At 42.0% G+C, this 122763-nt stretch overlaps 1 protein-coding gene and 1 pseudogene across 1 annotated transcript; both read right to left on the bottom strand.

The window, feature by feature from the left end:
- Positions 1-8819: 8819 nt before the first annotated feature.
- Positions 8820-122078, bottom strand: CFAP92 (cilia and flagella associated protein 92 (putative)). Its single transcript, XM_036282231.1, has 15 exons — positions 121814-122078; positions 111917-112107; positions 111093-111306; positions 107426-107557; positions 106434-106521; positions 106035-106123; positions 101518-101664; positions 97615-97799; positions 70035-70939; positions 32026-32220; positions 19773-20070; positions 12273-12437; positions 11480-11674; positions 11248-11404; positions 8820-8932 (listed from the first exon to the last, which is right to left on the bottom strand). Exons 1-15 carry the CDS (start codon positions 122076-122078, stop codon positions 8820-8822), a joined length of 3339 nt encoding a protein of 1112 aa, XP_036138124.1.
- Positions 28090-31157, bottom strand: LOC118616437 (annotated as a pseudogene).
- Positions 122079-122763: the final 685 nt, after the last annotated feature.

Below are 122763 nucleotides of genomic sequence, written 5' to 3'. Positions count from 1 at the left end.
GACCCAGGATTGTTTAGATTACTGTTTCATCTAAAGTCCTGTTAGTTTGACTAGGGCGTTGTTATTCCAGGAGGAATAAACTCCTGTTATGAAGAGTACGTATATAGCCAGGGTAACGTTTTGTTGAACAAAGAAAGGAGAAGAAGTAAAACGAGGCTGGCCATGGTAGAGGGTTCTGTAAGCAACTGCGTATAGGGGCTGCTGGTGCGGTGCAGGTGAGAGGAAATGGCTCTTAGGAGTCCCAGAATTAGGATGAGGCCTAGGTCGGAGGCTAAATACTGAAACATGAAGTTACATGTCTGTCTTATGGGCCTCCGGGAACAGCGGCTGAGGTCTAATATCAGTTCACAGGAGTAGTGTGGATCATGAGTTTCTTGTTGTTCTGGACAGGTGGCCTGTTTCAGCCACATGCAGTGGACCCAGGGTGCTATTCCCTGTAGCTTAAGAGCAGAATTAGTTGCTAGGATTATAAAATAGAGTCCCTGTCAGTGGGGTTCTGTTTGGTCTTGGGGGCCGCCTTCCTTCCATGCCCTAAGGTGGAAAGGTTGTGGGGTGGAGGCGGCAGCCGGAGGAAGGTAGCTCCTGAGTCCCACAGACCTGGAGAGTCTGTATTCTCTTCCTACATGGGTGGCATATCTGAGCTGTTGCCAGTCTCTGGGATTGGGTCCTTCCTCTGGCCCTGGGGGTATCCACCTACCGTACATGACCCCGCATGGGCTGAGCCTTAGCTTTCCTTTTGGAGCTGTTCTAAGTCTTGAGAGGACAATTAGAAGGAGAGACATCCAGGGAAGATGGGTTTCTTGGTAGAATTTGTCAAGGGTTTTCTTAAGCGTCTGACTGGTTTGTTTGACCTTGCAGGAAGGGTGGAGGTGCCGGGTGGTGTCTGAGGCCTTCTGACAGCTGAGATGAGAGCCGGCTCCTGCCTCCCTAAGCAGCATTGTAGCCCCAATCCTGGTAGAATCTCACTAAGGGGGGCCTTGGTGACCTCTAGGTCCTTCAATAAAGACAAGGAGGTACTGCATGAGGGTTCTCATTTCTCCACATTCCGGACCACACTTGTTATTGTTCATTTAAAAAATTATAGCCATCCTAGTGGGTGTGGAGTGGATCCCACTGGGGTTTGATTTGCATTTCCCTAATGTCCAGCACCTTTTCTTGTGTCGATTGGCCATTTGCATGTCTTAGGAGGGATGTCTTCACTAACCTTTGCCCATTTAAAAAGAATATTTTTATTTTATTTTTTTTGTCATCTGTGTCAGTTTTTATTTTATTTATTTTTTATTGTTGACACTATTACAGATGCCCCTGCCCCTCATCCCACCCCACCCTGATTCATGGGCGAGACTGATCCTCTTTCTCAAGCCCCACAGTCTAGTCTCTGACAGGCTCTCTGCCCAAAGTCCTTCCAGAGAATTGAGAGCCCCTCAAAATCACTTCTGGGTGTACCCAGCAGACCCCTCTGCTGGCCCCAAGCACTGCTGCATGGCCCTTCCAGCAGTCACAGACCAAAGCGAACTTTCCAGGCTGGTGTTGAAACAATAGGATGGCCCTTCCCCTGGGACGGTGTGGTCCTCCCAGTCTCCAGGTGGACCAAATGAATCCCTGTGGATTCCCACCACTGATGTTATGTGGGTACCCCCTCCCATTTCTGTTGCTCTGGACTGGGGATCCCTGCATGGTGCTAAGACCCCACACTCCCAGGGGGAGGGAGCTCCTCTGATGGAAAACTGCAGAGTTCACAATCTCCTTTCTGCCCCCAGACCCTGTCCCTGCTCTGGGCAGAGGCTGGACGGTCATTGTCAGTGTAAGGGGCTGGTTCAGTGGAGAGAGCATGGGCCGAGATGTCAGGCAGATGTTTGCTGTGTGACCTTGGGAGAGTCAGCCCTCCACACTGAACCTCAGGTTCTTCATCTGTATAATGAGGACCCTGATTCCAAAGCACTGTTGGGAAAGTCAAAGTAACTTGTAGTATGTACCCAATAAATCTTACTTTCTACTCCTTTCCCTGAGGACTGAGAGAATTGGCTCATTCTTTTGTAATAAGGTTGTCCAGTTCCTTTTAGGAGGGTGGCACCAGGATGTTTGTGAGAGTCATAACAAGGACAGCATGAACTTTGAAGAAGTGGGACCATGCTCTTTCCCTGCTCAGTGAGGATTGGCGGGATGATTAACTTGGCCCAGGGGATGGCACAGAATTCTCTAGAGACTTGTTTTCACACCATCTGGTAAAAATAGACAAGCACTTTTGTGGTCGGTCACCTGTGGTGTTCCAGGGCCCTTGTGCTTTTCCCAGCAGTGTGGGTAAGCAGGACTCCGAGGGCTGGGCTCGGCAGCGAGCCTCCCACGCTGTCTCTGCAGGTGCCTGAGAACATCCTCCACAGCCCGCGGTTCAGCGTGGGCAGTACTGTGGCCGGGATGCCCAAGAAATTGACCAGTAGGTAAGTCCGAGGCAGGAGCCCTTTGTGGCCCAGCCTTGACCCTACTGCTTCTACTACAACTGGAGGCTCTGCTGTGTCCTCGGGCAGGCTGGTGCTGAGCCAGGCCACCGGACAAACCACCCTACTTGTTTAGGATGTGGGCTCTGATTTAGACCAAAAAATGTACTCGGTCTGTCCCCAGAGGGTTACTGTTCCTGTATCAGCACACCTCTATTTTACCTACTCACAAAGGATGAGGGGAGAGGGGGAGGGGACATTCTGTCAGAGGTGCAGAGGGGTAGCTGCTCTGACCACTAAGAACTAAGCTCCTTAGTGAACATCTCAGTGTGAGCCAGACATTAGCACCGATTCTTCCAAGAGCCCATCTTATAGGTGACTGACTCTTTCTACAGTGAGTGATGAGTGGGATCGAGTTTGGAACCCAGGTCCCCGAGCCTCTGGATCGTCCCTTTGTTTTTTTCTGTCATGATACCTGAAACCTGGACTTTCCTTTGCCAGTGAGCTTAAAATTGCCCTGCAGGGTTTTTGCTGGGCATGAAGCATTATTACTGTTAGCTCTGTGGAACAACGGCAGGAGGCGCAGGCGGCCCTAGCTGCGGATGGTGACGGTTACCCTGGGCAGGCACATCGCCCAGAGCTCCCGAAAGTCCCCAGAGTTCAGGGCAAGGTGGGACAGGACGGCTTTGTTTTAGGTTCTCGCCTCCATTGTATAGATGAGGCTCAGGGAGGGTAAGTGGTTTGCCCAGGGCCATGAACCTGAGCTTAAAAGCAGACCTGTCAGACTCCAAGCTCAGGGCTTGTCTCACTCTGCCGGGCTGCTCCCAAGGCCCCGAAACCCTCTGGACTTCTTCCCCATCTGGAAATTCCTCAGTACAGAGCTTTGTGGGGATGCTCATGTCAGCTTCTCCCCACAAAGGATGTAGATTGTAGAACCTCTGATGTTATCCTCCGTCCCAGGAATGGGCCAGTGTGGGTGCCTGTTCACCTTACAGGCCCACTGTGAGGGGTGGTTTGACTGGATCGTACCTGTGAGAGAGTCTGGAGAACACTGACTGCGGGAGCCGGGGGCGATGACTGGGTGGGATGCCGCGGTCTTCCAACGGGTGCCTTTGGAGCGGGGCCCATGGTTCACAGCTACACACTTAGAAACCACAGGCCCAAGTTTTCAAAACAGACCGCCTTCCTGCTCTGGTGATGGACAGCTGTGACAGGTGTGAACCTGCCGCCACTTCTGTCTTGAGCATGTCCGTGGGCCCGACTTTGTGCTAGGTCCTTCCACCTGAATCTCAGGCAAACTTCACAACAGTTCCGATACTGCCCTGCCGAAGGTAATCCCAGCACAGCCAGGGGGATGCTCCTTTGCGCAGCGAGCTGGTCAGTGAGTAGAGGAAGGAGAAGCACTTGCCTGAGGCCACCCAGGGAGATCGTGACAATCAGAGCTCCTGTTTGGTTGGGTCTCATCACAAAGCCCTGTTCTCCCTCCATACAGAGCTTCCCACTCCATCCCCAGCTGCTCTGCCCCATCCCGAGGTCCTTCTTTGGAAGGGAGTTGGCACTGATGACCCCATGCTGACCTTGCTCCCGTGTCCTTGGTGGGTGCTCAGCGCAGAGGGTACCTGTGGTGAGGTGCCGCAGATCCTTGGAGGCTCGGGCTCCATGAGCACCTGCTGCATGACCCCCACATCCTGCTCATCGTTGAGGTGGGCACCCTGCTGCCAGCTCTGCCTCCCTCCACCGTGAACCTCCAGAGCCTTCTGGTTCTGGGGCCAGGCTGGCTCGTGCATTCTCTCATTTGACCTTCCTCACAACTCTGCCTAGATCCTGTTCTGCACATGGCGGGGTTGAGGCAGAGAAGCAACTCACTCAGGGTCCCACTACCAAGGGTCCTTTCTGCTGAGCCCACCAGCTGAACCCACAACCCACTGCCAGTCTTTGCCAAGTTGCTTTTGCCGGCTGTGGTGGCACAAGCAGAGTTCTTTTCCTAGGAGGCCTGGGTTTGGCCTCAGATGCTAGGCCTAGGGATGGCTATTTGGGCTAAGGACAGGGAAAAAGCACATGCGAGGCCCAGGCAGGACCTCACCTTCCAGCTCTATGTGAATGGGAGTAGAATAAGCAAGTCGTCGTAGGGTAGTGGCCCGTCCTGCTCGGTGGGCCTGGGGCAGGTGATAAAGCAGATGAGGGGTGAGTGGAAGGGAAGACAAGTGGCCAGGTTGTAGAGGAACTTGAATCTTCCTGTGAGGGCAGTGCATGGTCCACCCATCACACAGGCAGTACTGCCGGCGCTAACTCACAAGGTGACCTCTACACTGCTGGCCACAGGGAACCAAGAGTCTCCGGATGTACGTCGCCCTGACAGGACTGCAGCACAGCAGCTGCCTCCAGACTGCAAGGATCAGGTAGTGCCATTCCCACTCTCTGCTCCTCAGGTCCCACCTGGGGTGGCAACAGGGGTTGGGCAGTGCAGCCTGGCAGAGCTGAGCTCATTTGCTGGCTTCCTGGAGAGAGGGAAGTCGGGCAGGAGCCTAGACCAGTGATGTGGGGCCTTCACACCTGGGCTCCAGAGCTGGGCCTTCACCTGAGGCTGATGGGAGGTGCTGCCCAGGGAAGTCCTCACTGCCCTGGCCTATTGCCACTCGCCTGGCAGCTACTGCTTCCCACGCTGCTGGGAGCTGTGTTTTCAGAACCTGGGGAATGGAGGTGCCCATTAAAGAGATGCCAGGCTCCAAGGCCAACACAAGACACATTTGTTTCTTCTTTCCCTCCCTTACTTTCTCCCTCTCTTGCTCCCCATGCTCCCTGTCCTGGGGCAGGGCAATTCGAAATCACTGCTGGAGCCCAAGCACCTGTTGCTCCAAGTATTTTGCAGAATGCTTACTGAGAGAAGACCCGGAAGCTGGCTGTGACCCAGCTCCTTGTGGAGGGAGCACACAGGCCCCACCTCACAGGAGACGGCTACTCTCTGACAGGCTGAAAGGCCCAGCCTGCAGCCAGGTGCCCAGCAGGCCCAGACCAGGGGAGGGGCACATCCGGCCTCGGTTGGCCTTTTATGGCTTTGCATGGTCAGGGAGAAGAAATGGGTGCCCTAGAGCTCTGGGGTGCTAAGTGGTTGGGGTCATGTTTCTGGACAGAGGAAGGAGCAGCAGGGCCTTAGATCATGGGGCCACGGGCTTTCTGCAGTGAGCTTTTTTTTTTTTTTTAAATATGTTTTTATTGATTTTTTAGAGAGAGGAAGGGAGAGAGAGATAGAAACATTGATGTGAGAGAGAAATATCAATCAGCTGTCTCCTGCCTGCCCCCTACTGGGGCTCAAGCCTGAAACCCAGGCATGGGCCCTGACTGGGAATCCAACTGGTGATCTCTTGGTGCATGGGATCATGCTCAATCCACTAAGCCACACTGGCCTGGCTGCAGTGGCCTTAAATGGGGCAACATGACCACTGTCCTGGAAACTGTTGGCCTGAGGTTTCGGGACTCTTTGGGTCAAACCATGGACCTAGGGCTGACAGAGAATCTCGGGCTTGTGCACCCCAGTGTTATGGGGAGCGAGCCCAGAAGGGATGTGACCTGGGGGCATTGGGGAGGACCAGCCAGTCTGAGGGAGAGCTGATCTCCACCCTGTCATGATGGAGAACTGCCCAGCATGGTAGTAGGGCCTGGGCCCTGGAGCCCCTGCCGTGCCAGTGAAGGAGGACAGACACCGTGGGGAGGAGGTGCTGTGCGGATCCCTTCCCACTACCAGGACAGCACCAGCAAGCTTGGGAACGTCTAGTACATCGGCTGCACTTGGCGATGTACCTGCTTCGCTTTTGCAAGGTGGTCAGGCCTCTGCCAGACCCAGGGGTGGCAGCCCCTCTAACTTGGGGGCCAGGAAGATGGGGCTGGCATCTATGGGATGAAATTTTGCCAAGTGGCCATCTTTGGGACCAGGCTTAGAAAGAAACCTTACTCACTATGGAGGGGTGTTGGGGAGGCTGGGCTGGCAGTGGCTCCCTGTCCCAGGGACCACTCAGTGACCTGGGTGGGAGACCCTGACAGGCAAACACCCTTCAGGTGAAGAGAGGCTCCCTACATTTGTAGGAGCAGGGCCCAGTCTTGGGACCTGAACTGTGAGGCTCTGCCGCTGAAGATGTATTAAGCACTGGCCTCTGGTCTCAGCCAGGTTCCTGGGACCTGGTTTTGCCTTGACCCTTGCCCAAATCTAGACGGTGAGGGGAAACAGAAGGCAGCCATGAGCCAACCTCCCACAACCCACAGGGAAAGGCAATATTAGCCCCTCTCCCCTGAGGCATAAAGTGAGGCTCAGATATGGGTGATGATGTGCCTGGGGGCGGGGGGTTGCTTTGTGTGTGTATGGGGGAGTTCCAGGTAACAGGCCTCCCCGCTGGGCCTCTGTGTTCCCAGTCCATCATGGAGGAGCAGATGTTCTTGAAACAGGTGGCCAACCTCCTCGTCAACCTGTACGGCATGACAGCTGTGCAGTCTCGGGCTGGCCGATCCATGGGAGCAGGGCTCCAGAACCATGGCCACGAGCTGAGCCCACCCTGCCCTGCCCTTGCCCAGCCCACACAGGCAGCTTCCCACTGGCTTTGTCCTGCTGCACTTTAATGAGGCCTGGGTGGGGGGAAGGGAGGATGGGGCCATTGGGTAGCACGGACGAGTCTCAGGTGAGAGGGTCTGGGCAAGTCAAGGGGCTTGGCACCCAGTTGTGGTCCCAGAGAGGGTGAAGCACAGGGTCCATGCAGCAGCTGACCTGGAGGCCGGCAGGTTCGCCGAGTTGTGGTTGTGGTTGTGGCCTGTGGGGAGCAATGCCAGCTCCATTGGGAGGCTCCACATTGTTCAAGACACAGGGCCACTTCCTTTCATCTTCTTACCTGAGAGGAAAGGGTGGGTTAGTGACAGGGTCCCAAACCAGTACCTTCACCCTGTCTGTCCTCCCCACCCTGCTGGAGCGGGTGGATGCGGTCACTGGGTGCCTGCTGTGTATTTGGTCTTCACGTGCATTGACCCACAGTAGCCCACGGCCACAGGAAGGTGTCCCTCTCGCAGAGGGGGAAACAAAGGCTCAGAGTGTTGAGTATTTTGACCTTGGAACAGAGCTAGTTTGGCTCTGGGCTGGAATTAGAACCTACGACTGGTGACTTCTGAACCAGGCGTCTTGTTCCCAGCTGAGGCACCCAGCTACCTGGGTGGGAGCTAAGAGGTCAGTCACCAGGGATAGAGAGCCCTGTGGCCCAGAGATCCCAGCGTTCTCTCCCTCCTCGGCTCTGGCAGGTTCTGTTGGTCAAGATCTTCTGCATGGAAGCTTATTCTCAGAATCTCTTCACCTTATCTCAGCTGAAAAAGTGTGAGTAAGAATGCGTGGGGTGAGGGTCGGCGAAGAGTGGGGCCGATTCCAGGTATCTGCTGACCGTGTGCTGTTTCTGGACCCTGTCAGGCTTCCAGGGCCTGCTGGCTGCTCACAAACTCCCGCCGAGTGAGGGCTGGGTAAGACCTGCGCGGACCTGCGCGGACCTGCAGCGAGGCAGGGCACAGACCTGCAGACACGAGCTCTGCCCCAGCCTGTGTGGGCCCTGCTGGCATCTGCCCAGGGAAGGTTCACAAGGGAAGGAGGCACCCCTGCACTGCAGCAGAAAGGAGACTGCCCTTCTGGCAGATGTCCCCGGCTGCTGTCCTAGACCATGCAGGGACTCTGCGAGTGCTGCTGGCTTGTCTGGCACGTGCTCAAATTCTCCTTCTGACCCGTACCGTCCGTTCTGCTGGCCTCAGGGCTTCGTGCCATAAAGCCCTGCTGCAGAGACCTTGTGCAGAGGGGCACCTAGTTCTGTGCAGTTCCTGGCTCTGGAGGCTGGCCAGGCCCCCTGCAAGGTGCTGACCTGACAATGTGCCCTGGAGAGCGAGGAGATGGTTCCTCCTGCAGTAGGTGTGAATCGCATAGGGGTCTTTTACTGACCAAATGCCTTCTCTGTACCTCTACTCCCACAGGATCTGGAGTGTTTAGGGAGTGACAGGATAGAGCTTTTATCTGCAGCCCAGAACCATTTCCTGTGCAGGGCCTTGGGGGTTATGAGCCCTCGCTTTGACCCCTCCCAGGTGACTGCTTGGTCCTTGGCAACATACACTTGTTCCCACCTGGGCCTTTCTCTGTGCTTTCTTTGCAAGGATTGCCCTCTACTCTTGAAGTGAGGGTTAACAAGGTGTCTTTAGGTGGCACTAACAGGCCTTTGCATTTTCCAGGCGTCCTTCTGCTGTTACTTGCTGGACGGACTGGCTCCCGGCACGCTGGCCGGCTGCAAGCTTTGGTCTGGTTCCTGGGTGCTTTGAGGCTCCCTCCAGGAAAGCCCCTTGTAGATGTTGCCTTGAGGTGGGAGGAGGAAGCTGGGCTCACTCCTCTCCCTCCAGGTATGTCTCAATCTGCTGCGAAGTAGGCAGAGAGAAGATCGGGAAAGCTGAGACCTGAGTGGGTTTAGTGGGCTGGCCTGCCAGCGTTTTGGTAGCTAATCATCAAAAGGTAAAAGTTTACAAACATTTTGACTTCAGAAATAACTTTCCAATGAAATTCAAGTTCTTAAATGTTGGCAAGGAGGCATTTTGCACAAAATGGAGAGTACATATCTTCTCATACAGCGCCCGGGAAGGGGGTACCTGGAGCTCCCTTCAGGGGAAGCCTGGGAAGCATGCAGACCCCACCCCTTCAGGCAGCTCTCCGCAAAGGGCTTCACTCCAGGCCAGTGGTTCTCACCCTTCCTCATGCCGCGACCCTTTAATCCAGTTCCTTATGTTGTATGTGGACGTATCTGCATGTGGGCAGACCCGCCTGGAGACAGAGGAGTGGTGTCTCGGTTCCTAAGACCATCGGAAATATGTGTTTTCCGATGGTCTTAGGCGACCTCTGTGAAAGGGTCGTTCGACCCCCAAAGGGGTCTAGACCCACAGGTTGAGAACCACTGCCCCAGACCTTGTGGCATGGAGTTCCATCAGCAGCAGATTCTCTCTGTCTAGTTCAGTTTAAAAGGCTGGGGTTCGCCCTGGCCAGTTTGGCTCAGCAGTTAGAGCATCAGTCCGTGGACCAGAGAGTCCTGGGTTCGATTCCCGCTAAGGGCACGTACCTCGGTTGCAATTTGTTCCCGGCCCTGGTTGGGGTCGTGTGGGTGGCAACCACTCCATGTGTCTCTCTCACATCGATATTTCTCTCTCTCTCTTCCTCCTTCTCTTCCTCCCGTTTTATCTGAAGATAAATTCAAAAATGAGGATTAAAAAGATAAATAAATAAAATATAAGGCTGGGGTCTGCCCTGTCAATGGTTAGAGCATCGGCCCGTGAATCAATGAGTCTTGGGTTCGATTCTAGTTAAGGGCATGCACTTCGGTTGCGGTTTGTCCCTGGCCCTGGTCCATGGCCCTGTTCTGGGGGGGAGGCAACCAGTAGATGTTTCTCTCTCTCTCTCTCTCCCTCTCCCTCCCACTTTACCTGAAGATAAAATGAAAAAATATCCTTGGATGAGAAAAAATAAAAATAAATAAAAGGCTGGGGTCACCAGTTCAAGTCTCCCATTTTCACCTGTCATTTCTGAGTTTTTCTTTTTTTATCCTCACTGATGATAAGTTTTTATTGATTGTTTTAGAGAGAGAGGAGGGAAGAGAGAGAGAGAGAAACATCAATGTGAGAGAGAAACATCCATCAGTTGCCTCCTGTACGTGTCCCAACTGGAAATTTAACCAGCAACCTAGGCATGTGCCCTGACCAGGAACTGAACCCGCAACCTTTTGGTGCATGGGACTACGCTTCAACCAACTGAGCCCCCTGGCCAGGGCTGAGTTGTTCTCAGCCCTGTTGCGGGGAGGGAAGGCCCCGACCTCTGTTTGTTTCATGCTTCCAGCAACGTGCACAGGCTGCTTGGGGCGCCCAGGGAACCTGAGCCTGGAAGGCCTGCAGCGCCCGCCAGCGAGGAAGCCGGCATTCCTGCGCTGGGCCACGGCAGCGACTCAGCCCGGGCACACCGACAGGCAGCAGCCATCGTCACCCAGCCCCAGAGCCCGGGGCCTATTCCAAAGGGAGGCAGCAAGGTCCACAGGGGGAAAGACTTCAGGAGCTTGTCAGCATGTCCTCCGCTTCACGGAGCTGTCACCAGCTGCCTCGGAAGGGGGCGAGGAAGGACAACCATCCTATTTAGTCCGTCTTGATTTCTGGGAAGGGTTCTCTGGTGAAACTTGCTGCCAGAAAACCCATCTCTTTTTCTCTGAACAAACATTCTTTCTCCGTTAAAAACAAAATTGGGTTCTCTAGCAACAAATGAATGATTTTGAGGTCTTTTGAAAAATCAAAAGGGATGGAAAGAAAGAAAAGAGGACTCAGAGGGATTGATGTAGCAAGATCCCTGTCTCCCCCACAGAGGGAGATGGCAGCGTCTTGAGCTGGAAGGCAGCTGGAAGGTCCCAGTGAAGCCCAGACCCTCTGCCCCAGCTGTTGGCTGGGCCTCCGGAGGCCAGCTGTGAGGTGAGACAGTGTTGAAGCTCAGAGAGCCCTTAGGTTCCTCTTCCAATTTGCCTTTATATAGTTAAGAAACCAGGCCCAGAGCAATAAAGGCACTTGCCCAAAGCCACATAGCAAATTAATGTTATGGCTGAACTGGAATCCAGGTCTCTGTTCCAGCCCAGCAGTCGGCCTGTGATACCAGGCCCATTCAGAATCCGGACTTCCTGTTATGGGTATCTAAGACCGAGTGGGTACTGCTGGACACAGAAAGCCGCGCAGAGCTCCTGCCTGCAGACAGCATCAGGAGGCTGGGCCTGGCAAAGGTCTGGGCTGTTACCTGCGGCTGGGTCCCGTGCTGGAGGAGCCGGCAGCTTGAGGAAAGGCGGAGGCTTCTTGTACAGATCAAAGTCCCGGTGGCGCTGGTCCCAGCTCCACCTCTCTCGATCCAGCACAGGCTTCAGAACGTTAGCAAGCAGTGCGTTTTCTCTCCACTCCTAAAGCGGGAGCAGTAAGTTAGGGGGAAGGTCCCTGAGGACGCCCCACCTGACACCCTGCTGCTCCCTGTGGACCTGTGTGGTGGCACAAGGAGGCAGCAGCTGGAGGTAATGGTCACTCCTATGGAGACCCGCCACTTGGAATCCACTGGCTGTGAGCCAGGCCTTGCGGGATTTCTCCTTGGCTTTTTTCTCCTCTTCCTTTGAATCCTGCGGCTCCACCATGGCTGAGAGGTATTTCTGTGAATATGTGAATCTTTTCCTTGGTTCCTGGAAAAGAGGGAAAACATGTGGATGGAAGGGTGGGGGCAGACTTGGACAGGGCTGACTGAGCCTCAGGTTTCCAAGCAGGTGTCAGAGACAGCTGAGGGCACAGTGATAGTTCCTGACAGTGTAAGTGCGGTATTCAGATGAACTGAACTGGGCAGTGGCCCTGGGAGGTTACATTATTGTCCCCTTTGACAGAAGCAGCCCTTTTCTAAATGCACCATGTGCTGAAGCCTAAGCCAGGGCGCTTCCTTCAGGGGGACACCTGCTTTTCTTCTCCTCCCTTCAGTGACACCAAGCTGCTCTGCGAGGTGAAGAACCTGCAGTGGTTTGCAGCTTCGGACATGTGAGCGAACACTGAGGACCCCTAGCTCACCCCTCCCTGCACGTGGATTCCCATTCAGTGTGGCAACAGAACACCTTTCCCCGCACCTGATCCCCTGCTTACTCCCCTAGCTGGTTGGCTCTTACCCACACACTGGAGATCTGATGACCTCCAGGCAGGATGGTCAGAGAGGAAGAGCTGCTAACGGGATGAGCAAGCCGTGGTCATCCTGTCTGGAGTATAAGACTTGACAGTTTTTCTGTGCCTCTCACTCACCTTGGCCATCTCACAGTACAGCTCCTTCTTGGCCAGCTCTGTGGAATTCAGAGTCTGCATACTATAGTTATAGACAGCACCTGTGGCAGAGGCTGAACTTCTAATCACCTTCACCAAAGACTTTGGAGGCTTCTTGCTCACCTGGTAGGCTTCTGCGATATTTTTCTAAAGAAAGAGACACCAGTCATTATCCACACAAGACCCCTCACCACCAACTACCTGCTTGCTTTCAGCCCTGGGACATGGCCGCATGCAGGGATCAGTTCTAGAATACTGGAGTTGAGATTTCATCACGGAACCCTGCCAGAGGGCCATCTCGTCCAGTCCCTACAGTCTACAGAAATTCTGTGGACCAGAAGTGTGGCATTTGCCTAAGGCCACTGGGACTGCCACACTTGGCCAGAGCTTATAGCTCAGGTGTCAGGCGTGGGAGAGGCCTGAGGCTTTCGTGGCATCTACCGGGGAGACATGAACTAGCGGCAAGGACTGGCTGTGTGTATGGGGCGTTACCCCCCTCTCCCCACAGCCTCAAGATGGTCTGCTGGCTTCCTTTGTGCATGAAAATAGCAAGTTACCATATGATTTCACTCATATGTGGAATCTAATGAACAGACTGTACTAACAAGCAAAATAGAGACAGACTTATAGAGAGCAGGCTGACAGCTGCTTGGGGAGGGTGGGAGTAGGGTTGGTTAGGGGAGATGGTGGGCTTGAGCAAAATAGAAAAAAAAGAGAAAGAACTACAAAAATAAAATAAAATAAAAATCCAATTGAGATGTAGAAATTTCCAGGACAGCCAATAATATTGTAATAACTATGTACGGTGTCATATGGGCACTAGACTTATCAGGGTGATCACTTCATAAGGTATATAAATGTCTAATTACTATGTTGTTCAACTGAAACTAATATTGTATGTCAACTATAGTTGAAAAATAAAAAACAATTAAAAATAGCAATGAGGAAAGAGATAAAAGATAAAATAAGATTTCAGAGAAAGGTGGCTGGGACCCAAAAAAAGAAAAAGAGGAAGAATTTTACTCTAAATTGTTAACCACAGCATAACTTGCCCATCACTTGCCTATCAACCTTCAGCAAAATAACTCTCTTTCACTTGAAAAATATTTTTAACTCGAGATGGTGACCTTGACTCATTTATTAACATGACTTGGGCCAGCCCCCAGTGTCTTGACTTTGGATTCTTTGAGGAATTTCTGTTAGAGAGTGCAAAGTGATCAAGGGAAGGACTAAATAGATCTGTGATTCACACACACAAGAGAAATGTTGGTCGAGGAACAAGACACCTGTGGGTTGGAGCAACAGACTGAAGGCAAAGGCAGGCTGAGGGTCATTGGATAAGGGACAAAACTCAGGCCTTTGAGCAGCTTTGAGAAGACTATGATAGAAAGACCATATAAGCTAGGATCCTGTCATGGCCCATATGTAGCTCCAATTAGAATATTTAGTATTTTATCCAGTTTTTCTGGTTGTCTTCTAGGAGGGGTTGTCTGAATTGGCCAGTCTGCTTTTTTTTTTTTTTTTAATAATAATTTTTTTTCTTTATTGATTTTAGAGAGAGGAAGTGAGAGGGAGAGAGAGATAAAAACATCGATGAGAGAGAACATCCATTGGCCACCTCCTGCATGCCCCCAACTGGGGATTGGGCCCACCACCTGGGCATGTGTCCTGGTGCATGGGTTGAACTGCTGAGCCACACCGGCTGGACCAGTCTACTTTTAATAAAAGTAGAAGTCCTTGTTCCTTCAAAACCCTAGAACAGGTGGATAACAGCCTGGGAAGACAGATTCTTCCTTCTGTGATACTTCCCTTAGAGTTTTAAGTCGAAGTTCTGACCAAAAGAGGTTCCTTGCTGAAGTGAAAATAGTGGTCAACTGTTGTCCTGCATTCCCGGGATTCCTTGCCCTGAGGCTGATCTGCTAGGCACCTTGGGGAAGATGGACTCATAGCCAAAGTAACTAGATACCTAAGAAGTATATTCAATATTAAAGGAAGACCACCAACTGAACCACTGAAGCTAAATTATTGGAAGGGAAGGGATAAAAACTTAAGATAAATGTAATAATAATTCATAAAAGATATAAGTGACTGTATTAGCAATGGTCTGCAAAGTTTCTTTTTGTAATTCAATTTATTGGTGTGACATTGGTTAGTAAGATTATATAGGTTTCAAGTGTACAATTCTGATACATCATCTGTATATTGCATTGTGTGCCCACAACCCAAAGTCAAATCTTCTTCCATCACCATGTATTTGACCCCTGTACTCCTTACTACCCCTTACCTCCCCATCCCTCTGGTAACCACCATACTGGTGGTTTCTGTGGCTATGAGATTTTGAGTATTTTTCTTGTTTGTTCATTTGTTGCTTTCAATTTTATATCCCACATATGAGTAAAATGATATGGTTCTTAATTTTTTCTGACTTATTTTACTTAAGCATGACTTTCTCAACAGCCATCCATGTTGTTGCAAATGTATGTCATCTTTTCTTATGGCTGAGCAGTATTTCATTGTATATATGCACCAGCTCTTTGTTGTTTTCCTTTAATTCTCAGCTGAGAATATGTCTTTACTGATTTTAAAGAGAGAGGAAGGGAGAAAGAGAGAGAGAGAGAAAGAAACATCAATGTGAGAGAAAAACATTGATTGGTTGCCTCCGGTACATGCCCTGACCAAGTATTGAACCCATCAATCTGGGTATGTGACCGGGAATTGAACCCACAGCACTTAAGTGTATGAGATGATGCTCCAACAATCGAGTCACCTGCCAGGGTAATATCTTCTTTATCCAATAATCCAGCAAAGAACACTGGTTGTTTTCATATCTTGGCTTCCATAAATAATGCTGTGATGAATACAGGGGTGCATACACCTTTGCCAATAAATGTTTTCAAAATTTTCAGATAGATAGAAGAGAGATTGCTAGGTTATATGGCAGCTCTATTCTTAATTTTTTTTTTTTTAATCCTCACCTGAGGATATTTTTCTATTTATCCTCAGATAAATAGAAAAATCTCAGAAAGAGAGAGAAAAGAAGAGAGAGAAAAATATTGACGTGAGAGGGACACATTGACTGGTTGCCTCCTGCATGACCCTGACCAGGGCAGGGGAAGAACTGCAACAGAGGAATGTGCCCTTGACTGGAATGAAACCTGCGATTCATTGGTCCGCCGGCCAATACTCTACCGCTGAGCCAAACCGGCCAGGGCTATTCTTAATTTTTAAGGAGCTCCATACTGTTTTCCATAGTAGCTGGACCAGTTCATATTCCCATGAGTAGTGAATAAAGTTTCCTTTTTCTTCACAACCTCTCCAACATTTGTGAGGTGGTATCTCATTGTAGTTTTGATTTGCATTTTCCTAATAGCTAGTGAAGTTGAACATCTTTTCAAATATCTGTTGGCCATTTGCATGTCTTCTTGGAAGAAGTGTCCAGGTCCTCTGCCCCTCTCCGCTTTTTTTTAAAGAGAGAGAGGAAGGGAGAGAGAGAGAGAGAGAGAGAGAGAGAGAGAGAGAGAGAGAGAGACATTGATTGGTTATCTTCTGCACACACCCCCTACTGGAGATTGAGCCTGCAACCCAGGTGTGTGCCCTGACTGGGAATCCAACTGATGACCTTTTGGTACATGGGACAACGTTCAACCAGCTGAGCCACTCCAGCTGGGCATGCCCATTTTTAAATTGGGTTGTTTGGTGTTGAGTTGTATGAATTCTTTATATATTTTGGTATTAATCTGTTGTCAAAACTGTTGTTTGCAAATATCTTCTCCCATTTTGTTGGTTGTTTTTTGTTTTGTTGGCAATTTCTTTTGCTGTGCAGAAGGTTTTTAGTTTGATATAGTCCCAGTCATTTATTTTTGCCTTCACGTCCCTTGCCTTTGGGAGTCAAATTCATAAAATCTTCTCTAATACTAAGGTCCATATGTTTAGTACTTATGTTTTCTTCTATGTAATTTATTGTTTCAGGTATTATATGTAGGCCTTTGATCCATTTTGAGTTAATTTTTGTGTATCATCACAAATAACAGTTGAGGGTCATTCTTTCGCATATGGCTTTCCAATTTTTCCATCACCATTTATTGAAGAGGCTTTCTTTCTCCATTATATGTTTTTGTTTCCTTTATCAAAAATTGTTAGCCTATATACATATGGGTTTATTTCTGGGCTCTCAGTTCTGTTCCACTGGTCTGTGCATGTGCTTTTCTGCCAAAATCATGATGTTTTGATTATTGTCACTTTCTAGTATAATTATAAATCAGGTAGTGTGATGCCTCTGGCTCTGTTCCTTTTTTTCAGAATTGCTTTGGCTATTCAGGGTCTTTTGTGGTTCCATACAATCTGATAGCTTTTTGTTTTATTTTTAAAAAATATGTCATTGGTGCCCTGGTTGATTTGACTCAGTGGTTTGAATTGTGGCCCACAGACATAAGGGTTGCAGGTTTGATTCCCAGTCACGGGCACACATACCTAGGTTGCAGGTTCGATCCCTGGCTCCAGTCAGGGTTGAGTGGGACGTAACCAGTCAAACTGTCTCTCTCAAATTGATGTTTCTTTCTCTCTCTCTCCTCCATCTCCCTCCCTTCCACCCTATCTCTATCTAAAAATCAATGGAAAAATATCGTTGGCTGAGGATTAAAGAAAAAATCATTAAAAGATGTCATTGGAATTTTGATCAGGATTGCATTAAATCTGTATATTGCTATGGGCAATATACACATTTTAACTATGTTGATTCTTCCAATCCATGAACATGGAATATCTTTCCACTTCTTTGTGGCTTTTTCAATCTCTTTTAGTAATGTTTTATAGTTTTCAATATATATGTCCTTTATATCCTTTGTTAAGTTTATTCCTAGGTTTCTTATTCTTGTTTTAATTGCAAAAAAAAAAAGTTTTTTTTTTTCCCCCTGAAATTTTATTGTTAATATATAGGAATGTAGTGGATTTTTGTACATTGATTTTGTATCCTGCAACTTTACTGTATTGCTTTATTGTTTCCAATAGTTTCTTTGTGGAATCTTTAGCGTTTTCTATATAAAGAATTTTGTCATCTGCAAAAACTGACACTTCTACTTCTTCCTCTTATTTGGATGCCTTTTATTCCTTTCTGCTGATTGCTCTGTCGAGGACTTCCAGTACTATGTTAAAGAACAATGGTGAGAGTGGACATCTCTGTCCTGTTCCAAAGCTTAGAAGAAAAGCTTTCAGTTTTTCACCATTGAGTGTATTAGCTGAGGGTTTGTCATATATGGCCTTTATTATGTTGAGATACTTTCTTTCTAAAACCATTTAACTGAGTGTTTTAATTACAAATGGATGTTGTATCTTACTAAATGCTTTTTCTTTATTTATTGATATGGTCATATAATTTTTATCCTTTATTTTGTTAATGTGCTGTATTATATTGATTGGTTTGTATATGTTGAACCATCCTTGTGCCCCTGGAATGATCAACTGAGAGTCTTATGGGAGTCCCTTTGTAGGTGACTCTTTTGCTGTTTTTTAATATTCTTTCTTTCTCTTTAACCTTTTCAATTGTAATGATGATGTGTCTTGGTGTGGGCCTCTTTGGGTTTGTCTTGTTTGGGACTCTCTGAATTTACTGTACTTGTTTGTCTATATATTCTTTTGCCAGGTTAGGGAAGTATTCAGTCATTATTTCTTCAAGTAGGTTATCATTTCCTTGCTCCCTTTCTCCTTCTTATTGTCCCCCAATGATGAGAATGTTGTTATGCTTGATGTCTCAGAGGTCCCTTCAACTATCCCCATTTTTAAAAGTCTTTTTTTCTTTTTGTTGTTCTGATTGGGTGTTTTCTGCTACCTTGTCTTCCAAATCCCCAACTCAAACTAATTTGCATTTAAAGCCATTTTAAAGTAGAGATACCTGAGACAATAGAAACATAATTTCCCTTTTTTTTTTATCCTCACAAGAGGACATTTTTCCATTTTTTTTATTCAAGTAGAGTAAGAGGGAGGGAGAGAGAGAGGGGGGGGAGAGAGAGAGAGAAACATTGATGTGAAAGGGACACATTGAGTGGTTGCCATCTGCACAACCCAACCAGGGCCAGGGACAAACTGCAACCAAGGTACATGCCCTTAGTGGGAATTGAACCCGGGTCTCTCTGGACCTCAGGCCGATGCTCTAACCACTGATCAAAACTGGCCAGGACAGAAACATAATTTTCTAAAGTTCTGAAACAGTATTTCCAAGTGATGTCAAAAAAATTAAGGAGAAATGGGCATATTAAATAAGCTGTACAAACATACTATAAAATCTTGTACAGCAATATTATTTAAAAATTTTTAGAACCCCTTGTTTCATGGCATTAACCAAATTGTGTAACCCATAATGAGTACGATATATTCATGTACTTGTGTGTGTACATATGTAACTACATTGAGAATGTGGGATATAGGGGGAAGGGAAGACTGCTCATAGTTTCAATATTATTTGAATTTTTTTTATAGGCATTGTACCTAGGTCTTGTTTTGGAATTTATAAGAAATTTAAAGAAAATAGCAACCAGGACATATAGCACATATAATACTTTACAGAATATGGCCAAGGATGTATAGAGGAAAATGCATACTTTCTTATTAAACAAGAAAAGAATAAGAATTAATGAAAGTCAACTTAAGCAGCTTTTAAATATCAGAAAAAAATAAAGCTGAAGTTAATGAATTAGAAAAACAGAAAAAGGAGACTGATAAATCCAAGAACGGGTTCTCTTAAAAAACTAAAAACCTAAACACTAATGAAATAAAACAGCTTATTTATTTATTTCTTTTTCATAAAGAACACACACATACAAAGTGTACACACATCTAAGGGACTTTTCCCCCTAGAGACTGTTGTGGGGAGTAGATCCAGTAGATTCTGGAACATACAGACCACTAGTGGACAACTTCAAATCCCATCTTGGATGTTGGTGTTTTTGTCTTTTTGGGTGGTATTGAGGTGAAGGAGGTTCTTGTTGGCTATTCAGGCCATATAACACCCAGCCTCCTATCACCTCATCAGCTTCTCAGTCTCCTACTCTCTTTCTTTTACATTTTCTCATGCAGATTTGGTTTATCTCCTGTGTTGCTGGGACATTTGATAACATCCATGCCCTTAGCAGCTTAAGATATATCACACACACACACACACACACACACACACACACACACACGAGACAGTTCTTCCTCAAGGATAAACTCTGTGACCAAGGTAAAGGTAATATGCCTAAGGGCATTCCTTTTCACCTTTCAGGAGGATGGGATATGCCGGGGCTATGAGTGAGTGTTTCTGGTATGGTTCAGCCCTGTGCTCGGCAGTTCTTGCCTGTCCTGTCTGCGATCCCAGGCAGGAGAAGAGATACAGGCCAGAGGCAGATGCCCCATTGGAGATTTGGCTATCTACCCAATACCTCCCAGCATATGACTGAACAGCTCAGGCGGAGCAAAGGCCCGGGACCACTGACCGCAGAGAGGACCCACCTGAATCAGACTACGATTCTTGCCTTTATATTTCATCATCGCAGTGTTCCGCCACCGCAGGTACTTCTCCTGGTGGGCAAGAATCTCATGAGTGAGGGTAGAATTCCGACTTTGAAAGTCCTCCAGATTGGAGGTGGGGTGAGATGGGATGGTCCAAAGTGTTTCGTTGGCAATTTCTTCCAGTGAAATGGGCAAGCCAAATTCTTGGCTCAGGTCTCTGATCATGTCAGAGGAAGGCAGAAGGTCCCCTGTGATCACCTCCCTGAGCTTGGAGCTGTAAAGGCAGATGCAGTAGATCCTGGAATACAGAAGAGCCTACTTAGTCTCACTTTCCTTGCAAGATGGGTCAGACCATCCCCATTTTACAAGAGGGAATGACAACTCAGAGGCATTGATTAGCTGGTAAACATGCGTTTGTAGGAGAAGCAAAGCATCCGAGAGCCGCCCACTCCCATGTACCCCTCTTTGTCATCTTAGTGGGAGAAAGGGCTTCTTTGCAGGTGGGGTGCAGGAGGTAAACCTGGGGAGGCTCCCACTTAGCCTGGGAAACACTGCCACCCCTTCTCTGCTGGGACTGCTCAGGCACAGGCAGTGAGGAGCTGGGGAAGGCCACAGAAAATGGGACTCAATGGATATGGGGTTCTGTCCTCTTCCTTCCCTTCCCATCCCCTCAGGAGCAACTTGGACCCAGCAGGGGCTGTGCAGCTGAGCGGAGGGCCAGCCAGTGGGGCCCAGGCAGGAGGGCTCTGAGCTCCATGGGTGGTAACTCTTTTGATATTTTCCTTTGATCTCTGAGTAAATTCTAAGTGCACAGGTAAGGGACAGCCAGGCAGGCCGAGAGCATTGCAGGTATGGTGACCTTCGGCTTCTCACTAGGACAGAACCCCTGCTCCCCTTCCTTCCCTTGGACACCCTGCCGCCTTGAGGAGAGCTTCCGTTCAGCCTCTGGTGAGCACCTGGCCCAGGGTATCTCCTGTCACTGCAGGCCTGGACCGCCTTCCAGGAGAGGCACCACCACCGCCCCCTGTTGGGCTCCTGCGCTGCTCATGGCCCTTCACCTGGAACCGAGTGACAACGGGACTGCATTTGTGTCCCTTACGTGGTAATCGGCAGCTAACCGGTACCCACAGCCCCGGGTGGGGCGGGACTCCCTGCCATCATACCCCCGCGCGCGTGACCTTTGGTGGGGTATGCGCAGTGACGCCTCCTCTACACACCCACGCACTGCGTGTCCCCTTGGAGCCAGGCTGGTCCCCGCATGCCTGTGCGTCTCACCTCACTGTGCAGGAATGTTTGGGAAGTCCTGTTCCCAGGCACAGCCAGCCATGTGGGCATGGAGAGTCCTTCCAGAGCCTGGGTAGGATCCCTGGGGCTGTGGGGACCTACAGTCTCTGGCACCCGCCAGGGTGGCGGCACAGTGCTGGCTACGTGGGAGGACAGGCGGGGAGCAGCAGGATGCCCCCTCCGTGGGCCACACCTTCTCCTTTGTTGTGTCCTGCTCCGCCTGGGAGGTCGGAGGGAGGGTGTGGGGGCACACGCCTTAATCCTGGAAACTGTCCCCACCCCGCAGCAGAGGGGCCCAAGGGGAGGGGCAGCTTCTACAATATACTTAATAACTTAGTTGAATGAATGAATAAATCTCTAAACCCACCAACACCTCAGAGGAATCTGACATAATACTGCAACTCTTAACTTTTCTACAAATAGAAGAAGAATCAAGGCTAGTTCATAATGTTAAGAGAAACTCCTTTGCCCTAAATTTAAATATTAATAACTATCTAGTTATGGAAAATATGGTATAATTCTATTATTCTCTTCATTATTTTCCATGCTTGTATTTTACCTCTGTTCATATAAACTTAATATTTAAGATGTTAAATAAGATTCATAAAATCATTCATTTAGAATTTTTTGAGCTGCTTGAGAAATGACAGGAAATAGAAAGTGGTGCTAATTGTCATTTCAGTATTATTAAACAGCCTTTTCTTAGTCTACAGGAGACCTTTGTCACCCTCTCTACACACCCACCTGAACATTACACCCAGCATAAGACAAACTATCAGTCACAAAAAAGAACAAGCTTCCTCCTATTTAGTAAGAGTAGGTGGTAAGGACAAAATAACTTATTTTATTTTAATCCTCACCCAAGGATGTGTTTTCCACTGATTTTAGAGAGAGAAAAGGAGGCGGAGAGAGAGACAAACATCGATCAGTGCCTCTTGTACCAGCAACAACCAGGGATTGAACCTGCCACCTTTTAGTGTATAGAATAATGCCCCAACCATCTAAGCCACACTGGCCAAGGCAAAAATTACTTATTTTAAAAGTTATTAACATGAACGTTTCTGGAACAGAATGTGTGCGTTACTAACATTTTCCATCTGGGTTCTACACAACTGCGATTTTCTATAAATCTACAAAGGTCAGTGAAAGTCACAGCTATGTCATGAGCAGCGTGTGCTTGTGCACTGGGGCGCCCTGCGGATCATAGCCAGACTTCCCAACACACCCCATAACTGTTTACTGACTGCAGGAAACATTCCTAAGTCAGTGTTTAGGAACTTTTTATCAACGTGTTCTCTTGCAATGCTGGAATCTTCTAGATTTGGTATTGTCCTAGAATACCCCAAACATAAATTATGATAAAAATACATGAACTGAGGCTTCTAGTCATTTTTTTACATCATCGAGATTCAGTTTCATGGCCTCCCGAGCCACCACTGTGCGAAGAGTCGCTTCTTTCTCTTTGCTGGTCCTAAAGCAGATGAGATGCATGGACCATGTCTCAATCCTACATCAAAAACAAGAAATCTGTCCTCCCACAGATCTTCCCAGCAGTGCTCTGTAAAAAGGTTTCCTTTAGAGCTTTTGTTTACTTTGCTTTTTTTAAATCCTCACCCGAGGACATTTTTCCATTTTTTGTTCAGACAGAGTGGGAGGGAGGGAGGGAGGGAGGGAGGGAGAGAGAGAGAAACATCGATGTAAAAGGGACACCTGCACGACCACTGCACGACCAACAGGGTCAGTGACAAACTGCAACCGAGGTACATGCCCTTAGAGGGAACCAAACCCAGTTCTCTCTGGACTGCAGGCTGACGCTCTAACTGCTGAGCCAAACTGGCCAGGGCTTTTGACTTTGTTTTTGCATGTGTTTTATTTTTCAATTACAAAAATGATTTTAAATAAAAAAGAACAATTCTGTGTTTGTGATGTCACTACCAGTGCATTATATTTTCCGTGTCTCCCTTTTGTACCGTTTCTGTCACTGGCGTTTGCTTACGCACTTTCTCCACCAAAACTGGGTGTAAGCTGGGAACTTTCTCTTTAATGCATAACATTTGGAAGTATTCAAACTTTTCTCCAGTATTTTAAAAATTTAAGGCGTCTGTCACTCCACAGTCCGCTCAGTTACAATGTAAGGAATGGGAGTATGTTTCTAAGTCATGTTAAGACAAGAAGAGAACTGTTTTTAGGGGCTACAGGACTTGCAAAGATTCTACTTGGTCTTTAGCATTGCTCAGCTTGAGATACAAGCTTCACAGGAAGCATTTGGGGAGAGCAGCTGTGAGTCACATTTGTTGGTAAAACCAACTCTGCTGCCACATTAACACTCTTTGCCCATTGCCTTCCTCATGTTCACCACCTCCCAAGTCTCTAAGATAAGCCAGTCAGTCCTGCAAACGCATGTGGGATGCTGCTTCTTCACAAACAAAGGTCCATGGGAGCAAGTTTTAAAATGTAATAAAAAGCCCTGGCCAGTTTGGCTCAGCATTTAGAGTGTCGGCCCGTGGACCGAAGGGTCAAGTGTTCAATTCCCGGTCCAGGGTGGGTACCTGAGTTGCAGGCTTGATCCAGGGACCTGGTTGTGTGGGAGGCAACCAATCAATGTGTCTCACATAGATGTTTCTCTCCCTCCCCCTCCCTTCCTTCCACTCTATCTAAAAGAAAATTTTTTAATGTAATAAAATGAAAAAGACCACGTGATCTTTCATTTATTCTTCCATATTCTGGTGGTTCCATTTTCATTTTTTTTAGGCTCTTCCATACTGTGTTTACTTTTCCCAAGTAAACTCCCAACTGACATTGCAGGAACATGCTTGAGTTGGCCTTTCTTGGGTCTGTATTTTTTGGCTTAAAAAAAAAATTGTGTGCATACCTGCTTTGCATTTTAAGATTCTTGTCTGCATAGCAAAGCAAAGTGATGATGATTAACTATCCAGCAAGACTGCCACCCCATCACAGCGATGTAGGGACAGAAAACTGCCCGGTCAGAAAGGGCGTTCGGTGGCCTGTAGGTTGCTGCACATCTGCCACACTTTCAGTGTTATGGGCAGGTGCTCAAGGAACAAGCTGGTTAGGAAGGTGATTCACTCTGGGCTGAGTTTCACTTTGTTGTATTTTTTTGTTGGCATCAGATGGTAATTTGAAGATAATTGTGTGGTTTGAGATTCTTGTTTCAAGCCAATCTGTCCTAGGCTAACAAATAGCAAAAGTACCCTCTGATCATTAAAAAAAAATTTTTTTTGCCCTGGCCAGTTTGGCTCCACGGTGGAGCGTTGGCCTATGGACCAGAGAGTCCCAGGTTTGGTTCCTGCTAGGGGCATGTACCAAAAAAAAAAAAATTTTTTTTTTCTTCTTCAGATAGAGTGGGAGGGAGGGGGGGAGAGAGAGAGGGAGAGGAAGAGTCATCAATGTGAGAGAGACACATTGACTGGTTACCTCCCCCACGACCCCAACCAGGGCCAGGGCTGGGGACCAAACTGCAACTGAGGCACAAGCCACTGATGGAAATCGAACCCACGAACTCTTTGGTCCACAAGCAGACGCTCTAACTGCTGAGCCAAACTGGCCAGGACTACCCTCTGATCATTTAACTGTATCTATCCTTCATTGAGTTTGAACACATCTATTTGAATTTCTGCCTTTGAATTTCAAATATCTGAACAGGCCTGCTGCAGAACATTCATAAATAACACTGAAATGATGCCAGATGTGCAGCAACCTACAGGCCACCGAGCACACTTTCTGACCTGACAATTTTCTGTCCCTACATCGCTGTGTGTATGTACTCAGCCAAAACAACTGAGCACATCTGATTTCTCCTTTCAACTTTTTGTATTTTGCAATTGGAATTCAAACATCTCACTTTTATTTATTTTTAAAAATTTAATTAATGTTTTGTTAATTCTCACCCAAGGATATTTTTCCATTGATCTTTTAGATAGAATGGAAAGCAGGAAGGGAGAGAGAGAGAAAGTGAAGCATCCATGTGAGAGAGACATATCAATTGGTTGCCTCCTGCATGACCCTGACCAGGGCTGGGGATCGAACCTGCAACCGGAGTACGTGCCCTTGACTGGGAATCAAACCCATGAACCTTCAATCTGCGGGGTTAAGCTCCAGTTGTTGAGCCAAACTGGCCAGGGCAAACATCTCACTTTTAGAATTCAAGCACTTAACATACGCATTTCCTTTCAATGTATTAATGAAGACAGGTGACAATGTCTATTTTAAAAAAAGAGTCATCATTTCCCCAGATGGCAGCACTAGCAGCTCCCTCCTTGCTCTTGACAGCAGTAACCTAGCTCCGTCTGATTTTTTTTGTTGTTTTAATCCTCACCCAAGGATACCTTTCCATTTATTTTCAGATAGAGTGGGAAGAAAAGAGAGAGAGAAACATCAATGTGAGAGCGACACATCGACTGGCTGCCTCCCACAGGACTTGACCAGGGCTGGGGACGAATCGCAGCCCAGGTATGTGCCCTTGACTGGAATCGAACCTGTGACTCTTTGGTCCAGGGGCCAACGCTGTACCACTGAGCCAAACTGGCCAGGGTGCTCCACCTGATCTTAAAGCACAAACCTGTTGTTCTCACAGGAAGGGGAGTGTAACTGGGTATGTACTTCACTTTGGCAGAAGGTGCGATTGTCACACCAGTAAATTCGAGGACATTGTGTTGTAATGGGCACCAGTGTAAAGGAAGGAATCGAAAAAAAGCTTTCCCAGAGATACCTGGGTCTGCTAAAACCCCGACTTTCTTTAATATGCCTTTCCCACAGTGGGCAGAAGTTCATTTTGGGCAGCATCATCATTAAATAAAGTTTTATTGGGGTGGTGTAGACTTATTTCATGTATGAAGACCCACAAAGCCCAGAAGTCCCCAGAGATGGGTGAAGACCCTATTTTATATCAACATTAGTGGTTTCTATATATAATGACTGAAGTAACATGTGCTGAATGAATCCTGCTTTGCTTATGTTTAAATGATCCACAACACCTATGAGTGTTAGTATTTTGTACTGGGAATTTATTTTCATTATAATCTTTAATAATGATAAATCCTCCCAATACCTCAGCCCACCACTGCTAGTAGTAAGAGCTGCCAAAATAGCACATAACTTCTCTGACTTTTTAAAAATCTTTACCTGAGGATATTTTTCTATTTATCTTCAGATACAGTGAGAGGGAGAGAGAGAGAAAGAGAGAGAGAGAAACACCAATGTGAGAGAGACATATCGACGGGTTGCCTGCCGACAATCCCAACCAGAGCCAGGGCTGGGGACTGAACTGCAACCAAGGTACATGCCCATGACTGGAATTGAACCCATGACTCTTTGGTCTGCGAGCTGATGCTCTAACCACTGAGCAAAACTGGCCAAGGCACTTCTCTGACTTTTAACGAAGCTTAAACTATGTTGTGCCCCCCAGGCTCTGATTGGCTACTCAGGCGGATTTGGTGATCACTGTTGGCAGCTGGGATCTGCAAGGGACTGGATGAGCCAGTGTTGCCCGGCATGTGGGACCCCAGCATGCAGAATGGATTCACATGCTCCTTTACACTCCGACATCCCAGCATTCACGAACGGGGCAGTGGCACTGCACGCTGGCACCGGAAAGTGGCTGGGTGTGGACAACAGGTGGCAGTTGGCTTTCCTTGGAAATGGTTGTAGTTTAATGCCCTGTTGAGACTATAAATGTTGGCTTGGTGCACATGGTGAAATAGAATGGTTTTATCAGAAAGGATTATGTCCTCGGTGACCCTGGAAGCTGAGCTCTGAGGTTGACGCTAGTAAATGGTGTTCCTGACAGTCTCAGGTTATGACGTGATCTTGGGAGCTATGTCAGGAGCACCTGGCATGCTCTGTCCACACTGGAAATAATCTTTATTAATTTGCAGGTTAATTTCATATCACCTCTCAAACAGGCATTTCCCAGCGATTTCTCTTCTCAAGATGGGCTGTGAAATACCTCCCTCTTAAAATAGCAGAGAGGAGTGCAGACCATTTTGGAACTGTTTCTGCGTCCATGGTTGAGCCTGGCACAGACAAGCCGTGGTCCTGGCGTACCACTGCACTCTGTCTGTCTGTCTGTCTGGTTTGGAAACACCCGTGGAGAATCACCCTATAGGCCCGGGGACCACTGATGAAGTCGTCTCTAGTCTGTGTTGGAAGACCTGGCTACACGTGTAGGGTTAAACATATTCACTACTCAGGGTAAAAGGAGAAAATATAAAGGAGGCCCAAAGGGGAGTGTCGTGCTTACCGGTGTTTCTTCAGTTGTAAAAACCATCCACATGCCAAACAGGAAATGAGCGGGTGGTGGGCAGGGCCCCCCACTGCCTAGGGGCTATAGGGCATCGAGGCCAGCAAGGCCTCTGGAAGGTGACCTCAGGTGTCACAATGGCAGGACTTGGAGCAGCCATGAGGGAGAGGCTGGGAGGGGCTGGGGAGCCACACCCTGTTCTGTGTGTGCCAGGACAGGGCTGGCCAAGGATTTCTGTTGGACCCTGGTCTACCCAGCAGAGGAAAAACCACCTCACTAAACGGTAGCTACTGACTTGTGGCCCCCAGGGCATGGCTTCAGTCATGGGGGGCACTCCAGAAATCACACAATGTCTCCGAAAGAGGCAGCTAGGACCCCCCATCCCTTGTCCTGAGCTCGCAGTTTCCAGACACCTGCCTCTTGGGACACACTGCTAGGACTCCAGGGAACCCTGCTTACCTTGTGGGGCTGAGGCTGGGTGAAAAGACGGGCTCTGGGGGCAAGCTGGGGAGAGAAGGCTTGTGCCCCACAGAGGGTTAGTCTGCTCACCTTGGGGTCTTGGCCTCTGATCTTCACAAGGGAATGGTCCCTGCTCGCTCTGGGGTCCCAGCCTCTGCCCAGATTTGGTTTTGTGAGTGGAGCTCTTGGCTGCCCTTCTCAGGCAGGAGGCCCTAGGCCCTTGGGGAAGGGGCAGCCTCACCTCAGCTCTGAGAGCCTGAACCCAACCTCAAGGCAGGCTGCTCAGAGGGGCTGGTGCACAATAGCCTTCTCATGCTAGAAGGGGTTCAAGGTATTCTGCTTGGCAACTGCGAGGCCCTGGGCAGGAGGGAGGGGCAGGGAGGCAGGCCCAGGGTAAACTGCATCCAGTGGCTGGCAGCTCCCTGGGTAGGTCCTGAGATTCTGGTCCAAGCATCCTCTGTTGGGGTCTCCCTCGCAAAGTGCATGTAGGGGAGGACAGTCACAACACCCAGGCCTGTGCAGGCCAGTGACCTCGGGTGTGGGGCCCCTGGAGGCCGTCCAGTCGCTGAGGAAGGCCTGGGCTGCCTTGTGGTGTGCCAGGCAGGGGGTGACGGGGATGCCAGTGTTGCCCTCAAGCTGGGACAGGATCGCTGACCTGCCTGTGCAGAGATGGCTCACTGTCCTTGGTGTGCCGCCCGTGGACACCACGCTGAAGCAATCAGAGCAGTCACACTGCACATGCCGGCGAGACTTGGGGTGCCAGTTCTCGGTCATCACGACAAGCCCTGCCCAGCCATGCAGCAGGCAGCAGCAGGTCATGTGATCTCGTCCCCTTGCTTTCCCCAGCTCTTTGTGAGCAGCATTACGTGTCGACCAGCAGTCGGTTGGGCCTTCACGGGCTCCACCATGACCAGCCTCAATCTACACACTGCCAGCACATGCCTGGAGGATCCAGGGAGCAGTGCAGGACCCCGCAGATGGGCTGGAGGCCTGTGTGATGACCAGGGAAGCCCGGAGTGGTGGGGCTCCTGTGGTTGAAAGCACAGCACACCATGACTTTGAGGAACTTCTTAAGGGTGCTTGCTATGGGCCAGCAAGTGGCCCAAGCTCAGATGCTCCTGCTGCGGAAGGAGGCCCAGAACACCAGGGCGCACAGGTCCAGGAGGTGGCTGTCCACTGAGTCCACGCACTTGCTGCCCTCCAGGGATGCACGCTTCAGCATGGTAAGTGAGGTTCCCCCACGGGCCCACGGGCCAAACGGGGGAAGCAGCCCTGCACCTGCACCTCCTGCCAGTTCGAGTGCACCTTGCAAATGTCCACCTGGTCAAGTACCTGAGGAAGTCACTGTACTCCATCCAAAAGAGACCCTCACTGCTGCTCTACAGCATGAGCTCACCAAGCAGGTGCCCCGGCCAGTATGGCCACTCCTCTGACCAGCTGCAGCTCCAGGAGAAGTGGCCCCAGGGGTCATGGACACCCAGGATGGAGCAGGCATGGCAGGGGTGCAGGCAAGGCTCTTACAGGCAGCGTCGTCCATGCTGCATTGCACCCCCACATGAGGCGCCCGTGAGGAACCCGGTCTCCTTAGAATTCAGCATTTTGACCCAGATGAGGTCAGTGTCAATGGGGTCCTCAAGGGGGTTAGTGGAGCTGACCTGCAGCTCCAGGCTCTCACAGGGGCCACAGGTGAGTGTGGCCAGGCTTTTGATGGTGGGCCCTGCCTGGAGGTCAAAGAGAAGCCCTGCAGCTTGGCCAGTGCCTTTTTGATGAGGGCCACCCATAGCTGCTTCCTTCCGCAGGGCCTGTGGGAATAGGAGGAAGTTGGCCTTGCTGCAGGGCAGCATGTCATCCACCAGCACTGCCATCCATGTGCCGTCCTTGCAGAGCCACACACAGGCTGCGTGACCATCATCCACTCAACCAGGTCACATCGCTCGGCCAGCACCGCCAGAGCACTCAGGAGTCAGCAATTCCCCAGCAGCCTCTGCAATGTCTGAGGGTCGGAGTGTGGAGCACGGGCCAGGAGGAGCTGTGGTCCATGAGGACAGAGATGATCTTATGGGACCACAGCCAATGTCTCACATGCTGCGGGACACTGTCACCCACAGGGAAGCCCACAGACTTGGGCCAGGGCTGTGGCCAGGCTGCCATCCATGAAGTTGGCGCTGTTCTCCTGGCGGAAGGCCACAGTGTTCTACCAGAGGGCCTTGGTCTCACCCTCATCTGTCTGCCACCCCTTCTCCATGTGCATACTTTCCCTGTGCCTCAGGGATGCAATGCCCTGGTGCTGGGCCACCAGGAACTGGGGCATGCAGCCAGCGGCACAGTGCTTGGCCCGTGGCACCCCGAGCAGTGTGCAGGCAGCCAGGCCCATGGGCCTAGGTGCTTAGGTGGTAACTCAGGGGAGAGTCAGCAGGCCCTGTGGGTGGTGCAGAGGCTGAACTTGTCAGCACTGTAGTCAGGGCAGCCAGAGGGGGCGCTCACGGTGTTCCCGGAAGCCATGTACCTTGGAGGAGCCACACACCATGCACTTGGGAGTCTCTGTGGGGCTCTTGAGTGTGCACTTGGCACACGAGTGGGTGGTGAAGTCAGGGCTGGAGGGACTGGGATGTGGCAGGTGTGAAGTGAAACCTGTAGGACATGATTTTGAGGGCCAGGGCCTCAGGAGGAATTCTGCGCAGGGAGAGTTTCCAGGCACTGCAGACAGAGTAGGAGCTGGTCATGGGCTTATGAGGTGTGCAGTGGGGACAGGCCCAGCTGCTCCCAGGTCTGCCGCCCCCTCTTCCTCGGGTGCCCCGACTGGCTCCATGGCCACTAGTCCTTCTGTCCACGATGGATCCGCCGACTCCCTGCAGCTGCCCTTGGGCTCCACCAGGATGGTGGGCGGCTTGGGTAGGACCCCGCTGATGACTGACAGCAGGGAGGTGCTGGGCACAGGCTCCAGGGAAAAGCCACGGTCATCACAGGCCTCCCAACCCAGGAAGTTCCAGAATGTGCACCAGGGGCAAGGCCAGTTCTGCTTCTCAATGCTGACCCACAGGACCTGGTCCAGGTCAGGCTTGTGTGGGGTGCGGAGGAGTAGGGAGGCAGGAAGTGTCTCATAAAGCACAGGCACTGGCCGGCAGGGTACAGTGCGCACAGGCTCACTCCCACTCACAGACAAAGGCCTGGCAGTGTGGACGGCCAACCCACAACTTCTGCCACTTGCAGCACTGCCCGCCAGCCTCCTGTGCTGAGTGGCAGAGCTGCTGAACATGCAGACCCCGCTGGATCCAGCCGGTCGGTATCCTGGTATCCTGTGCCTGCACTGTGCCGCCTCCCTGGCATAGCGCCTGGCCTGAGCCGTGGCCACGGTGCATCCAGGGCTCACGCAGCGCCCCCATTGCACTCTTCACTGTCCGTCTCCTCTTCTCAATGGAGTGCGCTTCTCTTAGCCCTCCTCCTAGTGCAGGCAGCAGGACTGGCCATTCTGCACACACGTGGAGGAGCTCTGCGGGCAAGCCTGGGCCCTGGGGGCCAGCAGGAGGAGCACAAAGCTTCCAGGGCCGGAGTGCCCACCACTGAAGGCCCCGGGGGTCACCAGTGCTGGAGCAGAAGAAACAGCACAGGCAAAGGCATGCAAGTAGTGAAAGATCCAGATTTTTGGAATAGGGAGGGAAAGTGGAGCAGGGGAGAAGCTGACAGAAAAGCAAACGTTTGGTTGAGAAAAAGCTGCTGTTGTCTGGGTGGATCTGGTGGTTCCCCACCACCCACTGGGAAAAATGGGTTTGAACCAGTTTCTCATTCCGCAGGCTATTCGAGGATAGTCTCCAAGTGCAGCAGATAGATCCATGTGACACGTGTTTGAATAAACTGTCTTCATTTCATCAATATGTTTCTTAAACTCTCTTGGGAGAACATATGGAATAGTGGAAATGACAAGCTTGGGCATCCCACTCCTGGCTCTGCTTCTTTGGGCATGAAGAATAATGCCTGTCCGGTGTGGCTCAGTGGACTGAGCATCCATCCTCCCATGGACTGAGAGGGCCCAGTTTGATTCCCAGTGAGGGCACGTCCGATTGTGGCTTGATCCACAATAGGGGGTGTGCAGGAGGCAACTGATCAATGTTTATATCTTTCTCTCCCTTCCTCTCTCTAAAAAATATTTAAAAAAAATCATACTTGCACCTCAAAGGGTCACTGCACTGCCTACAGTTGTTGCCACAAGGCAGGCTGGCAGCCCCCCCGCCCTCCAGCTGGCCGGGTACGTACTTGGTCAGGGTCTGGAAGGCCTTCCGCATCCCAGTGCTGTGGAGGTGCAGTGCTGTCTGCTTCATGAGCTCTGTCAGTGGCTTGAAGAGGTGAACGTGGTACAGGATGGTGTCCAGGTCTGCGTAGAGGCGGTTTTGGAACAGCAGCTGAGAATTGTAGAGCACCTTGTATTTCCTGTGCTCTGATTTGGGAGTTCTGCAAGAGAAGCCCACAGCAGGGTCTCAGCACTGCTCTGCGGGCCTGTGCAACACTGCTGTTTTGTTCTGGCTGACAGAGCTTTTTTTTTTTTTTTCTTGGCTTGTTTAAAACCAGCCTCTTGCTGCTAGTGACCCACTGCCCCTCCCCCACCCTCTACCCTGGCACTCACTCCTGCATGCTGGCTATCCCAGCCTGGCAGTTTCTAAACACACCCTGCCACCCCACCTGTTGGTCACATGTTGTTCCCACACCTTGTTGACCTGGTGAAGGCTACATGACCCCGCATATACTGCTGGTGGATGTGTGTTTTGTCAAGTGGTTTCTTCTTCTATGAAGTATGTCTTCAAGTGTTTTGCACATTTTCCGTTGGTATGTTTTTATTGTTTTCTTATTGAGTCACAGGCATTTTATATGTTCCACATATTAGCTCCACACATTGCAAATACATCTTTTCTCTGTCTGTGGCTTGTGTTTTTATGATTTTTATGGTGCCTTAGGATGAGCAGAAGTTATTAATTTTAATGTAACCAAATCTATTATTATTTTTCTTTATTCTTTGCATCGTTTTTCTTTTTTATTAATTTATTTTTGTTACAGATGGTTCTCCTTTTTTCCCCATTGACACCCTCCTCCCCATTCCCCTCCCCCCAGCATAGCTGTCTATGTCCATTGGTTATGCATACATGCATATAAGTTCTGTGGTCTAACTCTTGCCTCCCCAACCCCCTCTTTTTTTTTTTTTTTATCATCCTCACCCAAGGACATTTTTCCATTTTTTGTTCAGGTAGAGTGTGAGGGAGAGAGAGGAACAGAGAGAGAGAGAAACATCGATGTGAAAGGGACACATTGAGTGGCTGCCACCCGCACAACCAACCAGGGCCAGGGACAAACTGCAACCGAGGTACGCGCCCTTAGCGGGAACCGAACCCGGGTCTCTCTGGACCGCAGGCCGATGCTCTAACCGCTGAGCCAAACTGGCCAGGGCCCAACCCCCTCTTTTGATGTTTGTCAGTCTGTACCCCACATCCATGTCTCTGGGTGGGTCCATTGTTTGTTTTGTTCATTACATTCCACAAATAAGTGAGATCATGTGACATTTGTCTTTCTCTGATTGGCTTACTTCGCCTAGCATAATACTCTCCAGGTCCCTCCATGTCATCTCAAAGGACAAGAAATCTTTCTTTCTTACAGCTGCATAGTATTCCATTATGTATATGTACCACAGCTTTTTTATTCACTCATCTATTTTTTTTTTTTTTTTTAATCCTCATCAGAGGACATTTTTCCATTTTTTGTACAGACAGTGTGGGAGGGAGAGAGAGGACGAGAGAGAGAGGGAAACATCGATGTGAAAGGGACACATTGAGTGGCTGCCACCCGTACGACCAACCAGGGCCGGGGACAAACTGCAACCGAGGCACATGCCCTCAGCGGGAACCGAACCCGGGTCTCTCCGGACCGCAGGCGGACGCTCCAACTGCTGAGCCAAACCGGCCAGGGCTATTCACTCATCTATTGATGGACACTTGGGTTGTTTCCAGATCTTAGCTATTGAAAATAGTGCTGCTATGAACATAGGGGTACATAAATTCTTTCTGATTAGTGTTTCAGGCTTCTTAGGATATATTCCTAAGAGTGGGATCACTGGATCAAATGGCAGTTCAATCTTTAATTTTTTGAGGAAACGCTATGTTGTTTTCCATAGTGGCTGCACCAGTCTGCATTCCCACCAGCAGTGCACTAGAGACCCTTTGTCTCCACACCCTCGCTAGCACTTGTTTGATGATTTGTTGATGGCAGCCATTCTGGCAGGTGTAAAGTAATACCTCATAGTCGTTTTAATTTGCATCTCTCTGATGATCAGTGATGTTGAGTGTTTTTTCATATGTCTCTTGGACATTTGTCCGTCCTGTTTGGAGAGGTGTCTGTTTAGGTCCTCTGCTCATTTTAATTGGATTCTTTGTCTTCCATTTGTTGAGTTTTATGAGTATTCTATATATTTTGGAGATTAACCCCTTACCTGATGTATCATTGGCAATTATGGTCTCCCATATAGTGGGTTACCTTTGCGTTTTGATGGTTGTTTCTTTTGCTGTGCAGAAACTTTTTAGTTTGATGTAGTCCCATGTGTTCATTTTTTTCCCTTTGTTTCTCTTGCCTTAGGTGTTGTATCAGTGAAAATTCTGCTGCGTGTGATGTCTAAAATTTTGTTGTCTACATTTTCATCCAGGGTTTTTATGGATTCACCAGTCACATTTAAGTCTTTTCTCCATTTTGAGTTTATTCTTGTATATGGTGTAACTTGGTGGTCTAACTTCATTTTTTTTTTTTTTTTGCATGTAGCTGTCCAATTTTCCCAACACCATTTATTAAAGAGGCTGTGTTTACTCCACTGTATGCTCTTGCTACCTTTGTCAAATATTGATTGAGCATAATGTTTTGGTTCAATTTCTGGGTTCTCTGTCCTGTTCCATTGATCTATATGCCTGTTCTGATGCTAGTACCAGGCTGTTTTGATTACAGTGGCTTCGTAGTATAACCTGATATCTGGTATTGTGATCCTTCCCCTACTTTGTTCTTCTTTTCCAAGATTGTTGTGGCTATTCAGGGTCTTTTTTGTTCCATAAAACCTTTTAGAGTATTTGATCTAGTTCCATGAAATATGACGTTGGTATTTTAATGGGTATTGCACTGAATCTATAGATTGCTTTGGGTAGAATGGACATTTTAATGATGTTGATTCTTCCAAACCATGAAACAAGGTATATGCTTCCACTTTTTTATATCTTCCTCTATGTCTTTTTTCAATGCCTTCTGAGAACAGGTCTTTCTTTGGTTAAGTTTATTCCTAGGTATCTTAGTTTTTTTGCTGCAATGGTAAATGGGATTTTTTTTTAGTTTCTCTTTTTGTTAGTTCATTGTTGGTGTACAAAAATGCTGTCGATTTCTTGATGTCAATTTTGTATCTTGCTACTTTGCCAAATTCATTTATTAGCTCTGGTAGGTTTTTGATGGAGTCTTTATGGTTTTCTATGTACAATATCATGTCATTTGCAAATAATGACAGTTTTACTTTCTCCTTTCCCATTTGGATCCCTTTTATTTTTCTTCTTGTCCGATTGCTGTGTCTAAGACTTCCAGTACTATATTAATAAGAATGGCGAAAGTGGGTATCCCTGTCTTGTTCTTGCTCTTAAAGAAAATGCTTTTGTATTTGCCTACTGAGTATGATGTTGGTTGCAGTTTTTTCATATATGGCCTTTATTATGTCAAGATGTGATCCATCTATGCCCACATTGCTAAGCATTTTTATCAGAAATGGGTGCTGGAATTTGTCGAATGCTTTCTCAGTATGTATTGATATGATCATATGATTTTTAGCTTTCATTTTGTTTATATGGTGTATCACATTTATTGATTTGTGAATACTGTATCAGCCTTGCATCCCTGGGATAAGTCCCACTTGGTCATGGTAAATAATTTTTTTATGTATTGCTGGATCTGATTTGCTAATATTTTGTTAAGGATTTTGGCATCTGTGTTCATCAGAGATATTGCCTGTACTTTTCTTTCTTTGTAGTGTCTTTATCCAGTTTTGGAATTAGGATTATGCTGTCCTCATAAAATGAGTTTGGAAGTGTTCTGTCTTCTTGGATTTTTTGGAATAGTTTGAGGAGAATGGGTGTTAGTTCTTCTTTAAATGTTCGGCAAAAGTCCTGGTGAAGCCATCCGGGCCTGGGCTTTTTTTTCCAGGGAATTTCTTGATTACATCTTCAATTTCCTTATTGTTATTGGTCTTTTCAAGTTTTCTATCTTTTGCAGGTTCAGTTTTGGGAGACTGTGTGCTTCTAGAAATTTGTCCAGTTTGCCTATATTGTCCGATTTGTTGGCGTATAATTGTTCATAATATTTTTTATTCATTCTTTGTATTTCTGTGATGTCAGTTGTTACTTCTCTTATTTCATTTCTGATTTTGTTTATTTGGATCCTCTCTTTTTGCTTCTTGTTGAGTCTGACTAAGGGTCCATCAATCTTGTTTATATTTTCAAAGAACCAGCTCTTTGAATTGTTTTTTTTAGTTTCTATGTTGTTTATTTCTTCTCTGACCTTAACTATTCCCTTCCTTCTGCTTCCTCTGGGTTTTTCTTTTTATTTGCTTTCCAGTTCTTTAAGTTGTGAGGTCAGATAGTCAATTAGAATTTTTTATTTTTATTTTTTGAGGTAGAACTGTAGTGCTATGAACTTCCCTCTCAGGACTGCTTTCGCTGTGCCCCATGGACTTTGTGTTGTTGTGTGTTCATTTTCATTAGTTTCCAGGAAGTTTTTAGTTTCTTCCTTGATCTCCTTGATAACCCATTTGTTGTTTAATAACATCTATTTAGCCTCCATGTGTTTGAATGTTTTTGCTGTAATTGATTTCTAGTTTAAAGGCATTGTATCTGAGAAGATGCTTGATATGATTTCAATCTTCTTGAACTTGTAGACTTAGTTTGTGTCCTAACATATGGTTTATCTTTGAGAATGTCCCATGTGTACTTGAGAAGAATGTGAATTCTGCAGTTTTGGTGTGTAATTCTCTGTAGATATGTATTAAATCCATTTGATCTATTGCATCATGTAGGGACTCTGTTTCCTGGTTAATTTTTTGTCTAGAAGTTCTATCCAGTGGTGTCAGAGTGGTGTTAAAGTCCCCTGTTATGATTGTATTGCTGTCTATTTCTCCTTTGAAGTACTCCAGACATTTTAAAATGGATTTTGGTGTTCCTATGTTGGGTGCATATATGTTTACCAAGGTTATATCCTCTTGTTGGATAGATCCTTTCAATATTATGTAGTGGTCTTCTTTGTCTCTAGTTATGGCCTTCATTTTGAAATCTATTTTATCAGATATGAATATTGCTACCCCAGCCTTTTTTCCCTTTTCCTTTCTTTTGAAAATTTTTTTCTATCCCTTCACTTTCAACATATGTGAGTCTTTTGTTGTGAGGTGGGTCTCTTGTAAACAATATATAGATGAATCATACTTTCTTATTCTTTCAGCTATTCTGTGTCTTCTGATCAGAGTGGTTAATCCATTTACATTTAAGGTGATAATTGATATGTACTTATTTATTGCCATTTTTGTTTATTGAGGTTATATTTTTCTTCTTATTTCTTATACTAAATTACAGCAGTCCTTTTAACATTTTTTGTAGTGCTGGTTTGGTGCTAATATATTCCCCCCTTTTTTTTTTTGGTTTGGGAAGCTCTTTATTTCACCTTCTATTTTGAATGTTAGCCTTGCTGGATAGAGTAGTCTTGGGTTCAGATCTTTGTTTTTCATTACCTTGATTACTTCATGCCAGTCCCTTCTGGACTGTAGTGTTTCTGTTGCGATGTCAGCTGATAGTCTTATGGGGGTTCCTTTGTAGGTACCCTGTTGTTTTTCTCTTGGAGCCTTTAGGATTCTCTCTTTGTCTTTAATTTTTGTCATTTCAATTATTATGTTTCTTGGTGTGGGCCTGTTTGGGTTCTTCATACTTGGGGCTCTCTGTGCTTCTTGGACTTGTATGCCTTTTTCTTCACCAAGCTAGGAAAGTTTTCTGTCACTCTTTCTTTAAATATATTATCTAACCCTTGCTCATTTTTTTCTTCTTCTGACGCACCTATGATGCGTATGTTGTTATGTTTCATATTGTCCCACAGTTCTCTTAGGCTGTCTTCCTGTTTTAAATTATTATTATTATTTTTTGGTTATCTGATTGGGTGAAGTTTTTCTACCCTGTCACCTAATTTGCTGATCAGTTCCTCAGCTTTGTCTACTCTGTTGGTTATTTCTTCCAATGTGTTCTTTATTTCTGCTATGTCATTCTTCTGTTCCACTTGGTTGGTTTTCTATGTTTCTATATTCTTACTCATGCTGTTGAGCTTCCTCATGATTATTGCTCTGAACCCTCCCTCTGATATTGTGCCTAATGCTATGTCATTTATTTCTTTTCCTGCAGAATTATCTTGTTCTTTCATTTGGGATTTGTTTCTCTGTTTCACCATTTTTTGCTGTCTCAGTGGGTTTTGGAGCCTGCCATATTTTCCCTATGGGTGTTGGTGTTCTGCTGGTTGTGGCTCCCTCTTCTGGGTTTGGATGAGTGTGGGAGGATTCACATTAAACACCACTGTCAAGTCTTACTTTCCTGGGTATATTTGCAAGCCAAGGAAAGGTTCAGTTATCCTCTAGCTTTTACCTGGAGGCTACTAGTCTCAATTGCTTGATGAACCTCAGGTGGCTCTTGGTAGCTTATTCAATTGAGATGTTAATGAGCCTCAATTTGCATTTCTCTGGCCTGGCTTGGTGGTGTTGAATTCCTGTGTGAGGGTCCCTTGCTTCTCCTCAGGGCTCTGGGAAGGGGCTCTTTGAGTAATATGAATACTGTCCTGTGAGTGTGTGATTCAGTACAGAACTGCCTGCGTCCACCCGTCTGGAGCCAGGAGTCCTCTTTTCACTCAGTTCCAGTCGAGTCCACCCTTCCTCTGTCTGAACCCAATGTGAGTGGCTGTAGCTGGTACGGTGCTTTTTTTTTTAAAAAAATAAAATCTCCAGTGGGAAGTGCACACTGCTAATACAGTTCTTCACTGCTCCATGGACTCCCAGCCTGTGCCCTCACATCTCTGCAATTCCTACCAGGCTTGGGTTGGTGTCCCTGGTTGTAGTGGTTCTGTCTAGCTAGCTGCTCTTCAGTTGGCTTTTTCTGATGATTTGTGTTTGAAACCCCCACTCTCTCAGCAGGAAGTGCACACCGCTAATACAGCTCTCCACTGCTCTGTAGACTTCCATCCCACACCCGTGCACCTCTGAAGTTCCTCAGAAACTGTGGTCTTAAACATCACCAAGTCCACGGCCAGCCTTAATGTCGTGTGACCTTGGACAAGCCCATTCCACCTCCTTTTTGTCTCTTTGTACTTTTATTCAAGAAATCTTTTTTATTCTGAGGTCATAAATATGCGCTCCTTTATTATCATCAAAAACATTTATACTACTGTTTTTCAAAAATAGATTTTTCTGGTGAACAATGAGTAAGACCAGGTAATTGTGGTCTAATTAATTGTACTGTGTCCACCAATAAGGTAGTTATTGTCACCACTGGGAGAAACTGGGTGTTGAATTCATGAAATTTCTCTATATTTTTTGACTTATTATAAGTATATAATTATTTCAAATAGGTTTTTAATTTACTTGGTATTGATTTTTGTAAATTATGTGAGCTACCGAATTAGGAAACCATCAGTGAATTAGGAATAGAGTGAAACTTCCCCAAATTTGTAAAGGATATCTACAAAACTTTCATCTAACATAATATGTAATGAGAAAAGACCTCATGCTATCCACCAAAAATCAGAAACAAGGCAGGATGTCACCACCCTGATATAAAACAATACTGCACGTCTTAGCCAGCACACTAAGGAAGTGAAAACATACAGTTTGGAAAGGAAGAAACTAAACTATCCCTATTTGCTGATGATATGATGGTCTATGTGGAATATCCCAAGGAATATACCAAAAATAAACAAATATTCCTCAAACCAACGAGTGTAGCAAGGCTGCAGGATCAACAAAGAAAAATCAATCATATTTCTTTATACAAGCAATGAACACTTGGAAGTGGAAATTAAAAATACCGTACCACTTACCTCAAAAATAAAATACTTAGATATAAATCTACCAAAATATATACTTAACATGTATGTTGCAAACTACAAAATGCAAATGAATAAAATTACAGATCTAAATAGATGAAGAAACATAGCTTATTCATGGATTGGAAGACTCGATATGGCAATGATGTCAGTTCTTCCCAGAAGATACACAGGTTTAGCAATTCCTAGCAACATTCTAGCAAGACTTTTTATAGATATAGATAGCTTATCATAAAATTTATATAGAAAGGCAAAGACATGAGAAGAGCTGAAACAGTTTTGAAGAAAAGAATAAAGGGGAAGGAATTGCTCTACTTGACTGATTATATAGCTATAGTAATCAAGACTGGGTGGTATTGGTGAAGGCACAGACACATTGATCTGGAGAACAGAATAAAGAACCCAGAAATACATCCATACATGTATGACCCACTGATTTTTGATAAAAATGTAAAAGTATTTCCATAAGGAAGATAGTATTTAGATAGTATTTTCAACAAATGGTGCTTTAGTAATTGGATATGCATTGGCACCCCCCCCCCCCCCACACACCCTCCAAAACTAAAACAGAACAAAATCTCAACTGGGGTTCCTGCTGAAGATGGTGGTGTAGAAAGATCTTAAATCACCTCCTCCCACAGACACAACAAATCTGTAGCTACATATGCAACATTTTTCTCTTAAAAAGCCTAAAAACTAGCAGGATGAACTTTTCACATAGGGCACACAAGAAAAAAGCCACATAGAAGCAGGTAGAAAAGGCTGCCATAAGCTCACCATAACTATGGCACAATCAGAAGGAAACTCAAAACAGAAACTCTGCCCTGAAGAGTGAAGGGTTCTTTCTCTATTCTGGACACCTCAGCTTTAAGATCAGCACCTAAGAGATGAACTCTCAAAACATGTAGCTTTGAAAACTAATGGGGCTCACTCCCATAAGATCTGGGGCTGTGGCAAACTGAGAAATGATTCTTAAGGGGCTTTGCCCAGACTCACTTCACCAGGGCCCAGCACAGAAGCAGCTTTTTGAAAAGTGCCCAGACTTTATGTGAAAGAGACTCATTTGCTAATTTGCTAACTTTAACAGGGGCCTGCCAGGATACTCTCCAGAGAGGCCGCTGGCACCATTGTCCTGTGCCCCCTCTGTCTTGTGAAAACTGGCAGGTACCATCTTTTTTTTTTAAATCCTCACCCAAAGATATTTCTCCAATTATCTTCAGACAGAGTAGGGGCAGGGAGAGAGAGAAACATCAATGTGAGAGAGACACATCAACTGGTTGCCTCTCACATGACCCCAACCGAGGCTGGGGAATGAACCACAATGGACCGGAATCGAACTCGTGGCTCTTTGGTCCGCGGGCCGACGCTCTACCCACTGAGCAAAACCGGCCAGGGCCCATCTTTTTTTAATCTCTCATTTTCCCTCCTTTTCTTCCTTTTCCTTTTTTTTTTAATCTTTTTTTTTGGGGGGGTGCCATCTCTGCACTCCCCCTCTGCCTCGCTCCATCTCTATGCTCTTCTGCTATATACCAGAACACCAAGAGCTTCTACATGTGTCTGGTGCCCCAGATTTCAAGCTTGGTAAACCAGATTTTGCAGCTGCCCTCCCTTGATTGTCTGGCTCTGGAGGCCAGGGGGCACTGCATTCTGGATCCCATGGCACTTAATGGGTAGAGAAGCAGTTCTTGGCAGACTCCCATTCCTAGGGCAATGCACACACAGCACAGCTGAAACACACATCCAGTTTTTCTGACAAAGAGACCTGATTTCTTGCCCTGGAGCTTTGGCTGAGGGGCAGGCTTCAGGTTTGGCACACCTCCCAGGGCCTGCAGAGAGTCCCTTAGGGAATTCCATCTTTGCATACTCCACCTGCTTCACTAAAGTTTGCCAGTATCTCCCAGGAAAGAGCCTACTTAGACACTCATCTAGAGGCTCAATTTTTGTGACTGCTGTCTAGGGTTACCTCCAGATTGTGTGAACCTGGAGGTGGCCAGCAGTGCTCGTGCTTGCAATCCTACAGGACATGTTCTCATGTGCATGAGTTAAAGGCTGCTGGTAAGCCCTGCCAGAGTAGCTCAGTTGGTTGAGCGTCATCCTATGCACTGAATGGTTGCTGGTTCAATTCCCAGTCAGGGCACATACCTGGTTTGTGGGTTTGATTCTAGGTTGGGGCATGTATGGAAGGCCACTAATTCATATTTCTCTCTCACATCAGTACTTCTCTCTCTCTCTCTTAAGTAATAATAATGAAAGAGCTGCTGGTGAGGATCTAGCTTCCAATCAGCCTGAACCTAGGTGCTGACTGAGACCCTCCCAATGAGGACACTGAATGATGTTGGCCCACCATCATCTCCTGAGAGGTATTAAAAATAAAATAGGCTGTTTGTACAAACACAGAGGTTTGAGAGACAATCAAGAGCCAAACCAGGTTTTAGCAACAAGGTTCATTTGCTACACAAAGCCAACACTTCATGACTGGGAAAGGTGACAGTTTCATCTAATTACAGAAATCAACATAGAGTCAAGCAAAATGAGGGACAAAGGGGTATGTTCCAAACTAAAGAACAAAATAAACCTCAGAAAAAAACCTGAAAGGAATGGAAATAAGTAATTTACCTGATAAAGAGATTAAACAGCCTTGGCTGGTTTGACTCAGAAGTTAGAGCATTGGCCCATGGACCAAAGAGTCATGGGTTTGATTCTGGTCAAGGGCACGTACTGCAATGGTCTTCAGTCCTTATGGAGTGTGGGAGGCAACCCGTCGATGTGTCTCTCTCACATCAATGTTTCTCCTCTCTCTCTCTGAATACAAGTGAAAAAATATCCTTGGGTGAGGATTAAAAGAAAAAAAGAGATCAAACAAATGGTTATAAAGAAACTTACTGGCTCTGAGTATTTTTACTCAACGGTTAGAGCGTTGGCCTGTGAACCACAGGGACATGGGTTTGATTCCTGGTCAAAGGCATGTACCTAAGTTGCAGGCTTGATCCCCGACCCCTCGGGGTCATGTGGGAGGCAACCAATCAATGTGTCTCTCATATTGATGTTTCCCTCCCTCCCTCCCACTTTATCTAAAAATCAATGAAAAAATATCCTTGAGTGAGGATTAACAAACAAACAAACAAACAAACAAACAAACAACTCACTGAACTCCAGACATAAATGAATGAACACAGTGCAAACTTCAAGAAAGAGACATAAACTACCAAATAGGAGTCACAGAGCTGAAGAATACTATAACTAAACTGAAAAATACACTAGGGACTTCTTTATACTGAAAAGAAAGAGGGCTAATAAGTAATAAGAAAACATATTGAAATATAAATCTCACTGGTAAAAGTGAATATATAGTAAAGGTAGTGAATTAATCACTTATGAAGCTAGTGTGAAGGTTGGAAGGCAAAAACATAGTAAAAATAACAAATGCTACAATAACTACTTAAGGGATACACAAGATAAAATGCCAAATGTGACATCAAAAACATAAATCATGCAGGGGGGCCAGTAAAATATATAGAGCTTTTGAATGCATTCAAATTTAGTTTGTTATCAACTAAAATAGACTGTTATAAATCTAAGTTATCATATGTAAGCCTCATGGTAACCACAAAGCAAAAATCTATAGTAAATACACAAAATACAATGAAATGTTAAGTATACCACAAAAGAAAGTCATCAAATTACAAAGAGATCAAGAAAAGAAAAAAGAATGGACAAACTATAAAACATCCCCAAATTCCTTACAATTCACAAAATGGTAATAAGTACATACTTACCAATAATTACTTTAAATGTAATGGACTAAATACTCCAATCAAAATCATATAGTGACAGAATGGATTCAAATAAGACCTATCTATATATGCTGCCTACAAGAGACTCACCTCATACGTAAGGACATCCATAGACAGAGTGGAAAGAGTTCTTCCATGCAAATGGAAACCTGAAGAAAGCTAGGGCAGCTATACTTGTATCAGACAAAATATACTTAAAACAAAGACTGTATTGAGACAAATAAGGACATTATCTGATGCTAACAGAGTCAATCCAATAAGAGGCTATAGCATTTGTAAATATTTATGTACCAACCTGGGAGCACCTAAATATATAAGGCAATACTAGTAGACCCAAAGGAAGAAGTAGACAGCAGACAGCAATATAATAATATTAGGGGACTTTAATACCTCACATACATCAACGGACAGGTCGTCAAGATGAAAAATCAATACAGAAATATATAAAATCAACAGAATAAGATTATCCTCAAGTACACATGGAGCATTCTCCAAGATAGATGATATATTAAGCCACAAAACAAGTTAATAAATTGAAGAAGACTGAAATCAAATCAAGAATCTTTTCCAACCACAATGGTATTAAACTATAAATCAATTACAAGAATAAACTGGAAAATACACAAATATGTGGAGATTAAATGACATACGACTAAACAACCAATGGGTCATTGAAGAAATTAAAAGAATAATAAAAAATACCTTGAGACAAATGGAAATGGAAATGCAACATACCAAAATTTATAAGATGGAGCTAAAGCAGTTCTTTGAAAGAAGTGCATAGTGACAAATGCCTACCTCAAGAAACAAGAAAAATCTCAAACAACCTACCTTTACACCCTTGGAACTAGAAGAAGAAGAATAAGCAAAGCCCAAAGTTAGTAGAAGAAATAAAATTTAGGAATATCTTATTTTATTGTATTTACTTTACTGCTCTTCATGGATAATTGCAATTTTATCAACATTGAGGCAAGGCCCCCCACCAGCAAGACAATCACCTTGCTGAAGGCTAGATGAGGGTTAACACTTTCTGTCAATAAAAGGTTTTTAAATTCAGTTATGTACATATTTTTAGACATAATGCTATTATACACTTAATAGACTAAAGTATATTGTGAACATAACAGTAATATGCACTGACAAACCAACAATTTTGTGTAATTTGCTGTATTGGGTTATTCACTTTATTGTGGTAGGCTGGAACCAAACACGTTATATCTCTGATGCATGCATGTATGAAAGATCAGAACAAAAGTAAATGAATAGAGACTAAAAAATAGAGACTAATCAAAACAAAGGCTGTTTCTCTGAAAAGATAAACAAAATTCACAAACCTTTAGCTAGAATCACCAAGAAAAAGAGAGAGAGGACTCAACTAAATAAAATCAGAAATGAGTAGGAGACAAAAAATGGGCAGAGGAGCTAAATAGACACCTCTCCAAACAGGACATACAAATGGCCAAGAGACATATGAAGAAATGCTCAACATCACTAATCATCAGAGAGATGCAAATTAAAACAACAATGAGGTATCACCTCACACCTGTCAGAAAGGCTGCCATCAACAAATCATCAAACAACAAGTGTTGGCGAGGGTGTGGAGAAAAGGGGACTCTAGTACACTGCTGGTGGGAATGCAGACTGGTGCAGCCACTATGGAAAACAATATGGTGTTATCTCAAAAAATTAAAAATTGAACTTCCATTTGACCCAGTGATCCCACTTCTAGGAATATAGCCTAAGAAGCATAAAACACCAATCAGAAAGAATATATGTACCCCCATGTTTGTAGCAGCACTATTTACAATAGTTAAGATCTGGAAACAGCCCAAATGTCCATCAGTAGACGAATGGATCAAAAAGCTGTGGTACATATACACAATGAAGTACTATGCAGTTGTAAGAAAGAACGATATCTCATCCTTTGAGACGGCAAGGAGGGATCTGGAAAGTATTATCCTAAGTGAAACAAGCCAAACAGAGAAAGACAAGTTTCATATGACCTCACTTATATATGGAATATAATGAACATAATAGTCTGAGGAATGGGGTAGTCCCAGAGACGTGGAAGTGGGGTACAGACTGACAATTCCCAGAAGAGGGCAGGGGAGAGATAAACCACAGAACTTATACGCAGGTATGCATGAACAATGGACATGAACAACAAAGCTGGGGACAGGCGGGGATGGAGAGGGATTATAACAGACTATGAAAACTTATACACCAACAAATTACATAACCTAGGAGAAACAGATGAAACATATAACCTAGCACCAATGAATCAGGAAGTAATTCAAAACTTGAGCAAACTGATTACTAGTAAGTAGATGGAATCAGTAATGAAAAACCTCTCAACAAACTAAAGTTCAGGACCAGATACAGGTGAACTCTTTACAGGTGAATTCTACCAAACCTTCAAACATTAATTCCAATCCTTCTCAAACTCTTCCAAAAAATATAAGAGGTGGTAACAATTCCAAACTCATCTTATGAGGCCAGCATTACCCGGATAGCAAAGTCAGATTAGGATATAATAAGAAAGCAAAATTACAGGCCAATATCCCTGATAAATATAAATGCAAAAATATTTAAGAAAATATTAGCAAACCAGACTCAACAAACAATACATTAAAAGGATCATAAACCATGATCAAATGGGATTTATTTCAGGGACTCAAGGATGGTTCAACATCTGCAAGTCAGATGTGATACACCATATTAACAAAATAAAAGATAAAAATCATATGACTATCTTAATACATGCACAAAAAGCATTTGAAAAACGTCACCATCCATTTATGATAAAAACTCTCATGGCATACCATTTCATACCCACTAGCCCACTGGCATGGTCAGATAACAAGTGTTGATAAGGAAGTGGAGAAATAAGAACTGTCATTTACTGTTTGTAGGAATTAGGTGGTGGAGTCACTTTGGAAACAGTCCGGCAGTTCCTCAAATAATCAAACAAAGTTACTAATTAACCCAGCAATCTCACTATTAAGTAAATGCCCAAGATAAATGAAAACATATGTCCACTCTAAACTAATACACAAATGTTTATAATACCATTGTACATAATAGCCATTAGGTGGAAACAACCAAAATCTTCATTAATTAATGAATTGATAAACAAAATGTGGTGTATATATACAATAAACTATTATTATTTGGACAGAAAACGAATTAATAATTGATACATGTGACAACATTGGTGAACCTTGAAATCATTTTGTTGACTGAACGCAGTCAGTTACAAAGACCACCTATTATATGATCCATTTATACAAAATGTCCAGAATAAGCAACTCTATAAATATAGAAAATAGATTAATGGATACTTAGAGCTGTAAGTAAAGGATTAGTGGTTCATGGGCAGAGAGGTAGTACAAAGCTTTTTTTTTTTTTTTTTTTTTTATGTAATAAAAATATCCTAAAATTGATTGTGGTGATGGTGGCACATATCTGTGAATAGACTAAAAACTATTGTATATGCACTTCAAATTGAAATAATTATAGATTTCCCTGGCCGGTTTTACTAAGCAGTTAGAGCGTCAGCCTGAGGACCAGTGAGTCCCGGGTTCGGTTCCCGCTAAGGGCGCGTACCTTGATTGCAGTTTGTCCCTGGCCCCAGTTGGGGTCATGTGGGTGGCAACCACTAGATGTCTCTCTCTCTCACACATCGATGTTTCTCTCTCTCTCTTCCTCCCTCTCTCCCTCCCACTCTATCTGAAGATAGATGTAAAAATGTCCTCGGGTGAGGATAAACATAAATAAATAAATAAATAAATAAATAAATGAAATAATGATAGATTTACAAGAAGTTGAAAACAGGATTAGTGTTTTTCAGGGGTTATGGATGGTTAAAGCATGAGGCAGATCTTCATGGTGACATAACAGTTCTGTATCTTCACTGTTGTAGCGGACACACAAATTTACATGGCATAAATTGGCACAAACATGCACACATTGTGCCAATCTCAATTTCCTGGTTTAGTTAGGTACAACCTTTGGGGAGAAATGAGTAAAGAATCCATGAGACCTCTCTGTAATATTCTTTAAACACTTTGAAGTGTACAGTGCAGGGAATTCCAGTCAAGATGTGCTTGCCTCCTCCCACCACCACATCATAATTACAACTAAATTATAGATCATCTTTGAGAACTCGCTGAACAGAACTCCTATAATTAAGGTTATCAAGGAGCCATACTGAGACTGGTAGGAGGGGCAGAGATGTGAAATCAGCTGGTTCTACACCCATGGTATTGCAGTTAAGAAATGGGAGAGATTTCTTATCTGTGGAGGTCCCTCCTGAGGAGTAAGGGCTCCCAGCCCCACATCAGGCTACCCAGCCCAGGTCACCAGTGCTGCTGGAAAGAGGAGTCCCCACAACAGCTGGCTGTGAAAATCAGCAAGGATTCCGTCTAGGTGAGACAAAGGGCTACTGGAGTCCCAGGTATTCCTCTTAAAGGGCCCATGCACATATTTACTTGCTGATGGACTCACTGGCTCTGAGCTCCAGAGTTGGGGCAGCAGATTGAAAAGTGCTAGGGACATTTGAGAAGGAACTAAATTGTCTAGCTTCAGAGAGAGGGCTGGAGAGGCAGCTCTGTCTATGACAGACATTCTTGTAGGCATCACTGTTTCTTTGTTGAGCTCTCCCCCAACCCAACCTGCAGGAACAAGTAGATGCCAAGTCTGAGTCTCTATCAAACTCACCCTACCCTGGTAATTTTCAGAGAACTTGCCCCACCCAACACCCACACAGGCCAGAACCTCTTTCAGTGGCTGATACTCATAACTGGCCAGACTTAACCCATGCTGTAGACTTCCCTAAAATCAATGAAAGGTCAAAAATCCCAAACAAGCAGTGGCTGTCCTCAGGGTGCTATGTACCTCATGCCAAACAGCCCTCAATGTGGCACTAGCGGCTGCTGGCCTCTCACCTAACAGAGTGGGATTTGCTGTTGCAGAGCTCTGGTACTTGCTGAGTCCACTCTTTGGGTATATTGTTTTTGGAGCAAATTCGGTGGTGCTTTGTTGTATTCTGAAGCCATCCACTGGGTGTCTTGGTTCTGGGGCCTCTTAGAAGGGGCTCTGGTGTAGGCCCATGTTAGACATTGCCTATGCCCAGCCTGGGGCTACCTGGTAGGAGCTACCAAGTGACCTTCCATTGATAAGCTGCCTGTGCTGGCCTTGGAGGACCTGGGAGAGGCTATCTTGTGCCCCTGGGCTTTACAGGACACCTACTACATAAACCACCCTGCAAAGACAGGCAGACATAGCAGATCTACCTAATATGTAGAAACAAACATAGGGAGGCAGCTAAAATGAGGAGACAAAGAACCATGTTCCACATGAAAGAATAGGAAAAAACACCAGAAAAGAACTAAATGCAATGAAAACAAGAAATCTACCAGATGCAGAGTTCAAAACACTGATTATGAGGATGCTCAATGAACTTAGGGGAAGGATAGATGAACTCAGTGAGAACTTCAACAAAGAGTCAGAAACCATTAAAAAGAAATAGTCATAAGTGAAGAATACAGTAACTGCAATGAAGAATACATTAGATGGAATCAATAATAGATTTAGATGAAGTAGAGGATCAACTCAGCAGTTTGGAAGACAACATAGTCGAAACACCCAACTGGAAAAATAATAAAACACCCCTCCCCCCCAAAAATACAGAAAATGAAGATAGCTTAAAGGGCCCCCTAGAACAACATCAACGTGTAACATCTGCCTTATAGGGATACCAGAAGAAGAAAGAGTAAATGGATTGAAAACCTATTTGAAGAAATAATGACTGAAAATTGCTCTAACCTGTCAAAGGAAATAGACATACAAGTCCAAGAAGCACAGAGTTCTAAGCAAGATAAACCCAAATAGGCCCATATCAAGACACATCATAAGTAAAATGCAAAAGGTTAAATATAAAGAGAGAATCTTAAAAGCATCAAGAAAAAAGCCTTTAGTTATGTACAAGCAAGTTACCAGAAGATTGTCAGCCGATTTCTCAAAAGAAACTTTGAAGGTCAGAATGGACTGACATAAAATATTCAAAGTGATGAAAAGCAAAGAACTACTATCAAGATTACTCTACCCAGCAAGGCTACCATTTAGAATCGAAGGAGAGATAAAGAAAGAACATCCCAGAAAAGAAAAAGCCAGAGCAGTTCATCACCACCAAATCAGTATTACAAGACATGTTAAAGAGACTTCAAGAAGAAAAAGACAAAAAAGATAAAACATTTTAATAACAAAATGGCAATAACCACTACATATCTATCAATAATTACTTTAAATATAAATGAATTAAACACTCCAATTAAAAGACATAGGGTGTCTAAATAGATAAGAAAACATAGTCCATACATGTGCTGTCTATGGGACTCACTTCAGATCAAAAGACATGCACAGCTGAAAATAAAAGGGTAGAAGATATTTTATGCAAATGGAAATGAAAAAAATCTAGGGCAGCAATATTTATATCACAAAAAATAGATTTTAAAATGAAGGCTATAGCAAGAGACAAAGAAGGCCATTACATAATGATAAAGAGATCAATTCAACAAGAGGATATAGCCCTTGTAAACATTAACACACCCAACGTAGGAGCACCTAAATATATAAAGAAAATATTGATGGACACAAAGGGAGAAAATGACAGTAATACTGTCATAGTGTGGGACTTGACACCCCCTGACATGAACAGAACCCTCGGACAGAAAATGAACAAGAAAACAGTGGCCTTAAATGCACGTTAGAGCAGATGAATTTGATTGATGTTTTAGAACATTTCACTTCAAAGCAGTGAAATATACATTTTTTTCAAGTGCACATGGAACATTTTCCAGGATAGACTTCCTGTTATGACACAAAACAAGTCTCGATAAACTTAAGAAGATTGAAGTCATATCAAGCATCTTCTGAAACCACAATGATATGAAACTAGAAATCAGTTACAAGTAAAACCTTAAAAACACAAACACACGGAGACTAAATAACATGCTACTAAATAATGAATGGATTAACAATGGGATCAAGAAAGACTAAAAAGATACCTTGAGACCAATGAAAATGAAACCCAGTAATCCCAAATCTATAGGACACAATGAAAGAAGTCTTAAGAGGGAAATTAGCATTACAGGCCTACCTCAAGAAACAAACAAACAAAAATTTTGAATAAACAATCTAACCTTATACCTAAAGGAACTAGAATAATAAAAAGAAACAAAACCCAAAGTGAGTAAAAGAAAGAAAATAATAAAGATGAGAGCAGAAATAAGTAAAATAGAATCTAAAACAATACAAAAGATCAATAAAACTAAGAGCTAGTTCTTTCATAAAATACACAAAACTGATAAATCTTTAACCAGACACACACACACAGAGAGAGAGAGAGAGAGAGAGAGAGAGAGAGAGAGAGAGAGAAAGTGCCCAAATAAATAAAATCAGAAATGGAAAAAAAGAAATGACAACTGACACAAGAGAAATACAAAGGATTATAAGAAAATATTTAGAACAACTATATACCAACAAATTGGACAATCTGAAAGAAATGGATAAATTCCTAGAATTGTACAATCTTCCAAAACTGAATTAAGAAGAAACAGAAAACTGGAACAGACCAATAATGACTAATAAAATCAAATCAGTAATAAAAAAAACTGCCAACAAACAAAAGTTCTAGACTGGATGGCTTCACAGATGAATTACAACAAATACTTGAAGAAGAATTGACACCTATATTCTTCGAACTATTTTTTTTTTTTTTTTTATCCTCACCCGAGGATATTTTTCCATTTTTTGTACAGATAGAGTGGGAGGGAGAGAGAGGAAGGGAGAGAGAGAGAGAGAAACATCGACGTGAAGGGACACATTGAGTGGCTGCCACCCGCACGACCAACCAGGGCCGGGGACAAACTGCAACCGAAGTACGTGCCCTTAGCGGGAACCGAACCCGGGTCTCTCCGGACCGCAGGCCGACGCTCTAACCGCTGAGCCAAACTGGCCAGGGCCTTCGAACTATTTTAAAAAATTGAAGAGGAGGGGAGGCTTCTAAACTCATTTTATGAGGACAGCTTTACCCTGATTCCAAAGCAGACAAAGATATTACAAGAAAAAGAAGAAAAAAAAACAAAAACAGAAAATTATAGGCCAATACCCCTAATACACAGATACAAAAATCTGCAACAAAATATTAGCAAACCGAATTCAGCAATAGATTAAAATCTCAAAAATGACCAAGTGGGATTTATTCCTGGGATGAAAGTGTAACTCAATACCTGCATATTACATTATAATGTAATATACCATATAAACAAAATGAAGCATAAAATCATATGATCACATCAATAGATGCAGAGAAAACATTTGACAAAATCCAGCACCCATTTATGATAAAAACTCTCAGCCAAGTAGAAACAGAGGGAGCATATCTTAACACAATAAAGGTCCTATATGGCAAACCCACAGCTAGCATCATACTCAAAGCTCAAAACCTAGAACTATTTTCCTTAAAATTAGGAAAAAGACAAGTTGTCCACTTTCACCACTTCTATTCAACATAGAATCACAGCAATCAGGCACCCCCCAAAAACAAACAAACAAACAAACAAACAAACAAACAAACAAACAACCCAAAACAAAACATAAAAGGCATCCAAATGGGAAAGAAAGAAAACTCAATATTTGCAGATGACATGGTATTGAATATAGAGAACCCTAAAGATTCCAACAAAAACTACTGCAACGTATGCAAAATTAGTACTCAAAGATCAGCTGCATTTTATACACCAATAACACACTATCAGAAAAAGAAATTAAGAAAAAAGTCCCATTTACAAGTGCATCAAAAAATAAAATACATTCACAGAACTGGAACAAATATTCCAAAAATGTATATGAAACCACAAAAGACCCTGAATAGCCTCAGCAGTCTTGAGAAAGAAGAACAAAGTTGGAGGTATCATGTCACATTATATCAAATTACACTATAGGGCTATAGTAATCAAAACAGCATGGTACTACCATAAAAATTGGCATATGTATCAATGGAACAGAATAGAGAGCCTAAAAATAAACCCATGCCTTTATGGTCAATTAATATATGACAAAGGAAGCAATGACATACAACAGAGTAAAGACAGTCTATTCAATAAATGGTATTGGGAAAATTAGATAGATACATGCAAAAAAAATTAAACTACACCACCTTCTTACACTGTACACAAGAATAAACTCAAAATGGATTAAACACTTAAATGTAAGTCACGATGCCATAAAAATCCCAGACGAAAACATAGTAAAATCTTGGACATTCCTGCCCTGGCCAGTTTGGCTCAGCGGTTGGAGCGTCGGCCTGCAGACTGGAGAGTCCCAGGTGCAGTTCCTGCTAGGGGCATGTAAGAAAAAAAAATCTTGGACATTTCTTATAGCAATATTTTTTTCCTGATACATCTCCAGACAAAGGAAACAAAAGAAAAACAAACAAAAGAAAAACAAACAAACAAATGAGGCTACTTCAAAATAAAAAGTTCTGCACAGTAAAGGAAACCATCAAAAAATGAAAAGATGCCCTGGCCGGTTTGGCTCAGCGGTTAGAGCTTCCGCCTGCGGTCTGGAGAGACCCGGGTTCGGTTCCCGCTAAGGGCATGTACCTCGGTTGCAGTTTGTCCCCGGCCCTGGTTGGTCGTGCGGGTGGCAGCCACTCGATGTGTCCCTTTCACATCGATGTTTCCCTCTCTCTCTCTTCCTCTCTCTCCCTCCCACTCTGTCTGTACAAAAAATGGAAAAATGTCCTCGGGTGAGGATTAAAAAAAAAAAAAAAAAAAAAAAAAATGAAAAGATAACCCACTGACCTGAAAGAACATATTTGCAATGTACATCTAATTTATAATATCCAAAATTTATAAAGAACATATACCAAATAAATACTTCAATTAAACAAATGGACAAAGGATCTCAACAGACACTTCTCTAAAGAGGACTTACAGATGGTAAATAGACATATGAAAAGATGCTTAACATCACTAACCATTAGAGAAATGCAAATTAAAACCACAATGAGATATCACCTCACACCTGTCAGAATGGCTGCCATCAACAAGCCAACAAACAACAAATGTTGGTGAAGATGTGAAGAAAAGGAAACTCTTGTGTACTGTTTGTGGGACTGTAGACTGGTGCAGCCACTGTAGAAAGCAGTATGAAGTTAGCTTAAAAAATTAAAAATAAAACTGCCTTATGACCCAGGGATTCCACTTCTGGAAATATATTCAAAGAAACCCAAAACACTAAATTAGAAGATATGCATCCCCTGTGCTCACTGTAGCACTATTTACAATATTGACACTATTTACAAGATTTGAAAACAGCCCAAGTCAAGTGCTCATCAGTAGATGAGTGGATAAAAAAAGCTGTGGTACATTTATACAATGGAATACTACTTGGCTATACAAAAGAAAAAAAGCTTACCATTTGTGACAGCATAGATGGATGGATGGAGAGTATTATGCTAAGTGAAATAAGCCAGTCAGGGAAAGATGAATACCATATGATTTCAGTTATATGTGGAATCTAATAAGAAAAGCAAACAAACAAATAAAATAGAAACAGACTCACAGATACAGAAAAGTGACAGCTGTCATTGGGTGGGGGTGGGGGGCTAAGAGCTGGGTGAAAAAGGTGACGAGATTAAACAAAGAAACAAAAAAAATCGCAGACAACAGTAAGGTGACTACCAGAGGAAAGGTAGGTAGGGGGAGGTAGAAGACGGTAAATGGTGATGGGAGGAGACTTGACTTGGGGTGGTGAACACACAATACAATATGCAGATGATGTATTATAGCATTGTACACTTGAAACCTATATACTTTTACTAACAAGTGTCACCCAGTAAATTCAATAAAAAAGAAATCCAAAACACTAATTCAAAAAGATAGAAAGGAGTATGGTTCAGACTGACAAACCTCAGAGTAGGGGGTGGGGGATGATGGATGAGATCAGCCAAAAAACTTATATGCATGTATGCATAATCAATGGACATAGACAACAGTGCTAGTGGGGTAGGGGGGGCAGATGGGGGATCTGGGGAGGAAAAAGGAGAAACATCTGTAACAAAAATAAATTAATAAAAATTGAAAAACAAGATATATGTATCACTATGTTCACTGTAGCATTATTTATAATTGCTAAAATATGGAAGCAACCTAAGTATCCATTGATAGACAATTGGATAAAGTAGAGGTGGTACATATATATAATAGAATCGTACTTGGCCGTAAAAGAATTGAAGTCTTGGATTTCTGGTCAAGATGGCATGTAGGTAAACGTGGTACTTGCCTCCTTCCACAACCACCTCAAAATTACAATTAAACTACAGAATAAACATCCTTAAGAATCGCCTGTAATGGAGCTAAAGGGAACTCCTACAACTATGAAATCAAAGAAGAGGCCACATCGAGACTGGTAGGAGTGGAGGAGGTGTGGACCAGCTGTTCCTAAACTCACATGTGGTGGATAAAAATCAGCAGGGATACCTCTGCTGTGAAGGTTCTCCCTGAGGAACAAGGGGACCCAATCCCACACCAAGCCCCCCCAGTTCAGGATTCCACTGCTAGGAAGAGAAGTCCTCATAACTTCTGGTTATAAAAACCAGCCAGAATTGAGGCTCAGAGAGGCCGAGGCTGCTGGAGCCCCAGGCAGTTCCTAATTAAAGGTCCTGCACAAGAACTTACTTGGACTTTCTCCCTCTGAGCTCCAGCATGAGGGAGGCAGCTTGAAAGGCATCAGAGACAAATGGGGAAGAACTGAGTTGTTTGGCATTGGGGTGAGTGCTGAAGAGGCAGCTTTCTCCAGGACAGATGTGCTGGCAGAGGCCATTGTTCCTTTGCTGAGCCCTTCCCCAATGGGCTGGCGGACAGCCGTCATATCTGGGACTCCAGTAACCTGGCCCACCCTGGTGATTCCCTGAGTCCCTGCCCCATCCAACTTTTGGCCTACCCAAACTGTTTCTAGTGACTTTACCATAGGATTGGCCTGTCTTGGCTCCTGCTTCAGATTTTCCTAAATTCTCTCAAACAAGGAGCATCTGGCCACAGTGAGTCCCATACCTCTCACTGTTGTCCCAAGCCCAGCAAAAGAAGCAGCCATTGGCAGATCACTTTGTGGCTTATGCCTAGTGACTCCAGGTAGAACACAGGCAGTGGCTAACATTGCCCCAGAGCCAGTACACCCAGTGGACACCTTCAGACCACATCAAAGCACCACCACCCAACCACCTCAAGTGACACACTCAAGGAATGGACTCAGTGGTACCAGAGTCTTGCTCTGTGTGGTAGGCCCCTACACAGCTGATCATCCAAGGTAGTCAGAGATTGGTGATCAGTGTATACAACCAGTTCTTGCAGCTGATCAGCTTGAGTAAATCCCTCCCATTCACGTGCCAATAGCAATCAAGACTCAATTACAACAGAAGGGTATACAGTCTATACCAGGGGTGCACCTCGAGGGCCCAGTGAGTGACCAAGGAGGCTGTGCCACTGGACCCTACAGGACACCTACAATAGGCCACCCTAGGAAGGCTAGGAGACATAGCAACTCTACATAATACATAGAAACAAACACAGGGAGGCAGCCCAAGTGAGGAGACAAAGAAACATGTCCCAAATGAAAGAACAGAACAAAACTCCAGAAAAGAACTAAACATAATGGAAATAAGCAATGTAACAGATCCAGAGTTCAAAACACTGTTTATAAAGATGGTCAATGGACTTAGAATTTCAAGGAACTTTGTGAGAATGTCAAGGAACTTAGTGAGGACCTCAAGAGCATAAAGAAGGACCAGTTAGAAATGAAGGATGCACTGCCCTGGCTGGTTTGACTCAGTGGTTAAAGCATCGGCCTGTGGTCCAGAGAGACTTGGGTTTGGTTCCTGCTATGGGCATGTACCTCGGTTCCAGTTTGTCCCGGGCCTGGTTGGGTCGTGTGGGAGGCAGCCACTCGATGCGTCTCTTTCACATCAATGTTTCTCTCTCTCTTCCTCTCTCTCTCCTTCCCACTCTATCTGAATAAAAAATGGAAAAATGTCCTTGGGTGAGGATTAAAAAAAAAAAAAAAAGAAATGAAGGACGCACTAACTGAAATAAAGAATAATTTACAGAGAATCAATAGTAGAGCAGGTGAAGCCAAGAAGCAAACCATCGATTTGGAATATAAAGAAGCAAAAAAACACGCAATCAGAACAGCAAAAAGAAAAAAAGAATAAAAAAATGAGGATAGTGTAAGGAGCCTGTGGGACAATTTCAAGCATACCAATGTTCACATCATGGGAGTGCCAGAAGGAGAAGAGAAAGAGCAAGAAATTGAAAACCTGTTTGAAAAAATAATGACAGAAAACTTCCCTAACCTGGTGAAGGAAACAGACATACAAGTCTAGGAAGCACAGAAAGCCCCAAACAAGATGAACCCAAAGAGGTCCACACCAAGAGACATCATCATCAAAATGCAAAAGGTTAAACACAAAGAGAGAATCTTAAAAGCAGTTAGTTACCTACAACAGAGCTCCCCTAAGACTGTCAGCTGATTTCTCAAAAGAAACTTTGCAGGCCAGAAGGGAGTGGCAAGAAATATTTAAAGTGATAAAAAGCAAGGACCTACAACCAAGATTACTCTATCCTGCAAAGCTATCATTTAGAATTGATGACCATATTAAAAGTTTCACAGACAAGAAAAAGCTAAAGGAGCTCATCATCACCAAACCAGTATTGCATGAAATGTTGACAGGTCTCCTTGAAGAAGAACAAAAATATGAACAATAACATGGCAATAAATATATATAAACAACTAAATCTACAAACAAAATGAGCAAGCAGAACAGAAACTGACTCATAGACACAGAGAATGTTTGTTGGTTGCCAGATGGGAGGGGGGTTGTGGGGATGGGTGAAAAAGATGAAGGAATTAAGAAGTACAAATTGGTTAGGCTGACAAAACTCAAAGGGAAGGGGGGGGAGGTGGGGCCGGAAGAGAGAAACCAAAGAATTAATATGCATATATGCATAACCAATAGATACAGACAATAGTGTGGGGAAGGTGGGGAGGGGAGGAAGTGGGGAGAAAGGGATCAAGGGAGAAAAAAAGGAAGAACATCTGTAATACATTCTTTACAATAAAGATAAGTTTAAAAAGAAAAAAAATAAAGTGCTTAGAACAAAACAAAAAGAACAAAATCTTACCATTTGTGACGACATAGATAAATCTTGAGGATATTATGCTAAGTGAAATAGGTCAGACAGAAAAAGACAAATGCCATAAAATTTAATTTATATGTATAATCTAAAGAACAAAATAATAAATGAACAAACAAAACAGAAGGAAACTCATGGTTATTGAGAACAAACTGATGGTTGCCAGGTGGACAGGGGTTTACGGAGATGGTAAAAAATGTGAAAGGGATTAAGAAGTACAAATTGACAGTCAAAATTGTCATGGAGAAGTAAATACAGCATAGGGAATATAGCCATAATATTGTAATGCTATGTATGGTGTCAGGTAGGTCCTCTAATTGGCAGGGAGATAACTTTGTAAATTATATAGTGTCTAAACACTATGCTGCACTCCTGAAAAAATGTAATATTATATGTCAACTGTAATTAAAAAATTAAAAAAATAAAAAATTAAAAATGTGTACAATTTAGTGGTTTTAGTATATTCATTTACCATTTATTTTGCAATATTACGTAGGTCATATGTCAAGTGACCATTTATGTGTGTGTGTGTGTGTGTGTGTGTGTGTGTGTGTGTTTTAAATCCTCACCCTAGGGTATTTCTCTATTTATCTTCAGTTAAAGTGGGAGAGAGAGAGAGAGAAACATTGATGTGAGAGAGACACATTGATTGGTTGCCTCCCGCACAACTCTGACCAGGACTGGGGACTGAACTGCAACCAAGGTACATGCCCTTGACTGGAATCAAACCCAGGACTTATTGGTCCATGGGCCGAAGCTCTAACCATTGAGCTAAACCTGCCAGCGTACGTGTCTGTATATTTTTGTATTTTCTGTTCTATCCCGTAGATCTGCTTTTCTGTCCCTGGTCTGACACCATACAGTCTTAATTATCTTAGTTTTATAATCAGACTTGAAATCTAGTAGAGCAAGTTCTCCTACAGTGGGTTGCCTTTCTATTTTGATGGTTGTTTCTTTTGCTGTGCAGAAGCTTTTTAGTTTGATGTGGTCCCATGTGTTCATTTTTTCCTTTGTTTCTGTTGCCTTAGGTGATGTATCAGTGAAAATTCTGCTGCGTATGATGTCCAAAATTTTGTTGCCTACATTTTCTTCTAGAATTTTTATGGATTCACGGGTCACATTTAAGTGGTTTATCCATTTTGAGTTTATTTTTGTGTATGGTGTAAGTTGATGGTATAGTTTCATTTTTTTGCATGTTGCTGTCCAATTTTCCCAACACCATTTATTAAAGAGGCTGTCTTTACTCCATTGTATGCTCTTACCTCCTTTGTCAAATATTAATTGAGCATAGTGTCTTGGGTCCATTTCTGGGTTCTCTGTTCCATTCCGTTGGTCTATATGCCTGTTCATGTGCCAGTACCAGGCTGTTTTGATTACAGTGGCTTTGTAGTATAGCCTGATATCCAGTATTGTGATCCCACCTACTTTGTCCTTCTTTTTTAAGATTGCTGTGGCTATTCGGGGGTCTTTTTTGGTTCCTAATGAACTTTTGAAGTATTTGTTCTAGTTCTGTGAAATGTATCTTTGCTATTTTGATGGGGATTGCATTGAATCTATAAATTGCTTTGGGTAAAATGAACATTTTAATGATGTTAGTTCTTCCAATCCATGAACAAGGTATGTGCTTCCACTTTTTTATATCTTTCTTTATTTCTTTTTTCAATGACCTGTAGTTTTCTGCGAATAGGTCCCTTATTTCATTGGTTAAGTTTATTCTTAGGTATCTTAATTTTTTTTGCTGCAATGGTAAATGGGATTGTTTTTCTGTGAGTTCATCATTGGTGTATAAGAATGCTGTCAGTTTCTTGACGTTAATTTTGTATGCTGCTACTTTTCCAAATTCATTTATTAAGTCTAATAGATTTTTGATGCAGTCTTTAGGGTTTTCTATGTATAATATCATGTCATCTGCAAATAATGACAGTTTCACTTCCTCCTTTCCAATTTGGATCCCTTTTATTTTTTCTTCCTGTCTGATTGCTGTGGCTAAGATTTCCACTACTATGTTAAATAAGAGTGGCAAAAGTGGGCATCCCTGTCTTGTTCCTGTTTTTAAGGGAAATGCTTTTAGTTTCTGCCCATTGAGTATGATTTTTGGCTGTAGGTCTTCCATATATGGCCTTTATTATGTCGAGATATGATCTCTCTATTCCCACATTGCTAAGTGTTTTTTATTATAAATGGATGCTGGATTTTGTAGAAGGCTTTTTCAGCCTCTATTGATATGATCATTTGGTATTTATCATTCATTTTGTTTATGTGGTGTTCCCATGTATTGATTTGTGAATATTGTACCAGGCTTGCATCCCTGGGATGAATCCCACATGGTCATGGTGAATGATTTTTTTGATGTATTGCTGGATCCAATTTGCTAGTATTTTGTTCAGGATTTTGCCATGTATGTTCATCAGGGATATTGACCTTTAGTTTTCTTTCTTTGTAGTAGTGTCTTTTCCTGGTTTTGGAATTAGAATTATGCTGGCCTTGTAAAATGACTTTGGAAGTCTTCCTTCTTGAATTTTTAAAAATAGTTTGAGGAGAATGGGTAAATGGGTATTAGTTCTTTTTTTAAAGTTTGGTCACCCCCCCCCCCCCCCCCCCGTGAAGCCATTTGGGCCTGGGCTTTTGTTTGTTGGGAGAGTCTTGATTACATTTTCAATTTCCTTCATTGTTATTGGTCTGTTCAAGTTTTCTATCTCTTCCCAGTCCAGTTTTGAAAGACTGAGTGTTTCTATAAATTTGTCCATTGCACTTAGATTGTCAAATTCAATGCCATATAATTGTTCATAGTAGTTGTTAACAATCTTTTGTATTTCTGTGGTGTCGGTTGTTACTTTTCCTTTTTCATTTCTGATTTTGTGTATTTGGGTTCTCTCTCTGTTTCTTGGTGAGTCTAGCTAAGGGTCTATCAATCTTGTTTATCTTTTAGAAAAACCAGCTCTTTGTTTCATTGATCCTTTGAATTGTTTTTTTGGTCTTTATATCATTTATTTCTGCTCTGATCTTTACTATTTCCTTCCTTCTACTTGCTCTGGGGGTTTCTTTCTGTTTGCTTTCTAATTCTTTAAGTTGTGAGGTTAGACAGTCAATTAGAAATTTTTCTTGTTTCTTGAGGTAGGCCTGTAGTGCTATGAACTTCCCTCTCAGAACTGATTTTGCTGCATCCCATAGATTTTGTGTTGTTGTGTGTTCATTTTCATTGGTTTCCAGGAAGTTTTAAATTTCTTCCTTGATCTCCTCGGTAACCCATTTATTGTTTAATAACATGCTATTTAGCCTCCATGTGTTCAAATGTCTTTGCATGTTCTTGTTGCAATTGATTTCTAGTTTCATGCCATTGTAATCTGAGAAGATGCTTGATATGATTTTAATCTTCTTGAAATTGCAGAGATTTAGTTTGTGTACTATCAAGTGGTCTATCTTTGAGAATGTCCCATGTGCACTTGAGAAGAATGTGAATTCTGCAGTTTTGCGGTGTAATTCTCTGTAGATATCTATTAAATCCATTTCTCTAGTGCTTCATTTAGAGTCTCTGTTTCCTTGCTAATTTTGTCTAGAGGATCTATTCAGTGATGTCAGCAGGGTGTTGAAATCTCCTGCTATGATTGTATTGCTATCGATTTCTCCTTTTAAGTCCTTCAGAAGATTTTTAATATATTTTGATGCTCCTAAATTGGGTGCATATATGTTTATCGAGGTTATATCTTCCTGTTGGATAGATCCTTTCAATGTTATCTAGTGGCCTTCTTTGTTTCTAGTTATGGCCTTCATTTTGAAATCTATTTTATCAGATATGAGTATTGCTATCCCAGCTTTTTTTTCTTTCCGTTTGCTTGGAAGATTTTTTCCCATCCCTTCACTTTCAACCTATGTGAGTCTTTTGTTGTGAGGTGGGTGTCTTGTAAACAACATATAGATGAGTCATGCTTTGTTATCCAATCAGCTACTCTGTGTCTTTTTATCGGAGTATTCAGTCCATTTACATTTAAGGTGATAATTGACATGTACTTACTTGTTCATTGTCATTTTTGTTTAGTTTGTTTCTATTTCTTCTACTAATTACAGCAGTCCTTTTAACATTTTTCTGTAGTTCTGGTTTGGTGCTAATGTATTCCCTTAGCCTTTTTTAAATTTTTTATTTTTGTCTGGGAAGCTCTTTATTTGTTCTATTTTGAATGACAACCTTGCTGGGTAGAGTAGTTTTGGATTCAGATCCTTGTTTTTTATGACCTTGATTACCTCATGCCTTTCCTTTCTGGCCTGTAGTATTTCTGTTGAGAAGTCAGCTGATAGCCTTATGGGGGTTCTTTTTTAGGTAACCTATTGCTTATCTCTTGCTGGTTTTAGTATTCTCTTTTTGTGTTTAATTTTTGGCATTTTAATTACTATGTGTCTTTATGTGTGCTTGTTTGGGTTTTTCTTTCTTGGTGCTCTCTGTGCTTCTTGAACTTGAATGCCTTCTTCCTTCACCAAATTAGGGAATTTTTTGTCACTATTTCTTCAAATATATTCTCTAACCCTTGCTCATTTTCTTCTTCTTTGGGGACTCCTATGATGCGAATATTATTACATTTCCAGTTGTCGCACAGTTCTCTTAAGCTGTCTTCCTGTTTTTTAATTTTTTTTTTTCCTGTTGGTTTTCTGATTGGTTGATTTTTTCTACCCTGTCTTCTAATTCACTGATCTGGTCCTCAGCTTCCTCTACTCTGCTGTTTAGACTTTCCAATGTGTTTTTATTTTTTGATATGTCATTCTTGATTACTTCCTGGTGGTTTTTAATTTCCAGTTGATTAATTTTCATCACCTCTATGTCATTACTCATGCTATTGAGCTTCCTCAAGATCATTGCTCTGAATTCTATCTCTGTTAACTTGCTTAACTGTTCCACATTTATCTAATCTTTGGTAGAGTTCTCTTGTTCTTTCTTTTGGCTTTTGTTTCTGTGTTTCACCATTTTGGCTATCACAGTGGGCTTTGGAACCTGCCAAATTTTCTCTGTGTGTGTTGTTGTTCTGCTGTTTGTGGCTCCCTCTCCTGGGTTTGGATGAGCGAGGGAGGACCTATGTTAAACACCACTGTCACATCTTACTTTCCTGGTTATAGTTGTTTGCCCAGGAATGATACAGTTATCCTCTAGCTTTTTGCCTGGAGAATATTAGTTGTGGTTACTTGAAGAGCCTTGGGTTCTCAGTTGAATGAAAAACTTCTCAGGTGTTCAGGGTAAGGGGATATCCTGAGGGTGGGGCAGATGCTGGTTTTTAGTGAGCCTCAATTTGCATTTCCATGGCCCACTAGGTGGGGATGAATCTCCAAAGGAGGGGCTGCCGCCTCTCCCTAGAGCCCTGGGAAGGAGTAAGATGGCCACCGTCCTGCATCGCGCAACTAAGCAAAAGCTCGGAGGCCCTGTCAAATCCCAAGTGTCCCTACACACTTCCAGTCTAGTCCACCCTCCCTCTGCCAGAGCGCAAGGTGAGTGGCTGTGGCTATTTTAACCTTTATTCCAGCTCTGTGCTGTGGAGCCTCTTGGTAGTTTAACCTGAGGGCACTGCTCACTGCTAAGGCCGCTGCTGTCCGTGGGCTCCCAGCCCCACTTCTCGCACCTCCACAAGCCTACCAGGATTGAGTCCCTGGTTATATGATCCTTGTAAGTTGCTTATCTGTTGCTTTTTCCTGTTTATTTGTATTTATTTTAGTTGTAATTCCAGTTTGGTCCTGGGAAACAGTCTGTGTAGCTTCCATTCACTCCACCGCCATTTTGGAATCTCCTATTTTGGTTATCTTTAATGTTTCTAAAAGTTCTATAATTTTCACAACAGAGGTCTTTTGCTCCTTTTTGTCAAATTTATTCCTATCAATGTCCTATTTTATTATACTTTTAAATTATTTCCTCTTTAATATTATTTTTGTATGTAGCTGTTATTTAGAACTTCAATAGACTTAATACATTAATTTCTTTTTTTTAAATTAATTTTTTTTATTGATTAATTTTTGTTACAGATGTTTCTCCTTTTCCCCCCACTGATTCCCCCCTCCACCTCCCTCCCTGCCCCTTCCCCAGATTGTTGTCCATGTCCACTGTTCATGCATACATGCGTATAAGTTCTGTGGTTCATCCCTCCCCCACCTCCCCACTCCTTAGGGGATTGTCAGTCTGTACCCCGCTTCCACATCTCTGGGACTGCCCCATTCCTCAAACTGTTATGTTCATTATATTTCACAAATAAGTGAGATCATATGAAACTTGTCTTTCTCTGTTTGGCTTGTTTCACTTAGGATGATACTTTCAAGGTCCCTCCATGTAGTCTCAAAGGATAAGAGATCTTTCTTTCTTACCACTGCGTAGTACTCCATTGTGTATATGTACCACAGCTTTTTGAACCATTCGTCTACTGATGGACACTTGGGCTGTTTCCAGATCTTAGCGATTGTAAATAGTGCTGCTACAAAGATGGGGGTACATATATTCTTTCTGATTGGTGTTTTATGCTTCTTAGGGTATATTCCTAGAAGTGGGATCACTGGGTCAAATGGAAGATCAATTTTTAATTTTTTGAGGTAACACCATATTGTTTTCCATAGTGGCTGCACCAGTCTGCATTCCCACCAGCAGTGTACTAGAGTCCCCTTTTCTCCACAGCCTCACCAACACTTGTTGTTTCATGATTTGTTGATGGCGGCCATTCTGACAGGTGTGAGGTGATACCTCATGGTTGTTTTGATTTGCATCTCTCTGGTGATTAGTGATGATGAGCATTTCTTCATATGTTTCTTAGCCGTTTGGAGAGGTGTCTATTTAGTGCCTCTGCCCATTTTTTAATTGGATTCTTTGTCTTCCTTTTGTGGAGTTGTATGAGCACTCTATATGTATTGGAAATTAATCCCTTATCTGATATATCATTGGCAATTATGCTCTCCCATACAGTGGGTAGCATTTCCGTTTTGATGATTGTATCTTTCGCTGTGCAGAAGCTTTTGAGTTTGATGTAGTCCCATGTGTTCATTTTCTCCTTTGTTTCTATTGCCTTAGGTGATGTGTCAGTAAAAATTCTGCTGCATATGCTGTCTGAAATTTTGTTGCCCGCAGTCTCTTCTAGGATTTTTATGGATTCATGAGCTACATTTAAGTCTTTTATCCATTTTGAGTTTATTCTAGTGTAGGGTGTAAGTTGATGGTCTAGTTTCATTTTTCTGCAAGTAGCTGTCCAATTTTCCCAGCACCATTTATTAAAGAGGCTGTCCTTACTCCACTGTATGCTCTTGCCACCTTTGTCAAATATTAATTGAGCATATTGCCTTGGGTCCATTTCTGGGTTCTCTATTCTGTTCCACTGGTCTATTACCTGTTCTTGTGCCAGTACCAGGCTGTTTTGATTATAGTGGCTTTGTAGTATAACCTGAAATCTGGTATTGTGATCCCTCCAACTTTGTTCTTCCTTTTCAAGATTGCTGTGGCTATTCGAGGCCTTTTGTGGTTCCATATGAACTTTTGAAGTAATTGTTCTAATTCTGTGAAGTATGCCATTGGTATTTTGATGGGGATTGCGTTGAATCTATAGCAATCTGAAATCTGGTATTGTGATCCCTCCAACTTTGTTCTTCCTTTTCAAGATTGCTGTGGCTATTCGAGGCCTTTTGTGGTTCCATATGAACTTTTGAAGTGATTGTTCTAATTCTGTGAAGTATGCATTGGTATTTTGATGGGGATTGCATTGAATCTATAGATTGCTTTGGGTAATATGGACATTTTAATGATGTTAATTCTCCCAATCCATGAACAGGGTATGTGCTTCCACTTTTTTATATCTTGCTCTATTTCTTTTTTTAATGACCTGTAGTTTTCTGCGAATAGGTCCTTTATTTCTTTGGTTAAGTTTATTCCTAGGTATCTTAATTTTTTTGCCGCAATGGTAAATGGGATTGTTTGCTTAGTTTCTCTTTCTGTGAGTTCATCATTGGTGTATAAGAATGCCATCGATTTCTTGACGTTAATTTTGTATCCTGCTACTTTGCCAAATTTATTTATTAAGTCTAGTAAACTTTTGGTGGAGTCTTTGGGGTTTTCTATGTACAGTATCATGTCGTGTACAAATAATGAGAGTTTCACTTCCTCCTTTCCAATTTGGATCCCTTTTATTTTTTCTTCTTGTCTGATTGCTGTGGCTAAGACTTCCAGTACTATGTTAAATAGGAGTGGCGAAAGTGGGCATCCTTGCCTTGTTCCTGTTCTTAAGGGAAATGCTTTTAGATTTTGCCCATTGAGTATGATGTTGGCTGTAGGTCTTTCATATATGGCCTTTATTATGTCTAGATATGATCCCTCTATTCCCACACTGCTGAGCGTTTTTATCAGAAATGGATGCTGGATTTTGTCGAAGGCTTTTTCAGCATCTATTGATATTATCATGTGGTTTTTATTCTTCATTTTGTTTATGTGGTGTATCACATTTATGGATTTGCGAATATTGTACCAGCCTTGCATCCCTGGGATGAATCCCACTTGGTCATCGTGGATAATTTTTTGGTGTATTGCTGGATTCGATTTGCTAGTATTTTGTTCAGGATTTTGGCATCTATGTTCATCAGGGATATTGGCCTATAGTTTTCTTTCTTTGTTGTGTCTTTTTCTGGTTTTGGAATTAGAATTATGCTGGCTTCATAAAACGAGTTTGGAAGTCTTCCTTCTTCTTGAATTTTTTGAAATAGTTTGAGGAGAATGGGTATTAGTTCTTCTTTGAATGTTTGGTAAAACTCCCCCGTGAAGCCATCAGGGCCTGGGCTTTTGTTTGCTGGGAGAGTCTTGATTACATCTTCAATTTCTTCTGTTGTTACTGGTCTGTTCAAGTTTTCTATCTCTTCCTGATCCAGTTTTGGGAGACTATGTGTTTCTAGAAATTTGTCCATTTTGTTTAGATTTTCGAATTTGTTGCCGTATAATTGTTCATAGTCGTTGTTAACGATCTTTTGTATTTCTGTGGTGTCAGTTGTTAAATACATTAATTTCTATATTGAGAAACCTCGTGAAACCATCTAATCTAAAAATATTTTTGGTATTAATTTTTGGTAAATTTGTAATTAATTTTAATACTGATTGATACCATAAAACCCTTATTTCAATGTCTGCAAATGTCAGTAATTTTCAGCCTTTTTTTTTTCTTTAAATATAAAAATTTAAGGCTATAAAGTGTCCTTTAAATAATGCTTTAACATCATTCTACAAATTTAGATATTATACTATTTTCATTATTGTTCAGTTCAAAAATGTCTAATTTCCATTACAGCTTCTCCTTTGACCTATGGGTTATTTGAAAATATTTGTTAATTTTTAAGTATATGAATTTTTTTTAAAGTTAAATTTATTGAGGTAACATTGGTTAGTAACATTATATGTTTTAAGTGTATAATTGTATAATACATCACCTGTATCCAGTTTCCTTCCATCATCATATATTTGACCTCCTTGAGCCTTTTCATCTTCTCTCCTTTCTGGCTACAGAGCCCATATATTCTTAACTATTTTACCACCCTGCCACCCCAGGAGCATAAATGGGCTATCTTTTTCTCTCTCTAAAAAATTTTAAAGCTAAGGTATATTTTACATATAATAAATTTTATCTTTTTTTGTACCCTGTTCTAAGAGCTATTTTTAAAAAATCTTTTTATTTATTAATTTGTTTTTGATACAGATGTTTCTCATTTTTTCCCCATTGACACCTTCCTCCCTCTCCCCCTCACCCCATGAACTTTTTCTTGTTAATAATATTTTTTATGTCTAGCATAACTGAACTGGAGTCAGTGAACATACTCTATGTTATTTCTACCATTGGACAAAATCTTTTCAATGAGATATAATTTACATGCCACATGACCTGAGTTAGCCAAACTGCAAGATTTGAAGGCACAGTCCCCCAAACTGACCTGATTTGTGATACCAGTGGAAAGTTCCAGGGGTACCATAGTAAAGTTCATAAAATCACACTCAGGTTTATCAATTTGCTAGGAGAATTCACAGAAAAATGTTATGCTCACACACCTCATTATAGGAAAAGGATACACATGAAAATCAGCCAAAGAAAGAGGTACATACAGCAGGGTCCAGGATGGCTGCAAACACAGCTTCTGCTGTCCTTTCCTCATGGAGTCAGGATGTGTTGCCCTTACAACGCGAATGAGTGACAATATGCACAGAGTAACTCCTCCAAGTCTTGGTGTCCAGAGTTTTTATTGGGGCTCCATTACAGAGGCATGATTGATTAATTGCTAGATGGCCCATGAGGCAATCTTGGTCTCCATGTCAAGGGATACCACATGATCCAAAGCTCCCACTGTAAATCACATTGTTGGTCTTTTTGGCACAGCCAACCTCACTTATGACTATCAGGTGAGGCTGCTCCCACCCTGAGATCTGGTGTGGTCAACTCCCAACCTAAACAAAGACCCTCCTATTAGGTATAACACAGATTCCTTTCCAGAAGACAAGGGCAAAGGCCTGACCTCTCTTGGGCAAGGCCAAATTCTTTACAACATATTGCAAAGTTCACCCTTGTAAAGTATTCAGTTCAGTGTTTTTTTTTTTTAGTATATTCACAATGTTATGCAACCATAAATACTAATTCTCAAATATTTTCATCACTCAGAAATGACACTGTACTGTGAGCATCATTCCCCACTTCTCCCTCATGCCTCCTCTGAGACACTGACAACCACTGATCTACCTTCATCTCTATGGATTTGACTATTCCAGATATTTTACATAAATGGAATCATATAATATGTGGTCTTTTATGTTTTGCTTTGTTGACTTAGCATGATATTTCCAAGGTTCATTCACAGTGAAGTATGTGTATAAGTAGTACTTCATTCATTTTTTTATGGCTGAATATTATTCCATTGTATGAACACATCACATTCATTGGTTGATGAACATATGTGCTATTTTCACTTTTTGATTACTATAAGTAATGGTGCAATGAACATTTATGAGTGTGATTTTGTGTGGACATATGTTTTCCATTTTCTTGGGCAGAAAAACCAGACATAAGGCCAGTTTCTCCCCAGTGCGTCTTGGCCCATCAGCATATCAAAGCAGGCCTCCACAGGGCTGCACTCCCCTGATGGGTGGATAGACTCAACTTCAAGACTTTCTGCTGTTATCAACATCTGGGTCCTGGGGTATCTGAGCTATGAGGACAAACAGGGAACCTGCAGACTAAAAGAGGGAGGTCCTATTTACCCAAACTAGGATACTTGAAAATCATGAAAGGAAAAAAGAATTATCCTGTCATCAAATCTAAAAAAATGGAAGACCTGTGTGGGACCACTTGCTCCAGCCTAGAATCAGATATTTTAGTTGCCTCTACAATGTCCCCACTGAGCAACCATCAGGTACTCCTGAAAGCCTTCAGTGAAGGGGAATTTTCTATATTCAAAATAGTCAGATACAGCTTGCCTGGGGGAGTTGAATTCTATTTCTTTGTGGTGTTTACCTTAATGTCATAAAACACATTGTCTTTTTTTTCTCCCAATTTGCAATATTTTGGCTCCATAAACTTGGACCAGGGCCATATACAACATTCTGCTCCTTCTTAACCAAGTAGGCCCCTCAGAAGTCTGAAGGCTGGACTCATTCTCCTAAACCACTTTCTCTTCTATATATCCCTAAAGTCTTAAGACAATCAATTCTTCTTGTTATAAAAATCCAATTATTGATCCTGGAGGAGCACATTATAATAAACTTTAAGAGTAAATGAGTTGCCCTGGCCGGTTTGGTTCAGCGGTTAGAGCTTCGGCCTGCGGTCCTGAGAACCAGGGTTTGGTTCCCACTAAGGGCGCGTACTTCAGTTGCAGTTTGTCCCCGGCCCTGGTCGGTTGTGCGGGTGGCAGCCACTCGACGTGCTCCTTTCACATCGATGTTTCTCTCTCTCTCTGTCCCTCTCTCTCCCTCCCACTCTACCTGAACAAAAAATGGAAAAATGTCCTCGGGTGAGGATAAAAAAAGAGTAAATGAGTGAACATATTTCTCTCACAGAGGACGGGGAACCTCAGCTTGACTTTGAGAGATCTCTCCATTCACTCGTATCCAGATGCCACCTACCGGCTTTGGTAGCTCTCCCAGAGCCGCTTCAAGCCTTGGTCAGCCAAGCCTTCCAAAATGAGGAGGTGGATCTTCCCATCCAGCAGGTAGAAGCCAGTCAGGACATCCAGATCCTGCCTTTCCTGGATATTCACCCGAATCTTAATGGCTGACAGGATCTGCTGGATGTTCGTGATAGGGTAGGAGTCCAGATCAAGGGCTTTGGCATTTATCATGGTGATGTCCTGCAGCAGGTTATATAGGAGGAAGATCTTCCTAGAGCCAAATACAAAAATGATGCGGCCAAATTTGGTGCCTGTGAGGTCTGCACTGGGGGTTTCTGCCATGGTTCGCAGTGGCACCGCGATATCCACTCTCAGCTTGAGCAGGGAGTTGGACTCTAAGTAGTTGCCCATGGGCATTGGGCCATGATGAAGGACATCTGTAGGGACCCTAAACCCCACAACCTTCCTAATCTTGCTGTCATGGCCATGTTGTGTGGGCTTGGACTCACAGCTGTGGATCGGGATAGCCAAGTTCAAGTACTTGTGGCCGAGGAGGAGGTCAGCAAAACTTACCCGGGCAACTCCATAAGGGTCCCATATCTTGGTTTGGGTTTCAAAGGGGTTGTTCTCTGTCTCTTTGGGAGAGATGAGGACTTGAAAGTTGAGGCATGAATCCAGAGGATCCTCCCCAAACAGGGTGGGCTTCCGGGAATACTCCTCTGACTTTCGGTCACGGTCATGAACTTCTACAACCATGGGAGGACCCTCCAGGTATTCCCTCAGCTCACTGGGATGCATTGTCCCAAGGAAGATGACATTGATGTCCTGGAAGGAGATGTGGCTTCCATGAGGCTTCCCCTCAGTCTGGTGAACCGGAGTCTTATGAAACTGGTACCTGCAGTACACGGGGCTGCAGAGCCTCTGTGAGAGAGCCAGGAGACATCGGGTCACTGGGCTGCAGTGGCAGTCACTCTGTCTCTCTCTAAAGGAAGGCTCCCAGGGCAGGGAGCTCAAATCCTAGTGCCACACTTACCACCCACAGGCCCTGCAGGCTGGGTTTCTCATCCAAAAAATACCATGAGAAAGCCAGCTCTGCAAGGTCATTCCCAGGACAGAGTGACATATGTGAAAACACCCAGATGGTGGCTGGCACAAGAAAAGAACTCAAAAGTATTAGTCACTACTTTTTCCTCCCAAACTGTGAGTGCCATGAAGACAGGTCATGTGCCTTTTTCACATTTCTATTCTAGCTCTTAGCCCAAAGCTAGGCAAAGTAAAGCTGGGCATAAGTAAATCATATTTTCCAGAAATACATCTGGGGGGATTGGCTCAGGTTCATCCTTATCATATGAGCATCCAAGCAGAAAGCTGCAACAAGGAAAAGAAAGACTCAGAGAGGTTTGGGGCTCAGGAGGGCATGGAACATGAACTGGGAGGGAGGGCAGAGCTGTGTTGAGGCAGAAAATAGGGGAACCTTGCACGTTTTCACCAGCGTGCTAAAATTTTATCATCAAAAGCTAACTGTTACACAAGTTTGTTGCCCAAATTCATATCGCAAGTGTCCTATTTATTTTACACTGATGCTAAAAATTTATTTAAAAATAATCCTGGGTTGGTAGTGCTCCCAGGTACACATAAGAAGTAATCAAGAAAACTTTCTGGAGAAATCCACTTTCAACCTAGGCCCCAAGTAATCCACACAAAATTCCATTGAACATGAGATCATAGTAAAAAAAAAAAAATCACACAACATTTAAGGAAAAAAGGTACTACTAGAAAAATCAGACTCACAAAAGACAAAAGTATTAGAATAATCAGATACATAAAACAAATATATTTGCTACATGAAAAAAATTTTTAAAAAATCATCAAGGTAAAATCTATCAGAATTCTATTTACTAGCAATAAATAATTTAAAAAATGAAATTATTTAAACATTACCTGCAATAGCATACATTTTATAAAATGCATATGTTTTTATAAAATGCATATGTTTTCATAAAAAAGAAATTAAATGAAAGATATATAAAACCTATACACTGAAAACTATAGAACACTATAGACAGAAATGAAAGAAAATCTGCATAGCAACATATATCATTTTCATGGTAAGGAAAATGCAATTAATTCTAGATGAATCATAGACCTGAACATAAAAGCTAAAATTATACACCTTTTAGAAGAAAACATAGAAGAGTATTTTCATGAAATTGAGGTAGAAAAAGGTTTATTAGACAGAACACAAATAGCACTAGTCATGACAGAAATACTTGATAAAATGGACTTTATTAAAGACATTAAAAAAACTAAAGTCAGATTCCAAAATGGTGGTGGAGTGAATGAAAGCTACAAAGACCATCTCCCAGGACAAAACTGGGATTACAACTAAAATAAAGACAAATCATCAGGAAAAAGCAACAGAAAAGCAGCTGGAGAGGACCCATATAACCAGGAACAGGACAAAAGGACACTGAATCAAGCCTGGTAGGATTCGTGGAGGTGCAAGAGGGTGGCCTGGGAGCCTACTGAGGCAGCTGTTTTAGCCGTGAGCAGCTCCCTTGGGGTTAAAATCCCAAGCCTGTTCACAGTGCAGAGGGCCAGGACAGAGCACTAAATTAGCTACAGCCACTCACTTTGTGCTCTGGAAGAGGGAAGGCAGATTGGGCTGCAACTGTGTGGACACTCAGGAGCTTGGAGAGCTGGGAGGGAATTGGGAGTTTTGTGCTGAATCACTCCCTCACAGGACAGTAGACATTTACTCAAAGAGCCCCTTCCCAGAGTCCTGGGAAGAAGCAACAGCCCCTCCCTCAGAAATTTAACTCCACACAGCTGGGTCAGAGAAATGCAAATTGAGGCTCATTAATAGCCAGCATCTGCTCCACCCTCTGGAAATCCACTTACCCTGAACACCTGAGGGATTTTTATATTTAGCTGAAGGCTACAACCCAAGGCTTATCAGGTAACTGAGACTAATAGCCTCCAGGCAAAAAGCTAAAGGATAACTGAACATTTTCTGGGCTTGTAAATCTACCCAGAAAAGGAAAACTTGACAATGATGTTTAATGTTGGTCCTCCCACACTCATCCAAACCCAGTAGAGGGAGCCACAAACAGCAGAACACCAACACCCACAGTAAAAGATTGGCAGGCTCCAAAACACACCGAGATAGCCAAAATTGTGAAACAAAGGAAAAGTCCCAGATGAAAGAACAAGAAAATTCTACTAAAGATGAGATCAATGAAATGCAGTTAAGCAAGTTATCTGAGGTAGAGTTCAGACTAATGATAATGAGGAAGCTCAAAAACATGAATAAAGAGCTCAGCACCATGAGTAAAGATATAGAAACATTGAAAACCAATCAATTGGAAATGAAGAATGACATAGCAGAAATAAAGAACACATTGGAAAGAATAACCAGCAGAGTAGAGAAAGCTGAGGACCAGATTAGTGAATTAGAGATAGGGTAAAAAAACATCACCCAATCATAAAACCAAAATGAAAAAAACAATTAAAAGACAGAAAGACAATAAGAGACAAAAAAAGGTCACTACATAATATAAAAAGGATCAATCCAACAAGAGAATATAACCCTGGTAAACATATACACACCAAATATGGGAGCACCAAAATATATTAAAAAACTTCTGGAGGACTTCAAGGGACAGATCAATAGCAATATGATCATAGGGGGTGATTTTAACATCCCACTGACACCACTGGATAGATCTTCTAGACAAAGACTTAACAAAGACATAGAGTCCTTAAATGATGACCTAGATCAGTTAGACTTAATTGATATTTACAGAACATTTCACCCCAAAGTTGCAGATTATAGATTCTTCTCAAGTGCACATGGGACATTCTCAAAGATAGACCACATGTTAGGAAACAAAGTAAGTCTCTACAAATTCAAAAAGATTGAAAAATCATATAATCATCTTCTCAGATCACAATGGCATGAAACTAGAACTCAATTACAACAAAAACACACAAAAACATTCAAACACTTGGAGGCTAAATAGCACGTTATAAACAATGAATGGGTTACCAATGAGATCAAGGAAGACATTAAAAACTTCCTTAAAACCAATAAAACAAACACAAAACAACACAAAATTTATGGGATGAAGCAAAAGCAGTCCTGAGAGGGAAGTTCATAGTACTACAGACCTACCTCAAAAAACAAGAAAAATTCCTAATTGACTCTTTAATCCTACAACTTAAAGAACTAGAAAGAAAGAAAACAAACAAACAAACAAACAAACAGACAGACAAACAAAAAACCCAGAGCAAGTAGAAGGAAAGAAATAGCAAAGGTCAGATCAGAAATAAATGACATAAAGACTAAAAACAGTTCAAAAGATCAATGAAATAAAAAGCTGGTTCTTTGAAAAGATAAACAAGATCAGTGGATCTTTAGCCAGACTCACCAAGAAACAAAAAGAGAGGACCCAAATAAACAAAATCAGAAACAAAAGAAGAGAAGTAAAAACTGATGCCACAGAAATACAAAGAATCATCGAAACATACTATGAACAATTATATGCCAACAGATTGGATAATCTAGGTGAAATGGACAAATTTCTAGAAATATGCAGTCTCCCATAACTGAACCAGGAAGAGATAGAAAACTTGAACAGATGAATAACAACTAAAAATTGAAGATGTAATTAAGAAACTCTCAGCCAACAAAAGCCCAGGCCTAGATGGCTTCACAGAGGAGTTTTACCAAACATTCAAAGAAGATTTAATACCCATTCTTCTCAAACTACTCCAGAAAATCCAAGAAGATGGGAGACCTCCAATCTCATTTTATGAGGCCAGCATAATTCTAATTTCAAAACCAAATAACTACACTACAAAGAAAGAAAACTGCAGGCCAATATCCCTGATGAACACAAATGCCAAAATCCTTAAAATAATAATTAGCAAATCGGATCCAGCAATACATCAAAAAATTATTCACTATGACCAAGTGGCATTCACCCCAGGGATGCAAGGATGGTACAATATTCACAAATCAATAAATGTGATACACCACATAAACAAAATGAAAGATCAAAACCATATGATGACCTAAGTAGATGCTGAAAAAGCATCTGACAAAATCCAGCACCTAATTCTGATAAAAATGCTCAGCATTGTGGAAACAGAGGAATCATATCACTAAGCAATAAAGGCCATATATGAAAAACCTACAGCCAACATCATACTCAATGGGCAGAAACTAAAAATATTTTCCTTAAGAATGGGGACAAGACAGGGATGTCCACTTTTGCCACTCTTATTTAACATAGTACTGGAAGTCTTAGCCATAGCATTTAGACATGAAGAAAAAGTAAAAGGGATCCAAATTGGAAAGGAGGAAGTGAAACTGTCAGTATTTGCAGACGACATGATATTGTACATAGAATACCATAAACATTCCATCAGATATCTACTAGACTTAATAAGTGAATTTGGCAAAGTAGCAGGATGCAAAATTTAGGTCAAGAAATCGATGGCATTTTTATACACCAACAATGAACTCACAGAAAGAGAAACTAAAAAACAATCCCATTTACCATCGTGGCAAAAATAATTAAGATACTTAGGAATAGCCCTGGCCGGTTTGGCTCAGTGGTTAGAGCGTCAGCCTGCGGTCCTGAGAGACCCGGGTTCGGTTCCCGCTAGGGGCGCGTACCTCGGTTGCAGTTTGTCCCCGGCCCTGGTCGGTTGTGCGGGTGGCAGCCACTCGACGTGTTCCTTTCACATCGATGTTTCTCTCTCTCTCTCTGTTCCTCTCTCTCCCTCCCACTCTACCTGAACAAAAAATAAAAAAAGAAAAAGAAAAAAAAGATACTTAAGAATAAACTTAACCAAAGAAGTAAAGGATCTCTTCACAGGAAACTACAGGTCACTAAAATAAGAAACAGAGGAAGATATAAAAAAGTAGAACCATATACCTTGTTCATGGATTGGAAAAATTAACATCATTAAAATGTCCATACTACCCAAAGCAATCTATAAATTCAATGCAATTCTCATAAAAATACCAATGATATACTTCACAGAACTAGAACAAATATTCCCAAAGTTTATATGGAACCAAAATAAATAAATAAATAAATAAGGACCTAATAGCCACAGAAATCTTGAAAAAGAAGAACAAAGTAGGAGGGATCAATACCAGTCATCAGTTTATACTACAAAGCCACTGTAATCAAAACAGCCTGGAACAGGCACAAGAACAGGCATATAGACCAGTGGAACAGAACAGAGAACCAGAAATGGACCCAAGGCAACATGCTCAATTAATATTTGACAAAGGTGGCAAGAGCATACAGTGGAGTCAAGACAGCCTCTTCAATAAATGGTGTTGGGAAAACTGGACAGCTATATGCAAAAAAATAAAGCAGGACCACCAACTTACACCATACATAAGAATAAACTCAAAATGGAGAAAAGACTTAAATGTGACTCATGATTTCATAAAAATCCTAGAAGAAATGTAGGCAACAAAATTTTAGATATCATATGCAGCAGAATTTTCACTGATACAACATCTAAGGCAACAGAAACAAAGGAAAAAATGAACAAATGGGACTACATCAAACTAAAAAGCTTCTGCACAGCAAAAGAAGCAACCAGCAAAATGGAAAAAAAAAACCACTGTATGGGAGAGCATAATGGTCATGATACATCATATAGGGAATTAATTTCCAAAATATATAGAGTGCTCATACAAGTCAATGAATTAAAGACAAAGAATCGAATTAAAAAATGGGGAAAAAAAAAAAAAAAAGCCCTGGCCGGTTTGGCTCAGCGGTTGGAGTGTCAACCTGTGGATCAGAGAGTCCCAGGTTTGGTTCTCGCTAAGGGCATGTACTACTAAAAAAAAAAAAAAAAAAAAAAAAGGGCAGAGGACCTAAAGAGACACCTCTCCAAACAGGACATGCAAATGGCCAAGAGACATATGAAGAAATGCTCAACATCACTAATCATCAGAGAGATGCAAATTAAAACAACTATGAGGTATAACCTCAGCCACCAGAATGGCTGCCATCAACAAATCATCAAATAAGTGCTAGTGAGGGTGTGGAGAAAAGGTGTTGAACTGGTCTAGTACACTGCTGGTGGGAATGCAGACTGGTGCAGCCACTATGGAAAACAATATGGTGTTACCTCAAAAAGTTAAAAACTGAACTGCCATTTGACCCTGTGATCTCACTTCTAGGAATATGCCCTAAGACCCCTGAAACACCAATCAGAAATAATGTATGGACCCCTATGTTCATAACAGCACTGTTTCCAATTGCTAAGATCTGGAAACAGCCCAAGTGTCCATCAATAGATGAGTGGATAAAAAAGCTGTGGTACATATATGCATGACATACTATGCAGCTTTGAGAGAACATGGAGGGACCTCGAGTATTATGCTAAGCGAAATAAGCCAATCAGAGAAAGACAAATACCACATGATCTCATTTATTTGTGGAATATAATGAACAAAGTGTGCTGATGAATGAAATAGACCTAGAGACATAGAAAGGAGTATGGTTCAGATTGACTAACCTCAGGGTAGGGGGCTGGGGGCGGGGATGGATGAGATGAACCAAAGAACTTATATGCATGTATGCATAACCAATGGACATAGACAACAATGCTAGGGGGGTGGGGGAGGGATGGGGAGGAGGGATTCCAGAGGGGAAAAAGTAGAAACATCTGTAACAAAAATAATAAAAAAATTAGAGAAAAATAAAGATAACTAAAATATCCAATAACTGAAATAAAAACTCACTCAGTGGTTTTCAACCTTCCTAATGCCATGACCTTTTAATACAGTTCCTCATGTTGTGGTGACCCCCAACCTTGAAATTATTTTTGTTGCTACTTTATAACTGTAATTTTGCTACTGTTATGTCTTAGGCAACCCCTGTGAAAGAATTGTTTGACCCCCAAAGGGGTCATGACCCACAGGTTGAGAACTGCTGCTAAATGCTCCAAACCAGATGGAGATGGCAGAGGAATGATAAGCAATCTTGAAGATAGATCAATAGAAAATATGCAATCTAAAGACACAGAGAAAAGAGACTGAAAATTAACAAGCCTCGGGGGGGGGGGGGTTGGGGGAAGAAGAGATAAACCATAGAACTTACATGCATGTATGCATGACCAATGAACATAGACAACAAAGCTGGGGATGGGGTGGGGGGGGGAAGGGGAGGAGGGTGTCAATGAGGAAAAAATGAGAAACATCTGTAACAAAAACAAATTAATAAATAAAAATTAAAAAACAAAATTAATAAATAAAGACCTCAGAGGGATGGGGGTGGGAAGAGATAAACCAAGGAACTTAAATACATATATGCACAACCAATGAACACATACATTAGGTTGGGGAAGGCAGGAGGGGGATGGGAGCAGGGAGTAAGGGGTCAATAGGGAAAAAAGTATCTCTGATACTTTCCTTTTTATTTTTTAATTTAATTTTTTTATTAATTTATTTTTGTTACAGATATTTCCCCTTTTCTTCCCCATTGACACCCTCCTCCCCATTGCCCCCACCCAATTCCCAGCTTTGTTGTTCGTGTCCATCAGTTATACGTACATGCATATAAGTTCTGTGGTTCATCTCTTCCCTCCCCCCTACCCCCTCTTCTGAGGGTTGTCAGTCTCTACCCTACTTCCACATCTCTGAGTCTACCCTGTTTCTCAGATTGTTATGTTCATTATATTCCACAAAAAAGTGAGATCATGTGACATTTGTCTTTCTTTGATTGGCTTGTTCCACTTAGGATAAAACTCTCCAGGTCCCTCCAGTCGTTTCATAGGGTAAGAGATCTTTCTTTCTTAGCGCTGCATAGTATTTCATTGTGTATAGGTACCACCACTTTTTTATCCATTCATCTTATGATGGACATTTGGGCTGTTTTCAGATCCTAGCTATTGCAAATAGTGCTGCTATGAACATGGTAGTACATATATTCTTTCTGATTGGTGTTTCAGGCTTCGTAGGGTATATTCCTAGAAGTGGGACAACTGGTCAAATGCAAGTTCAATTTTTAATTCTTTGAGGTAACATCATAGTGGCTGCACCAGTCTGCATTTCCACCAGCAATGTACTAGAGTCCCCTTTTCTCCACACTCTCGCCAGCACTTGTTGTTTGATGATTTGTTGATGGCAGCCATTCTGACAGGTGTGAGGTGATACCTCATTGTTGTTTTAATTTGCATCTCTCTGATGATTAGTGATGTTGAGCATTTCTTCATATGTCTCTTGGCCATTTGTATGTCCTGTTTAAAGAGGTGTTTATTTAGCTCCTCTGCCCATTTTTTAATTTGGTTTTTTGTCTCCTTTTGTTGAGTGCTATGAGTATTCTACGTATTTTGAAAATTAATCCCTTATATGATGTATCATTGGCAATTATGCTCTCCCATACAGTGGATTCCCTTTCTATTTTGATGGTTGTTTCTTTTGCTGTGCAGAAGCTTTATAGTTTGATGTAGTCCCATGTGTTCATTTTGTCTTTTGTTTCTCTTGTCCTATGTGTTGCATCAGAGAAAGTTTTGCTGCGTGTGATGTCTAAAATTTTGTTGCCTACATTCTCTTTTAGGGTTTTTATGGATTCATGAGTCACATTTAAGTCTTTTCTGCATTTTGAGTTTATTCTTGTATATAGTGTAACTTGGTGGTCTAACTTCATTTTTTTGCATGTAGCTGTCCAATTTTCCCAACACCATTTATTAAAGAGGCTGTGTTTACTCCACTGTATGCTCTTGCCACCTTTGTTAAATATTAATTGAGCATAATGTTTTGGGTCAATTTCTGGGTTCTCTGTCCTGTTCCATTGATCTATATGCCTGTTCTGATACTAGTACCAGGCTGTTTTGATTACAGTGGCTTTGTAGTATAACTTGATATCTGGTATTGTGATCCCTTTTACTTTGTTCTTCCTTTTCAAGATTGCTGTGGCTATTCGGGATCTTTTTTGGTTCCATATGAACTTTTGAAGTATTTGTTCTAGTTTTGTGAAATATGTTGGTATTTTGATAAGGATTGCATTGAATCTATAGATTGCTTTGGGTAGTATGAACATTTTAATGATGTTAGGTCTTCCAATCCATGAACAAGGTATGTCCTTCCACTTTTTTATATCTTCCTCTATTTCTTTCTTTCAATGACCTGTAGTTTTCTGCAAATAGGTCCTTTACTTCTTTGGTTAAGTTTATTCCTAGGTATATTAATTTTTTGCAGTGATGGTAAATAGGATTGTTTTATTAGTTTCTCTTTCTGTGACTTCATCATTGTTGTATAAGAATGCCATTGATTTCTGATGTTAATTTTGTATACTGCTACTTTGCCAAATTCATTTATTAAGTATAGTAGATTTTCGATGTAGTATTTAGAGTTTTCTATGTATAATATCATGTCATCTGAGAATAATAACAGTTTCACTTCCTCCTTTCCAATTTGAATCCCTTTTATTTTTTCTTCCTGTCTGATTGCTGTGGCTAAGACTTCCAGTGCTTTATTAAATAAGTGGGCATTCCTGTATTTTTTAGGTTCTTAAGGAAAATGCTTTTAGTTTTTGCCCATTGCATATGATGTTGGCTGTAGGTCTTTCATATATAGCCTTTATTATGTTGAGGTATGATCCCTCTATTCCCAGATTGCTGAACGTTTTTATCAGAAATAGGTGCGGGATTTTATCCAATGCTTTTCCAGCATTTATTGATATGATCATGTGGTATTTACCATTCATTTTGTTTATGTGGTGTATCACATTTATTGATTTGTGAATATTGTACCAGGCTTGCATCCCTGGGATGAATCCCACTTGGTCATGGTGGATAATTTTTTTGATGTATAGCTGGATCCAATTTGCTAGTATTTTGTTCAGGATTTTGGCATCTATGTTCATAAAGGATATTGGCCTGTATGTAGTTTTCTTTCTTTGTAGTGTCTTTTTCCGGTTTTGGAATTAGAATTATGTTGACCTCATAAAATGAGTTTGGAAGTCTTTTTTCTTCTTGAATTTTTTGAAAGAGTTTGAGGATAATGGATGTTAGTTCTTCGTTGAATGTTTGGTAAAACTCCCCTGTGAAGCCATTCGGGCCTAGGTTTTTGTTTGGTGGGAGAGTCTTGATTACCTCTTCAATTTCCTTCATTGTTATTGGTCTGTTCAAGTTTTCTGTCTCTTCCTGGTCCAGTTTTGGGAGACTATGTGTTTCTAGAAATTTGTTCATTTTGCTTAGATTGCTGAATTTGTTGCATATAATTGTTCATTGTATTTGTCAACGATCCTTTGTATTTCTGTGGTGTCAGTTGTTACTTCTACTCTTTTATTTCTGATCTTGAGTATTTGGGTTCTTTTTCTTTGTTTCCTGGTGAGTCTAGCTAAGGGTCCATCAATCATGTTTATCTTTTCAAAGAACCAGTTCTTTGTTTCATTGACTTTTGAATTGTTTTTTTGGTCTCTATGTTATTTATTTCTGCTCTGACCTTCACCATTGCCTTCCTTCTATGTGCTCTGAGGTTTTCTTTTTGTTTACTTTCTAGTTCTTTAACTTGTGAGGTTAGATAGTATTTTAGAAATTTTTCTTGGTTTTTTTTTTGAGGTAGGCCTATAGTGTTATGAACTTCCCTCTCAGAAATGCTTTCAATACATCCTATAATTTTTTTGTTGTTGTGTGTTCATTTTCATTGGATTCCAGGAAGTTTTTAATTTCTTCCTTGATCTCCTTGGTATCCCATTCATTGTTTACTAACATGCTATTTAGTCTTCTTGTGTTCCAATGTCTTTGCATGTTCTTGTTGCAATTATTTCTAGTTTCATGCCATTGTGATCTGAGAAGATGCTTGATATAATTTTAATCTTCTTGAACTTGTAGAGACTTAGCTTGTGTCCTAACAGATGGTCTATCTTTGAAAATGTTCCATGTGAAGTTCAGGAGAATGTGAATTCTGTAGTTTTGGGGTGTAATTCTCTGTGGATGTCTATTAAATCCATTTGGTCTAATGCTGCATTTAGAGTCTCTGTTTTCTTGCTAAATTTTTGTATAAAGGGTCTATCCATTGATGTCAGTGGGTTGTTGAAGTTCCCTGCTGTGATTGTGTTACTGTCGATTTCTCCTTTGAAGTTCTCCAGAAGAATTTTAATATATTTTGGTGCTCCTATATTGGGTGTATATATGTTTACCAAGGTTATATCTTCCTGTTGGATAGATCCTTTCAATATTATGTAGTGGCCTTCTTTGTCTCTAGTTATGGCCTTCATTTTGAAATTTATTTGATCAGATATGAGTATTGCTACCCCAGCTTTTTTTTCCTTTCCGTTTGCTTGGAAGATTTTTTTTTTTCATTCCTTCATTTTCAATCTTTTGTTGTGAGCTGGGTCTCTTGTAAACAACATATAGATGAGTCATGCTTTCTTATCCAATCAGCTACTCTGTGTCTTTTTATTGGAACATTAAATCCATTTACATTTAAGGTGACTATTGATATGTACTTATTTATTGCCATTTTTGTTTAGTGTGGTTCTATTTTTTTTTCCTATTTCTTCTACTAATTACAGCAGTCCTTTTAACATTTCTTGCAGTGCTGGCTTGATGCTAGTGTATTCCCTTAGTCTGTGTGTGTGTGTGTGTGTGTGTGTGTGTGTGAAGCTGTTTATTTGACCTTCTATTTTGAATGATAGCCTTGCTGGGTAGAGTAGTCTTGGATTTAGATCCTTGCTTTTTATGACCTTGATTACTTCATGCCATCCCCTTCTGTCCTGTAGTATTTCTTGTGAGAAGTCAGCTTATGAGTTTTTTTTTTTTTTTTTTTTTGTAGGTAACATGTTGGTTATCTCTTGCTGCCTTTAGGATTCTCTGTTTGTGTTTAACTTTTGGCATTTTAATTACTATGTGTCTTGGTGTGGGCCTGTTTGGGTTCTACTTACTTGGGGTTCTCTGTGCTTCTTGAACATGAATGCCTTCTTCCTTCACCAAATTAGGGAAGTTTCCTGTCACTATTTCTTCAAATATATTCTCTAACCCTTGCCCATTTTTTTCCTCTTTGGGGACTCCTATGATGTAAATGTTATTACGTTTCCAGTTGTCACACAGTTCTCTTAAGCTGTCTTCCTGTTTTTTAATTGTTTTTTTTCTTTTGGTTTTCTGATTGGTTGATTTTTTTTTTTATCTTGTCTTCTAATTTACTGATCTGGTCCTCAGCTTCCTCTACTCTGATGTTTAGTCCTTCCAATGTGTTTTTTATTTTTGCTATGTCATTCTTCATTTCTTCTTGGTGGTTTTTCATTTCCAATTGGTAGATTTTCAATGTTTCTATGTCTTTACTCATGGTGTTGATGTCCTTACTCATGCTGTTGAGCTTTCACAAGATCATGGCTCTGTTAACTTGCTTAACTGCATTTCATTTACCTCATTTTCGGTAGAGTTCTCTTGTTTTTTCAGTTGGCATTCGTTTCTTTGTTTCACTATTTTGGCTATCTCAGTGGGTTTTGGAGCCTGCCAATTTTACCCTATGGGTGTTGGTATTCTGCTGTTTGTGTCTCCCTCTACTGGGTTTGAATGACCGTGGGACGACCCAAGTTAAAAATCACTATTGAGTCTTACTTTCCTGGGTAGAGTTGCAAACCCAGGAACAGTTCAGTTATCCACTAGCTTTTTGCCTGGAGGCTATTAGTTGTGCTTACTTGAAGAGCCTTGACTTCTCAGTTGAATGAAAAACTCCCTCAGATGTTCAGGGTAAGGGAATTTCTGAAGGACAGGGGAAATGCTGGTTGTTAATGAGCCTCAATTTGCATTTCATTTGCTCACTAAGGTGGGGTTGAATCTCCATGGGAGGGGCCACTGCCTCTCCCCAGAGCCCCGAGGAGGAGTAAGATGGCCACTGTTCTGTGTGGCCACAACTCAGCAAATGCTTTGAGCGCCCTCCAAATCCCAAGTGTCCTCATACAGTTTTAGCCCAGTCTGCTGTTGCTCTGCTTGAGCCCAAGGTGAGTGGCTGTGGCTCTTTTAGCGCTCTGTCCCAGCTCTCTGTGCTGTGGAGCAGGCTTCGGAGTTCAATATTGAGTTCTCTGCTCACACCTAAGACAGCTGCTGTCCATGGGCTCGCAGCCTCTCCCACCTCTGCAGTTTTATCAGGATTGATTCAGTGTCCCTGGTTATATGGTCCTCTCCAGATGCTTTTCTGTTACTTTTTCCCGACAATTTGTCTTTATTTTAGTTGAAATTCCACTTTGGTCCTGGGAGATGGTCTGTGTAGCTTCCATTCACTTCATCACCATTTTGGAATCCATATATATATATATATATATATATATATATATATATATATATAATTCTGGCCGAATTTTAATTTTGTTTTTTCTTTTTTTATCTTTATTGTTGAATATATTACAGATGTTCCTCATTTTTCCCCATTGACCTCCCCGCCCCCCGCCTTTTCCCACACTGTTTTCTGTGACCATTGGTTAGGCATATAAGTTCTTAGGTTTATTTCTTCCCACCCCCCAACCCCCTTCCCTTTGAGGTTTGTCAGTCTAGCAACCGATTTGTACTTCTTAATCCCTTCACCTTTTTCACCCATTCCCCCAACCCCACTCCTATTTGGCAACCAACAAAACGTTCTCTGTATCTATGATAATGTTTTTGTTCTGCCTGGTCATTTTGTTTGTAGATTCAATTGTCAATAGATATGTTTTCATTGCCCTTTTGTTTGTTCATATATTTTATCTTTTTCTTCAAAAAGACCCTTCAACATTTCATATAATAATGGTTTGGTGGTGATGAACTCCTTTAACTTTTTCTTGTCTGAGAAACTTTTTATATGGCCATCGATTCTAAATGACAGCTTTGCAGGATAGAGTAATCTTGGTTGTAGGTTCTTGCTTTACATCACTCTGAATATTTCTTGCCACTCCCTTTTGGCCTGCAAAGTTTCTTATGAGAAATCAGCAGACAGTCTTATGGGAACTCCCTTGTAGACAACTAACTGCTTTTCTCTTGCTGCTTTTAAGATCCTCTCTTTGTCTTGAACCTTTTGCATTTTGATGATGATATGTCTCGGTGTGGGCCTCTTGGGGTTCATCTTATTTGGGACTCTCTGTGCTTCCTGGACTTGTATGCCTGTTTCCTTCACTAAGTTAGTTAAGTTTTCTGCCATTATTGTTTCAAATAGGTTTTCAATTTCTTGTTCTCTCTCTTCTCCTTCTGGCACCCCCAAGATGGTAATGCTGGCACACTTGAAGTTGTCCCAGAGGCTCCTTACACTGTCCTCATTTTTCTGGATTCTTTTTTCTTTTTGCTGTTCTGATTAGGTGTTTTGCTTCTTTATATTCTAAATCGATGGTTTGCTTCTTGGCTTTACCTACTCTACTATTGAATCTGTGTAAATTCTTCTTTATTTCAGTTAGTGCCTCCTTCATTTCTGACTGTGCATCCTTCATTTCTGACTGGTCCTTTTTTATGCTCTTGAGGCCCTCACTAAGTTTGCTGAGGTTCTTACTAAGTTCATTGAGCATCCTTATAAGCAGTATTTTGAACTCAGCATCTGTTAGGTTGCTTATCTCCATTTTGCTTAGTTCTTTTCCTGGAGTTTTTTTCTGTTCTTTCGTTTGGGACCTGTTTCTTTGTCTCCTTATTTTGGCTGCCTCCCTGTGTTTGTTTCTATGTATTACTTGATGAGAGGTATGGGGCTAGCTGAGACCAGATGCTACTTGTTTGAAAGACTTTAGGAAAACCTGAAGCAGGATCCAAGACAGGCCAATCCTATGGTTTAGCAACTGGCAACAGCTTGGGTATGCCTGAAAGTTGCATGGGGCAGGGCCTCAGGGAATCTCCAGGGTGGGGCAACCAGTGTGAGACAGGTTGCTGGAGTCCCAGATATTGTGGCTGTCTGCCACCCCAGGGAAGGGCTCAAAGGAACAAAGGCCTCTTACAGCAGTTTGTCCCGGAGAAAGCCCCCTCTCCAGCCCTTGCTCCAATGCCAAATAGCTCAATTCTTCCCTGTATGTCTCTGGTGCCCCTTGAGCTGCCTCCCCTCCAAGCTTAGAGGGCGTGAGTTCGGTAAGTCCATGCTCGCTCGTGCCTTCTAAGAGGAGCTGCCTGGGGCTCCACCTGCCTCTGCCTTCCTGAGCCTCAGTTCCCACGGTTTTTCCAGCCAGAAGTTGTGGGGACTTCTCTTCCTGGCACTGTAACCCTGAGCAGGGCACCTGGTGTCGAATGAGGACCCCTCAGTCCTCAGGGAGGATCTTCCAGCCAAGGTATCCTCCTGATTTTTATCCACCACATGTGGGTGTGGGACCGACTTCTGCTCCTCCTACCAGTCTCCATGTGTCTGCTTCTTTAATTTCATAGTTGTAGAACTTCCATTCAGCTTGATTTCAGGCAGTTTTGAATGATGGTTCTGTAGTTTAGTTATAACTTTGATGTGGTTGTGGGAGGATGCAATACTGCATTTACCTACCCCCCATCTTGACCAGAAGTCTCCTATACACCAATAATAAACTATCAGAAAGCAACTTTTCATATATCATTTGGCCACCTATATGTCTTCCTTGTAGAAATGTCTATTCAGGTCTTCTGCCCACATTTTAATTGGGTTGCTCATTTTTTTGGCGTTAAGTTATTTGAGTTCTTTTTAAATTTTGGATATTAACCCCTTATCAAATGTATTATTGGTGACTATCTTCTTCCATTCAGTAGGTTGTCTTTTATTTTGTTGATTGTTTCATTTACTGTGCAAAATCTTTTTAGTTTGATGTAGTCCCATTTATTTATTTTTCCTTTTGTTTCCCTTGCCTGAGGAAATACACCAGAAAAAAACATTGCTAAGAGAAATGTTCGAGATTTTACTGCTTATGTTTTCTTCTAGGATTGTTACAGCTTTGTGTCTTGTGTTTAAGTCTTTCAGCCATTTTGAGTTTATTCTTGTATATTAGTGCAAGGTGGCCTTAGTTTCATTTTTTGTATCTATCTGTTCAATTTTGCCAATACCATTTATTGAATAGACCCTCTTTATCCTGTATGTTCTTGCCTCCTTCATCAACTATTATTGAACTATATAGGCTTGAGTTTATTTCTGGCTTTCTTTTTGTCATTAGCCTACATTTCTCTTTTTATGCCATTACTGTGTTGTTTTGATTATTATAGTCTTATAGTATATTTTGATATCAGGTAGTATAATATCTCCAACTTTGTTCTTTTTTCTCAAGGTTACTGAGGCTATTTGGGATCTTATGTGTTTCCATATAAGTTTTTGGAATATTTGTTCTAGTTCTGTGACATATGCCATTGGTATTGATGACATATGTCATTGGTATTTTTATAGGAATTGCATTGAATCTATCGATTGCTTTGGATAGTATGCACTTTTAATGATGTTTATGCTTCCTATTCATGAACATAGTATATGCTTCCATTTATTTGTATCCTCCTCAATTTCCTTTTGCAGCATCTTGTAATTTTCCAATTATAAGTCTTTTACCTCCTCTGTTAAACTTATTCCTAGGTATTTTATTATTATTATTTTTTATCCTCACCCAAGGATATTTTTCCATTTTTTGTACAGATAGAATGGGAGGGAAAGAGAGGAAGGGAGAGAGAGAGAGAAACATCGATGTGAAGGGACACATCGAGTGGCTGCCACCCGCACGACCAACCAGGGCCGGGGACAAACTGCAACCGAAGTATGTGCCCTTAGCGGGAACCGAACCCGGGTCTCTCCGGACCACAGGCTGACGCTCTAACCGCTGAGCCAAACTGGCCAGGGAAGGTATTTTATTTTTTAAATGCAACTATAATTGCATTGTTTTCTTAGTTTATCTTTCTTGTACTTTATTATTGGTGTATAAAAATGCCACCAATTTCTAAATATTAATTTTGTGTCCTGCTATTTTACTAAATTCATGTATCAGTTCTAGTCATTGTTTGGTGGAGTTTTTAGAGTTTCCTATATAGAGTATCATGTCATCTACAAATAATGAATTTTCTTTCTTTCCAATTTGATGCCTTTTATTTTTTCCTCTTGTCTGATTGCTGTATCTAGAACTTCCAGTACTATGTTGAATAAGAGTGGTAAAAGTGAATATATTTGTTTTGTTCCTGATATTATGGGAAATGCTTTTAGATTTTGCCTGTTGAGTGTGATGTTGGCTGTGGACTTATCACGTATGGCCTTTATTATGTTGTGATACATTTCCTCTATTCCTGCTTTGCTCAGTTTTTATTATAAATCGATGCTGAGTTTTGTCAAATGCATTTTCTGCATCTATTGATATGATTATCCCTTATTTTGTTTATGTGGTGTATCATGTTAACTGATTTGTGAATATTGTGCTAATATTTATTGCAGTTCTGGAATAAATTCCACTTTATCATAGTGTATAATCTTTTAAATGTATTGCTGTATTTGTTTTGCTAATATTTTTAGGAGTTTGTGCATTTATGTTTATAAAGGACATTGATTTATAATTTTCTTTCTTTGTAGTGTATTTGGAGTCTTTCCTCCTCTTGAATTTTTTGAAATAGTTTGAGAACAATAGGTGTTAATTCTTTGAATGTTTGGTAAAATTCGCCTGGGAAGCCTTTAGATTCAGGATTTTTATTTGCTGGATTTTGTTAGCTACAATCGGTCTGTTCAGATTTTGTTTCTTTTTGGTTCAGTTTTGGGACATTCTATGTTTCTAAGAATTTATTTATTTTTTTCAGATTGTCAAATTCATTGGCATATAGTTATTCATAATATTTTCTTACAATCCTTTGTATTTTTGTGGTGTTGGTTGTTACTTATGTTATTTCATTTCTGATTTTATTTATTGGGTCCTCTTTCTTTGATTCTTGATGAGTCTGGTTAAAAGTTTATCAATCTTGTTTATCTTTTCAAAGAACCAGCTCTTGGTTTTATTGATCTTTGGATTATTTGTTTTAGACTCTATTTTTAAATTTCTGCTCTGATCTTGATTATTTCCTTTCTTTACTCACTTTGGGCTTTGTTCGTTGTTCTTTTTTTAGTTCCTTTAAGTAAGGTTAGATTGTTTATTTTTCTTGTTTCTTTAGGAAGGACTATATTGCTGTAAATTTCCCTCTTAGGACTCCTTTCTTTGTGTCCCATAGATTTTGGGTTGTTGTGTTTATATTTTTATTTGTCTCAAGGTATCTTTTGATTTCTTCCTTGATATTATTGTTAACCCATTAATTGTTAATAACATGTTATTTAGTTTCCATGTATTTGTGTGTTTTTCAGTTTTTTCTTATAATTGATTTCTAATTTCTTACACAATATACTAAAAATAGATTAATGGCTTAAATGTAATATCTGAAATCATAAAACTACTAGAAAAAAATGTAGGCAGTAAATTTTTGTTGTTGTTAATCCTCACCTGAGGATATTTTTTCCATTGAGTTTTAGTGGGGTGGGGGGAGAGAAAGAGAGAGAGAGAAACATCAATGTGAGAAAGACACATCAATAGATTGGCTCCGACACATGCCCTGATGGGCTGGGGAATTAGCCTACAACCTAGACACATGCCCTTGACTGGGAATAGAACCCATGACCCTCTGGTGTGTGACCCAATGCTCTAACCACTGAACAACACTGGCCAGGGCTAGGTAGTAAAGTGTTTTATATCACTCTAAGCAATACATTTTTGGATATATCTCCTCAGGCAAAAAAAGAGAAAAAAAGTTAACAAATCAAACTACATAAAACTAAAAAGTATTTGCACAGTGAAAGAAATCATCAATAAATGAAAAGAAAACCTATTGAATGGGAGAAAATATTTATCAATGATACATCTAATAAAGGGTAACTATCCAAAATATATAAGGTACTCATAGAACTCAATTCAAAGAATCTTTAAATAATCCAATTAAAACAGAGGACCTAAACAGACAATTATCAAAGGGGATTATACAATGGCCAAGAAACATAAAAAGATGGTAAAAACAACTAATTATCAGGGAAATGCAAATTAAAACCACTGTGAGATATCACCTTATACTAGTTAGAATGGTTGCTATCAATAAATCAACATATCACAAATATTGGCAAGGATGTGGAGAAAAGGGAAACCTTATGCACTGTTGTTGGGATTGCAAATTGGTGCAGCCATTATGGAAAACAGTATAGAGTTTCCTTAAAAATTTAAAAATAGAACTATCATATGACCCAGCAATCTCACTTCTAGATACTTATCCAAAGAAATCCAAAACACAAATTTGAGAGGATATATGAACCCCTATGTTTATTGTAACACTATTTATAATAGCCAATATATGGAAGCAACCTAAGCATCCTTTGATAAATGAATAGGTAAAGAAGAAGTGGTACATATATATAATGGAACACTACTCCAGTCATAAAAGGAATACACTCTTGCCATTTGTGAAAACATGAACCTAAGCGATAATATGCTAAGTTAAATAAATAAGGCAGAGAAAGAAATATAACATATTTTACTTATATGTGGAATCCAAAATAACAAAATAAAAGAGCCAACAAAATGAACTCATATATGTAGATAACAAATTGATGGTTCCCAGATGGAGGGTGGCTGGGTGTCTGGGTAAGAAAGGTGAAAGAGATTAGGAGGTACAAATTGATAGTTATAAAAATAGTAATGGGAACCCTGGCTGGTGTTGTTCAGTAGTTAGAGTGTGGGCCTACACACTGAAGGGTCAAAGTTTGATTACTGGTCAAGGGCACGTAACTGGGTTGCAGGTTTGATCCCTGGCCCTTTTTGGGGTGCGGGCAGGAGGCAATGAATCAATATGCAATATGTCTTTCTCTCTCTCTCTCTTTCTCTCCATCTCTCACTACCTCCCTTCCACTGTCTCTGAGGATTAATAGCAACAAAAAAGTAGTCATGGGAGTGTAAAGTACAGCACAGGAAATACAGTCAATAACATTGTAATAAGCCAGATGGGTACTAGACTTACTGGGTTGTGATCACTTTGTAAGGTATATAAATGTCTAATTACTATTTTGTACACCTAAAACTATGTAATATTGTATGTCAATTGTAATTGAAACATAAATTAAAAAGTAAAAAATTGAAGAGAGAATTAGTGAACTAAAATATATAGCTAAATGGATTGCCCAATGCTTACACAAAAAGACAAAGATATAAAAAATATATAAAGGAATGATTAAGAGGAAATGGAAAAGAATGTGGTTATATCTCACATATACTTAATTGGAGTTTCAGAACACAATTAGTAGTAGAATAGCAGAAAGGTAAAAATAGAGAAGATAAGAATAGAAACTTTGGGAACCGAAAAATGGCAGCAGAGTGAACGGAGCTACACAGACCATCTCCCAGAACCAAACTGGATTTACAACTATAACACAGACAAGTCGACAGGAAAAACCAACAGAAAAGCAGCTTGCGAGGACCAGACAACGAGGGACACTGACTCCATCCCGGTAGGCTTGCGAAGGCGCGAGACGGGGCTGGGAGCCCTCGGTCGGCAGCTCGGCAGTGGCCTCAGCTGGGAGCGGCGCCCTCGGGTTACACTCCCAGGCGGCTCCACAGCGCAGCCGGGACAGAGGCTGAAACAGCCACAGCCACTCACCTTGGGCTCCAGCAGAGGGAGGGCGGACTGGACTGGAACTGTGTCGGGACACTCGGGGTTTGGAGGGCGCTCAGAGCTTTGGCTGAGTGGCAGCCACGCAGGACGGTGGCCACATTGCTCCTTCCCAGGGCTCTGAGAGAGGCAGCAGCCCCTCCCTCGGAGATCCAACCCCACCCTGTGGGCCATTGAAGTGCTAATTGAGGCTCACTAACAACAAGCATCTGCCCCACCCTCGTGAAAGCCCCTTGGCTGAGCACCAGAGGGAGTTTTTCAATCAACTGACAACCCAAAACTCATCAATTAACCTAGACTGCTAGCCTCCAGGCAAAAAGCTAGAGGATAACAGTACCTTTCCTGGGTTGGCAACTTTAACCAGGAAAGTAAGACTTGACAGTGGTGTTCAACGTGGGTCCTCCCTCGCTTATCTAAACACAGGAGAGGGAGCCACAAACAGCAGAACACCAACACCCACAGGGAGAACTTGACAGGCTCCAAAGCCCTCAGTGATAGCCAAAATGGTGAAACACAGAAACAGAAGCCAAATGAAAGAGCAAGAGACCTCCACCAAAGATGAGATCAATGTGGAGCAATTAGGCATGTTAACAGAGCTAGAATTCAGAGCCATGATCTTGAGGAAGCTCAACAGCATGAGTAAGGACATAGAGACACTGAAAATAAGCCAAATGGAAATTAAAAACCAACAAGAAGAGATAAAAAATGACATATCAGAAATGAAAAACACATTGGAAGGTTTAAAAAGCAGAGTAGGGGAAGCTGAGGACCGGATCAGTGAATTAGAAGACAGGGTAGAAAAAATCAACCAATCAGAAAAACAAAAGGAAAAAACTATTAAAAAACAGGAAGACAGCTTAAGAGAACTATGGGACAACTGGAAACATAATAATATTCGCATCATAGGAGTCCCCAAAGAAGAAGAAAATGAGCAAGGGATAGAGAATATATTCAAAAAAATAGTGACAGAAAACTTCCCTAATTTGGTGAAGGAAGAAGGCATTCAAGTTCAAGAAGCACAGAGAGTCCCAAGTAAGAAGAACCCAAACAGGCCCACACCAAGACACATAGTAATTAAAATGCCACAAATTAAAGACAAAGAGAGAATCCTAAAAGCAGCAAGAGATAAGCAACAGGTTACCTACAAAGGGAACCCCATAAGGCTCTCAGCTGACTTCTCACAAGAAACACTACAGGCCAGAAGAGAATGGCATGAAGTAATCAAAGTCATGAAAAACAAGAATCTGAATCCAAGACTACTCTATCCAGCAAGGCTATCATTCAAAATAGAAGATCAAATAAAAAGCTTCCCAGACAAAAAAAGGCTAAGGGAATACATTAGCACCAAACCAGCACTGCAAGAAATGTTAAAAGGACTGCTGTAATTAGCAGTAGAAATAGGAAGAAAAATAGAACCACACTAAACAAAAATGGCAATAAATAAGTACATATCAATAATCACCTTAAACGTAAATGGATTGAATGCTCCCATAAAGAGACACAGAGTAGCTGATTGGATAAGAAAGCATGACTCATCTATATGTTGTTTACAAGAGACCCACCTCTCAACAAAAGACTCACATAGGTTGAAAGTGAAGGGATGGGAAAAAATTTTCCAAGCAAATGGAAAGCAAAAAAAAGCTGGGGTAGCAATTCTCATATCTGATAAAATAGATTTCAAAATGAAGACCATAACTAGAGACAAAGAAGGCCACTACATAATATTGAAAGGATCTATCCAACAGGAAGATATAACCTTGATAAACATATATACACCCAATATAGGAGCACCAAAATATATTAAAAACCTTCTGGAGGACTTCCAAGGAGAAATCGACAACAATACAATCATAGCAGGGGACTTCAACACCCCGTTGACAGCACTGGATAGATCCTCTAGGCAAAAAATTAGCAAGGAAACAGAGACTCTAAATGAAGCACTAGACCAAATGGATTTAATAGATATCTACAGAGAATTACACCCCAAAACTACAGAATACACATTCTTCTCAAGTGCACATGGGACATTCTCAAAGATAGACCACATGATAGGACACAAACTAAATCTCTACAAGTTCAAGAAGATTGAAATCATATCAAGCATCTTCTCAGATCACAATGGCATGAAATTAGAAATCAATTGCAACAAGAACATGCAAAGACATTTCAACACATGGAGGCTAAATAGCATGTTATTAAACAATGAATGGGTCACCGAGGAGATCAAGGAAGAAATTAAAAACTTCCTGGAAACCAAGGAAAATGAACACACAACAACACAAAATCAATGGGATGCAGCGAAAGCAGTTCTGAGAGGGAAGTTCATAGCACTACAGGCCTACCTCAAAAAACAGGAAAAATTTCTAATTGACTGTCTAACCTCACAACTTAAAGAATTAGAAAGCAAACAAAAAGAAAACCCCAGAGCAAGTAGAAGGAAGGAAATAGTAAAGATCAGAGCAGAAATAAATGACATAGAGACCAAAAAAAACAATTCAAAAGATCAATGAAACAAAGAGCTGGTTTTTCGAAAAGATAAACAAGATTGATGGACCCTTAGCTAGACTCACCAAGAAACAAAGAGAGAGAACCCAAATACACAAAATCAGAAATGAAAGAGGAGAAGTAACAACCAACACCACAGAAATACAAAAGATCGTTAACAACTACTATGAACAACTATATGGCAACAAATTCGACAATCTAAGCAAAATGGACAAATTTCTAGAAACACACAGTCTCCCAAAACTAGATCAGGAAGAGATAGAAAACTTGAACAGACCAATAACAACTAAGGAAATTGAAGAGGTAATCAAGACTCTCCCAGCAAACAAAAGCCCAGGCCCAGATGGTTTCATGGGGGAATTTTACCGAACATTCAAAGAAGAACTAACACCCATTCTCCTCAAACTATTTCAAAAAATTCAAGAAGAAGGAAGACTTCCAAACACGTTCTATGAGGCCAGCATAATTCTAATTCCAAAACCAGAAAAAGACACAACAAAGAAAGAAAACTACAGGCCAATATCCCTGATGAACATAGACGCCAAAATCCTGAACAAAATATTAGCAAATCGGATCCAGAAATACATCAAAAAAATTATTCACCATGACCAAGTGGGATTCATTCCAGGGATGCAAGGCTGGTACAATATTCGCAAAACAATAAACGTGATACACCTCATAAACAAAATGAAGAATAAAAACCACATGATCATATCAATAGATGCTGAAAAAGCATTCGACAAAATCCAGCATCCATTTCTGATAAAAACGCTCAGCAGTGTAGGAATAGAGGGATCATATCTCGACATAATAAAGGCCATATATGAAAGACCTACAGCCAACATCATACTCAATGGACAGAAACTAAAAACATTTCCATTAAGAACAGGAACAAGACAGGGATGTCCACTTTCACCACTCTTATTTAACATTGTACTGGAAGTCTTAGCCACAGCAATCAGACAGGGAGAAAAAATAAAAGGGATCCAAATTGGAAAGGAGAAAGTGAAACTGTCATTATTTGCAGATGACATGATATTGTACATAGAAAACCCTAAAGACTCCATCAAAAATCTATTAGACTTAATAAATGAATTTGGCAAAGTAGCAGGATACAAAATTAACGTCAAGAAATCGATGGCATTCTTGTACACCAATGATGAACTCACAGAAAGAGAAACTGAAAAAACAATCCCATTTACCATCGCTACAAAAAAATTACGATACCTAGGAATAAACTTAACCAAAGAAGTAAAGGACCTATTTGCAGAAAACTACAGGTCATTGAAAAAAGAAATAGAGGAAGATATAAAAAAGTGGAAGCACATACCCTGTTCATGGATTGGAAGAATTAACATAATTAAAATGTCCATACTACCCAAAGCAATCTATAGATTCAATGCAATCCCCATCAAAATACCGACGACATATTTCACAGAACTAGAACAAATACTTCAAAAGTTCACATGGAACCAAAAAAGACCCCGAATAGCCACAGCAATCTTGAAAAAGAAGAACAAAGTAGGTGGGATCACAATACCAGATATCAGGTTATACTACAAAGCCACTGTAATCAAAACAGCGTGGTACTGGCACAAGAACAGGCATATAGACCAGTGGAACAGAACTGAAAACCCAGAAATGGACCCAAGGCAATACGCTCAATTAATATTTGACAAAGGTGGCAAGAGCATACAGTGGAGTAAAGACAGCCTCTTTAATAAATGATGTTGGGAAAATTGGATAGCTACATGCAGAAAAATGAAACTAGACCATCAACTTACACCATACACCAAAATAAACTCAAAATGGATAAAAGACTTAAATGTGACCCGTGAATCCATAAAAATTCTAGAAGAAAATGTAGGCAACAAAATTTCAGACATCATACAGAGCAGAGTTTTCACTGATACATCACCTAAGGCAACAGAAATAAAGGAGAAAATGAACACATGGGACTACATCAAACTAAAAAGCTTCTGCACAGCAAAAGAAACAATCATCAAAATGGAAAGGCAACCCACTGTATGGGAGAACATCATTGCCAATGATGTATCAGATAAGGGGTTAATTTCCAATATATATAGAGTGCTCATACAACTCAACAAAAGGAAGACAAAGAACCCAATTAAAAAATGGGCAGAGGAGCTGAATAGACACCTCTCCAAACAGGACATACAAATGGCTAAGAGACATATGAAGAAATGCTCAACATCACTAATCATCAGAGAGATGCAAATTAAAACAACAATGAGGTATCACCTCACACCTGTCAGAATGGCCGCCATCAACAAATCATCAAACAACAAGTGTTGGCGAGGGTGTGGAGAAAAGGGGACTCTAATACACTGCTGGTGGGAATGCAGACTGGTGCAGCCGCTATGGAAAACAATATGGTGCTACCTCAAAAAATTAAAAATTGAACTTCCATTTGACCCAGTGATCCCACTGCTGGGAATATACCCTAAGAAGCCTGAAACACCAATCAGGAAGAATATATGTACCCCCATGTTCATAGCAGCACTATTTACAATAGGTAAAATCTGGAAATAGTCCAGTGTCCACCAGTAGACGAATGGATAAAAAAACCGTGGTACATATACACAATGGAGTACTATGCAGCGGTAAGAAAGAAAGATCTCTTATCCTTTGAGACGACATGGAGGGACCTGGAAAGTATTATCCTAAGTGAAAGAAGCCATGCAGAAAAAGACAAATACCACATGATTTCACTTATATATGGAATATAATGAACATAACAGTCTGAGAAATACAGTAGACCCAGACACATGGAAGTAGGGCACAGACTGACATCCCTCAGAAGAGGGGGTGGGGGGTGGGGGTGTGAGAAGAGATAAACCACAGAACTTATATGCATGTATGCATGACCAATGGACATGGGCAACTAAGCCGGGGACAGGGTGGAGGGGGGGTGGGTTGGGGGGTGCCAATGGGGTAAAAAGGTAAAATGTCTGTAACAAAAAAATAAATAAAAATTCATAAAAAAAAAAAAAGAATAGAAACTTTAAGAACATGTCTAAGACATGAATCCGTAGGTTGAAGAAGTACAAGCCTATCCCATCATTTAACCTTTTCTCAAGAAGCTACAGGAGAATGTGCTCCAGCAAAACCAGAGAGCAAACAAAGAAAGAGGAAGACATCGAATCTAGGGGCAGGGATCCCACCAAGAGAGTGATAAAGAAACTTCCAAGATAAACAGCAGTGCTAACCTGACTGGTTCAAAATAAGTGAGCACTGCTGCTGTAACGAGGAGGTCTAGGAGCCCCTTTGAAGGGGGAACCACAGCCTCCATTTAAAGAACATCTGTGGTGTAGTGGGAGACCTCAAGACTTGGTAGTTCCTAATCTGAGAAACTCAATCTCTTTTATGTTGTGAGATCCCAAATAAAATGAGGATGGTTATACACCTCATGTAGGGCCACTGGGGGGATAAAAGATAACACCTAATGGGACGCTGGCTGGGAAAAGGAGCCAGTTCATCTGGCTCATTCTTACCTCTAGGTCATGGATGGGCACAGGTTGCGATGGAAGGCAGGAAATACATTTGATCTTTATGATCAGGGGGTTTAAGTCTTGCTTTTGTTCTTCTGTCATGATGGGACCTTCTGTTTTTAAAGTCAAAAAGCAATCTAAAATGTTGGCAGATATTTTACTGCCACGACTCACGACACTTTGCCATCCTGGTGGGGTGGGGGATGGGGGGACACACACAGCATTAGACTGTTACTCATGACATTCCCAAGACAACACAGAGGGATTGGGCAAGCTGAGAAGAGACAATGATAAAATGACAACAAAAAAGAAATCTTTGAGGGGGGAAAAAATTGGGAAACACATGCAGACAGCATGTTACACACCCGTTTCTCAAATTGAGCATTCATAAATTCTCTAAGAGAATTTAACTTTTAAGTTTAATCTTGATGATCATCTTGTAATATAAGCAGTTCCTGAATCATTTATAGGATACAATAAGGATACTTGGGTGCCGCCCAAAACAGTTTGATTTAGCTGGCCTTCACATTGTGATTTTAAGAAGTTCCCCAGGTGATTCAGAACCACCATCCTAGACTTGTGCTGTCTAGTACAGTACTTACTGGCTATATGTGGCTACTTAAATTTAAATTAAGTAAAATTAAAGACAGTTTAAAATGTAGTTCCTTCTACACAAGTCACATTTCAAATGCTGAGTAGCCATGTGTGGCTCTGAGTTACTGGGTTGGACAGTGCAGATATAAAATATCTCAAGCACTGTGGAAAGCTCTGGTGGAGAGTGCTGCTCCAGGCTGTTATTTTAGAGTAGAACACATTAAAAAACAAGTTCTTTTGGTGTCCATGGTTGTCACTTTAACTGCTGTGGTCTAATGAGAAAAGCATAGCTACTAATGTAGAACATAACTGATACATTTGAGCCAAGTCAATCGACCTCCCACTAGTTGATTTTACAATAGTACAACCAGAAAAAAAGGCAGATGAAATGAGCCACTGCATGACACACAGATAGCTGTGGTAATACTTTTCTAATAAAAGGTGTCCATTCATTTCAGCAGGTTGGAGACATACTGGTGTAGGGGAAAAATTCATAAAGCTCCAGTTTTGCAAGCAGAGAGGCCTAGGTTCAAATCCGAGGTCTGACTCTTGGTAGCACATGACCCACAACAAGTTAGAGGCTCTTTGGCTCAAATTACTCATTTAAAATGGGCACAGCGGCTACCTTTCTTAGGGTTATGCCAGGTGCCAGGAACACTGCCCAGCAAATAGTACATGTTATAAAAAAATTAGTTCTATTCCTTTCAAAATGCTTGTAAATATATTTCCAGGGCACATCAAAACCCAGTCACTCAAGCTCAGAAAGAGTAGGTACTTCCAAAATAGGCCATGTGTGTGCTGCTGTCTGCATGGGCAGTGAGCATCTCCTGGGGACAACCCTGCTCCCACGGGACTTTCTTCAAGAAAGCCACTCCTTAAGTCCATAACTAATTATGATTTGTGTTCTACATATTTGTAAGACTTTTCATATAAAAGATTGCCCAGTTTAGAAAAAATCTCCAGAACAAACATGTCAAATCATCACCCAGAAATTTAGGAAGATGTCAGCCACAATTGCAGGGTAGGGTTTCCCAGCCTCAGTACTACAGACATTTGTGGATAGATAATTGTCTGTTGTGGGGACATTAGCAGGATCCTACTAGATGCTAATAGCATCTGGCTCCTGTTTGTGATAACCAAAAATGCTTCCATCCACTGCCAAATGTCCCCTGGGGGGCACAAGTGCCTGCATTGAGAATCTCTATTCCAGCATAAGGGAAAAGGTGCAGAGAAATGGACTCTGTGTGGTTGGTGCACCTACAACTGCTAGGCTGCAATATGCATTAAAGCCATTTAACCCTTAAACAATGCTGTACGGTTGCTATCAGTTTTGCTTTACAGATGGGGAAACTGGGGGCCAGAGATGTTATGTAATCGTCCAAGGTCTCTTGGCTAAGCATTGGAGCCAGTGCATAAACCAGTCCTGCTTGGCTAAGATTGGCACTTTCACTATGCAATAAAAATAAGAGTTCATTTCAGAATCTTTCTAGAACCTTGCTGGGTTACAAACTAGCCAATACGGAACACTGAAGAATGCAAAATCTTGGGCTAGTTTGAAACTGAAGATGACTACTACAGATAAAATCATGCTGGTTTTGGAATCGATCCTATGCTGTGATAGCAAACACAAACTCAGAACTGACCTGCTGAGCAAGGGCCATTCTCAGTTTATCACCATCAACCATGACATCAGTGTAAGGGAGGAGGGTCTCCTTCTGTTTTCCTTGCTAGAGGCCCACCCAGTGTCCTGACAGAAGCATCTGCCACCTCCACGCCAGCAAGCTGTCTGTGTTTTACTGTGTGCAAGGCTTCATGCTAAGCAGTTGACACAGATCATCTCCTTCCTATAGGAGGTAGAGGGTAGGGATTTTTCTCCCATTTTATAGAGGAGGAAACTAAGACTTAGAGAAAGCAGATAACTTGCTGGTAAGTGGCTGAGTCAAGATCCAAAGTCTGTTATTGGAGCTCTTGCAATAACGGTCACATTATTTGATCATGATGGCCCAGGTTCAAGGCAGGGGAGGCCCAGGAACCTCTTGGTTTCACTGTGCTGGAAATGGTCATGCCAGGCAGGCCAAGACCATTTGACATTCCCCTCACAGCAAAAGTAGGGAGCAAAGTCGGGTAGGTCACCCCGAGCTCACCCACCTAGAGGACCACTGGTTCTTCCTCGACACTCAAGGACCATGATGTTTCAGAGGCACACAACAGGTGTGGGGGACACTCAGTCCTCCCAGACACAGCATGAGAGGGGCGAAGCGTCTCTGAAACAGCACTTCTCGAGGAAAAAGTCTGAATGGGGGGAGGCGGGGGCTAAGGCAGTCAGTCTGAAAAACCTGACTTTGGGTCAAAGCTGATTAAAAAATCCATTCAAAAGTGAAAGATAAAAACTTAATAGCATTTCCTCAAAATGCATCAATATAGACCCAAGAGCCTAGGAGAATTATGATTTTCCCAGCACCCTTGGAACTTGACACTAAATGTGGTCAGTTCCATCTCAGAAAAGACCTAAGACTAAATGTCTGTTGATTGACCAGTAGAAAGCGTACATTCACCATGATGGCCCAAAATTCCCCACAATGAAATAGTTTTCAAATTATTCTCTAAGGAGAAAAATGAGAGCATGCCCTCTGCTATATTACCCTTTTAAAAACAAAGTCACATAATTTTACCCCAAGTATATTCTGAGCTTTCCATCATCAAAACGTATGGATTTAATACATGCCTATTTGTTATTTATCCAACTGTAGGAAGCCTAGCTTATAACTGGTGATAGACCTTACAAAGCAAAACATTCAAAGCCCTGTTCTGCCACTGAGCTCTGTGACCTCAGGTTAACTCTTCACTGAAAAGATTGGTGGCAGTTATAACCACCACCCCTGACACCACACCATCAGTCTGTTGGGAGGGTCAAAGTTTGTCATGAGAAGCAAATGATGGGGCATAAATACTGGTTCTCTTTCCTAATTTCTTTTACTAGATGTTTTCATGAAAATTTGAGGAAACAGTTTATAAAAAGCAGCATCTTGTTTAGCAAAATTGCGACATTTATCATTGTCACAGGCTTTTCCTTAGACTTTGACATTAAACCTGGGTTCACATCCTGGCTTTACACTTACTTGCTATGTAATCTTAAAAAATGCATTTAAACTCTCTGTATAAAACAGGGACACTCACCCCCCTCTTTGCTAAGGTAGCTGTGAGCATGACGTTAGGTAGCATAGAGCAGGGTTTGGTCACCATGAGCATCCTGCTTATGGACTTGTAGCCACTGTGACAAACACAGAAGCCACTGGGCGTGGGTGAGGCTACCTGCAAGGAGCGGCATTACTGCCAGCTGGATGGTGAAGGCGCCCTGCTTCCAGTAGTCCGCCAGCTTGGGGTCAGCTTCCTCTTCTGTTTGACATTTCTTCCTTCTTTTCATTTTTTTCTTTCCCCTGTCTGATTCTTTCCACTTAACTGTAAAATCAAAAGAGGGAAATAAGTGTTAAGAGGAGCTCACATTCAAGCTGCCACACGTGAATACACACATGCTGCAAACGTCTTGGAAGGTTCTGGAAACTCCTTGAAGGCAGTGGTTGTTCTCTGTGCTGCGGCTCCTTCCCGGCAACCAGAAGAGGTATCTAAATGTGGCTGACCAGTTGCCAGTTATATGCAGGGAGAAATTGAGGGCTGTCCCGACTCTCCACCTGCTGCCACCCAAGAATATGGGCAGAGGGGCTAGTTACCATGAGCTATTGGTTCCATTGTACAGAGGCCCATGGAACAGACTGGAAAGCCCAGAACTAGATCCACACACAAAAGGGACTTAATAGATGCCAGAGTTGGCATTTCAAACCAGTGGGAAGGAATGGACTAGTCAATTAATATTGACTGTTCATTTAGAGGCGGATGAAACTGTTGGACACATGCTGTTATCAGAGAATCATGTGGATTGCCCCTCTCCATTGCTCCAGGGAGTGGGGTTCATGGGACACTGCTGGAATAAGCATTTCTGGAGGCCCCCATGGGAAGATGAGAGGTGGTAAAAAAAACTTTATTTGCAGGGAGTTACATCCCTTGGTTTGCAAAGCCCCATTTCTCTTAAACCAGTTCTGAAGGAGGTACAGCTGGGGATTTAGCAGAGCTAAAAGCAAAGCCAGTGTTCAGAGTTTCCATTTCACGGTGGAGTTAAGTCTGGCACAGCATCAGGGTAGTTGCAGTTCATTAGTCAATTGTGTGTGGGATCCACATGGCTGTGGGCTATGTGGACAAATGCAGGGGACTGCACCCTCTGCAACAAGAGTACCAGGAGCCCAATGTGCAAGAGAGAGCAAGAGAGAGAGAGAGAGAACATCTTTGTTTAGGAGTTTAAATATCAAATCTTCCCGCACTTGCAATGGCCATGCCTATTCTCGCCAATGACCTGTTCGCAGGTGTGACAGGCATGTACATTTCTATTTCATTTGGACCACCGGGTATGCGTTTATCCTTCCTTTGTCCAGTCCCTTCCCCCAGGATCTGCAGGGAACAGACCTGGAGAGTGTTAAACCGCAGCTTCCTGGCACAGATGGCATGCCTATATTATCTGGCCTCCCTGCTGCTCCTTTCCTGGTACTTAATAACCAGATTGTTACAGTGGCATCAGTGCCATATGCAAAATGAACTGCAGGCTAAAGGGGGAAAACAGAATCTTCAAAATCATGACAAGAATTCATAGGAAACTATATTGACATCCCTATGAGGAAAATTTCCTAAAACACTGCCAGAAGTACAAAAGGAATAATTATCCGTTTTACCAAATAAAAATAAGTTACAGATCTCAGTCTGTAATGTTTATAATGCATGTAACTGACAATGCATAATTAGAAGATGTACATTGTTAATTCATAAAAAAAAATTTGAAACCGAACAGAAAAATAGGCAAAGATATAAGGAGAGGCTAATCATATACAAATGTGATCAAATAAGCATATGAGAGACTCTCAACCTTATTAGGAATGAGTAATTAAGCCCCTACTGTGACAAGCTTAGGTGATGGTGTGGAGAGCAGGAATTCTCAGGAATGCTGTCAGGAGGGCGAGGAGGTACAGCCCAGAGAGTAAACTGTCAGCATCCTGAGGGGTAAAGGTATTTCATACACCTGGTGATGGCACTGCGCAATGCCCTATACCAGCGATTTTCAACCATTTTCATCTCATGGCACACATAAACTAATGACTAAAATCTGCGGCACACCAAAAAATTACTATATTTTTTGTTTATCTGACAAAAAAATAGGTATAATTTTTATTCATTTACACCTGACGGCTATTGATGTTTTGGCTGTTGTATATATATATATATTTTTAATTTGTCAATCTAAAGGAAACGAGCTCAATACCCTGATTAAACAGTCAGGTGTTGTGTGTTTTAAAAATTCTTGCAGCACACCAGTTGAAAATCACTGCCCTAGATTCTCCCGCAGGTGCACAGGGATGCTCACTAGGGCAGTGCTGGTGGCACGGGAAATGGGAGACAAATCAGATGCCCCTGGGTGCGAGGCCACATGGAGGATGGTACATGCATCTAATGAAGTACTTTACAGAGGTTGAAATGAAGGTGCTGGACTTACATATATTGATTGACACAAATAAATCTCAGAAATAAAGTTAGTGCAAAAAGCAAGTTGCAGCAAAATATGTTTGGTATGGAGTCATTTCTGTAATTCATAAAAACAAAAATCGATACAATGTTGTATGAATGGGTGAGAAAGAATGGGGTGGCAGGAAGGAGGGATCACACCAAGAATTATACCAGGATATGGTATAATTCTTAAAAGTGCAGGATGCAAAAAGGAATTAAATTGTATTTGTAATCTTCTTTTTCTTTAAAAAAAGAAAGAAGAAGAAAGAGCAAGAAAGAGATTTAAGACAATACAGCAAGATAATAACACCTAAAATGTGGGTACATTGTTGTTATATTTTTCTGTGTATCTTTATTTCAGAATAAAAAGAATGGTTTGAAAATCTCATTAAAATACTTAAAAACCTAAAAAGGAGTGGGGCTGTTTATTCTGGAAAAGAGAAAACTCAGAAAGAGCTGAGCAATGTTTAGATATGAAAGTGTGGACTAGTCTTTCTTATTCCTTTGTGTCTCCAACACCTAGTAGCCCGACTCCTTCCAGCAGTCACTTCTCTGTAGCCTCAGTGTGAATGAACCAGGAAAAGCAGATCAGCTGACGGAGAGCCAAGGAAATGACTTGTAGCAGTTACAGCTGAATGCATGGGAAATGACCATCCCAGCAGACAGCAAGCGCACTGGCTGTAGAATTCTGTCTCATACTGAGGCTCTGAGGATCTTTGCCTCTGGGCAGTCTGTCACTAAGATTGCATGCTTCTACAAGAGCAGTTCCTGCAACCTGGGATGCCCTCTCCCTCATTCCACAATAAGCATATAGCCTCCTATATTCCAAGGAGAGTCTTTCCCCCACTCTTTTGTGCTTCCCCAACATACCACATACCTACCCCTAACATAGCATCTATCACATAGAATTGTAATTATGTGCTTGAACGTCTCTAGTAAACATTAGAGATTTTCATGTTTCCCAAGTTGACAACACCATGGATCAGAAATACAAAAGTATTGGAAGAATGGGAAGGGATTGATAGAGGAGGTGAATAAATGGGATAATGTGGATAAAGCAAATGGAATGAAATGGAATTAAATGAATGGATGGGTGGATGGATGGATGAATGAGGTGAGATAGAATGGATAAGTTGAAAGTATGTGTAGTATCTTCTTATTTTGAGTAATATTTGGACAGATATCAAAGAATCTTATTGAAATATTTTGTGATTCTTCTGAGTCTAGTTATATTATAAAATTCCAAAATCCAATCCTACTTTGAAATGTTTGCTTTTATGTTTGTTAAGCTGCTAAATAAAAGTCTCACAGTGAATTCTTTCACCCCTATTATGGTTGTCCCTCCCAAAGAAATATTCTTGAAATGCTCCATTAAAATATTCACAAAGAGAAAAATAAATAAAGGTGAAAAAAAAATCAGGAACCAGATATTTACATGACTAAACATGAACAAGTTAAAAGTTATAGCATTGCATTCCTGTAATCCAATGCTTCTCAAATTTTAACATGTATATGAATTACCTGGGAATTTTGTGAAATAAAATACAGATTATGTTTTAGTAAGCCTAGGGTGGTCCTGAGATTCCACATTTCTAACAGGTTCCCTGGTAATGCTGATGCTGTTGGTCTGTAGACCACACTTGCACCATCAATTTCTAACCAACTAGAAAATACGGGGGGGGGGGGGAGCAAAAGTAGGTCTACAGTTGTTTATATGGAAAATAACACAATAATAAATAAATAAATAATACAAGAATAAATTGTGTTTCCCATGTGAACAACTGTATACCTTCTTTTGCCTACTTTTGTGTACCCCTCTATCATGGAAAATAATATATTTTTTAATGAAAGCAACTGAAATTCTAAAATATCCAGGAATTCATTTACAGAAATTATTCATAACACCCATAGGAAGAAAAAAAAATAACTCTATTAACAAAGTCATAAAGGAGAACCTGAATTAGGTAAAAAGATACAGCATGATCAGGGATGGGAGAACTTCTCAAAGTAAAAATGTCAATTCCTCCCAAATTAATCCATAAGTTTAATGTAAAAACAACTTTTTAAAATTAAGATTTTTAAATGACATTTTCTCTTGGTTGAACGTGTCCCACTACCCCAAGCCACCATCTGGGCCTCCATTTTATCCATGGTCCCCAAAGCATCCAAGGAAACTCCTCCTCCAGGCCCTTCTTAAGCTCCAAGAGGCCCCAAGAGAACTGTACTCTCAGCCAGTAAGGGCTGTGGACCCAGGAATCTGAAGGTGTGGGTCAGGATCCTGGCTTTACCAATATTCCCTGAATTCCCAAGAATTCTGGTCTCAGAACGTTGTACAAATTACTTAACCACTCAAATCACCTTGTGTAGAAAATAGAGATAGTAATACCACCCAACAGTGATCATTATGAATATCAAATGAGATAAAGTAATGCATTCCAAAGCACAGTGCCTGATTTATAAGGTGCTCATAAACACAAGCGTTCCTTTAATTTCCTCCTGGACTGCATGAGTTCCCATTAACTGAATGTACTAAAGTCTACATGGTTCATGGTGAAAGTCTGTGGGACTAGTACAAGACGGGGCTCCACTCCCACTCCCCAAAATACTATGGGGTCCTTCCTTACCCAATTGTGACTAGATCTTTTGTTCTGAGTAGCTTTTTGTTTTTCTCGGTATTTGTGGAAAAAGTTTCAGGCTCTGCTGGATGAGAACCTGGTAATATTTATTAGCAAATGTTTCTCAACATCTTGTTCCATCTGAGCTCACTGAGACATGAGGGCCCCTTTCACACTATGTATGCCGGCCCCAGGCAGGCCTCTGTGTGGTGAGCGTTCAGTAAAAAGGTTTGTTAAGAATAAATGAGTAAACGATCAGATATACAGGCTAATTATAGTTATTTGGACAAATGGAGGAAGAGGGGAGCCCCAGTTATTAACATAATATCTCACAAAGGAAAAAAAAAAGGATTGAATATTATCTATTCAACTGTCCACTTCGGCACTGTTTACATTAGAGAATACTAAAAATACCTCCAGCTTTCTAAGTTCCCATCTATAGGGAATGATTAAGCAAATTATAGTATTTATTACCAGCAGATGAAATTATATTTAGTCATCCTAATTAAAGTTTATGGAAAGTTTTGAAGGAAACTGGAAAGTGCACAGATGACACATTAACCTCAGAATATGCAATTACGAACCCAGGATAACCTTATCTATGTAAAAAAATCTTAGAAAAAAAAAGAAAGGAATTTGTTACAATGTGATAAACCAAGATAATACAAGGCCTGTTCCTGGTGATGGAATTACAGATAATTTCCCCTGCTCATCTCATATATGTTTACATTTACTGAGTTTTCTCTCTCACACACACATAACTGCTACATTTGGAAAGTGTTTTTGTAAGCCACAAAGTAGACCCAAATTAAATGAAGAGAAAGACTCCACAGCCTCCAGTGGGTTGTGCAGAGAGCAGGGCGGGCGCTGGCAGGTGCGTGGTGCCGGAGGGCGCGGACAGAGGGCTGGATGCCAGCGCGCACGCTCTGCACCAGCATCCCCAGCAGTGGCTCCCGGCCCAGTTTTCACTCAGCTTGTCCACAGGGGGCATCTCTACTCACCGTGCAAAGGCTTCAAGTGCTTTCCTGCTTTTTCTAGCTTTTCCAGTTCATACTCCTGGCTCCACTCCTCTTTGACCTGAATGTTTTGTTCAGGCGGTGATCTCTGATTTAAAACCATTTGTTTCACTTCCTCTAGAATGCAGGATAAAAAAGAATCGTTGGTTCAATTAACCAGAAATACTTACTGAATACCCACTATGTGGCTATCTTCTCTGGTGTTGGAGATGGAGCAGTGGACAGGGGAGGCAAGGCCCCTGACCTCCTGGAGGTGTTGCCTCAGGGGCTGCTCCAAAACACCAGGAAACGTAAACCTCAACGGGCAATGGCTTCTTCCAAATAAGACCATTAAGTGCTTGACATATGTTATTCCATTTAATCATCACACTTCCCCTTGTTACAGACATGGAATCTGACACTGAAGTGACTTTCCTGCAGTCAGAGAGCTGGGCTTAACTTAGCAAAGTCAAGAGCTTCTGCCCTCCGCTGTGTAGATGGCCCCTTCATGCACGTTCTTCACTTCTGTCAACATGGGGCTTGATGTGCACATGATAGCAACCAGCTGGTGGAAAGATGACTGAGCAGAGAAATTAAGTGAATGAAAGGAGATAATGGAAGCTACAAGACAGGCGTGGGGGAAAAAGAGGTGAAAATGGGTTGTGCTGAAGGATAGATGAAAAAGTTTGAAGAAAGAGATGATGCTAAGAGCCCCTTAAATATAGCCAAAATGCCTGAAGGCAGGCCCTACAGTGAGGAAAAGCCTCGTATCTTCAGGGACCAGGGGTGGACAAGGTATGAGGTGGGAGAGGCAATGAGAAAGGAGCTGTGGGGAACAAATTATAAGATGCTTTTAAGGCTGAACTCAGAAGTCAGACTTGGTCCCCACTTAGGCACTGGGCAGCCATAAAAAGTTGTAGAGCAATGAAATGTCAGGGTAAAGGGTGATGTAGAAAGGTCATGGGACAATGGTAGAAGAGAGGAGACAGAAAAAGAGCTGGGTTCACAGAGAAGAGCAAGCTGAGGGGGAGAGAGCGCAAAGGATAACACACAAGTAGGACACCAACTAGGTGTTGGGGGCGGGGGGGATCGGCCAAGAATTGAAGACACAGCAGGAATCAACTCTGACCTGCGGTGGGGAGGGGGGCTTTCAAGAATGATGTTGTTCTTCAATACTGAGTCACCAAGAGACTGAGCAGATTTTATGGAAGAGAAATGCTAACTCTTGGCTGGGATGCTCCATTCAACACCAGTAGGCTGAAAGCTAACACATTCTGGCACATAACCTACAGTGCATCCAAATACATTTCGTATCTCCTTGGTACCAAACCTCTTATGGTATTTTTGCACTCTCCAAAAACAGGAGTTTTAAGAAGAAAGTTTTTAAGTGAAAAAAGGCAGAACTTAAGACAACATGTATAATAGATTTATTTTTGTTAACATTTTGTACTACATATAGAAAATGACAGGGAAGTGTTAGAAATGGCTATCTCTGGTTAGGTTTCTTGTGATTTTAATTTCTTCTTCTTTTTAACTAGTCTATTTCTGAATTGTTTTACAAAGTGAAAACATACTAATTTTTCTAGTAGGAAAATTATTATTTTAAAATTTGTTTTTATTGATTATTTTAGAGAGAGATAGAAATATTGATGTGAGAGAGAAACATCGATCGGCTGCCTCCTGCACATCCCCTACTGGGGATCGAGCCCACAGCCCGGGCATGTGCCCTGATCAGGAATTGAACTGGGACCTCTCAGTCCATGGGATGATGCTCAATCCACTGAGCCACACTGGCCTGGCAGAAATAAATTATTTAATATAAGCTGCAGGTGATACTAAGCTTGGGACAAAGTTCGAGGAAGGGTAGGTGCTCTTATTTCAAGAACACTAAGCAAATAGTCCACGGGCCCTCACAGCAGGGCTGACAGCATCCTTTCTCTTTTACTTTCTGGCCAGCTCACTCCATGTACCCTTCCAGTCCTGGCTCCATGGCCCCTTCCCCAGAAGCCCCAGTACCCCTGCTCCAAAGTGAGCTTCTGCAGGTAAGATGCTTGCCAGGAACTCTGGCTCAGCAGCTCTGGGACAAGCCCTAGAATCTGCAAAGTGCATCTAATCAAGTGGGTTAGAGGCCACACTTTGAGGCCACGGGTCTTTCCTTTGATACAAGTGAGAAAAGTCACCTTGAATCCCATTTTCTCACACAAGAATCCTACGATTAGTAGTTTTGATAGAAACCAGTGATTCTCAGCAAGGGGTGATTTTGTCCCCCATTCCTCTAGGAGACAATGTCTGAAGAAATTCTTGATGGTCAAAACTGGGGGCTACTTCTGGCAGCCAGAGGGATGCTGCCAGACATCCTATAGTGCACGGGACAGTCCCACAACAAGGAATGATCAGACCCAAGATGCCAATAGTGCCAAGGATAAAAAATGCTGGCTATAATGAAAGATAAAGAGCTGGTAGCCCATTCCCGGCCAGTGTGGCTTAGTGGTTGAGTGTTGACCCATGCACCAAGAGGTCACTGGTTCTATTCCTGGTCAGGGCACATGCCCAGGTTATGGGTCCAGTCCCCAGTGGGGTGCATGCAGGAGGTGGCCCGTTGATGTTCTCTCTCATCCATATTTCTCTCTCCCTCTCCCTTCCTCTCTCTCTAAAAATTTAAAGAAGAAAAAAAGAAAACTTTTTCAAATAAAAAATAGAAATAAAAGTTGGAAGCCCTAGGCACCCAATGCCAGAAAGGCTGTAAACTTGGAGAACGGAGATTTTCAAGTTACAAAACTGGGTTCTGACTGTGGCACTGCCATTCACTTTGAGCAAGTGACAGTCTCTGGTGCTTACTATAAAATGGGAAGAGCTGTACTTCTTGGCTAGCCACCGACAGCAGCAGTATAATTGTACTCCATGTATTCTCCAGTGCACATTGCTTTTACCTTTTAACATCTCTAAAAATGGAGATGCATTTTTACAATGACTGCCATGGCATGTTTTAATTGACAGCATTTCATTGTTTTTAAATTCTGTATAGACAGTGCACACCATCTTTTTGGCTTGTGCCCGAGGACCACTTTCACTGCCCTGTTCCAGGCATCTGACCAGAGAAAGCAGGTACATGCCCCAGGTCACCAGCTAGTTCAGGATGGAGACAGGATTGAGTTGTCTGACTGCGAAGCCTGGGTCTTTCTCCTCCTCCTCCCAGCACTCTCCTTCAAGGGGAGTTAAAAAGGAGACTTTCTGGGGTTGATATAATATTGACACAGTAAGAGTCTAGAGGGTCTATGTGAAACTGCTAACATGATGTCTTGGGGTGGTGGGACTTTTTAAGTTATTTTAAGTTTTCTCTTTTATTTCTTGGTGTCCTCTAGTTTTTTTTTTTTTTTCCCTAGCAAACACACAATACTCATCCGGGGAGACAGGCTTGGGTGCTGCCTATGTTGGCACACTGTCCAGGGACAGGACGTCCCCAAAGGTGGCAGAGGTGGAGGTGGTGGCTAACGTGCACACAGATGCCAGGTGGCATTTCCTGACACCCCAGCGCATCCTGGAGGAAGGACGTACCACTGATGCAGAAACCAGTGTAAGCCCAGGAAAATAAGGTCAAGGAAACACAGGCTTTTCTCCTGTTACCAGTGAGAAGCCACAACCCCTAGAAACATTTCAAATAAAACATGAATACCTGACTTACCAAAAGATCCTGCCTCCTCTAAATACCCAGAAATCTTGAGTCGAGAATACTTGATTTTTTTGGAAACCTTGTCTGTATTGTCCCAGAGCTTCAAGGTTATTTTGTAAAAATTCATTTTCTTTAGTAATTCCTTTGTCATGTTGATGTTAAACACTTGGGTCCATGACACCCAGACTTTGTCGCCTTCATGCCATGGCCTCACAATCTGTGTAGAAAAACACGGAGAGGCTGTCAGTGTGGGGAGCGAGGAGGCTCAGCAGTCTCGGAGTAGCTGCCACTGCCAGGCTGGCCCGATGGGCAGTGAAGCTGGTCTTGCTCTGCACCTGTCTGACTGCTCTGGCTCTCTCCCCGGTTCCAAGTCACATCGGGAAGTGGGTGGCATGGATTGAGCCCTGTCACACTTCTGGGTTCCTTGGGAAAAATTACATTAAAGCAAATACCTACAAATAGTGTCCTTTCCAGTGATTCCAGTCGTAGCTGGGCCACAAGCAGGTGCGTGTGTGTGTGCGTGTGTGTGTGTGCGCGCAGGCAGGTGGGTGTGCACACACGTGCTCACATGCACACAAAGAAAGAAAGAAATCACAGGAGCTACAAAACCCTTTGAAACACGAAAGAAATTATTAGAAAAAAAATCTAAACACAAAAATTATTTAATTGGTATTATTAGGTCAATACAGATTCTCATTCGGTAGATGTGGGATGGGGCCCAAGATCCTGCATTTCTAGAAAATTCCAGGGAAAGTGAGTACACTTTGTGTAGTGAGTATTAGGCTGTATGCTATATGCAAGGCTACAACACACACACACACACACACCTTTACTCCTGAATCCAGGAACACTTTGACCACCGATTGAAACACCACCAAGTCAGCTGTTTTAGGCTCCTTATCATCCGGCAGAAGGAAATACTCAATGTGATAGACACGGTGACTCTTTGCAACAGGTTTGTCCATTTTAGAGCGTTTCCTGTATTTTTTAACGAAACTTGAAAATTTTCCTTTATGACCTAGAAGACACAGATTTAATGATTCTTGTTTTAACCTTGCCTGGGAAAGCAAACCTGTCTCTGCAGGTCCCTGGAACCAGGAGCCAGATGCTGTGGGAGGCTGCACGATGCCGCGCTGCTTGCCTGGCTTGGGGGCTAAGATGCAGGTTCAGCCCTCCTAGCCAGCCCAGTAGCAGGCTACCCAGGACTAGGACTTGGCTCAGAGGTGCAAAACTTCACATGACTCTGAGAGTGATTGTCTCCTGACGGTTTTTCACCATTGGCACTTCACCTGTCTAACCCTAGGCTCGACAGTAAGAAGCAGGTGAAAGAGAAAAATCACAGCACAATATGATTTGTGCAATACAAGCAGTATAAATAAGGTTCTGAAGAACAACAGAGGAGGCAGGGGTAAGCTCTGCCTGGGGTGGTGGGGGAAGCCCCTTAGGGAACCTCAGCAGAGTCTTGTAGAAGGAAACCTGGCAGACATTCCAGGTAGAGGGCAGAGCCCAGCAAAACCTCATGTGCAAAGCTGCACCATGTGGGATGGATGGGCTTCAGTCAGAGACCAGGGCCTCTGCTGCTTGCCCTTGACCTTAAATGAAACCCTCCAGGCTGGGGCTTTGCACACCAGAAGATGGTTTAGGAGCTCCATAAATGTTCAATCCAAATTTAATTTTATAAATACATGACAACTATATTTCAAGCTGTAGTTTTAAAATGTCAAGTTTTAACACCAGGAGACTGCTTGTGTATTAATTTAATGCCACTAGAAGAGATGGCTTTTGTGCTGAGCTTGGATAAAACTTCTCTAGCCAGTCATTGGTCAGCATTAGACTTTCTTGTGAAGGTGCAACTAGAAGGCTTGCTGCCTTCCACAGGACCGTGTTCTGATTCAGTCCAAGCTGGGCCAGCAAGTGGACTTATAGACCTTCCTGTCAATAAGAAAAGACTGCTAAAGCCCGTTTCATAGGCAATTTGACAATATCTATAAAAATGTAAATGCATACAGTAAGTCCTCAATAGTATTGATATGTTCTGGACTTTAAATGAAACCACATATAATGAAACCAATTTTACTATAGGCTAGTTGATATAAACAAGAGTTTAAGTTTTTATGGCTTCTCATCAATGTTATAATAAAATGACATGGAACAAAACATTATTCAAGGACCGGTTGTATCTTAAACTCCGCAATTCCACTTTTTAAAATTCAGGCTATACCCACACCTGAACAGAAATATACATACAAGGAGAACGATTACAGAATTGTAACAGAAAATTTTGGAAACAACTTAAATGTCCACCAATATGAGGTAGGGTAAATTAAAAGCTATATAGATGTTTCAAACAAAACATCAGCAAAATAAAAACAAATATGCTTTTTTTTCTCTAAAACATCTAAGATATTGTCAAATTTTCTTACCCTTTGAAACAGCAAGAAGGGACCTGAAGTGTATTAGGCTAAGTGAAATAAGCCAGTTAGAAAATGACAAGTATCACATGATCTCATTTATAGGTAGAATCTAATGAACAAAATAATCTGATGAATAAAATAGGGCCAGAGGCATGGAAACATGGAACAGACTGAGGAATCTCAGAGAGGAGGAGGGTGGGGAGCAGGAAGAGATTAACTGAAGAATTTATATGCATATATGCGTAGCCCATGGACACAGACAATAGGGTGGTGAAGGCCTGGGGCAGGGCAGGAACCTGGAGAAGGGGGCAATGGAAGAAAAAATGGGGGTGGGGGACACCTGTAGTACTCTCAACAATAAAGAAAAAAAGAGAAGTGCTTAGTGATCTGGGAGAGAAGATGGCGGTGGGCAGGACCAGAGCAAGGGTGAGTATGTGAGAGTGTGAGCGAGTGAGAGAGAGTTGAGTGGATGTGAGTGTGGCCGAGCAACCTTGAGCAGTGCAGAAACGTGGGGCAGAGGGTTCATGTGCTGTGGATGGGAGAAGCTGGCTACTGTGATAAGTAGCTTGTCAGGGTACTTCCATGGCCAGAGGCCCCACCATTTTGGAAGGTCTCTAATCTTCTCTGGGAGGAGGCAACCGGGAGCATGTAGGGCCGAGCAACCTGAGTCCACCAGCACCATCAGACCAGTGGACCCCACTGTGTCAATGTGGTCCAGTGCACAGTAGTGGGGCCATCGAGATGCCTCTGCAGTAACTGCAACCGGCCAGGAGCTGAGCACCATTCTCCCGCAGCAGCAGCCTGAATGGAGCCCAGCACCTTCCCCCACAGCAGCAGTGACTGGGTGGGAGTGGAGCCCCACCCCCAACAGCAGCTGAGGCTTGGGATCTGAGACACACCCCCAGCAGCAGGAGCTCTGGAGAGGACAGCCATCCCCAGGCAGCAGCAGTACAGATCATCAACTGAGACCCATCCCCAGCAGCATCAGCAGAGGCTGATCAGGAGCGGTGCCCCAGCCCAAGCAGCAGCAAGACTCAGGCAGCTGAAACCTGCCTCTGACAACTGCAGCAGTGGATTTGGAGTGGAGCCCTTCTCCTGGCAGCAGCAAAGTCCCAGGAGCAGAGCATCCGCAGCCCCCAACAGCAGCAGAGGATTGGGAGCTGAGAACTGATCAGGAGCTGAGCCCCACCAGGCAGCAGTACATCCCAGAAGCACACAAGTGTGACCCACGCACCCCAGAAGTGCACCAGCTAGACCAATGCACCCAAAGAGCACCTAACATGACAGACCAATACTAGCCACCAGTTGTCAATTCTCTAGGACCCACAGCAAGCAACAGGCACCACAACCAAAACAGTCTGAGAGGCGCATCAGCCTTATGTGATACACACTGACCTGTCTACATATTCTAACATCGCTCACTGTGCCTAGAACTACCAGACTAGTAAATGGTGAGACAAAGAAAACTTCCCTAAATTGGTGAAGAAAAAAGTCACACAAGTCCAGGAAACACAGGGAGTCCAAAGCAAGATGACCCCCCAAAGATCCACAGCTAGACACATCATAATAAAAATGGCAAACATTAAAGGCAAAGAAAGAATCTTAAAGGAAGCAAGAGAGAGACAGAAAGTTACCTATAAGGAAGCTCCCATTAGACTGTCAGCTGATTTCTCAATAGACACACTGCAGGCCAGAAGGGAGTGGTATGAAGTGTACAAAGTAATGAAAGGCAAGGGTCTGAATCCAAGACTACTCTATGCAGCAAGGCTATCATTCAAAATTGAAGAAGAAATAAAGAGCTGCACAGATAAGAAAAAGCTAAAGGAATTTATCACCACCTAACCAGCACTGCAAGAAATGCTAAAGGGACTGTTGTAAAAAGGAGAAGAAACAGAAAAAGAGGAACACAGGCATAAAATAAAAATGGCAACTAATAAATATCTATCAATAATAACCTTAAATGTAAATGGCTTAAATGCTCCAATCAAAAGACATAGGGTAGGTGATTGGATAAGAAAACATGACCCATATATATGCTGTCTACAAGAGACTCACCTTACAACAAAAGACTCACACAGGATAAAAGTGAAGGAATGGAAAAAAAAATTTCCAAGCAAATGGAAATTAAAAAAAAAAAAAAAAAAGTGGTATAGCAATACTCATATAGGATAAGACAGACTTCAAAATGAGGGTCACAATAAGAGACAAAGAAGGTTACTACATAATATTAAAGGAATCAATCAAAGATGGTTAGGTGGTGATAAATTCCTTTAGCTTTTTCTTATTAAAGGATATAACCTTGGTAAACATATACGCACCAAATACAGGAGCACCAAAATATATTTTGAAAGTTCTGGAGGACTTCAAGAGAATGATCAATACCAATACAATTATAGTGGGTGACGTTAACACCCCACTGACACCACTGGATAGATCTTCTAGACAAAAATTAACAATGACACAGAGTCCTTAAATGATGAACTAGATCAGCTGGACTTTATTGATATTGACAGAACATTTCACCCCAAAGCTGCAGAATATACATTCTTCTCAAATGCATATGGGACATTCTTGAATATAGACAACATGTTAGGACACAAACTAAGTCTCTAAAATTCAAGAAGATTGAAATCATACCAAGCATCTTTTCAGATCACAATGACATGGAACTAGACATCAATTACAACAAAAACATTCAAACACATAGGCTAAATCACATGTTATTAAACAACAAATAGGTTACTAAGGAAATTAAGGAAGAAATTAAAACTTCCTGGAAACCAATGAAAATGAACACCCAACAACACAATCTATGGGACACGGTGAAAGCAGTCCTGAGAGGGAAGTTCATAGCACTACAGGCCTACCTCAAGAAAAAAGAAAATTTCCTAATTGACTCTCTAACCCTACAACTTAAAGAACCAGAATGTAAACAAAAAGAAAGACCCAGAGCAAGCAGAAGGAAAAAAATAGTGAAGGTCAGAGTAAAAATAAACAACATAGAAACTAAAAAAAAAAAATTCAAAACATCAATGAAACAAAAAGCTGGTTCTTTGAAAAGATAAACAACAGCCCTGACCGGTTTGGCTTAGTGATTAGAGCATCGGCCCTCGGACCAGAGAGTCTCGGGTTTGGTTCCCGCTAAGGGCACGTACTTCGGTTGTGGTTTGTCCCCAGCCCTGGTTGGGTCATGTGGGTGGAAACCACTCAATGTGTCCCTTTCACGTTGATGTTTCTCTCTCTCTCTCCCACTCTATCTGAACAAAATACTGAAAAAAAAAAATGTCCTTGGGTGAGGATAAAAAAAGAAAAGAAAAGATAAACAACATTGATAGACCCTTAGCCAGACTCACCAAGAAACAAAAAGAGAGGACCCAAATAAACAAAATAAGAAATGAAATAGGAGAAGTAACAACTGACACCACAGAAATACAAAGGATCATTAAAACATACTATGAACAATTATATGCCAACAAATTGGACAATTTAGGTAAAATGGACAGATTTCTAGTAACACACAGTTTCTCAAAAATAACTGGGAAGAAATAGAAAATTGGAACAGGTCAATAACAACTAAGGAAATTGAAGATGTAATCAAGAAACTCCCCGAAAACTAAAGCCCAAGCTTTTGTTTTTATTCAAAGAAGATCTAACACCCATTCTCATCAAACTATTCCAAAAAATTCAAGGAGATGGAAGACTTCCAAACTCATTTTATGAGACCAGCATAATCCTAGTTCCAAAACCAGATAAAGACATTACAAAGAAAGAAAACTACAGGCTAATATCCCTGATGAACATAGATGCCAAAATCCTTAACAAAATATTAGTAAATTGGATCTAGCAATACATCAAAAAAATTATTAATCATGACCAAGTGGGATACATCCCAAGAATGCAAGGATGGTACAATATTCACAAATCAATAAATGTGATACACCACATAAACAAAATGAAAGATAAAAACAATATGATTTTATCAATAGATACTGAAAAAGCATTTGACAAAATCCAGCACCCATTTCTGATAAAAATGCTCAGCAATGTGGGAATAAAGGGATCATATCTTGACATAATAAAAGCCATATGTGAAAAACCTACAGCCAACATCATACTCAATGGGTAAAAACTAAAATTATTTCCCTTAAGAACAGGAACAAGACAGGGATGCCCACTTTCACCATTCTTATTTAATATAGTACTAGAAGTCTTAACCATAGAAATTAGACATAAAGAAAGAATAAAAGGGATCCAAACTGAAAAGAAGAAGTGAAAATGTCATTATTTGCAGATGATATAATATTGTACATAGAAAACCCTAAGGACTCCATTAAAAATGCAATAGATTTAATAAATGAATTCGGCAAGGTAGCGGGATACAAAATTAATGTTAAGAAATTGACAGCATTCTTTTTTTTTTATTAATTTATTTTTGTTACAGATGTTTCTCCTTTTCCCCTCATTGACTCCCTCCTCCCTATACCCCCCTTACCCCATTGCCCCATTATCTATGTCTGTCAGTTATGCATACATGTATATAAGTTCAGTGGTTTATCCCCACCCCCCACACTTCTGAGGAATGTCAATCTGTACCCTACTTTTATGTCTCTGGGTCTATTTTGTCCATCAGTTTGCTTAGTTCATTATTTTCCAGAAATAAGAGATCATGTGATATTTGTCTTTCTCTTATTGGCTTGTTTCACTTAGAATAATACTTTCCAGATCCCTCCATGTCATCTCAAAGATTAAGAGATCTTTTTTTCTTACAGCTGCATAGTACTCCATTGTGTATACGTCCCACAGTTGACAGCATTCTTATACACCAAAAATGAACTCACAGAAAGAGAAACTCAAAAAGCAACCCCATTTACCATTCTGGCAAAAAAATTAAGATACCCAGGAATAAACCTAGCCAAAGAAGTAAAGGAATTTTTTTTGCAGAAAAGTACAGGTCATTGAAAAAAGTACAGGTCACATAAAAAAGTGGAAGCATATATACCTTGTTCATGGATTGGAAGAATTAACATCATTAAAATGTCCATACTACCCAAAGCAATCTACAAATTCAATGCAATTCCCATAAAAATACCAATGATATACTTTACAGAACTAGAACAAATACTCCAAAAGTTCATATGCAACCAAAGAAGATCCTGAATAGCCACAGCAATCTTGAAGAAGAAGAAGAAAGTAGGAGGGATCCCTATACCAGATATCAGGTTATACTACAAGCCACTGTAATCAAAACAGCCTGGTACTGGCACAAAATCAGGCATGTAGACCAGTGGAACAGAACAGAGAACCCAGAAATAGACCCAAGATATTATGCTCAATTAATATTTGACAAAGGTGGCAAGAGCATACTGTGGAATAAAGACAGCCTCTTCAATAAATGATGTTGGGAAAATTGGACAGCTACAGGCAAAAAAAAAAAGAAGCTAGACCACTAACTTACACCATACACAAGAATAAACTCAAAATGGAGAAAAAACTTAAATGTGACACATGAATCCATAAAAATTCTAGAAGAAAATATAGGCAACAAAATTTCAGACATTATACACATCAGAATTTTCACTCATACATCACCTAGGGCAACAAAAACAAAGGAAAAAATGAACACATGGGACTACATCAAACGCAAAAGCTTCTGCACAGCAAAAGAAAAAAACATCAAATTGGAAAGAAAACCCATTATATGGGAGAGCATAATTGCCAATGATACATCAGATAAGGGATTTCCAAAATATATAGAGTACTCATACAACTCAACAAAAGGAAGACAAAGAATCCAATTAAAAAATGTGCAGAGGACCTGGGACACCTCTCTTAAAAGGACATACAAATGGGCAAGAAACACACAAAAAAATGCTCAATTGTCACTAATCATCAGAGAGATGTAAATTAAAAGAACAATGAGGCATCACCTCACACCAGTCAGAATGGCTGCCATCAACAAATCATCAAACAAGTGCTGGTGAGGGTGTGGAGAAAAGGGGACTCTTGTACACTGCTGGTGGGAATGCAGACCTCTGCAGCCACTATGAAAAACAATATGGTGTTACCTCAAAAAGTTAAAAATTGAACTGCCATTTGACCCTGTGATCTCACTTCTAGGAATATGCCCTAAGACCCCTGAAAAAACACCAATCAGAAAAATGTATGTACCCCTATGTTCATAGCAGCACTATTTCCAATCGCTAAGATCTGGAAACAGTCCAAGTGTCCATCAATAGATGAGTGGATAAAAAAGCGGTGGTATATATACACAATGGAATATTATGCAGCTGTAAGAAAGAAAGATCTCTTATTCTTTGAGATGACATGGAGAGACCTGGAGAGTATTATCTTAAGCGAAATAAGCCAATCAAAGAAAGACAAATATCACATGATCTCACTTATTTGTGGAATATAATGAACAAAACAAGTTGATCAACAAAATAGACCCAGAGACATAGAAGTAGGGTACAAACTGACAAACCTCAGAAGAGGGGGTTGGAGGAGAAAAGAGATAAACCACAGAACTTATAATGCATGTATGTGTAACCATGGACATAGACAACAAAGCTGGGGACAGGGTGGGGTAAGGGGATCAGGAGGAGGGTGTCAATGGGGAAAAAAGGAGAAACATCTCTAACAGAAATAAATTAATACAAAAATTAAAAATTAGAAAAAGAGAAAGTTTTAGAATAGAATGTGTAAAATTTCATTTCTGTTAGAAAACAATTTGTATAAATAAATATTTATGAACAAACCATACATCCTCAGATATTGAAGGAAAACAAATTGAACCTACACATTTATATCCAGCCAAAGACATATCTTTTAAAGGTATTGGAATCAAAGAAAGCCTCTAAAAAACAAAATAAATGAACAAACAAAGCAGACATAAACTCCTAGATATAGAGAACAAAGTGATGGTCACCAGATAGGAGGGGGTTGAAGGGAGGGGGAAAAAAGTAAAAGGAATTGAGAAGTACAAATTGAAGTTATAAAAATAGTCATGGGGTTGTAAAACATAAGAAATATAGTCAATAACATTGTAATAACTATGTATGGTGTCGGATGGGTGCTCTACTTATTGGGGGTGATCACTTTGTAAGGAATATAAATGTCTAATCACTATGTTCTATACTTGAAACTAATGTAATATTGCACATCAAGAATAATTGGAAAGTAAATGAATAAATAAGACTCTCAGATATGCAAGACCTCATACATTTGCTGCACAGAGATCTGTTTTGTAAATGCCTTTAGAGGAAGCACCAAAATAAGAAAAACAAGTCTAGGAGATGCTATAGGAAATGTGAGGGTTAAGGTGATCAAGTGAGCACCAATTTTTTAAAAGTTGGTATTTGCCAGAAACCTTTATCCAGGCTCTTTTGCTTGACATCAATAGACCCAATATAAAAAGCATCATTATGGATAGAGGAGGTCACCACAGGACAAAAAGCTCAATTCAGCAAGAAGATTGATCAATTCTAAACATGGTATACATCTGAAGCAACAGTTAATATAGATATAAGGAGAAGCTGAAATTAATCATCATGGTGGTGGTGGTGGAATAGTTTAAGTAGACAAAAAAGGTATATAAAAGTGGAGTACTTTTTTCTGCACCTAATCTTGGGTTTCAACCATAGACTTGCTTTGGCCAATCTAATGTTAACAGGTCGGAAGTGCCAAAAGACTTGGGTGACTGGGCTTGCCCTCTGCTGTGCCTCTGCTTTTCCATAATAGGAAGATGTCTGGATTAGCCCCCATGTCCCAGAGGATGACAGACACATGAAGCAGAGCTGAACCACTGCAGGGAGCCCAGGCTGGAGTAGCCAACCTGCTCATCCAACAGAACAAAGGATTTCTGTTTGAAGCCAATGAATTGGGGAGCTGGTTTGGGTTTGTTATACAGCATTGTTGCAGTAACAGCTAATCGATATGCCTTTACACTCAGAGATTCAATACACCTGAGAATCTGTATTTTCAATAAGGAAAGCAGGTGATGTACAATTAGCTTATGGGAACCAAGGCCTAACCTCTCTGTCATTTCTTCACCTGCAAAAAGCAGAACCACCACCACCTACTCCTTAGGGTTATTGAAAAGATTAAGTATGTGAAGACCACACAACCACTTGCCTGGCCCACAGTGGGCCCCCTAAAACAGCAGTTTATTTCCTGATCTTTGCTCCAGGAATCCACCACCCTGCTTGGGAAAGCAAGGGGTGGAGGCATGTGTCTTAAACTCCTGAAAGAAGGTCATTCATTAGCCCACCCCTTTTTTTGTAGAGAATGTTGGTATACTGCCCTAGCACTTACCAACATTTGATGGGAAGGCCAGTGAGATGGTGAATTTGCAGGGGACAACCTGGGGCACGTCAGAGTTGAAAGTGTTGGCACGCCCATCTAAGGACTCCATGCTGCTATACAGGTGGTCAGAATCTGAATCCTGGGCCTGGCCGCTGGCATTCAGGTACTCCTCCACTTCACACTCGCTCATGGAAGGGCAAAAGCTGCCCATGGAGGACATGGGCCCCATGCTCCCCATGTCCTCATCCTCCCAGTCCCAGGCATGCAGTGACATGTTGCAGAACTCCCACCTTGCCCAGCACTCCTGGCTGGAAGACAATAAAGGCACTTTAGTCACTACCCTCTGCTCTCAGGAAGTCAGCCTGGCCTCTTTCAGGAACAAACACCATTGTCCCTCCTCCCTTCCCTGGTCCTGTTCCAGTTAAATGGCCAAGGCCTCAGACACTGCCTGGCATACAGTAGGCACTCAATAAAGTTAGAGAATGAATGGATGAACCAGAGAATGGTCCTGGCAGTAATTCTGATAATGAGCAACATCAGCTTCTCCAACTTGAGTCTCTGCCCTCCCCCCAGCCCCAGCTGCAGTAATTTGGCACTTTGGAATGCCTCCATCAAGGGAGTGCAGTTCCCCAGGAACCACAAGGGGTGGGAGCAGAATCCTAGTGCTTCCACTCCCGGAGGCCAGGGCGGCAAACAGGGCCTGGGACAGCATGTGCCGATGCCTGGTGAGGGCGAGAACCCTGAGGCATGACACAATGGACATTGAGTGTGGGGTCAAAACACTGGGACGATGACCCTGGGCTAAAGCTAAGGAAAGGATGAAGCGTGGGATGGGGTGTGGAGGCAGGTGGGAAACATGGTTCCCTCAAGGCTCCCACGGTACCTGGGAGCGGATGCGTGGACAGTAGCCCACGCTTGGGCCCAGGTGTCTTTCAGTTCAGCGCAGCCTCCTGGCGGGG

Source organism: Molossus molossus, unplaced genomic scaffold, assembly GCF_014108415.1.
Source record: "Molossus molossus isolate mMolMol1 unplaced genomic scaffold, mMolMol1.p scaffold_m16_p_4, whole genome shotgun sequence".
Lineage (NCBI taxonomy): Eukaryota > Metazoa > Chordata > Mammalia > Chiroptera > Molossidae > Molossus > Molossus molossus.
This window is presented reverse-complemented; position numbering and strand designations above follow the sequence as displayed.

Coding starts and splice junctions, on each gene's coding strand:
- CFAP92 (XM_036282231.1), bottom strand. CDS start 122,078: ATGTCACTGCATGCCTGGGACTGGGAGGATGAGGACATGGGGAGCATG. Junction 112,108..121,813: donor GGCCTTCCCATCAAATGTTG/GTAAGTGCTAGG, acceptor TGTGTCTTCTAG/GTCATAAAGGAAAATTTTCA. Junction 97,800..101,517: donor AGTAATGCCGCTCCTTGCAG/GTAGCCTCACCC, acceptor CCACCCCACCAG/GATGGCAAAGTGTCGTGAGT.